This window comes from Notechis scutatus, chromosome 1 (assembly GCF_049901735.1).
Source record: "Notechis scutatus isolate UNSWTSFEM ecotype Mainland chromosome 1, rNotScu1.2, whole genome shotgun sequence".
Classification (NCBI taxonomy): Eukaryota; Metazoa; Chordata; class Lepidosauria; order Squamata; family Elapidae; genus Notechis; species Notechis scutatus.
This window is the reverse complement of record NC_142009.1, coordinates 133127204-133271382: the sequence shown is the minus strand read 5'-3', so window position 1 is coordinate 133271382 and position 144179 is coordinate 133127204. Positions and strand designations below refer to the sequence as shown.

The following is a 144179-nucleotide window of genomic DNA, read 5'->3' as shown; positions in this document are numbered from 1 at the left end:
TGTAAAATAATATTAACGAGTGTCCCTTTTCCATTTATTAGGTGCATGATACAAGTTTAAAATAACATTGTCTATTTGCTAATTGCATGTTAACTGAACACTAGCCAACATTTTAAAGTGTTATTTCATATCTCACTCCTATTATACCTTTTTACAAGCTATCATTTGTTGGTGCTCAAAGTTGGTGTCAACTGTCTGAAATTATTGTCTATCTTCGTAAGTTTCTTCTTCTTACAGCTTTCAGCTACTCTTACATTCCCATGTTCCTTTGGAACAAATCCCCTTTGCTTCTGGCTTCATATAAATATTTTTGACTCTTGATCCTTGCAGTTTAATCATCAGTATTTAATTAATCCCCAGCACAACAAACTTTATTACACTTGGAAGATTTTACTGAACTAATGACATTTTCTGAGGAGACAACCAACCATTGAAATGGTTTAATTAAAACATTAATTAATTCAGTCATTAAGAGCCCGAGTTAAAGTCCAGTGGGCTGAGAGTTAGTTACCGTATTTCAGCTGATTTCAGTGAGATACAAAATTTAGGCACCTGATGTAAAGCACTTCACTAATTTCTAGAAGATGAAAATTGTAAAGCAGATACCACATGGCACAATAGCCTTCCCAAACTTGGTGCCCTTCAGATCTATTGAACTTGCAACCCCTACAATCCCAAACTAGGAAAATGAATAATGAGGATTATAGTCAACATATGTGGAGAGTGCATTACATTGGGAATGGCTGGTTTTACCATAAATAATAATGTTATTGCTTCACTTATATGATAGGAGCTAACAGCTTAAGTGGAAGTTCATGAATTAGAATTAGGCAATACTTTAGAACTCAGTCATGAATTTACTTTCAACACTAAACAAGAGGGAAAAAAACATAAATAGATTATTACTAAATATTGACACACCTAGTTGAAATAATGGTATATCAGAGGTATTTGATAGAGTTATTATCATGTTCATCACTATTATTCATCTTATTTATAAAGTAAATGAAATAACTACTTGCCCAGGACCTTATGGATAAGTTCAGCAGAGACTAAAAACACGTTTCTTGTATCCTGTTGCCAAATATACTGTATATACCCTTCATTTTTCTTATCTAAAGATAATAGTACTTGACACAGAAAAGAAAAATAGACCTCTTACATTGAATTAAAAATAAAAACAAGCCAACTGCAAATATACAATATTTATTTATTTTACACTATTTAATGGTCCCCTCCCCTAAGTTCTTGGTAGGGTACAAGAAAGTCAAAATGAAAATATAAAAGACATCACAATCAATAAAATAATGGCATCTGTAAACAGCACAGAAACCTGATCACAGTTGCCCATAAATAAATCTGCTGCAGAGCCAAATGGATGCTGGAACAAACTCTTTTGGCTTGTTTGGGAAATGCTGGTAGTGTTGGGAACATCCATCTCTCTTGGGGAAGAGTATTCCACAGAATGGGAGCCACTACAGAGAAAAGTGTGTACCAGTCCACATCTCATGTGCCTCACAGAAGAGATTTGCAACAAGACCCCCTGTATAAAAAGACCAGGTTTAAGGACAGGCAGATTTAAGTCTGATAAATACAACCCAAAGCGGTGCCTTAAAGGACCCTTTTGGTTGGGTCTGGAAATCTAGCAGCCAATGCAGCATTTTAAAGATATGGATTATTCTCACATGTCAGGAGTATCGTGTTAGAAGTATGATTGTATATTTTGTGCTAGCTGTAACTTTTACTGATGATCCAAGTCTCCCCCCCCCAAAGGAGCTTATTTCACACTACGAGGACCACCACAGAAAAACACATTTCTTGGTTGGGAACTCTCAGCATCCTAACTAAAATGAGCAAATTGGACATATTAATTCTACCAGAAGGTGAACTACTTCCATATTTTAAAAGGGTAATATGGAAAGTCTATCTAAAGCTCTCTTTTCTGGAACAGAATGTAAATTCAATGAATGAAAAGATTAATGGATATCAGCTCTGAGTTTCTCGTGGGAATAGCAGAGTTAAGAAAAGTAAGCTATTTTCCCTTCAATAAGGAGTTTTTCTGTGAACAATTCTTCTTAAATTGAACCATTGTAGACAACCTTTTATCATTTTATGACGCTACTCTTCTAATTTATCTCCACCAGGAAGCAAATGTCCTTTAGGAGCAGACAGGTGTATATTTTATATATGATATGATACAGCATACTCAATATGATACATTTTCTATAATAATTTAAAATTTCTAACAAATTGTTTGGCATAGTGATTCAACAATGTAATCTGCCAAAATTATTTATTGTATATGAGTATGAGGATTATATACATGGGCACGTATTAACTTACTGTACTGGTATAGTTATTATTTGTAGCTGTTTGCTGATCTAATATTTTAGTTGAGCAAAAGATATTGGATCTATTAACCTTGTATAGCGACAGGAACTTCTTGAAGAGGAATATATACCGTGTTTCTCATATAATAAGGCCGGGTCTTTTTTTTTTTTTTTGAGCCCCCCCCCCCAAAACGGCTAGGACGTCTTTTCGGGATGAATTAATTTCTTTCTCCCCCCCGCGCATCCTCACCTAGGGCGCCCCGCGGGCAGCTATGCCTTGCCACCAGCCACTCATCATGGCGGAGCATGGAGAGCTCCCTACTCCCGCCAAGCGCCTTTGCTGCAGACCCGGGTCAGCGGGCGGGCGGCGGGGATATCCGCCGGCAGCGTTTCAGCTGCTTCTCAGGCCTCCATAGCTTCCACGGTTCCTGCTGGGGCTGGCGCCTCTCTCGCCAGCGCCGTCTCCAACAACAGCATCTGAGTCGCTCCCACTTTTCCCCCATCCCTGTAACAACAGGGAAAAAAAACATTTTGAGGTACCTGGGAGCGCCGTGCACTGCGTTTTGGTTTAATCCCGAGTGGCTGGGTGGGCGTGAGAAGAGCCAAGCGAGCGTCTCTGCTACTGCTACCCTTGGTGCTCCAGCCTCGAGCTCTGCAAGTTTCCAAAAGTCCCGGCGCGCAGCCCATTCCTGCATTCCAAGTGCGCCCAGGCCAAGCTGCAGCTGTCCCTCTCTCACCAGTGCCATCTCCAACAACAGTGGCAGCAGTGGCGGGAACCGTGGAAGTTATGGAGGTGGCTCCCCCACCCGAGAAGCGGCTGAAACGCTCCCACAGTTCCTGCTGCTGCTGCCGCTGTTGTTGGAGGAAGTGCTGGTGAGAGAGGGAGAGCTGCAGCTCGGCCTGGGTGCGCTTGGAATGTAGGAAAGGGCTGCGTGCCGGGACTTTTGGAAACTTGCAGCGCTCGAGGCTGGAGCACCAAGGGTAGCAGCAGCAGAGACGCTCACTTGGCTCTTCTCACGCCCACCCAGCCGCTCGGGATTAAACCAAAACGCAGCGCGCAGTGCTCCCAGGTACCTCAAAATGTTTTTTTCCTGTTGTTACGGGGATGGGGGAAAAGCGGGAGCGACTCAGATGCTGTTGTTGGAGACGGTGCTGGTGACAGAGGCGCCAGCACTGGCAGGAACCATGGAAGCTATGGAGGCCTGAGAAGCGGCTGAAACGCTGCTGGCGGACATCCATGCTGATGCCACCTGCCTGCTGACCCGGGTCTGCAGCAAAGGCGCTTGGTTGGGGTAGGGAGCCCTCTGCGCTCCGCCATGATCGGCTGTTAGGAGTGGTTGATGGCGAGGCGTAGCTGCCCGCAGGGCGCTCCTAATGGCAAGTTCCCCCCCGCCTTCCGCCCCCCAATTTCACATGTTTTAAAATAGGCCTAAATTTGGGGGGAGGGGCTTAATTTCATTTTATGCCTAGAAAACATAGGGTCTTCCTATTGGGGGGGGCGTATTGTTGGAGAAACATGGTATTTAGAATTTGAGGTCTGTGTGATGTTATTGCCATCAAAAATTACAGTGGAGGAATTACAGAATGGCTTTACTTCATTAAACATATCAAAATATAAGTTCTATACAGCCTGCTGATGAAACTTATCTTCTACATGAATCTTGCTTCATTTTAAAATTGTATCCCATTGTGGAATTACCTAAAATGCTTCTTGCATTTTTGTTGCCATGAGTTACTGGGTCATAACCTAAGGCTCACAATCCCGACTTCTAATAAATTAACTCATAAAGTATTTTCTGGGATCAATTATTAATTAATTATTAAAACAACTTTTGTTCAAAATATATTGTTAACCCCTCCAAATAAATTTTTCTTCTTAAAATTTTCTTTCTATGGAAGCTATTAAATTTGATTACCTATTTATAAATCATTTCAGTTACATATTCATTTGTATATTTGCAGTTGGAACTTTTATTTTCTTTGCTGGATTTACCATTGAATATGGAATAGCATATTTATTAATTGTTTCTGTTTAAACACTGCAATTCTTTATGCTTTAGACCTAGATATAAAAATCCTTAATAACAAAATAAAGTTTTTTTTTTATTAATATCCCTTACAGTTTAAATGGGGGTGAGTGGGTAAAGGTAAACAATGATTTAATAACATAGAATTTAAATGCTGATGTATATAGTACTATTTGACATCCTATTTATTAGCTTAAATGTATTAAAACTCTAAAATACTATTTCATTTCCCTCTGTGACTAGTAATTTTAGGTATGATATCTTAATGGATGCCCTTTCTGTTGTTGTTATTGTCTTCCTATAATTTGTATTAGGTGTTATTGTGTGAAATTTTGAAAGAAGCAAATGTAGGAAATGAGAAATGACATCTGTAGGTTAACTTTTAAGAGTGAGAAAAGCAAAGCTTTATCTTGTCATAAAGCTATTTCTTTAAAAAGAAGTCTAATGCATTTTGATGAGAACGTTTTTTCAGAGACAGAGAAGTGAGGTTTTCTTTCCAAACTATGTTTTATTATATACTGCCTCTGAAAAAGATTCTCTACTGAAGTGTATTTGGCTTCTTAGACTAAGGATTCTCATTATTTCAATAAATACCATTTTCAGGTTTTGATTCCCCCCCCCCCTTGGGATTTGTTGTTTTGTTTCTTCCTTAAATTGCTTTCTTTGCAGTTATATAGACAAGCCACATAAACTTCTTTTAATATATTTCAAATACATAGAGTCCGACAGCATATTGCAAGCTGCTAGTTAAACCATATTAAGATTGCAATTTCATGTGTACATATTTAGCATTAAACCAGACTAAGCAATTGAGATTCATTTTTGACAAGACATGCATAAACTTACATCATGATGTTTGCACAAGACAAGGAGATAAAATCATACACAGTAATTAACCAAATCACAACCTACATAGGTATGCAGAAATATCAACAATAGCAAAATGAATTAGTGTAGCAAGAGAAAAAATAATAACAATAAAGAACCAGGGTCAGGATGCTAATAAAATTCCAGAAAGCTATACATCACCTACATATTGGAGTAAAAGTTATAGTTTTAGCATACTTACATTTAGTTGTAAGAAATATTTTTTAAAATCACTATTACATTTACCAAGTTGCATATCATGTAGATTGATGTACTGTATCTATAGGCCATTCTTGTTTTTTAAATTTTATTCCATGGTTATACTGACTGAATGCTAATTTATGGCCACACAATTCCAAATTAAATGTGTTAAAATGATTATCTATTGCTGAGAAATAGTGGGCTATAAAATATTTTCATATCGCATGTGTAGCTCAGAACTTTTTTTAAAGGTATAAAATATTGTTAAAAGGTTGAAGAGTATAATCTCTGGTTGCATGTTACATAGCTGTATGTTTTGTGATATGATTAAGGAATATGCAAAACTAATCAATTCAATAACAAAATGCCCCATTCCCTAATAGGTGAGTGCTATGTATCCCTAATATGTACAAGAAATCCCAAATGGCCTTTTAAAACAGAGACTCCTATATTAAGATTAGAAATAATACTGGTAGTAATAATAAAAAATCCTCAAACAAACAACCCTTCATGGCAGTTAGGATGCTAAAGATTATATTTATTTCCATTTTGGTAGCTGGGTTTTTATATATAAGCTTATCTAGAAGAGAGCTAAGAAAGCTATATTATTTCTATTGGCACACACACTTGAGTGCCATGTCTTCAGAAGGATCAGGCCTTCGTTTCTTCTGGTCTCTTTCCTTTGACATTCTTGCTAGACAAAAGATGTTCTTTTCTTTTTAGCCAATTAGTCCACCCTCCCTGTCTTAATTTGGTATTGGAAAGGTAGGGTTTAAAGCAGAGGTGGGAAATGATGGCCCTTTTAAGATTTGTGGACTGTTGCTGACTCAGGAATTCTGGGAGTTGAAGTCCACAAGTTCCCCATCCCTGAAAGTCTTATTTTATTTTAATCATGCAAGGGCCATCGTTCCCCATCCCTGAAAGTCTATTTTATTTTAATCATGCAAGAGCAATATGCTTCATATATTAAATCAGTCATAAACAATTCTATTTAAAAGGTTTCTGCATAAAAGATGCTTACAATGTCTTATATCTTGCATGTTTCAGATAGCTGTGGCGCAGAAACTTGTAGTGTGTGGACTATCCTTATTATTTCATATGACTGTTAGCAAAACTTTCCCTGTAGAATACAACATTGATGACCAATTCAGAGCAACAGCATCATTTCCTACAAAGATTATCTACCTATACCTGTCACTAATGGCTGCCAGGCCGAAGTATTATTTTGCATGGACTTTGGGTAAGAAGTTTGGAGGGAAGGAAGGGCAAGAGTGTTCATTTTGCAAGTTTTATAACAGAATGCTGAAAGAATATGTTTAATAGAGTGCCCTCTTGTGGGCAAAGGAAGAACTATGTTCAAAGGAATTCTTTTAGAAGCACTGGTTTTTTTTAATGGCTAATTATAAAGTGTTTTATTAGGTGTTTTTAGCTCAGATTTAAACATAAAAGTATGATAAGTGAGTGTGGTAGCTAAGAATGTCTTAGGAAAGATTGCTCATATTATGCAATTTCATTCATTCTTTATTTGAATTGCATGGGAGCCTTAGATGGAATGATGATTTCCATCTTAATCAAGGTGTAAGCCAATTATTAATTGTTAATGAAATATTATAATTTGTATTTATTTTGTTTAAATTTATCCCAGATTGTTTTGATCATCTTAATTTATATGCCCTTTAAATAGATTGCAGGAAATTCTTCATATCTGACTTTAAAATCCATTTTTAATTAAATTTAAATCCAATTTGTGGAATGGCAAATGAATCAAAGGCTATAATGGATCATAGTTAATTTCAGCACTGGTAATAGTAATCCTGCTGTTTTTCTCAGTTATCTGTATCTTACTTTGATACAGAAACATGGAAACATAGAAAACATAGAAAGAAACAAAAAAGCTACTCTACTCTATTGGGTAAACATTGATGATTTTAAAAAATTTAAAAAAAAAACATCGATGAATTTAAAAAATTAAAGGGTATTTTTTTCTTTTTAAAAATCCAGTGGTCATATGAATCATGTGATTTAACACTTTCAATTATCGTAACTTCTAGGAAAAAAATTCCTTTAATAGTTTTACAATTTATTTTTGATATGAAATATTGCCAACATCCAGAATGTATGAGAAGCCTATAAAATATGTAAGTGTGAATTCTAATCTGGCTTCAGATTTAGGAAAAAAAACAGTTACATTGTTTTTAAAACATTCAATTTGAAATGTATTTTTTCATAATTTGTGTTACATATTATAGAAATAGGGAGAAATGTAGTTATGCTAATATTTGGTGTTTAGTGATAGCTTCAGCAGTAGTTGCAAAATATACTTCTTTAAAGTTCTTTGTGAAAAGCAGTGCTACCATTTATAATATTTTTATAGCTTTCTACAATTCCTTATTTTTCCTTGCAGCAGAAGCAATTAATAATGCAGCTGGATTTGGCTTTAGAGGTTATGATAAAAATGGAGTCCCACACTGGGATTTGATTTCAAATCTACGAATTCTACACATAGAGGTTAGTTCAAAACTTTCCAAATGGGGATATTATTTACATAATGTGTATAGTGCTACTTTGTTGCAATGTGTTACAGTGATGAAATGAACTTAATATGAGTAAGAATTTCATTATCGTTATTGCAATAATGTATACTGTAGATAGTCCTTGACTTACAACAGTTCGTTTAGTGATAATTCAAATGACAGCAGCACTGAAAAAAGTGGTGTGACCATTTTTCACAGTTACAACTATTGTAGCATCCCCATGCTCATGTGAACAAAACTCATATTTATGATGGTTGCAACGTCCCAGGGTCATGTGATCCCCTTTTGCGACCTTCTGACAAGCAAAGTCAATGGGGAAGTCAGATTCACTTAGCAAGCATGTTATTAACTTAACTGCAATGATTCACTTACCAACGGTGGCAGGAAAGGTAATAAAATGGGGCAAAATTCACTTAACAACTGTTTCATTAAAAATTTTCAATTATGGTCTTAAATCAATGACTACCTGTATTATTTCCACTCCCAAATGGGAGTCTGTTCAGAGTATTGCAGCGTAAATTCAGTGCCAGAAAAGAAAACACAGATGACTGAGGCTTCATTTAACTTCTTTATAAACATATAAAGTAAATTTTACAATACCAGTTGTAGATTTCTCCAACATGGAGCAAACTCAAACAGAAGCAGACATGTTACAGGTTGAGAGCAGAGCAGCAACTTGACTTCAGCAGACAAGCAAGCAAGCAAGTTTCTCTTTCACTTTAGAGCTGAGCACAGAACAGAGATAAACTATGCCCAGATTCTCTCTTTTAGTTTCAGCCCTCAATTCAGCTTCTATTGGCTAACCTTGTTACTAAGCTCTATTCCAGTTCATCAATATACTCTGATAGAGTCTCAATGTGCCTCTTAACACGGATGCTAGAAAATATAAGCAGAAGGATCTTATTATATTAAAGTTGTGTTACTGGTTTCTCATAAGCATCTGGACACTATTAAAATAAAATAAACTAGATAGGCCTTTGGTTTGAGCCAATTCAGCCCTTTTACATTTTAAGCTCAATTGTGATCATAATTCAAGGATTACCCGTATTAAAAAAAAAGACCAGAAAGTCATTATACCTCCTTGTCATCAACTCCCTCCTTTCCTTTCCTTTCCTTTCCTTTCCTTTCCTTTCCTTTCCTTTCCTTTCCTTTCCTTTCCTTTCCTTTCCTTTCCTTTCCTTTCCTTTCCTTTCCTTTCCCTTCCCTTCCCTTCCCTTCCCTCCCTTCCCTCCCCTCCCCTCCCCTCCCCTCCCTCCCTTGATTTAGATACTATCCATTCTCTTTACAGAGGGACTGTGGGTTGTATACACATAGAAGTAAATAATACAAATAATACTTCTTATTTTTCTACTCCAGTAGAGGAAGTTGACTTTTCTTCCTTTTCCTTTGTCTTGTGAATAGAATGAGTAACATTTATAATACAGAATATCTCCATATAAAGGCACAGTTGCATTAATCGGTTCCAACAAAATTGCAGTTTTCTGGCAAATTAAAACTGACTACATTTTGCTTTGTTTCCTTTTTTAAAAAAAATGTATGGCCAATTCTCTGTGGTTTTAAATTTCACTTGCTCAACAAGAATACAGCAAGCACCATATGTTTACTGAAATTAATGGAGAAAAGAAAATTCTCCCTTTACTATATGTGCACACTGTTATTGTTTTTGTAGAAGACAAGAAACCCCCTTCCCTATGACAAGCTGCTTCTAATCTGTTGGAGACAGATTTTATGATTAATGTAGACTCCTCAGAAGAATTTATGCTACAAAAGACCTGTATAATCAGTGTTTTCGCCAGAATTATATGACTTGAAAAAGCAAATTTGCTCCCTCCAATAACAGAACCTCATAAAAGCAAAATCTCATAGAAATCAGGCTATGTACTTCAGTACTTCAGAAGTACACTTTTCAAAATAATGTGTGGTTCATTTTCTTTTTTTAAAAAAGAAACATTTAAAGGCCTTATGAAGATAGAGGTTATTTACAAATAAAAATTTTAAAAACTAAAACGCCTATAGCCTCTTGAAAATATTTATTTGATTTTTTACTCTAGTATGAAACCACCGAACCTGACCTACATAAGTACATCCACTTATTAATGGTCCAGATTGTGCCCTACCACCAGTCACCTTCTCTAGCCTTTTTTGTTTTCTCAGCTGTATATTCCACTGTTCTACACTAGGCAAGATTTCAGACCTAATATATTACCTATAATTACAAACTATATTATATAATTTATATAGATATATCATAGAGTATACAACATACTATTTGAATGTGACCTCTTTTATTGGAAAGAATGCAATACATGTTTGCTTCATAGCCTGATAAAGATATAAAATGTAGCTATGTAGATAGCTATAGAGATAACCTTCTCTGTAATTACTGCATCCTCCCTGGAACACTGGAGAGTTGTTAGAAAGAAATAACTGAAAAAAATTCTCTGCCATAATAAATGGGGATAACTTGATTTAGAATGGGAAATGTCCAGTTGTTGAAATTCTTGTTACCAAGTCTTTTTACTTTATGAGAATATTGTTTTAAAAAACTGATTTAAAGCAGCTGCCAAAGACCCTGAAATATTTATTTATTTATTAAACTATTATGCTGCCCATTTCACTGCAATACAGAGTTTATATTTGCTTTTCTGAAATAATATAATGTTCTATTCATGTTACAGTTTTCAACAAGTTTCAAGATGTTTCTTGATAACTGGAATATACAGACAGCACTTTGGCTCAAAAGGTATATTGATTGATTGATTGATGTACATCCCATTGTAATCAGAATTATTCTCAGAAGCTTATATATTATTCTCTTGTTGATAATTCAGTATTACGAAGCTGTCCCAAAGATTTTGGGATTATCGTGTTGCTAATAATAAAGGCTTAGCCTGAATCTATTCTGTTTGTTTATCCATTGTCCTTTTCCTTTGCTTCAGGAAGACTAATTTCAAAGGCTGTTATATGATTATAAATCAGAGTTGGAATCTCTAGAAATCTCTCTGAATCTAACTCCCTTTGGGTGCCAGTTCCCTAATGACATAGTTGCTATAATGGGTGTAACAGTCTGCCATTTTCAAGAAGCATATTTTTCCAGATTCCTTGACTTTGAAAGTTCTGCATTGGAATAATCGTCTTAGACCCTAAATGTAGTAGAAATATTTTATTTTCCTTCCAGCATTCTGCAGTTTCTTGTACTCAACAATCTATTGGTGGTTAAGGAACCTTCCTAACAATGTTGGGTAGATACATGAGTTTGATTGGGACAAGTCTCCCAGCAGTCTCAGCATCTCATTCTATCTTGATCATCAAACCGTTTGACGTTCTTGGGTGGCATTTTGGGAGTGCACAAGAGACCAATGGGGATAAATTCTGAATTTTGCTTACCTTATCATCTAGGACATTATTTAGCCATGGTGATATAGTTTACTACCAATCATTATTCTCTTAGTATTATAGCTACATACGACTATAATTATGAGCTTTAACTAGGCAAAACAGTGCATTATAGGACACCAATTTCTGAACCAAGGGTGAACCTTACAGGATGTGTTCAGAATAGGAGGAGGAGTGTTGGGTATGTTTGCTGCCCCGAGTTTTTGTAAAAATAGTAAAGGTGGGATATAAATTATCTATATATAAAATCTGGGACCAGTGGTTCCAAGAGAGTGAAATTTGGAGATGTTCATGGCTGCTCCAGTGCTGCTCTGCACCTCTTGAACATTCCCATGCACTGTTCCTACTCCATGCCCCCCCCCCCAAACTGTGCAGCACCTATTAAGCAATGCCATTACCAAGGACCCTCCCTCAAGCAGCATGTCTACATACACCCACACATACATCCCAAGTACCTCTTGCGCACACTGAATACCATTCCAGACCCACACACCTGCACACTCTTGCGCTCTGCTCCACCCCACTCCCTTTTGGCCTTCCACGTTTCTGATGACTTTCTCCCTGCAAGCTTCCCACAAGCACAGTAAATGGAGAAGTGGGCAGGAATTGGAGGGAGGGAGGGAGGGAGGAAGGAAGGAAGGAAGGAAGGAAGGAAGGAAGGAAGGAAGGAAGGAAGATTTCTGATGCTCCTTGTCAGCTTCTCACAAGGAAACTCAGTGGGGAAGCTGGGAAGAAGGCCATGGCTGCTTCCACTCCCACTGCTTTTTTGCCCGCTCATGGTCATTCTGTTTCTCTGTTTAAATATGCAAATATTTCTTGGAAGATGACACATTGGGGCATGGATTGTCTAGTTAACTTCAAATATTTCCAATAATTTTTATGTTACGGAAAATAACTTCTTAAAAGTAATTTTATAATTAGAATAATAACTCAGTCTGTTTTTTTTAATAATTTGTAAATTTGATAGGATTGATTGTCTTTGCATACTGCTTGGAACTTTCAAGGATTTTTTTTTTTAATGTTATTTCTGGCAGGCCTCGGTATTCCAAAAATGCACTCCTTGCCTTTCTACATGATGCTTTATCTGTTGTTGTTGTTTTTTTACTTTCAGAGTATGCTATGAGCGAGCCTCTTTCAGTCCAACAATACAAACCTTTATCTTATCAGCCATTTGGCATGGGGTATATCCTGGATATTATTTAACTTTTTTAACAGGGGTACTAATGACACTTGCAGCACGAACAGTAAGTATACCTTATATTTCAGTTAAAGTGCAGTTGTGCTCTTTTTTTTGAATTGGATGTTTGAATTCAAAACTTAGTGTTTATTTTTAAAATTTAGATTAGTTGTTTATAAAAACAATAAGAAGCCTTGCTTTATAATCCCTTTTTTTTAAATCATTGAATTGCTTTATGGCATTACAGGTAGTACTGGGCCTATGACCACAATTGAGCCCAAAGTTTTTATTGTTAAGTGAGATATTTATTAAGTGAGTTTTGCCCCATTTTATGACCTTTCTTGCTACAATTGTTAAGTGAATCACAGTCACAATTGATAAATTAGTAATATGAGTGAATTAAGTGAATCTGGCTTCCCTATGGCTTTGCTTGTCAAAAGATTGCAAAAAATCACAACATGATCTTGAGAGACAGCAACGGTTCACTTTTTTCAGTACAATTATAACTTTGAATGGTCCCTAAATGAACTGTTGTGAGTTGAAGACTACCTGTATTTGATTATTTACAGATTCAATTTATATGGATGTCACAGATGTAACTTGAGTCTAGACAGTTAATATCAAGTTAAACAAAGATATCAAACAAACTAGCAACACTTTGTGCCTAAAGCTCTTTACACATCTATCTGATTAATTCCTTAATAATGAGTTCATGCCTCAAGGAAAAAAAATATCTTTAATATCTTACACATAGATTGGGACTATCTGGATTTAGAAGGCTATACAGGGCAGGCATAATGACAAAGAACAGACTGTTTGCAAATATGATGGTAATAATAAATCAACAATTTCCCAACCAAATTTAGATAAAGCTTTTTTTAAGATCTATATAGATATTACTTGTACTAATTAAATGTATCTCTCTTTAAATTTAGATTAGAAAGAATATTAGAAATTATTTTCTTGATTCTCCAGCCATTAAATTATGTTATGATATCATGACATGGATCACAACTCAAATAGCAATAAGTTACACAGTTGTGCCATTTGTACTTCTCTCTATAAAACCCTCCTACGTATTTTATAGGTAAGCTGATCCTTTATCGTTTTTAAAAATGCCATTTTAAATGGAAAGGAAGTTATTTAATGTGCTGACAGTTGAGAAAGCAATCCTGTAATCCATTTTTCAATTTCTAGAAAATGTTATGTGATGTTTGGTGCCTGATTGAGATTTAGGAAATTAACACAGAATCATAGATTTCCTTTAAATAAAATGAATGCACAAACAAAGAAAATGTTTTGTTCATCATGGTAGTGGAGGACTGTGCAAAAACAGAAAAAATACTAGAGGAATAAGAACTTTCCAAAAGTCTAGGAGTTTCCAGTCGGCAAATTCAGTCCTCTCAAACACATATTTTCCAACTGTTCCATTTGTATATTTTAACCACATGATGGTGTTTCTGGCATTAGAAAATGGCCAGGCTTTCTCAGAATGGGAAAATTGACAGAGGAGAAGGATAATAAGCTATTTATTTTCTATAATCTGAGATAGCCAAATAATTTCATATAGTTTTACACACACACACACACACACACACACACAGAGAGAGAGAGAGAGAGAGAGAGAGAGAGAGAGAGAGAGAGAGACTGCATTGTAAATATAGAAGTGTTGAAACATTATCATGTAATGATCAAAACTCTCTATTTCTGTCCCTTTGCTTAGTTCCTGGTGTTTCTCCCTCCATATTGCCTGCATTTTAGTGCTGATGTTTCCAATGAAAAGAACTCAAAAAGGAAATAAAGAGCAAGAAAGCATCCAGCCTTCATGGTCCAAACAGCAAGAAGAAGGAAAAGAAAAAAGAATTACAGGACATAATAGTTATTCTGTAGCAAATAGCTTCAATCAAAGAAGAGACATCACATCCAGAAATACAGCAACAAAACAATGATTACAGATGCTATAGATGCTATATTTTATATTTTCAAGACCATTTATAGCACCTTTAAAAGGGGGTTGTATTTGTCTGAAAAGATGGTTAGTAAGAAAAGAATGCTATATCTCTAGGGAATATACTAGTAAGATGAAAGCAAAGCTAATTAACCACTCCCGTGCCATGTTCCTATGGATCACGCCTTATATGGAAATATTACAATTATTTCAGTGGGCACTCAGGATCAACAGCGCTTGTCATCGGCGTGCCCCCTATGCTGAATGTACATTGTAAATCCCGAGGCACTATGGGGGTGGGAAACCGTTGTCAATCTGGAATGCCAGAAGGAAAAAAAATCTTGCATTGCCTTAAACCCTCTATCTACTGAAAAGTAATGTTTCTAAATAGTATTTTCATGTTTAGTATAATATATTTAAAGTATAATTCAAAAGTAAGCTTTGGATTCTGAGGGACAAAATGAGAAATGGAAACAGAAAATCCCACTACCTGAAGTGAAAAGAAGAAAGAACAGCAATAAGCACCTCACTATCTGGAGAGTTTTCTTAGTATATCAGGTTTGTCCAGGAGAGAATGGAAAGCATTGTTAATGCTAAATCATAGTTGGTTTCTCTGATTAAAAACAGTGGTTAAAGGAAAGCCCTCTGAAAGCTTTTTTTAAAATATGAAAAGTCATCCTTTCTAGAGCCAAATATTTTGAATTTAATTTTGCTCTTTGGATGAGTAATCTTTGCAGCAACCTTCACAAAATATGCATTAAAGCTGCAACTTTCCAATGACAATTCTCCTTCTAATCCTATAGAAATCATTCACGGGGGAGCACTAGTAAGGATGGATCAGATATATAATTAGTGTGAAAAGGTGCTTAAGATGGCCACTTTATCTTTTTTTTTTATTATTAAGCAAGCCTTTAATTATGAATCTATACATAACCTTTATTAACCTTTATTAAATACATGCAAAAAAGTATTTTTACATATTTTTTAAAAAGAAGGAAACAGGTGGGGGGGGGCTTCCCTTCCCTTCCATCAAGTCCTCTGATTGGGGTGCAGCTGGAGAAGAAACTTCACTTCTGACGTTTCTTCAGGGTGGGCTGGATGTCTTGGGCTCCCCCTGAGGGTCCGGGGGGCGGGAATGAGCTGGGATGCTGCCCTGGGGGCTGCCAAGGCTTCAGCTCTATTTTGTCTTCCAGGACCTGCTTGAGGGCTTCCAGCTCTTTGTAGTGTTCCTGATTCTTCTCCAGCGCCTCTTTCAGCTTTCGGAGCTCTTTATCCTGGAATCAGAGGTGTTCCAAAAGCTGCTGCTTCCGTTCGGAAGTTGAGGTTTCCAGCCTTTTTTCAGCTTCCTCCTTTTGCTGGATTTGGCTGAGCAGGTAAAGAATCCTGATACTCCTGCTCCACCTGGACCAGCTGCCTCTCCAGCTCGGCCTCCACGTTAGCAGAAGATGGCCACTTTATTTTATGGTTATAATTCAGTTTATATTAAACAAAGAGTGAAATTGTTAAATTGGTACTGGCTAGTTGAACACCATAAACTCTGCAACACCAGAGTACCTGTGGTTTAGAAAAAGATTAAAACGGGATGTAACATAAGGGGATCATAATGTAATATTTGATAAAACTTTCCCAACCAATTCTTTTGTTTCATAATTTTACCTTGGAAATATATCAAGGGAATTGATAAATTATTAATTACTTGCTGATGAAAAGTTACAATTGGTAAAGAAATGATGTGCTAAAGGGCTATAACTTTCATTTGCTTGCTTATGCATCTGTTAGATTTTTTACTGAATGGAAAAGATGTTATCTTTAAAATACACAGAAAGGGACCCAAATGAAAAATGGCATTTGGTTATTATTAAAATAAGCTGACTTTTCATTCCTGTTTTGTTTTGAAACATCAATGTTACATATCACATGTCCAAATATTTAATGAAACCAGAATGAGAGAAATAGCATCTGGCTATTGTCAGGAACCTAGGAAAGAAATGATACAGACATTTCAGTAGAAATGTCAAGCTATTATAAATTTGATCTTCCAATCTTGTCTTTCTTTTTTAAAAAACTTTATTAATCTTTATTAAACTTTAAAAAACAACAAGCAACAAGTAAAAGTATCTTAAATATAAAAATAATTCCAGTTCTAATTCTATTTGTACTTTAGTAATCTCTTGCAACCATATTTTAATTTTTAGCCAATATTTTTGAGTTTCCGGGAATGACCACCACGTATGATAGAATGTACCTTTTTTCTTCTTGCACTTCCAACATTGTCGGATTCATATTAGGATACATCTTTGCCAATCTCGAAGGAGGCAAATACCATCTATAAAACATCTTGTAAGCATTCTCTTTATATGCAGCGGATTTTGTTAACTTATAGTTTCGATTCCACATGCTTTCCCATTCTGTCAAGTTGATGTTATGCCCAATGTTTTGAGCCCAAGCCATCATGCATCCCTTCACAATCTCTTCCTCTAATTCTACCTCCAACAAGTACTTATAATTTTTTGTAATTTTTTTTGGTCTGGGCCTAATAAAATTTTATCTAAGTGTTGTGGATTCAAATATATTTCAAAATCCTTAATATCATTTTTGTACCTACTTTGTAACTGAAGAAATGCCCACCAGTCAATATGTATCCCTTGCTTTTGGAAGTCTTGCATCAATTTCAAATTTCCTTCTGCATCTAGTACATCTTTATATTTTATCATCTTAGCTAAATTTGGATTGTTTGGGTGAATAATGGCCTCAATTGTAAAAATTGGTATCTTATAATGACTTTTTTTTATTTTAGCCCAATTTTGTAAAAAGGAGTCCCTAATTAAATGTCTATGAAAATACTGTTGTTTCCTAGTTCCTGTTTCCCACAAAAAGGTGTGCCATCCTCTTTGCAGGTCATGGCCTTCCAGACTTAATATTCTTTTATTGGTTAAATTGATCCAATCTTTCATCCAGATTAGTGCTGCTGCGCTATAATATAGCTCCCAATTTGGTAGTCCAAATCCTCCTCTGCTTTTTATATCCTGTAAAGATTTTATCTTTATTCTGGGTTTTTTACCTAACCAGATAAATTTCAGCGTAATTTTACTGAGTTCATTAAAAAAGGATTTCTCTAGTCTGATAGGGATCGTTTGAAATAAATATAAAAATTTGGGTAAAATTGACATTGTTATAGTTGCTACTCTTCCCAGTAAAGATAATTGCAATTTAGCCCATAGTTCCAAATCTTTTTTGATTTGTTGTAATAATTTATCATAATTATTCTCCTTTATTGTTTTACATTGTGCGGTCAGCCATATACCTAAATATTTAATTTTCTTTATTGTTTGTAATCCTGTTGCCCTTTATAATTCTATTTTTTGTAATTCTGTTAAATTTTTAGACAAGAGTTTCATTTTCTGTCTATTAATTTTCAGACCTGCCATTTCCCCATATCTTTTAACTAACTAATTGCCTCCTTTCCTGTTTTATTGGATCTTCAGTAAAAAAGACCATATCATCTGCGAAAGCTTTGCAATTTGTATTCTTCTTTCCTAACTTTTGGTCCTTTTATTTCTGGATTTTGCCTAATTCATCTAAGTAAGGTCTCGAGTGATAATATAAAAAGCAGAGGAGAAAGTGGACAACCTTGTCTAACTGCTTATTCCAAAACTCTGGGTAATTTCGCCATTCACTATAATATTTGCCTTCTGATTGGAATATATTGTTATGTGCTCAAATTTGGTTCCTAAATTCATATTATAAATTTGTTGTATCATGAATTGCCAATTCAGGTTATCAAATGCTTTATGTACATCCAAAAAGACAAGTGATACTTGTTTCTCCGGGTGGACATCATAATATTCTAAAATATCTATTACTATCCTCAAATTATTCCTAATTTGTCTGACTGGTAGAAATCCATTTTGGTCTGAGTGAATATATTCGTTCAATCTATTCACTATAATGGTTGTAAATATTTTATAATCAGCATTTAATAATGATATTGGTCTATAATTTTGGATTACTCTTGTATCCTGCCCTCCTTCGAGTTTAGCGAGATAAGTGCATCCCTCCATGTATCCAGCATCTTGGCTTCTATCAAAACCTCGAGCATCAGTGGTTCTAATAAGTTTTCCATTTCATAGAATTCCCCTGGGAGACCCATCTGGCCCTCGTGTTTTATTATTTTTCTGATTTCTAATTGCCTAATTTAATTCTACTGTCGTTATATCTTTAGTTAAATTTTCCTTCAAATCTTCTGCTATCAATACCTCTCTCAAGTATTTCCTTATCTGTTCTTCATCTGCCTCTTCTCTTTTATACAAATTCTCAAGTATTGGTGTACAATCTTTTTCCCAATCTTGTCTTTCAATGACAAATAAGAGTAGGCTATATTTCTTGTTTGGGGTGTTCATTCTGTTTAACTCTTCATTCTAGAGAGAACTACAAACAGATGTATTTTGTGGGAGGAAACAAATAATTTCCCTAGCAAATGGAGAGCAGGCAATTGAATATTAAAAAGGGCTTTCATGAAAATAAACATTATCATTAGGAGAAATAGGCTTACTGAATCTCCTGATGTAAACATAAACACTCCTTTAGTTTATCGCAGAACATGGTGGAGCAACATGCAAATAGGTTTATCATGGTTTTATTTGTGCCAAATTACTTCTCCCTCCCCCTCAAATTCAGATATATAATGGAAGCTCGAGCTGAATATATCAAGTCTTCTTTACGCAGAAATCTGCACCGTATGAGCATCAGGAAGAAACTACGTTGGGTACATACAATGAAGCTGGATAATATAGCCTTGCTATAACTACTTTCTATAATGGCTGAACCTGGCTGCCCAGTTTTTCAGTTAACATTATATTAATGATATCTATGGCTATTCATGGTAAAGAGGAAGATATAAATATATTTTGGTGCATTCTCTGCAATGTTATATCTGTTATCTGTACAAAAAATGTCAACATCAGTAGAGGTAGCTCCTATTTACTGAAGATTAGTTTTCCCTATCTACAGCCTTGCTCAATGCTGTTTCAAGAAAAGCTACTTCTTAGGTACCAGATGAATAGCATCTTCCTCCCTCCCTCCCTCCTTGTCTCTCACACACATATTCAGTTTCAGAATTTACAAGGAAACTCATTTTTGGTGTATGAAGAAGCAGCTATTGATTTTACTCCTGGAAATCAGTGTAAACCACTGAAAACTTGAAAAACTTGCTTTGTCCAATTTTTACCTCCCCTTATATGTCTAGTTACATTTAATCTTTTGGGAATAAATAACAAGTTCCACAGGGATAGTGAAGATGAAGGGTCAAGAGTTCTTTTCATTTTCTGGCTTATCTGTTAATAAACAAAAGCAAGTCCTAGCCTGCTCTTGCAAAGCAGCCATCTAAACTCAAGACCTGCAGTTTCCCCTGCCTATCAATTGACTATAATATTAGTATTTGGATTAATGCAACGTATGCGCTTCGTACTTGTATAATATTTACATTAATAGAATTTGCAACCTATGCTCTATTTAACATTCCCTTATCAGAGTACAATCTAAATATTTTGCCAAATTCTTTCCTCTGGCACAAACAATTGAACTCACTTATTAACTTAATTATTTATAACTTTGTGCATAGTTACATGGAAGCAGGTAACTGAATATAATCTGATTTACTTCAGAATAAATAGTCAAAATAGACTGTTATTTTTTCTTCTGTGATAGAAGATGAACGTACTGGTAGTTAAATCTTTCTTACTGTCATAGACCAGCAAAACATAGTTATACCAAATTTCCTGGAAATATAGTTAGAATATATCCAATCAGTACCGAGGATCTTAATCCAACTAAAGTTGTAACAAGCAAAACTATGGGATGAAATGACACTAACTTATTTTTGTAGGCTTGAAACCAGGGAGTAGAGGACAAAAAACATGTTTTTTTTTTTAGTTTTTAAGTTAATTCCAAAAATAGTTCTTTGTAAATAAAATGAACTTGATAAGCCTCACAGTAAGCTCTCAGCTCCCAAAGAAACTGATAAAAATAAGTTTTTGTAAGTTTTGACACATTTTAGAAATCTGATACTTCCAAGTTCCTTGAAAGGTACTGGTTATTTTCCCAAAAGATATTTATCTTTCAATATTTATTATTTGAGAACTTAAGTACAGTAGTCCTCAACATACAACAGTTTACTTAGTGACTGATCAAAGTTACAACAGCATTGAAAAAAGTGACTTATGACTGTTTTTCACACTTATGAGGGTTGTAGCATCCACGTGATCAAAATTTGGATGCTTGGCAACTGGTTCATATTTATGACGGTTGCAGTGTCCGTGAGTCATGTCATTATCTTTTCAACTTTCTGACAAGCCAACTCAATGGGAAAACCAGATTCATTTAACTGGGTTACTAAATTACCAACTACAATGATTCATATAACAGTTGTGGCAAGGAAAGTCATAAAATGGAGCAAAACTCAATGTCTCACATAGCAACATAAATTTTAGGCTCAATTGTGGTTGTAAGTCAAGGACTACATATGTTTGAGTTTTTATTCTTGGCCACAAGGGAAATTCCTTTTTTTCCAGACTCATGTTTTGGAAACTTATTATTAGAGCTATGCAAAGCACTAGCACTACCGAACATATTATGATGGAATGGAACACCTTTTGATGGTGCATAAGAGGAGCTGTGTTCTTTACAAAGTTCACACAGCTGCTTTGAAAGCTGTCCCCAGTTGTTTCCATGGGGAGGGGTGGACACAGACAGACAGAGAAACAGAGACGGACAGAGACAAAACACATCCACTGGGACTCCCAAGGAAGCTATGTGGCTGCTTTAGTAGCCTTTGAAGTCATGCTTTGAAGTCAGTAGTTTAAATGCTCAACCTTAACTATAGCATAAAGTGTTTTACATGAACTGGAGGCCAGCCTATGAAAACCCTCTCTTAGTTCCTTGAGGTTCTACGACCAAATTCTGTGGCATAATGGCTGATATTCAGCAGTGCAGTTTGCAATTAAAAATTAACAACATGATTTTGTTAGTGAATATTAAATGGAAATAACATTTTCACTTTGATCTTCCAGTTAGAAGAATCCAATGCAGAAAAATATCTAACCCTTGACTTTAGAAAAAAATCATTATGGATACTGGTTCACCTAATGTTGTTCAACACACATATCAGAACAACCTGCTGTGTGAAAGGAAAAAATGAGAATTTTGCAAGGCAAAACATTTTATTTTAGCCAAAGTTCAATTATAAAATATGTTTGTATCCTCCTATATTCCTATGTGTTCCTGAAAACCTCTGCTAAGAAACCAATCTAAAGGGCCTGGGATGTAGAGTAGCAAGCAAGGAAGTCCTGGGTGTGCAAATTTTCATAAACCTGGATATTTGTAATAATTGTAATAATTATTTTTCTATAGTATGTAATTTCCATTCTGGGCCAACTTGAAAAAACTAGAAACTTGTATTGCCCTTTGTTTTTAACAGGTTTCAATCTTATTGTTACACCAGTTTTCTTCTTTTTTAAAATATTTTTTTCTTGGGCATTGATTCAAGTTAAGTCCCTGGGACTCATTGTCTAGTTCACTGTATCAATTTGATGGGCAGCTTCATTCATGTTGGCTTTTCTGTTTCCATTGCACATACTTGTAAAATCTGTCCCTCTATGGCAGAAGTCTCAAACATTGTTTAGAACAGTGCATATCATAATTGGATTCAAACTCATCAGGTTTTGTAAGAGAACCATTTCACTACATTTGTTTTTCTTTTCGGTTTGTCCTGCTATATATAATTTAATGTCCTTTTGCTTTTCATGATTGTTGATTCTGTCTAGTTTTCTGCTACCTATGATCTTAACAATGGCAAAAAGATTCAGTAGTATATAAAAATACTATTGAAACCAAGCCTCAAATATGTTTGCTAGCTCTGCAAAAATATTCTACAGGTACTGAATGGAAACTAGTAACACCATGGACATAACACAATCACTAAAGTTATACTAAATGTTAATCAGTGTAAAAATATGATTGTGAAATTCAGTTCACATTTGGATATACATTAAAGGGACTTTTCTTAGTTGAATGAAACAGTTATGTATTTTCCCCTCCAGTATTTGCTTTTTAAGAGGAAAACATGCTTCAGAAGTGGATAGTTGCAGTATTTCCTCAAATTGCCTTCTCCAATTCAAAATATATCGATCTTATCCATGGATTTCATTTTTATTATTCCAATCTCTCTATATTTTTTTAAAAATGTTATTTTTCAACAGATCCATACAATTAGGTCTTGGTGTATGATAATTTAAGATACCACTGTGTTAGTTTACACTGTGATGTGATATTTTAATAATTACTTATTTCTAGTTTTGTCTTGGAAATGCTACAATTATGTGGCATACTGCTATGTTTTTAACTTACCTAGAAATGTTTTTCTAATTTTCAAATTTCAAATCTGATTAAACAATAGCAAAAAAGGTCTTGTTTTTTCTATCATAATTGTTAATTGTTATGTTAATTTAAATATAACGCCTTACAAATAAGCTACAATGTCTAACTGATAAGTCACTAGAAAATAGAAAGAAATCTCTTAATTTCTATATTGCAGAAATACAGGTGACCTTTGCAGCATCCCCAGAGATCATGTGATCAAAATGCAGATGCTTGGCAACTGGTTCATATTTATGATTGTTGCTGTGTCCTAAGGTCATGTTATCACTTTTTGTGATGGGAAAGCCAGTGTCAATCCTGACAGCCAGATTCACTTAAAACTGGACTAACATATCAACTGCAGTGATTCACTTAGCAACTGAGGCAAGAAAAGTAAAAAAAGGACTTAACAATTGTGTCACTTAACAGAAAGTTTGGGCTCAATTGCGGTCATAGATCAAGGATTACCTGTATGTAGTGAATGGTGCCCCCCAAATAAAAATTTTGAGATGTGATTTCCATAAAAATGGTTGTGAAATACAAATTGATAATTTACATTTGGGATTTAATAAATAATACATTGGTCTGGTTCCAACTGAGACACCAGATTTATAGTTCTAAGTATTATATCCTGATCTGTGGATGAAAAAGAATATATTGTGAAAAAGATTAGCATTTAAGCCTGATGGTGTTTCCATACAAATTATCCTTTCACATTTAATGGTCTCTTTCCAAAATAATCCAAATGGGAAGGGGTGGTAATCTTATGCTTGATTATAGCAATAACAAAGCTGCACAACAGATATTCAAGATCAGGGGTCCCCTTAACCACCGGTCCGAGGACCGGTACCGGTCCGCTGGAACAAGTCTTACCGTCAAGCTGTCATGGCGTCGCTATCTTGATAGGTGCCCGTGAAGCCCGGTAGAAAGCCACCGGAAGCAATTTTTCATCAAAAAAGATGGCGGCGCCAGCGCTCGGTGAGCTTTCCGGCAGGTGCCATTTCTACCCGGTAAAAGCTTACAGGAAGCGCTGATGCCGCCATCTTTTTTGGATGAAGCCCGGTGAGCTTTCTACCCGGAAAGCTTCACCGGAAGCACTTTTATCAAAAGTGCTTTTTGACTTTTCACAAAAGATGGCGGCGCCAGTTGATGCCGGTACCGCCGCGGAGCCCAGCTGATGCCGGTACGTCGCAGCATAAAAAAAGGTTGGGGACCCTGTTCAAGATGTTTCGTGAAATCATTTAAAAAATCGAGTGGAAAACTGAAAACTTGGCTCAAACACTTTTAATGCAAAGAAATATATACATATTTCTCTGGATAAAGATTACAAAGTAATGCATGGTGATTTGTTTTTATGAGGTCAGCATCATTGGGTATGCACTTGATGGTTGAACCTACAACCTTGATTTTTATGATGTGTAGATCCCATTTTAATGCTGTTGGCATGTACTCTTTCCACAAAATAAGTGGTAGAGATAAAAGCCCCAGCTGCAATTTCTGAAGGAGACCCAGATAACGGGGGGAGGGGGGTGCTCCTTGGGATGTTCTTCTACACCTATGTTAAAATTAGGGAAGCTGTGATGACCCAGTATTCCCATTCTTAGCTATGACATCATGGGTTGATTTTAGACTGCTTGCAACTCTGCTTAGCTTGCATTTAGTTGTACAACTAAATTGCAAGATGGAGAAAGATTTGGGGCATCTTGCTAATGTTTCGTCTGGATTATTAAATTGCTGAAGTGAACACATCATTGTGCCTTATTATCTGTTCACTGGACTTCTCCAAAACACCTGAGGGCAGGACAAGAAGATGGAAACCTATCAAGGAGAGATCCAACTTAGAAATAAGGAGAAATTTCCTGAAAGAACAATTAACCAGTGGAATGGCTTTCCTCCAGAACTTGTGGGTGCTCCATCACTAGAGATTTTAAAGAAGAGATTGGACAACCATTTGTCTGGAATGGTACAGGGTTTCCTGTTTGACCAAGCAGTTTGGAGTAGAAGACCTCCACAATCTTTTCCAACTCTTCTTTTGTTATTAACCTTTTTCTTGTGCAAATAGGGAGGCAAGGACGAGGATCAGAGAAAGCAATGGTTGGATGCAGTTTTCTGTACTCCCCATTGGTCAGCAAACAGGATTGTGGGTGGTACTGAGCATTATGAGATTGCAAGCATTTTCCACACACTCTGGCCTATGGAAATATTTATGTCCTTTGTTGGAAAAAAGGGGAGGCAGAAAGGTGATATATGTGCATCAGATGTTGACCCAAAACTGTATGGCTAGTCTAGGGATGGACAATCTTCTAAAATACATACTCCTAACAGTTTTCTTCTCAATCTTGATTCCCCCCAAAGCAGTGAAAAAGTAGGGAAATTCACATGGCTGGTTACAATACAGGTTAGACCTTGACTTACAACAGTTCATTTAGTGACCATACGAAGAAGAAAAAAGACCATATGAAAAAAGAATCTTATGACTATTTTTCAGATGATCTTTGCAGCATCCCTGTGGTCAAAATTCAGCCGCTTGGTAACTGACTCATATTTAAGACGGTTGCAACATCCCAGGGTCATGTGATTACCTGTTGCAATCTTCTGACAAGCAAAGTCAATGGGAAATCTAGATTCACATAACTTCGGCAAGAAAAGTCATAAAATGGGTCAAAACTCAACGAATGTTACACTCAGCAACAGAAATTTTGGACTCAGTTGTAGCTAGCTGTAAGTCAAGGACTACCTGTATATAATACATCTTAGCTTAATCTTAAACTTGTAAGGGAAGAAGTTTTCATTAATTTGAAACTTGTGAGCTTGAAAATAAGAAGATTTTGCGTTTGTACTCTAAAAATAGGATCTACACCTGCAGTTTTTCTTTCCTTTGGGGCATCAATGAACGTCTCATAATTCTGCCATGCCTCTCTCTGCCTGATGGGACTATAAAAGGCATTTTAGATGCTAAGCATGGCTCTCCTTCACCATTCCTACAACTGGTGTACATACTGGCCATAAGATTTAGTTTAGGGATCATTTTGTTACTTTGAAAAGAGCTCACTTCAACTCAATTTTTTTAGAAAAGCCTGCTTTGGTTCAGAGCTCAATTTGAGATTAGAGTTGTACTATTGCATAATACAGGAACAACAAAGATGTGACATTTCTTTTCTCAATAAAATGAGATTCAATGTTTAGAATAAGACAGTTTTGAAGGGATCACAAGTTTCATATTTTAGAAATACAAGTTTGGAACTAGCATCCTTTAAACTGTGATTGTTTAATGAAAAATGCCCATAATGATTTTTGGGGGCAGAATTTGATGACTCTAGAAGCATATTTGCAGATTCTGTGGAAATATTAGATTTTAGAGACAGTTGAAAAGTTTCGTTTTGCAAAAGAAGTTCTTAAAAATAGAAAGTTGTAAGCACAGATTAATTAATCAGCCCTGGTAAGCAAGTTGGTTAAAGTGAAAAAGAAGTTAACCAGCCACCTTAATCCTCCAACCAACCTTGCCAGAAATCATCTAGATTCTAAAAGATTGGCAAATTGTATTTCAGTGAAGGAGAAATTTGCCTTCCCATAATCATCCTAAGCATTACTGGGAAGGGGATTGGCTTGCTATAGTACTCTTTCCTCTTACCGTGCTCTTGCTTACTCTTTAATAAGTCACTGAGAGAAATGGATCTAAGGGTTTGGTTGACTGGGCATAACTACATTTGCTGGAGAGTTCACCCTCTGAGTTGAGAACATTTTCTTAGAATATGCTAATGTTTTACAGACAGTAATTTGGAAATTTCAATTTCAGTAGTCCTTAAAAACATTGTGTATGACAATTGGGAATTAAATCATATTACAGCAAGGATGCTGAAGTTCTTTTAAGGATTTTATACAATATGCAGAGCCTACTGTAGATTCAGATTACTTGGTGATTCTAGGTTAAGTACTGAAATGAACACGTTAAGCTTCTCTACTTACTTAACCTTCTTCACAATCCTCTTCCAAACAAAACAGCATTTTTTGTCCACTCAGGAGATGCCTTTGGGGCCATAAACAGGGTCCAAATTGTCACATGCAAGCTATACTTTTCACTTCCTTGCATTCCTGCATACTTTCCTTGTTTATTTACATATATCCTTATCTCTAAATAAAGGTCTCATGCAGTGCAATGTAATTTAAAGTTCTTGTTAGTTGTGTTGCATGTACATATTCTGTATGATTAAAAGGCAGATACTTTAATCACTTTCAAAATTGTCTCAAATTTTTGTTTTGGCTGCCCTTTTGTTTTAAAGGTGCCCCATCTCTATTGAAACCTCCTGAACTGTGTTAATTCATCTATTTTAAAACCCCAACAAACCTCAACAAAAATCCTGTAATACTTTATTGTGTTTGCTTGCCTGAAACTTTGGCTATGCACGTAGTTTGAATTCTTATTTAGCTATGGCAAATGATTGCTAGCTATTTGGCAAATAGTTTGTGTCAATCAGCATCAATTCCTCTAAAACACATGTTTATGGAGATTTTGCAAAACCCTTGAGAAGGAGATTAATATCAGCTAGTCAAACTTTCTGTCATCTTCACTAATACCAGTATAAGAAAAGCGAGGGAGCTAATTAACCCGTCTTAAGTATTTTCCTATTACTATAAAATAGCTAATAAAATTAGTGTGAGAGGAGTTTGACTTGTGTAATTTAGCATCACTGATTTGATTTAGAAGTCGGATTCATTCAGATGTATATAAAATTCTGATGCCATTTAAGAACAAAAATCTACTTTCTGTAGAGGAAGAATGGGAGAAGCTTGTGGTGTATTCATATAACAGGCTTGTTTAGAGTTTATTGAACCATGGTTTAAATAATGCTGAGTCAAAATACCTAATGGCAGGGGTGTCAAACTTGCGTCATCACGTTGTCATCATGTGGCATATCACTTTTCCCCCTTCGCTAAAACGGGGGTGGGCTTGGCCAGTGTGTGACACTTCTGGCCCGTGGGCTGTGAGTGACACCCCTGCCTAATGGTATTGTTTGCTAGTAATAGTCTGTTGTATGATTTATTTATATCCCACCTTTATTGTTTTTACAAGGCTTCTCCTACTTTCCAACAACCCTGTGAGGAGTGTTGGGCTGAGAGAGAAGGACTGGCCCAAAGTTACTCAACTGTCTTTCATGGCAAATACAGGACTTCAAAGTTTCTTGTTTTCTAGTCTTAAGTCTTAGACCAAACTGACTGTTTTTTATAGGATTTGAATCTAGCCTCAAAAGTTTTTTTTCACTGCTAGAGTTTAAATTAGATGTTTGTATATTTGATTGTATATAAAAATGAAGTAATACTAAGTCATGGTTTTACAGTTAGCATTTCAGATGACTCACTGGGACTATGTAAGTGACATATACTCTTAGTCCTGCAGTCAGCTTGAGATGGTAGCAGTTAACTGTACCCTTTTAAAAACTTGTTTATAAAGTCAAGTCTCCTTCAAGGTGAGTTCACCTCCTGGGAACTTAACGAACACACCCATGTAAGCTTCTTGGTAACAGCATAGGAAATATAGAAATAATTCAACCTGCCTATTTGGGGGACCTGTTTCAACTTTGCAGACTAGGCTACAGTCTTGCGATTTCTTGGTAATCATCCACCGAACTACTAACCAAGTTTGACTCTGCTTAGCTTTTTGAAATCAGGTAAGTAAAATTTTATGGATAATAGAGTTCTGGCTTAAAAAAATGCTTTGTTCCATCTCCATCTGGATGTGTAGTCCTTCATACAACAGAAGTATTTCAGGAAGTTATCAGATAAAATATTTATAGGACATGCTTAATCACATCTGATAAAAACCATGTTAAATATTTAGTTGCCTGGGTTAAGTGATCCTGCAAACCGAGTGCCATTTCAGATTTCCTAAGTGGTAATGGCTATAGTTGGCTCTCAATTTTTATGATCCTTTATTGTAATGTTTATACAATTTAAAATCTTGCAATGATTTTTTGTTCATACTTTATGTGCCCACAGGATATAGAACAACCAGAAAAAAAGGAAGATTTAGCAGCAGCGATCTCTTTTATAATCATTCTATTCTTCCACAACAAGCTACAAACTAGCTTGCCTCAGTGTTTTCTATAACCCAATTGCTGTAGTGTTCTGTGTACATTGATGGGGAGAGACCTGGCGCATAGAATTGCCAAGAGTCAGACATGGCTGAATGGATAACATCATCAACATCAACATCTTTGTACACTGTACAAAACCAGAAATCCAGAATCCTTGGCTAAATCCATCAATTGCAGGAAACAGTATCAGTATTCAATAAATGCAACTTCACTGGCTGCTCTCAGATTAGGCTCAAATACAGTGGAGTTCAATGAATTAAATATCTTGTATCTCAGCCTGTTGTGGGAATTCAGCCATGCTAGGAGAACCATCATGTTAAATCATACTATGATGTTTGGGCAAAGCATGCTAATGTCTTGTGTTAACCTGCATTTAGTGCTTAAAGTTATGAACTCAGCTCCTCTATCTAAAGGCCAGATAGAAGCTTTTCAAAATAATAATTCTTTCCTAGATGGATCCAATTTGGTCTGGTGGTTAAGGTTAGAAATTGGGAGACACTGAGTTCTAGTCCCCACCTAGGCACAAAGGTAGGTAGGTGATCTTGGGCTAGTAAATTCCTCTCAGGCCTAGGAAGCAGGCAAGGACAGACCACTTCTGAAAAATTTTGACAAAAAGCTGCAGGGACTAATCCAGGCAGTCAACTGGAGTCAAAAACTGACTCAAAGGCATACACATACACCTTTCCTGGATCTGGATGTTGAATCTCATGTGAGTTCTGATACTGTTGGGCAAAACGATGATTAGTGTTTTGAAGAAATAAATTCAAGAAATAAATTCTTATGATATGCTTGTTAATTTTATTGATGCTCATGTTGAGGCAAGTGACATACTGTAGAACAGGGGTGTCAAACTTGATCCCATAGTGGGCCGGATCATGATGTATTGCGATGCTTTTTGCTTTTGTGAAGCTGGGGTGGGCGTGGCCTCCACTGGCCGTATTCACCCCTTGGGCCGCCAGTTTGACAGGCCTACTGTAGACCAGGGGTTGCCAACCTTTTAGACCTCAGGGACCACCAAACTCATAATTTTAAATCCCAGGGATCACTAACCATTTCTGTAGGCATGGCCTAATTTGTGGGTGTGGCTTGGTGGTAATGTGACTGGCTGGGCATGGCTTGTATGTAAATATTATAAATATAAATATTGAATTTTTTATTTAAAAAAGAGCAACATTTACCCCAAATCAGGCAAAGCAGGCAGGTAGATTGAGTTGCTCACAGAATCATAGATTCATTCAGAGATCTATCTATCTGCCATCAGCTAGCTCAGTCTGTCACATAAAATTTGTTTGCCGTGAGTCTGCACTGAACAATAGAACCTTCAGTCCTAAGGGAGGTTCGGCTGTGCTTAAAAGCAGAGCTGAATATCTAAAGACTAGCTAGAAAGCAAGAAATCCAACCATTTCCTGCTTCCTAGCTAATCTAAATCTCCTGGCACAGAAGAACAGATGATGGTAGGAAAAAGGAAAAATAGCAATTTAGCAGGCAAGTTTGCTGGGTAAGGAGTAAGTGGGCGGAAAGGGTTCCCGCGGGCCATGTGGATAGCGCAGCCTTGTGTTTCTGCGCAGCCTGGATTAATTGCTTTGGGGGGGGGGTGCTCTGGGGTGAGATTTCTCTGCAGCCCACTAAAATTTTCTCATGGCCCACCGGTTGGTGACCGTTGCTGTAGACCATGATTGTCCAATCTTTTGGCTTGCCTGGGCCATGAGTGGATAAAATATATACTATACATTAGTTAATGAGTTGGACACGCCTGACTATGGTATATTGGACAATTACCAGAATATTGATCTCAGCAACTGGACTATATCAGCAGTTATTCCAGAAGAGGAGACAAAATGGATATGAATGTCATCTGGAGCCAATGACATTTGATAAAGTAAGGCCATTGTGTGGAAAAGCAGCATGGAAACTTATCTAAAGTTGCATTAGGAACAGTACCCATCAGGACAGGCAAGTTAGCAAGGTAATTAATCCTCCCTCTTCAAAGTTTGAACTGAGTGTACATATTCTTCTGAAAATTAACATATAAAAGATGAATTAGATGCTACTGTTGGAAAAATTATCCTTCTGGGTTCCGTGCCAAGTGGGGAAAAAGACACTGGAAACATGGAGGCTGTTTGGGAAGATGGTTTAAGGGTGGAAGGGACCACACGCCTTGGAGCTCCTGGGCGAAAAGGGCAGAGATGCCGAGAATCCCTTGGTTTTACACCCTCTGTTGGGCCCCACCTTAGTGTTTCCTGTTCCTGTGTAAGAAATGGCTGTCAGACTCCCAGGGGCGGTGGGGTCTTAGCTAACTTTGTAGACTTTGCCTGGACCACATGGCTTCACCTGAGTGCTGGCTAATGCAATCTTCCCAGATGGTTAATCCTATCATTTCCTGAGGGCCATGCACCCAGTCTGTACCCGTACTTTTGGTTTTTCTTGCCTAAGTGTAGGACTTTACTTTTTGTTAGTTTTCCAAGAAAGACCACTTGTCTTTTGGAAAAAGCACCTTTTGGCACCTATTTGAAACAGATTTTGAAACAGATTTTATTGCTTTCCACCTTTGTTTCGGCTCCACTGTCTACAATGCCCTCCGTGTTTGTGTATCCGTGCACACCTATAAATAACATCCGCAAGGGGAAACGCCCGACGGAGCTGAGCAGGATTTTAGGCAACAATAAACATCTCCGTCTCCTTCCCCCTCAGTCCCCCTCCCGTTGCTGCGAGACTTCTCAACGGCTTTCCATAACGCCGTTGGGCCGTGGCAGGTCAATTAACGGCAGGAGCTCATTAGCCAATTGGGTCGCGCGGAGCCGTTCGAACCCTGTCCCCCCCCCCACACTTTTTTCGGCTCTCGCCGGGGTCGTGAGCGCGGCGTATAATAGCGAATAGGAGGGCGGGGGGTGTCGGGCGGAATCCAGCTCGGCGCGTGCTCCAAACCCTTGGCCTCCTTCGAGGGCGGGGGAGCAAGACGGGCGGGCACGCGCGCCCGTGCCTCACGTGACCTGACCGGCAGCTAGGCGAAGATGGCCACCGTGTCTTCGGGTTGAAGGATACGGGGCGCTCCTCAACCGCCTTCCCACCACCGCCGCTACTTCTGCCGTACCACCATCACCACCACCACAACAACAGCAGCAGCAGCGCCGTCTTCCTCCAAACGCTCGTCCTCGGCCGCTCCGTTTCGCTGGTAAAGGGCGTGCAAGCGAAGTAAACGGCGAGTTGCGGGTTGGGGAGGGCGGTGGTCGCGGGCTGTCAGACAAAGGGAGCGGAGCTTCCCAGCCGCCTTCGTTTCCCTGGCTTCATTCCCGAGCTTCGCGAGGGCTGTTTTAGCCTAACGCAGGCGGTTGTGAACTGGGTGGGGATTTGGCGTGCTAGAGAATTGGGGTGGGTGGGTGAAGAAGGGTTGAAGCCGCTGCCCGAGCGACCTAGGAACAGGTGGGTCGCCTCTCTTCCGAACCTTCCCTCCACCCTGCACTCCCGTACGTTTGAAATGGGTAGACGCTTTGGATTAGGCGGATCCGGGGGGAGCTGAGGAACCTGCTCATTTAGCTAATGGTGTAGAGGCGAATAGGAAAAAAAGAAAAAGAAAGAAAACGCCTGTCCCTGGCCGTTATCTTGGATTCCGCCGGTCCTTCCGCGAGCTGGTTGCCGGAGAAAGGCGCTCAATGAGTTTTGCCTTTAAGGCAAGAACACCGAAAGACCTGGGGAAATGGCTCGGTTTGTTTGATACCCAAAGGGACAAGAGCGGAATGCTTAATGTTCATCAGTTTGGCATTTTGGTAGTTGAAAACGAGCATACAAGAGAGAGCCAGTTTAACTTTAGACTCTAGGAGTCTAGGGTTTATTAAGGAATAAGGTTATAACCAGGAAAATCCTGAGTTCAAGTCCCTCTTTAGGCATGCAAGCTGATTGAGGTGACCTTGGGCCAGCCGCTCGCTCTCAGCTCAATCCAATCACAGGGTGATTGTTGGGGGGGACAGTAGGATGAGGAATGAGCGTTGGGTGTGTTTCCTGTCTTGATTTATATATAAAAATAAAATGCAGCATATTTGGGTTTGCCCAGACTTTTTTGAGGTTTAATCCAACCTTCTGAAGCAGGGATTTAGGTTGAATTGTACTTATTGTAGGTATTCCATCATCTGGCCTAGGCTTCTTCATTTCTATGGATTTTGCAGTTTGTAAAGTTTGTCATTAAATTTTGGCATCTCTTTTGCAATATAATAACCAATAAAGCTGTCAGTATTTTCATTAAAATCTGAAATAGCTATATAGGCCAGCATAATTTCTAGTCTTGCAAAGCACTTAAGTGATAAATGCACACTGCCCACATTAAGAATGACATACTGTATATGAAACCTGGCAAGAATATATGTGGCTCCCTTTATTTTGCAAGGTGGCAGAGGGATATTTGAAAGGATTTGAAATGGCATACCATTTTGAGTTTAAATGAAGCAAAGAAGTTGAAACAATGAGTAAATTGAAGAGTTTGGCTACTTAACATTGGCGCACTCCCTATCCAAAGATATTTTGTTAAAATTATTTTTGACATTTAAAAAATTGTTTGGAAGAGTTAGTACTTGCAGCTATATATATACACACACACACACCCTTAGAGCTGCTTTCCAGATAAAGTATTTCAGTATTTAACCAATCTGGGGCCCTCCAGATGTGGGCAATTTTAGAGTCAATTTACCTGGATTTAGTGATGTCTTTATTTTTACAGAACACATTAGAACCACAACTATATGTTGTTTGTGAACTCAGTGATGCTTATGGATCATTGTGTCTTGTAATCAAACAAAAATCTATTAATTAAGGAACCCATGAATGAGTATGTTGTGTAAATAATCAGACTCTGAGTAGATATTTTTCTAGCCTACTTAGTGGTTCTGTGTGATAAACAAATGTTAATTATTGAACTTGTCTAAGTGGTAAACAAAGTGTTGTTTAAATATAGTAAAATTCTATATTTTTGATAAAAGTCCACTTGTTTGCAGAAAAGTCAAAGGTTGGTAATAGAAATTTTTTTGTAATTGTAGCTGTATTGCTGGATAACATTGGCTTCACAGCATTTTATCTGTAAAAAATTAAAATGAATACAACGGACAAATGATTCTCTTATATAAATTATTTTGTGAGAATATTAAAAAAACATGTTGAGCTCAAAACCTGATCTAACAGACTTAAACAAAATTAATTCTGAATATTAAAAAATAAATTAGAAAAGATAAAATCTTTACTATGGCAAAAGAGTGCAAATTGCTTTTTAAGCCATTGTTTCAGCTGAAAGAGTTCTGGTTAGCAGCTGTGGGACAGTACTGTATATGTTGTCAGAGCCATTGCTTTTCTTGGGATATATGGATAGAGTTGCTCTAATCTTAAGCATTCTTATTTAAAACTGCTGTGTTACTAAAATTGTCTACATAGGAATACATTCCATTTCTCTTTGGGAGCTTTATCCCCCATTTCCAGAAGGTAGGTAATGCTTATACACTGTAGAAAAAACAATAAAGAACACCTTGAAAAGTGACAATTATTAAAATAAACTCAGTGAGTTTTTGGTGCACTGTACTAAAGTACAGCCGATATATGTAGTCTACTCTATGGATTTTTTCTCATTTAACATTCTGCAGGCTTAAAGTCTCACTAGGCAGTAAATTTTGTCATATAAAAGCACCTTTACCTCTTGAGCCTATAAGTCAGAGATGGCTAACCTTTTCGGCTCTCAAGTGCCCAAAGCGCGTGCGCGAACCCCCCAAATGCAACATGCGCAACCCTGTGCATGCGCGCATGACCCCCGCACATGCACACATGCGCAGCAGGGACCTGAAGACCAGTTGGCCGGTAAGAGGTGCACACGCATGTGTGGCGGAGCTGAGCTTCAAGTATGGAAAAACCCAAGTTGAGAAGAAAATAGTGTATGACATTAGCCATCAAATGATATTCAGACTTTATGTTATCAAGCAATGATAAGGAAAATCATGAGCTTTGTCTTGGCCATGTTGGAAGAATTATCCTTCTGGGTTCAGTTCCAAGTGGGGAAAAAGACACTGGAAACATGGAGGCTGTTTGGAAGGTTTAATGGTGGAGAGGACCATATGGCCTGGAGCTCCAGAGTGAAAAGGAATGCTTCAAGGTGAAGGAAGAGACCAAAAAAGGGGCTGAGGCGCTGAGAGTGCCTGGGTTTTATAATCTTTATTGAGATTTGAATTGGAGCTTGTATTCTGATTGGTTGAGACTCCCATGAGACTATGCAGGGGCAACTCTGTAGGCTGTCCTGAGTTCCAGGCTTGGTTGAGCCTTGCTGGATGATGATGCACTGAAAAGGGCTTTTGGCAATTGCTATAGCTTTACCTGGAGATCTTTGTTATGTAAAGTATTGCCTTAATGGCCCACCCATTAACAAAGGTGGGGGTGAGTTTCTGCTTCTGAGGTGAGTTTCTGCTTCTGAGTTTCTACTCTTTTTAGAGGAAATATTCTGCCTTTTTAATATTTCCTAGGATATTTCAATTTTCTAGGAGAGGGGTGTTGAATTCCTAAGAATAGCACTTTAAGTGTGCACATTTAGTAAATCCTAAGACCGTGATGGCGAATCTATGACTCGTACCGGAAGTGGCATGCAGAGCTATCTCTCTGGGCATTCCAGCCATAGCCTGTTGTTCTTCCAGGTTCTGGCGTGTGCATGCGCGCTGGCCAGTTGGTTTTTGCACTTGCAGGAATGCCAGAAACCGGAAGAGCAGCTCCCCTGGTGCACATGCGCTCACCCGGAAGCTAAGCTTCCTGTTTCCAGTGCGCACATGCGTGCTGGCCAGCTAGTCTTCACTCACTCATGTGTGCCAAAAACTGGAAGATTAGGTGGCTGGCGCGCATGCACGCACTGGGGAGCTGCTCTTCTGGTTTCCGGTGCTGACATGCGCGTGTCATGGAGCTGCTATTTCGGTTTCGGGTGCTCCCCTGCAAGCGTGTGCGCGCTCCTGTTTTGGCACTCGGTGCCGAAAAGGTTTGCCAAAATGTCCTAAGAAGTATAGAATTCACCATGAGTCTTGCTAAATAAGTATGTTTAATCCTATTGTAGATTTTCACTGAGGTTAAAGTAGAGATGGACTGTATTTTTGTGTGTGTGTGAAGGCCACATGCTTTCAAATACTTGGCAGACTGTACTGATCAACAACAGAACTGAATATTGGTGGAAAACCCCCCTTTTTTGCCTGCCATTTTCCTAACTTTTTTTTCCAAGAATGAGAAGACGTGTCTTACTAGAAACTTGAACTGAACATACGTTGTCAGCTTTTGAATATAGAATGTAAACTACAGTTCAATATTTGTCCTAAGACAGTTCATTAACACTTCCAGGGAGTTTAAAAGTTGGTTTTCCTTGTGTATCCTCAGCTATTTTTGTCCTACCTGACAGGTAATCAATCAGTAAAATAATGCTACAGCATATATAGCTTTTGTTTTTGACTGTAAAACTTCAGGATGTGGCATCCATAGAGTATTACAGAGGGATATGATTACTTGATACAGCTTGCTACCAAACTATAAAAAATGGATTTATGCATTTTTCTTAATTATAGGTTGGATCACAAGAACCTTCTTGCAAAATAACAAGCTATGATCTGTTATTTGCAGTATGTTAAAAGTTCTTGAGTAAAAAATGAGGTTTATAATTATAACATGTCAAATGTGCCTTATTGTTTGCTTATAATTTTACTTTGATTTTCTAGTAGGTTTAGGTTTTGTAACTTTTTGTAAATCTTTATGGTACCTACTGGTGGATATGCATTGTTGCCAGTGATCCAGGCTATTTTCCATACAGTACTTCTCTGGTTTCCCAACCTTTAAAGAAAGGAAGAATCTGAAGTTGACATTTTAATTTATTGAAAATATATTGGTGAAATATAATCATGATTTGTGTGGTTTAAAATGACACACATTATAGTGATTAAAATAAAGACAAGCAAGGAAAATAATAAAAAACAAGGCTCATGTAGTAGCATATAAAATTAATCCAATCTTTGTCTACATAGGAATGCATTTCATTTCCATTTAAAGTTTATCACTAAAAGTCATACAGAAACACTGAATATTACTCCATTTTTTAATTTTTAGAATGTAAAAATATTTCAAAATCTGATAAAATAAGCTTTTTTTTTTTTTAGGGAATCTAGAAAATGGCTATCAACCAGTTTCAATTTAAGTGACAGTGAAATTATCAGAGTTCTGGGTTCAGCTTTTTGTGTTCGTTGCAATATGGCTCCTCTAGAAAAGGTTGGAAATTAGTTTTTGTTTGTGTACTGACTTTTTAATAAAGAATTATCCTTTTCATTCAGAAGCTCAAGAAAGTATATACTATATAGTATTCCCTCTTGTGTTGTGCAACAACTTAGTGAGATGGATTAGACTGAAACTAGTTCTTATAGGAATTATTTGAATTAATATGAGTAACATATTGGAATGTATTTTTTCCAGCTTCATTAATTTGCTGTATCTGCAAATTTAGTAGTCATCCATGTTTTTAGGAAGTACTGTCTGGTGACCTACAGGAAATATTTTATTCAGTTCCTTCTTTTTTATTATTTTGAACTTCTACCCAGAACTGATTTTTCAAAGAGTTTATTATTAGCATTCATTATTAATGCTAGGAGATCAAACCACTCACTTCTGTCTACATTCTGTGAGGTGGTCTTACTACAAGTAATCTCTATAATAACAGACCCAGAATTCACTTGCTTCCTCAGAGTATGCAAATCAGGAGAATTTCTATATTGATTTTTTATTAAAAAATGTGACAACAGAGTACACTTATGTTAAAACAACATTGTAAAGTGTGAAATGCATTTTATTTCAGAAGGAATGACAAGTTATGAAAGGTAACATGAAGGGAATATTGCTTTTCCACATGTGTCTTTTCCCCTGGTTTTTACAAACTCTATTAGCATATCTTTATGCAATGGAAATGTTACCTCCTACCTTCAAGATGAATAATATTAAGGTATACTGAACTGGAATATAGGAGATAATTCCAGTTTCTGTTTTATCTGTAACTAAACTACTAGTTTCCTTATTTAAATAAGCACATGGTAATACATTTGCACAATCTTTCATCAGCAAATGATTACTAATGATCATTTGTTTAATTGCAAGCTGTAAATTAAATAGGATAAATACAATATGTTACCTCAACAATTTTGTATGCCAGTGAGAAAGTTGGAGTATAAAGGCTTCATGATGAAAATTCTGTAAAGGCTTAAATTAATTCGACTAAGCAGTGAGGTTTACTTGAGTTAGGTGGTAATTATAATATTTACATATACCACTTTGCATGAAATACAGCCTCAACAGCTGAATTTTCTGTACTTTATTAATTCTTTCTACATTACTCTATGCATCTTTATCACTTTTTCCCATGTGCTTTTTAACATGTATTCTTTCAGACAAAGTATCTGAAATTGATTTTCTAAGGAAACTAAGATAGTTATGACAAATTACAAAAGTATACATATGAATTTTTGCTTAGGTGATGGTCATGGTCTTCATATCATTTGTGCAAAATTGGGTAGATAAAGGAAAGATGAAAATTTGATCTCTTAGCCCTATCTGTCCTATTGCTGGAAGTAAAAAGCCTATAATTCTTCCAGAGAGACTAGAAGCAAACTCTTAAAAGCATGAGTTGTGGTATGCATCAGTTGTGGTATGCATAGGTTTATTTGTTATTTCAAATAGTAACAGATGACCTCTGTTGTATTGTCATATTTTGAGGAAGGCCTTAGTTGAACTTTTTTTGAAATACATAGTTCTTCTTTCTAAGTGGTTTCTTTTAGTGTATATTTTTGAACTATGAGAATCCAAAATACAGCAGTGCTGCTAAATATATGGTTAAAGGAAATATTTATATATTTGGCATCAATTTCTTTATTATTATCAGATGTAAAATAAAGCTGTGGTATAAAATAAAGTAAGACATTTTAAAGAGAAATTGCTATTGCTCTGTCAAACTAAATTAACCAAATAAAAGTTTAGAATGTACGCAACATTTTGTTTGCAATTCATTTATTTTAATTATTTCTTTATTATTATGACACTAAAAAGCTGAGTCCTTGAACATTATTTGTATACAGATATAACTGAAATGATTTTTTTCTACCGGTAGTGATAGGCATGAAGTTATTTTATCACCTGCCTCTTCCAGTATGTTATTGACATATTAAAATGGTTCCTTTTTTTTATGTAGGTAACTGGCATTGTGGAACCTGACTGCTAAGAATGGCTAATCTGATGTCTCAGAGTTTGGTGACTTATGTGGAAGAAGAAAATGTTCCTGCTTTGAAAGCATTTCTTGAGAAGTGCAAAGATGTGGATGAGAGGGACGAGGTATGGTAAAATGTGAAGTGAACACTTTGAAAACTATCCAGAAGTCTTCAGAGCCTGTGGGACCATGGCATATCTCTAATGTTCCATTCTGTTTGCCATTTCAGAGCATTTAATTTGTGATCTTTAAATGTGGGACATTGATATGGTCAGATTACCTTTTTACTAGTCTGTAGTTTATCCCCTTTGCCAGTCTCTGCAGAGGCAGAGAACCTTTGATGCTTTATGAAAGATAATTCTGCCACGAGACTAGCCGGGAATCTCCAAGCAGCCCTTCTATGTTAGTTAATCCTGGTCTGTTGCTTGGTTTACTGAGGATTCAATAGATGAACAATGAACAGGGACTTAGAGTGCTAGCGACTTACAGTTACTTTTGGATTTCATTTGGGAAGATTCACGTAAGACAGTTGGGATAACTTCCTGCAGTGAAAATCAGGTTTATGGTTCAGCTTGCACGCTCTAAGAATGTATGCAGGATTCTCAATACTATGAACACTGATAGTCTTTGACTCACAACCACAATTCTGACCAGAACTTCTGTTATTAAGCAAGGCAGTCATTAAATGAGACACCCAACTTTATAACCTTTTTGTGTGGTTAATGAATCACCACAGTCAATAAGGGAGTCATGCATTTGTTAAGTGAATTTGACTTTGCTAATGTGATTGCTGATGGACAAGAGCTATCTTAGAATTATAAGGTCCAATTCAGAGTGTTAGGTATGACCTATAGAACCCAAGTGGTCTGGGTCAAACCTACTTTTGATTACCTGATCCATGTACAGTGTCTGCCCTGTGCAAATGGCCAAGAAAGGGGAAATCACATCTGCCTCCCAAAATACGAAGGGGATGGGATGGAAGTGAGGAAGAAGTCACCCTTGTATTATGGAACAAGTGTGGCTGGTTCCCTCACCTCTACGCTTTAGAAAGAGACCACAATGTTTCATTATTTCCTTGGGTTTGAATGCTTCTGTTGGCTTTCTTGTAGTTTTATTATTTTAATTCATGTTTTAATTTTAATTTAATAAATTATTTGTTTATTTTTGTTTGCTTGTACATTACTGTAAGCTGTTCAGAATCTCTTGATGGGGTAGAAATTGTGTATTTGTTTTTAAGGCTTTAATATAAGGGATTATAATATAAGGGATTGAAACTGTTTAATGTTTAAATTATGAAACATTTTAACAAGAATTTTTACAATCAATAAATAGTTGCTGCCCTGTTCTATAAGATGAAATAGAATTTCAAAACCAAATCCTAGGATTCACAAATATGACCTTGTTACAAGATATTGTATTACCTAAAATTGTTTCTGTTAATGTTTTATTGAATCCGGACAACAGACAGTTCTCACTTAATCATTTATTTGGCAAATGTTTGAAGTCACAGTGGCACTGAAGAAAGTGATTTATGGCCAGTCTTCATACTTAATAACAGTTGTGACATCCCTGCAGTCATATAATCACAATTTAGGCACTCAACAACTTTTGTGCAACATTGTGTGGTCACATGATCACCATTTGTGACCTGCCCAGCCGGCTTCCAACAAGGAAAGTTGTGATGAACCCAGCAGGAGGCTGTAAATAACAATCACCTGATCTCTTGCTTAATAGCCAAAACCAGGCCTGTTGGAACAGCCATTGTAAGCCAATGTGGTCATTTGATGTTTTGCTTAGTGACAAAGTTGCTGGTCCCAATTAAGGTTATTAAATGAGGACTACCTGTTGTGTGTGGTTTTTTTAAAATACTGTTTTAGGAGATATGCTTCAGTGTCTAAGTAAACCTTGAATACTTACATGGCTTTCTGCTATAATAATTGTTAGATATCCTCTTAATTAGCTTTTTCCTATATGTATGTTTTTTTTAATGATTGCAGAATGGTCAGACACCTTTAATGCTAGCTGCAGAGCAAGGCAATTTAGAAATTGTCCAAGAACTGATAAAAAAAGGTGCCAATTGTAACTTGGAAGATTCAGTAAGTACTAAGAAGCGTATCCTGCTTCATACTTTATCTCTCCTCCAGCACATTTAATTTGCCATCAGCCTGTAGGTATCTTGAAATCAGACCCGTGAACATAAAATCTACAACAGATAAGACTGCCATTCCATCCTATTGTTTGTTGTTACAGTAATAAAGCAAATCGTTCTTTGTTAAAGCTTAATAGTTTAAGGGAGTTAATTCAGCTAGAACAATCTTTTGATTGGTGGTTTCTGCCTGTCCTAATAGATTCAGCAATGCTTTGGGTCCCCTCAGTGAGATAATGTCATTTGATGGGTCCTTGGAAGTGTGCCTTCTCTGTCATGGCACTGGCCTTAAGGAATATCCTTGTCTTGGAGATATGGATTATTGCAACCCTGTTGCCCTTGACAAAAGTTGTGAGGACTTGGCTTTTTCCTCAGGCATTGTGACTAAGTTATTAACGGAGCTGGTAGGCAGATAGATGAATGCGAGTTTTACTTTTTTTTAAAAAAATGATTTTATTGTAATTTCTTTGACTGTTGTGAGCCAGGAGTGTCAAACTCATGGCCCAGGGGACACATGAATGCGTCATGTGCTGGCCACGCCCACCCCTGGTTTAGCGAAGGGGAAAAAAGTCCCGATACATCACGTGACGACAACTTGAGTTTGACACCCCTGTTGTGAACTGTCCAGAACCATTGACAGTCAGGTTGTATACAAATTTAATAATCTATTATTATTAAGGCCTCAACCTTACTTTAAAAAAAAAGGTGTGTTGCATTTTTATTTTGTTTACAACTAGCTGAAAGTTCTTTCTAGTACATGAGCAGCTATATAAATTTATTTAATAAATTAAATAAATATAAAAACCTGTTCTTAAATACTTATAAAACTCTGACATTTTCCTTCTTTGATTGCCTTATTTTAGGATAACTGGACAGCTCTTATCTCTGCATCTAAAGAGGGGCATATTGCTATTGTATCAGAACTCTTAGCATGCAATGTGAATATAGAACATCGGGACATGGTATATTTTTTACTTTTATAATAACATCAAACGGTTACTTCTCCAGTATCTTTATTTGTTAGATTTATATCTTGCACTTGTGCAAATCTGCACCAGGCCTCCTTCCAACCCTTCCCTCAACTCTAGCCTCCTCAGTGCATGCCCTGGCCTCTTCAACCCTGCTTGTATGCTTCTTAGTGGGATTCCTGCTGCATTCCTCTGAATACCCTTAAAGTTACTATGACAGCCAGGACTGCTGGGATTGTTATCGCCAAGTGATGTACTCAGGACATTGCACTTTCCAACTGCACTGTTAATAATGGCAGTCCCAATCCCAATTGCTTTCATCACTTGAGAACTATCTATATACTATTTAGCTCCTTTTAATTATGTTGTTAGAACTGAATTTGGGTGTGTTATAAACAGCGTTGGGTGATTGTGTTTCTTGGAGTGTAATGCCAGAAGTTCATATAGATGCTTTACATAATAGAATGTGTGTGTGTGTGTGTGTGTGTGTGTGTAACAATTCAGAAAATAATCCCATCAGTAAGGTGATATCTACTACTTAGTGTTATAAGCCACTGAGAATTCTGTTATGAGGTGAGCAGGTTTTATATGAATAAAATCTATACTTTTTGCATTTCACTTTCCTTTGCCTCATTGTTAACATGTATTTCCTTTCTGTCTTGTTTACTACAGTGTATGTAAAAAAAATTCACACAGTGTGTAGAAAGATCAAGACTGAGGTTGATTGGGTGGAAGTGTTGTACACATTTTCATGTCTATATGTGCAGCTGTATTTATATAGATACCATAAGTGAGGGTAATGCTCTGTGCTTCAGATGAAATGGATCCCAAATCGTACACAATGAGACATTTATTATTTTTAAGGTCCTTAGGACTTTGGTTTTTTTTGCAACGTAACACTTTGGAAATGAATATATATATTGGTGTCTTGAAGATAATTAACCAATTATGTAGGTTAATATTTTGTTTAATTGTAGGAATGCAATTATAGGATTTTTTTAATTGTAGGATTTTCTGTTTTATGGTTTTAGGGTGGGTGGACAGCCCTTATGTGGGCATGTTACAAAGGCTCTACTGAAGTAGCTGAACTGCTTCTTGAAAGAGGAGCAAACCCAAACATCACTGGTATAGTAAGTTCATTTTTTTCCCTTTTTGCACTCAAACATTAACATTATTTAATTTGCATTTGGAATTGTTTATCTTGAATAATAATATTCAGATAATTACAGAATGTGAGGTAGAAATTCTTCTGTTGGCTATTAGCCTAGCGCTAGCCATTTTTAGTTTGTGTAAAATTAATATTTCCTTATAAAAGACTATAGGTAGTCCTTGTTTAATTACTACAATTGGGACTGGCAACTCAGTCATTAAGCAAAGTGATCGCTAAGTGAAATGCAACTGTGCTTATGATCTTGCTTCAGCTTTCCTTTGATATACAGGCCTGTGAAGGTTGAAAATGCAAGGATAGGTCATAAAGTTCCTTTTCCTCACCATTGTAAATATGAACGATTGCCAAACAAGGACTACCTGTAATGCTTTTAAAAATGTCTGGTTGCACTTTAAAACAATAATTTTAATTTAACATTATGCAACTAATTACCTGCAGAATTAATTCAAGATAATAGAAATGAATACTGATAAAAGTGAATATTTATAAATAATGGTGTTAACTAGTCTAGAAATGTCTTCAAGAAAACAATCAAGCTCATAGAGAACTGAAGACCCCTCATAATAGAAATTCTCAACTATATAAAAAGGCACACTCAGCCATGTTTTGCTGCTTTCAACGTTAAAGGAAATGTTGGTTAAGCAGAAGAGAACTTGCTTCCATGCTCAAAAGTTCTTGTTCCATGTAGATTAACTGTATTTTGTAGCTGTGCTTGAAAAACTTATATTAATTTGGTTCTGTCAATAGAGACAGAATATTGCTCTTTAATTGCTATTATTGATGAAATTAATTTCTGTACTGTTTTCCTAATATCAACTATGAAGATTAATTGAACTTTTGTTAAAAAGAAATCACTTTATTTTTTATTTTATTTTATTTCTAACATACTGGATTGAATCAGACTCATACCTGATAACTGAAGTGAGCTTGAAAACAGGTGAGACAATAACATTTTATTCTTACTGTTTTCAACTGTTTTTCTTTTAGCAATTTAGTGTGTATCCGATAATTTGGGCAGCAGGTCGAGGCCATTCTCGTATTGTGCAACTGTTGCTGCAACATGGAGCTAAAGTCAACTGCTCTGACAAGGTAAAATTGAAAGCATTTGCTTAAGACTGGAACTCTTATCATTCATCTATGTCTGTCTGTCTGTCTGTCTGTCTCTGTCTGTCTGTCTGTCGTGTTTCTCATATAATAAGGCCGGGTCTTTTTTTTTTTTTTTGAACCCCGAAAAAATGGCTAGGCCGTCTTTTCGGGGGTGACTTAATTCCCCCTCCTTGCATCTTTGGGCGGGCAGCGACGGCTGGATGTTGACCTCGGCGTTGGTGGGGCACTTCGTATCGGGGTCAACGCAGGCAGCACCATATCCGGGTGTGCAACAAAAGTACTTCCTAACGGCAAGCCCCCCCCACCATTCCCCCCATTTCGCATGTTTTAATATAGGCCTTAATTTTGGGGGAGGGGCTTAATTTCATTTCATGCCTATAAAACATGCTGGGACTTCCTATTGGGGGAGGCCGTATTGTTGGAGAAACAGGGTATCTATCTATCTATCTATCTATCTATCTATCTATCTATCTATCTATCTATATCTATTTTCTATGTGTTATCTATATATGTAGATTATATATAATATAGGTATATACTATACGCTGGAGGAGAGTCAGATTTGTAGTTCTTTCAGCTTCCTATAAAAATGTTGGTGGTAATGAGATTGTATGCTGCATTTTTGCATCATGTAAAGATTTTAATCTTCCTTCTAAAATCCTGCTCTTAATAGCAATGTCTCATCTATGCCCACTCAACAGTTATATAAATTTTAAATATTTGCCATCTGTATTTGAAGCAGCTTTTAGCAATCGAACTATAGTTTATCAGAGGTATAATATATATATATGTGTGTGTTTTTCTACCAGTATGGTACTACACCATTGGTCTGGGCAGCAAGAAAAGGACATCTGGATTGTGTAAAGTATCTGCTGCAGATGGGAGCAGATGTAGATCAGGAAGGAGCTGTGAGTATAACTTTTATTTTTTAAAAAAAATACTAGTTAAAATATATTTCTAATCAAAAGTAACATATTTATTAATTGTATCAGTTTATAAGTTCCCTCAGTTATCCAAGTGAATCTAGACATCATGCAACACACCAGGGAAGTAAATGCCAAGAACTGAATAGTGAAGGTTTGATGTCAAACACAAGCTTCTTGTTATTATTATCTTGTCAAAGTAAAGCATTTGTAAAAAAAAAATGAAAGCAACAGAAAAATATGCAATTAACATTTGGTATTGAAGAAATGAATACATTAGAAGAAAATATACTGATTCATTTTAGTAAGTTTATTTTATTCTCTTACAGAATTCTATGACTGCACTTATTGTAGCAGTAAAAGGAGGCTTTACAGATTCAGTGAAAGAAATCCTGAAAAGAAATCCAAATGTGAACTTAACAGATAAAGATGGAAATACAGCTTTGATGATTGCTTCAAAGGAGGGACACATAGAAATTGTGCAAGATCTCCTAGATGCAGGAACCTATGTGAATATTCCTGATCGAGTGAGTATGTGTTTGTGTGGCATAGAAATGTTGCCTTATTTGTGTGTGCCACAATAGTTTGGGAAACTAATTTGGGAGTATTTGAAGTAGATATTGACTCTGTTGTATGCTAATTTCAGAGTGGAGATACTGTGCTGATTGGGGCTGTCAGAGGTGGTCATGTTGAAATTGTGAGAGCATTGCTTCAAAAATATGCTGATATAGACATTAGAGGTCAGGTAAGTAATTCTCTGTTTAAGAGTACGCTTCTGAATGTGCCATTTAGAGAATGTAGAAGCATCCCTTATAGATAGGAGACATATTATCAGATAATATTTATATTCTGGAAAAAATGCTCATGCTAAATGCTAGCGTTTGACTCTTGCAAGTATATTTCTCAAACTTTACTGCACATTGTTTCTTCATTAGAATGTAGAACAGATAGTTTCATTTTTATCTATAGTATACAGATAGTAGTCAACTTACAACCACTCATTTAGAGACTGAAGTTACAGTGGCACTGAAAAAAATGACTTGCAGCTAGTGCGCATGCTACGGCGGTTACAGCACCCTCATTATCATGTGATCAAAATAGTCTGGTAATTGGCTCGTATTTATAATGGTTGTAGCGTCCCAGGGTTATATGATTGCCTTTTGCTTCGTTCCCAGCCTGTTTCTGACAAGAAAAGTCAATTGGGTAAACCAGATTTGCTTAATGATCATATGATTAACAGTGGCAAAGATTTACCTAACAATTGTGGTTAAAAAAAAAAAGTCATAAAATTGGTCCCATTGACTTAACTATCTTGCTTAGCAACAGAAATCATGGTCACAATTGTGGTCATAAGTTGAGGACTACCTGTAATTGTTTTGACACTTAGCTGTTATGAGCTACAGGTAGTCCTCGACTTACAACAGCTCATTTAGTGATTGTTCAAAGTTACAGCGGCACTGAAAAAAGTGACATTATCATTTTTCACTCTTACAACCATTGCAGCAGCCACCTTCGTGACCTGATCAAAATTTAGACACTGGGCAACTGGCTCATATTTATGATGGTTGAAGTATCCTGGGGTTATGTTATCACCTTTTGTGACCTTCTGACAGCAAAATCAATGGGAAAATCAGATTTACTTAACAACAGTGTTACTAACTTAACAACTGGAGTGATTCACTTAACAGTTGTGGCAAGAAAGATTGTAAAATGGGGCAAAATTAACTTGTCTTGCTTAGGAACAAAACTTTTGGGCTAAATTGTGGATGTAAGTTGAGGACAATGCTGTACTTACATCAGGTATGCAAGTTTGGGTTCAAAATAAGTATATGCATAATAATAACAGTATTATCATTTTTAGGCAGACTACTTACGTATATATTTCCATCCTGAATAAAAAACCACTGAGTTATTCATATTTAAATAATGCACATATAAGGTATATTTGGTTTATGAAATTAATCCAACTGGCTTTTAAAATGTTTATCATGTGTGTTATTCATTTATAGGATAATAAAACAGCTTTATATTGGGCTGTTGAAAAAGGAAATGCTACCATGGTAAGAGATATTTTGCAGTGTAACCCAGACACTGAAATATGTACAAAAGTAAGTATATAATTGTTTCTAATCGTGAATAAGCTTTATAATATGTGATTTTGGTGCATATTATTATTGTTTTTTATTTTTAAAAACCATAGTCCTTGAACTTTATTAATAACCTTTATTTAATAATAAACTTGAAGTTTATAATATTTCTGTTTACACAGCAATAACCTGTACTGATTTTCTTAGAAGTGTGATATGTATTTATTAAATTTATATATACCAATAACTTTATTATATATCTCCCAATTGCTGCTTATTACTTTTTAGAATAGTACTAGACAGTAAAATAAAATGCATTTTTCTTATGAATGCATGCATTTAGACTTAACTACTAAAACTAAGTCTGTTCAGTGTGACCTTGAGAGCTGTTAGTCAGGTCTACTAACAACATATGGGTTTTTTTTTTGGAGTTGATATGATTTCTTTTTTGTCTTCTGTAATTTTTAGGCTTCCCAGTGTCAGCCTATACTTAAATAATTAGGAAGGATATAGCAATGATAGTATTTGGATATAATACAGTCAGCAATCAAATAATACCAGTTAGATTTGAATATGGCATTCAGTTATAACAGCAAAGATATGACCAGAACTATATTGGCGATACAGAACAGAAAGATATTAAAATATAGTGAAGTTGAATTTTAAAGAAAACAGTATAGGCAGAGCTTATAGATAATGAAAATAGAAAATAGTTTTATTATTGAGAACAGAATTGTACAGACAACGATTTTTCTTGTAATACTTTCTGGAAGCAAAAGTTGGGATTTTAAGGAGTAGGGTTTAAAGAGTTCTAATATTTTTAAACTTTGGTATTGGAAAAAATTTCAGAAAACAAATGGATCATAGAACAGATCTAGGAATGCCATTAAAGGTACAAAAAATGACTAGGTTCAAATTATCTTAGTTTGTATATATTATGTGAAGACTAATTCTCTAAAGAAGTTCATAATTCTTGAAAGGTATTAAAAAAGAGAATGATCAGCAGCTAAGTAGATGGACTCAATTACAGTGGCACACTGTCAGAAAATTTGAAGGGCTGGTTTGAGGACACATCATCCTGGAGAAATTCTAAGTGGTCACTAAGAGTTGACACTAAGTTGATGGCTTATAATCAAATAATTAATTTCAGCTGGTTTGCATATTTTCAGTGATTAAAACATATAGTTAAACAGCTGTTGATATAATTAAAAGCTAGTAAAAATAATGTGGCTAAAATTAGAATGCATCTCAAACCATTCTATTAGAAAAGGGTTTTGTCATGAAATATAATTTGGCTTAAAAAAAAGTTAAATGTTCTTTATCTGTTCCTCAAGTGTCTGCTATATCTTTTTCTTTTTTCTTTTAGGACGGTGAAACACCTCTTATAAAGGCAACCAAAATGAGAAATATTGAAATAGTTGAGCTTCTGCTGGACAAAGGAGCAAAAGTTTCTGCTGTAGATAAGGTAAAATCTAATTGTTGAGCAATGAGAAAAGCACAGTTAAAAGTAAAATATTGGTGGAGAGCTCACCCCCAATACTTTTGATGAAGGCAAAAAAATGGATCTGCTTAAAAAAATGACTTTCTAAACTTTTCTCATTTGGTAAGAATATAACAACGTGAGAAAACAAATAATTTAAAGAATATGTTAAATTATTTTTGTAAGAAATAAAGGAATGGGGAAGACTTAACTTGAGTTTTTGACTTTTTGAGAAATGCAAGTAAAACTATAGAAAGAAATCCAGATTCAAGAGAAAATTATGATTGGCACATGCATGGACACTTGTCAAGAACACTTTAAACAAAATGAAGACTATAATAGCTGTAGAGAAGATACAATTGCTGTAAGATACTCTTGACAGGTGTACATCATGTCCACTGTGCTCCAAATTGCATTTTGTCCTTTATATCTCTGTAGAGTTCTTATATGATTATGCATCTATTAACTTACAACAACTCTTTCAGAAAGGAGACACTCCACTACATATTGCTATTCGTGGCAGGAGCCGTAGGCTTGCAGAACTGCTTTTACGAAATCCTAAAGATGGCAGGCTACTTTATAGGCCTAATAAAGCTGGTGAAACCCCTTACAACATTGATTGCAGCCATCAGAAAAGTATTTTAACTCAAGTCTTTGGTGCTAGTAAGTATTTAGGATTTTTTAAAATATAAATATTTCTGATACTTTGGAAAATATATTTCTGGGATGCTGAGAAAACATTTAATGATTAAATATTGAAAAATGTCAGCCCAGCAGGAGTTATTTTTAAATATAATGATAAATGCTGTTTTAGAAATATGTTAGAATAGTCTAGCTTCTTCCTAAACTTGTGCATATCTTTCTTCCTATATGTGTGGGAGAATTTTAAACAGGTTTTAATTTAATCTGCTCTCTAATTTTGATCCATAGTTTGTAGATCCAAACAATAGTTTGTAAATCCAAAAGTCTACAAACTCTTCCAGGCTTTTTGGATGGAGGAAGCTAAAATTGTTCCTATCAAGCTAAACCAATTTGAAATATTGAAATCAATATTTTCTGCCTTTTAGCACCAGGTAAAAATCTGACTACTAAGACAGGATTCATTACCAAAAGGTTGAATAGATAGAGGTGGATTGCCTGATGACCTCTATATATTTTAGGATATACCTCTCAAATTTCTTTGCTATTAGCCATGCTAGCTGTGGGGATTGATGGGGTTTTTTGCACAATCAGTTTGCCATTTGCCGTGTAGAGTAATTGAGGATGAAAGTCAATAAGAATTGCCTTTTAGATCAGGTGTGTCAAACTCGTGGGATGGATGCGTCACATGCTGGCCCCGCCCCCGCCCAGTTTAGCGAAGGGGAAAAAAGTCCTGATATATCACATGACGCCTGCTGTGACAATGCGAGTTTGACACCCCTGTTTGATCTGTTTTCTTATTCTTGGTATGGGAATGGAAAATAAACATGCAACTATTGCATTTGTCTTTATAGAATAATTATGCTGGCTGGCTGGCTATGATCTGGTATTAGTAATTGAAGAACAGGGCAAAAAACCAGATGATTTTTACAAGTTTATTTGTGTTGCAGGGCACTTGTCTCCTACTGAATCAGATGGGGATATGCTGGGTTATGATCTCTACAGCAGTGCATTAGCTGACATTCTTAGTGAACCAACAATGCAGCCACCAATTTGTGTTGGGCTGTATGCCCAGTGGGGAAGTGGCAAATCTTTCTTGCTCAAGAAACTTGAAGGTAAATATTTGATTTGAATACTTACTGAATACTAAACAACAGCTTGGTTATTATTATTACTATTACTATTAAGTTTATTTGCTGGCTATCTCACTATTTGAGGTAAGTTGTTTTTTATTTATTTAAAAATGTATTTATTTAAAGAATGTGTACAGCCATCCATTTCAGATGTTGCAACTGTGGGTGGCAAACAATGAATTAAAAAAAAAAACACTTTCAAATAATTATTTCAAAGAATAAACAGTTTCAATAGGAATCCAACACATTAATAAGTAACTAGGAAATTACAATCGTATCTTTCTAGATTCTGTCCTGTTCATTTGATTCAAAGTAAACAACATGAAAATTGGAGAGCAATCTTTATATCTAACATAAATTCAGAACTGCTATGTGAAAAAAACCCTTTTCCTCTAACTGTTCACAATCATTGGATAAACCTATCTTTTGTACTAATATTTTTTTAAAGAAACTTGCTTTTTATGTTTGCACTTATTCACAAGCTTTAAATTTTTCTCAGAGAGAATTGTTTATGTCTTACAATGATTTTTCCTTTTTTTTGTTTTTAGTAGATGTGTTAAATAGAATTATGTATGATTATATTGTACATTTTTATAGTACAATGTAACTGGCAATTGTATTTTTCCTTATCTTTTAATCTGATTTTTAAAACAGCCGTATATTGCACATTCTTATTACTTTATTCATCAGAGGTACATGATACTTTATCAACTCATAGATTTCCCAATTCAAGTGAAATGGTACATGTGTGGTTGGGATTCTTTTGCTTCGCTGTGCGTTTGTTTTGATATTTTGTGTTAAATGGTCTGTTTGCCGATCTAGAGGGATTATTTTAGATACTTCCCTTTTGTTTAAATTATTATCATCAGTAAATTTTGTCACTTTTGTGGTCTGTGGTAATTTCTAGATAACTGATGAACAAATACGAAAGCATGAGTCCAAATACAAACATTTCTGCAGTTCCACTGTGAAAACCAACCATTTATTTGTATCTTTTTTTCTTAGTACTTTAATTCTTTTATCCATAAAATCTCTTTGGCTGAGTGAAAGTATTAAACAGTCCAGCTTGCCTCCTGAAGTCTGGGTATTCAATCACTGGAGGTTTTCAAGACATGATTGGACAGCCATTTGTCTGGGATGGTATGAAGAATCCTGTACAGCAGTGATCCCCAACCTTTTTTACGCCGCGGCCCGGTATCCCCAACCTTTTTTATGGCGCGGCCCGGTACCGACAGCTGGGCGCCGCCATCTTGTTTTGATGAAAAAGTGCTTCCGGTGAGCTTTCTACCGGAAAAGCTCACGGAAGCACTTTTTCATCAAAACAAGATGGCGGCGCCCAGCAAGCCAGCGGCCCGGTAGGACTTGTTCCACGGACCGGTACCGGTCCGCGGACCGGTGGTTGGGGACCCCTGCTGTACAGGATGGAAGGTTGTTCTATACCAAAGTCCCTTCCAACCGTACAGTTCTATGGAAAATTCACTTCAATTTGTAAAAGATTACAACAGTATCAAGGGAATCACCTTTATTTTTCGTGAAAATAGTATCTATCTTGGTAATTTTATGTTCACTAAAAATTATTTCTCTCTTTTTAGATGAAATGAAAACATTTGCAGGACAGCAGATTGAACCTTTGTTCCAATTTTCCTGGCTTATTGTGTTCCTTTCACTTTCATTGTGTGGCAGCCTTGGCTTATTGCTTGCATTTACCGTAGATGAAAAACTTGGAATAGCAGTGGCACTGAGCTTATTGGCACTGCTATACGTATTTTTCAGTAAGTTTTCTTTTAAGTGAAATTAATTTTTAACTTATTGCATGTTTAAAATTAAGCTGGTACTTTAATGCATAAATGAAGCAAAAGTCAAATCACATTGAAAACTATACCAATGTCACGAGTTGAAAGATCTGTAATTTTGTGGAAATCCTTTCTAGAAAAGAGTATGTATAGAAATTATATCTGTATCACCCCCCCCTCAATCAAAACCATTTGTAAAACACATCGGATGATAGATGTATCATCCAGCAGGAACTCTAATTAACACATTGTATTAAAAAGCATAAACTTTGGTGAATTGGAATTCACTTCATCAGATGCATACAGTGACTAGACTGATCTACTATTTAAACAGGAATAAAGCGGAAAGGAAGGACGGGAAGGCAGGTTGGTGTAGACGACCAAGTTAGATGTAGGATAGATTGCAAGTGTCTTATTAATTAACTATAATATGTTAAAAACTATATTTGTTGATTGATGTGTATCATAAGAAAACATTTAACAAACCAAATTCCTTCTGTTTTTCCCCCTAAAATTGTTGTGGGACTGAATGAAAATATATGATTTTCTTGTATAGCAGTGTAGTAAAATGTACTATATAACATCTTGTAATACTTTCTATAAATGATATTAATATTTAAAATATCTAAACCATCTTGTTTTAGCTGTAATATATTTTGGGAGCCGAAGAGAAGGAGAAAATTGGAATTGGGCATGGGTGCTTAGTACAAGATTGGCAAGACATATCGGCTACATGGAATTACTTCTTAAACTCATGTTTGTGAACCCACCTGAGTTGCCAGAGCAAACTACTAAAGCCTTACCCGTCAGGTTAGAACAATTTATCATACTGTTTTGTTACAGATAATGGTTTTTAAAAGGTTTAATATTGTAAGACCTTTATTGTGGCCCAAATTTGCTAGAATTACTGAGCTGTAATCTTTAAAAGAATGTTATCTGATACTCTTTTAAAGAATTATATTGTATTAGCTATGGATTCTGATGCTTTACTTAAAAATTCATAAATGGCTGCATTATGTATAAAACTTGTCATTTTCCATGTTAGGTCTATTCATTCTGAAGTAAATTTTAATGTAATATTATTTAATAGTCCATCAACATTGGATTGATTTCTTGGGAGGCATTGTTTTACAAAAGTACCGGTCACTTCAATAGTTTCATTCATCTATTGCAGCGGTCGCCAACCGGTGGGCCGCAAGAAAATTTTGGTGGGCCCCAGAGAAATCTCACCCCCAGAGCACCCCCCCCCAAGCAATTAATCCAGACTGCGCAGAAACACAAGGCTGCTCAGCCCACATGGTCCGTGGGAACCCTCCCCGCCCACTCACTTCTTACCCAGCAAACTTATCTGCTAAGTTGCTATTTTTCCTTTTTCCAACCATCATCTGTTCTGCTGTGCTGGGAGATTTAGATTAGCTAGGAAGCAGGAAATGGTTGGATTTCTTGCTTTCTAGCTAAGCACAGCCAAACCTCCTTTAGGACTGAAGGTTTGCTTGCAAGCAAATTCAGTGCAAACTCATGACAAGCAAATTTGAGAGACTGAGCTAGCTGATGGCAGATAGATAGATAACTGAATGGTTCTGTGAGCAACTCAATCTGCCTGCTTTGCCTGATTTTGGATAAAAATTGCTTTTTCTATATAAAAAAAATCAATATTTACATACATGGTGTGTTGTGAATTAATTTTGTGAGTTTGCTTGCTAGCAAATTTTATGAGTTTGCTTGCAAGCAAATTTTATGTGACAGACTGAGCTAGCCAATGGCAGATAGATAGATTTCTGAATGATTCTGTGAGCAACTCAATCTGCCTGCCTGCTTTGTCTGATTTTGGGTAAAAGTTACTCTTTCTTAAAATAAAAAATTCAATATTTACATGCATGGTGTATTGTGAGTTAATTTTATGAGTTTGCTTGCTAGCAAATTTTATGAGTTTGCTTGCAAACGAATTTTATGTGACAGACTGAGTAGCCAATGGCAGATAGATAGATCTCTGAATGAATCTGTGATTCTGTGAGCAACTCAATCTGCCTGCTTTGCCTGATTTTGGGTAAAAGTTGCTCTTTTTTATAAAAAAATCAATATTTATATAAATATTTATAATATTCACATACAAGCCATGCCCAGCCAGTCACATGACCACCAAGCCACACCCACAAATTAGGCCACACCCACAGAACCAGTTAGTAGTCCCTGGGATCTAAAATTATGAGTTTGGTGGTCCCTGAGGTCCAAAAGGTTGGCGACCCCTGTTCTATTGTGTCCCTCAAAATTCTATTTTATTTCCATACATTTAATGCATACATATATTGAGGCAGCTTGCCCTGGTGTTCAGTGCCACTGATAGGATCTTTCTCACTCTTTCCCTTTAAATCTAAGAAAGTGGATTGAGTTCTAAATTTATTTCATTTATGTATTAAGGTTTGTATCCCTCTCGAGTCTGAAGAGACTGATTGGCTTACTTTATTCTCTACAGTAAAAGAGTAAAATACAATCAGCAATTCACAAAAAATAAAATCCCCAACATCTTCAGAATATTATATGTCACACACAAGAAAAACTTATAAAGGAAGCCTTACCTTTCATTATGGGTCTGTTTCTAAGACTTTCTAGAATATGCACATTTTAATACTTTCAAAAAATCAAGAGTATCTGATACCAATGATTGGGGACTCAGCAGCTGGTCTGCATTTACTCTCATTTGCAGTGTCCCACAGTCATGTGACCATGATTTTAAATGTTTTTGCTGGAAGTCAGCATTAACTTCTGATTTCTAGCAGAAAAATGCCCCTGAGTTTTATTATCACTAAAAATCAGTGAAACATAATGAAATATAATAAAATAATGGAACATGATGAAATGTCTAATCCACATTTTATTTGTGAGACAATATCAAAACTTAATACTTTATTTGAATTTTATTGGTAGGTGCCTTGAACACTGCTTTGCAGGAAGGAGAAATACAAATGCATTAAGGGTATTAGCCCACAATAAATTATGCAGAAAATTGTTTGACACTGTGATCAGTGTCAATCTGGCTTGTAATAAAATTATCATTGTAGTCTACTGGTAACTAATGCAGAAATGTATTCTTAGGAAGACTTTTACCAAGTTATTTAAAAACTACCAATAACTACTGAATTTGCTCTATTTGCTCAAGCTCTACAAAGAGGCATTTGGATTAAATATGTAATCAAAAATATTTCTATATTTTGTTTTAAATATAGTCTTCATAGTTATGAAGAATACTGTCAATAGTTGTATAAATAATGGGAATGATTAAATAAATGAATTAATTTATCATTTCTTTAATAATAAAATAATATATTAAAATTAAAACCATTAGATTAGTAATGAAAGCTCAGCAATTTAAAAATGTCCTAATAAAAGGAAAAACTCAATTTGTACCAATCAGTAACAATCTACAATTATTTGTTGTTTAAGGTTTCTCTTTACAGATTACAATAGATTGTCCAGCGTAGGTGGAGAAACCTCAATGGCTGAAATGATTGCCACCCTTTCAGATGCCTGTGAGAGAGAATTTGGGTTTTTAGCAACACGTCTTTTTCGTGTATTCAAAACTGAAGAAACTCAAGGTATGTGTGAAGTTGTTGAATTGACCTTTTCTTTTGTTTTTCAGTGATAGCGGCACATTCCCCTCCCCAATACATTTTTCTTTATGATTCAGTCAATGTGAAGTGATGAAGGTATTGGATTAGGATTGGGAAATTCCATGTTCAAGGCCAACCTTGGTTACGGAAATTTACTTGGTGGCTTTGGTCCATTCAGTGTCACCGGATTCATAGGACTGCTGCTAAACTCTTTTGTGAATTGTCTTGAGTTCTTGTAAGCAAATGCAGAATATAAATCTAAGAAACAATATTGATATGCAGTGTTGTTTCACGTTAAAATGCAAAACTAGGACATATAAGTAATGGTCATTCTGCTCAAAATCCTAAACACCTTAGAGCTAAGTGGGAACCAGAGTTGAAAATTTCCATGATTTAAAGGGGACAAGACATTACATCCTTTAAGCAAAAGAATGTTGTTGAGTAGATACTCTCTACGCAGATCAGGACTCTAGAAAACTTTAAAGTAAGAATCTGAGAGTAAGAATTACAGTGAAGTTTACTTCAGAGTATTTATGCATAGCTTTTCTTGGGCTTTTACAAGGGCAACAGGAGAGTTTCACTTAAAATTATCCTAAGTTTAATGAGCTTCACTTATTAGGCAACCAGAAGTAGGTCTTTTCTTCTGTCATATCCAACTTACAGAATACAGGAATAAAATTCAACCCCTGTTCTTTCAGTTTTCAGGAAAGGGTTTAAACCTTTCTATTTAGCCATGGTTTTTAATTTGATTAACAATAATCAATTATTTTGTGAGTTTTATTTTTTTTTAATAGTTAGTTGACTTGGGTGCCTAGTAAGCAAAAAGGCAGAATATAAATGATATAAAATGTATGTATTTGAAGTTATAAATTGTGTTTATCAATTGCTGCTTTGTCTCCTAGGAAAAAAGAAATGGAAGAAAACTTGTTGTCTCCCATCTTTTGTTATCTTCCTCTTTATTCTGAGCTGCATTGTTGCTGGGATCACTCTTACAGCTTATTTCAAAGTGAATCCTGAAAACACGACAGTGAATGCTATTCTGATTTCATTTTTATGCGTTGTGGGTTTGAGCTTTATCTTGAACTGTCGCACGTGGTGGCAAGTGATGGACTCCATCTTAAATTCACAGAGAAAACGGCTTCACAGTGCTGCTTCAAAACTACACAAACTGAAGAGTGAGGGATTTATGAAAGTACGTATTATATAATATAGCAGTTTTGAATTATGTGAGTTTTGTTTAAAGACCACCAGAACACAGTTTAGGAATGAAATGTTCCAGAGAGTGGCATTTGGTTTACCTCTAGATCATACTGTTATGAGGACAGTAAGGTGAGTTTTCCAGAAGTAAATTCCCCAAACTGGGTTTATATCATTCTGCATATATTTTTCTAAAGGAAACAGGCCCATTTCAGAGGCAGACTATTCTCAGTATGCTTTGAACACTTCAGGTTTGGAGGATTCAGTTCTGAAACTGACAAGCTTTCCTGTAGTGGAAGGAAAATGGAATATTTTAAGGCTCTTTGGAATGTTCCTGAATCAGTTTTGCACTTTCTGAGTTTAGTTTAACTTGTAATTGATCATGAAGACTCATAAAAATGAAGCAGTTTATCAATAAGATCAAGGATACCCAACCCCGGGCCACAGATGAGTACTGGCCCATGTTACTGGCCTGTTAGGAATCAGGCTGGTGGTGAGCAGCAGGTGGCTGAGCAAAACTGAACCCTCCCCCCCCCCCAACACCTGGTCCGTGGAAAAATTGTTTTCCATGAAACTGGTCCCTGGCGCCAAAAAACTTGGGGACTGCTGAAGTAGATAACTAAACATTATGAGTAAAATTACTTTAAATACTGGGGGGAAAGCTACATTTATGGCATTTAAATTAGAAGTTTGTCTCTCTCTTTTTTTTAAATAAAGTTTTATTTGGGTTTTCACACACAAAATGCAAGTAAAACATCTTTTTTGAAAATAGCATGGTCCCGGGTTGAACTTTTTTATACAGACACAAAACTCAATTTCATGCTCCCTTTTGTGTTCTATTCCATATCTTACACTATTTTACATTTTCTATATAGTTTTCCCCCTCTTTTAATTTTCTCAATTTTATTTTGATTATCTCATCTCAATTCAAATCATTATATTTATACTTTTGTCTGTTCTGTTTCAATTTCATATTTTCTCATTAAACAAATTTTCTCCTGTAGTTACTAATTGGAGTATGACACCTTTATATCTTTTAATTACATCCATTCAACTCTTATTTAAACTTCAATATATACCTTAAGTTTATGACCTTCAATATAATACATAATTTCCAATTGAATTCTGCTTGGTACATTCTTATAATACACACTATATTCTTTTTAAAAAAAAGAAAGATTGTAAGTATATGTAATTATAAACCCTCATTCCATTCCAGTTCAGTTCTATCATTAATAATCATGAAAATCTTAACATCTTTAACACTTCTTTTCAATTAAATAATCTCCATAATTAATTTTTCTCTTATTTCTCTTCACATATGTTTTATAAATCATTAAATATACCTTTTGTTACATTTATTTATTGACAAGCATTCCACTGAATTATGATAGCTATTTTATCAGACATTTTAATCATACATTGTTTCATATTTTCTAAAATTATTTCTGCTTCTAATATAACAATACTATCTTATGTACCTTTGCAGAATCCCCTTTTCCATTAAATTTTCACCCATTATCTCTAAATAGGCCTTGTTTCTCTATATTTTGTTTCTGTCCTTTATAACTTCTTTTCCTTTCTTTCTTCCCTCTCATCTTCTCCCTCCCCTTTTTACCCCCTTGTCTCTCTACTTCTAATTCTCTCTTCTGCATTTCCCTCTTCTGTTGCTTTCTGATTTTATACTTATTTTTCACTGTATTTTTTTTAGAGTTGTTTTTCCCCATCTTAAACTTTCCATTCTCTTTCCCCCCTTTCCTTCCCCCCCCATCTAAGATTACTTGTTCATTAAAGATGGCTTCTTCTTTGTCGCAATCTTCTTGTTCTGCAGACATTTCTTGTTGTTTCTCATAATTCCAAATCTCCATTTCTAAAAACTGAAATACGAAGCCAAAAGAACCTCTCCCTTCTTGTGCATCTTCTTTGTACTTTTTAAGTTCCATTTTCAGTTCTTCTAAAAGTGGAGCCATTTTAAACAGTTTTAAACAACCACCCGATTGATTTTAGTCATTCAAAACAATAACCAAGAATCCAGAAATCATCAAGTAATCCAGATAGTCCCGAGTTATATCTTCTTATTTCTTTTTCGACTTTCTCTTCCTGGGGTTTTTGTTGCAATATTTCAGTTAGAATGTATCTTTTGGAAGTCTTGTTGAGATTTTGCTGTAAGTTCTTTTTTAATTCCAGGCAGTCTCCTCCCTTCCAGATCCTACCCTTTTATTCTTTTTCTCTCCTTTCCTGTTTTCAAAAGCTTTTGATTATCCAGAAATCTTTATTATCCCTTTGACTTTTTATTTTCAGCATTAAATGCCTATTGATGTCAAAGTGGATTTTTTTTCCAATTTCTTGCTTAAGTCTCTTAGCTGTCAGTATAGGAAAAGGAGGAAACCAAATCTTTTCCCTTTTCTCTCTCCTTCGCAGCTTAAAAATCTTTTTAGGGAACAATGTTATTGTTTTTTAACAGTTTCAATTCCAGGGTACCTTATTTGTTGCTTTTGCTGTTGGACCCCGTCAACCAAAACTTTCTCTTCTTATCTTCCTCCCGCACATTCTTTTCCGGTTGAGTTTTTCTTTGTGGTGACCATTTCTGACCACCGCTGCAACCGCCTTTGGGAAAGGGAGTAATGGCCAGCTGGAGAGGAGAGATGCGGCTCTCCTCAACCCTGCTGGCAGTCTCCCCACTCTTCACCACCTCTACGTGGTGGCTTAGCCCCGAAACCAGCTGGCTTGGGGCGCTCCAGCAGCGAAGTTTGTCTCTTTTAATATGTTTGTAGGATTGACGTTAAGATGACTGTATTTTTATTTTTGTAGGTTCTTAAATGTGAAGTGGAGCTGATGGCAAAAATGGCAAAAACTATAGATAGCTTTACTCAGAATCAAACCAGGCTTGTAGTAATTATTGATGGATTGGATGCCTGTGAACAGGATAAAGTTTTACAGATGCTTGATACAGTAAGTGTTTAATTGATTTGCCTTTCAAATGTGACTATGAGGCAAGACATTGGAAATGTTCTAATAATTTGCTTTAATTCATATAGCTAATTAAATTCTGAAATAAGTGGAACAAATTATAGCTACTTGTTTTACTGCTTTCACTGAGATTTGCAGCTCAATTCTGTGTACGTTGGAAACCTCTCAATAGATTCAGTGGACTTATTCCTAAGTAGAAATTTATAGCATTGATTATAAATACAAATACATGCTAATTTTAAAATGATAGTCAATTAATGTAGTGAACATGGATTAGTGGAGGCACTTCTGTTTGTCATTCCATGCCACAGTGCTTCGAGCCATTTCTTAAGCCATCTCAGGAACAGTATGGAGACTTCATTTAGTTCAAGGAAAGTTTCATTGTCCAAGCAATCCCTCGGGTATAATGAAAACTATATTTCACATATATTGTTTTATATCTTAAGAAATATTTAAATGTTTACAGTGCTAGGAAAAATAGATGGGTTGTGATATATACTACCTGTAATATATGTAATCAGAAGAAAACAGCAATGGGACATCTTCCATCCCGAATACTACATAATAATTGTGCCCTGAACTAGTTGTGATCCTCCCTCCCTCCCTCAGTTTAATTAATTTTCTTTCCTTTTCACAGGTCCGAGTCCTTTTTTCTAAAGGTCCATTTATTGCCATTTTTGCTAGTGATCCCCACATCATTATCAAGGCAATTAATCAGAATCTGAACAGTGTACTAAGAGACTCAAATATAAACGGACATGATTACATGAGGAATATAGTTCATTTACCTGTATTTCTTAATAGTCGTGGACTCAGTAGTGCTAAAAAGATGATGGTAGCTGCGACCACAAATGGAGATGTTCCATATACAGATAGTTCAGGTATGGTAGCAAAATTATAAATAAGAAATAAGATTATTAGTATTAGCTGGAGAGAGAGACAGAGAGAGGGAGGGAGGGAAAGGGAGAAAGAGAGAGAATGTGTGTGCATATACAGTAGATTTATTTTCACAGGTAGTTTTTATTTTTTCTGCATTTTTATATTGCTTTCAGTATTTTATGAATAAAAAGGCAGAATTAAAAAAGGTGCTAATAACCTATAGTTTATTAGAATTGCATTTTAATCAGAAAATATTTTTAGGATTTCATGAAGACATTGATCGAAGAGTTTCACAGAATAGCCTGGGAGATGTGACTAAGCTTGGAAGTAAAACAACTCTCAACAGAAGGGTAAGAAATTGGCAGTCATGGAAGAAAAATCATTGAATATGTTCTATCAAACAGTTGTCCAATAGATTTAAGTGGGATTTGTTGGATCTAATTTAAATGTGATGAAAACCCTCCAAGCTGAGTGTTTCTACAGATTTGGCATGCAAGCAAGGAAATGGTCTCTCTTACAACTTTATTGACTATTTTTACTTCCTGCTGGGTAGAAAAAGAAAAAAGAAAGGCTTCTGTACCGATGCAAATTACTACTTGAAAGTGATCCTTGGGATCTTAATCTGACTCGATGCGATATTATTTAATACATTTTTATGCTGCATTGTAGGTGAACTTCTGATAAGGCAAATTCCAGTCAAAGCATTCAGAATAAAGCAGAGTTTAATTATATAGAGCTCCAGTAATAAGTCTGATAACATTTGAGAAGTAATGAAAAACTTCAAAGGGCTTCTGAGATTTGAAAAAAATATCCATATGCCTGGCACACTGTAAATGAAAATAGTATAATACTTTTTCTTTAAATTAGGATACCTACAGAAGAAGGCAAATGCAGCGTACCATTACACGTCAGATGTCTTTTGATCTGACCAAACTACTGGTTACAGAAGACTGGTTCAGTGATATTAGCCCACAGACAATGAGGCGATTGCTTAATATTGTTTCTGTAACAGGTAATGTTTATTTATCAGTGCCAAACATTTATAATATTGATCTTCATGGTGAAAGCAGTTTGCCAGTGTAGTATTGGGGAATAAGCATATAGTTTGTTTCTAATCTTTTGCACTCTGTAATGAAATTAAGCAATATTAAAAACTACTGAATTAGAAACTATTCATGTGACAATTTAAAATTAGAAATGTGCAAACAATACTTCTGTCTTAAAAACGTTCTAAAGTATGGTAGCATTGTGGTGGCAGAATATACTTTTGTTTAAAGAGTACTGTATAATTGGTATTATTGTTCCTTAGCTAAGAATATCAGGCTTTCTCTTATCAAACTGAAGTCAGCTGAAAACAACACAGAGTTGTTGTGGATTTTTTGTTGGACAAACAGCCTCTCAAATTATTGTGAAAATAACCTAGATAATAAATTCTCCTTTCTGCAAATGAAAGTTTATTTATGGAATAAATAAAAACTCCATTTAAAGAGAGAGCAAGATAGTTGTTACTTTCTTCTGGACTCCTTGCACATCTGTCCTTTCAAAAAGATATCTGCCTGCAGTAGAAAATTGGGGCTTTGTGCTCAGAAAGAAACAGCTTCTCCCTTTTCCAATGAAACTATTCCATTAGTGGAAGTATGGATATGAATTAAAAAGTATCAGATACAAAACGCAACATTTGGAGATTGCATTAAACTTTGGAAACAATACGCAGAAATATTTATTCCCATATTTTTAAAATGTTTGGATTGTTAAACAAATCCATTTGATTTATAGTTCAAAGATATAGCTGGGATGACAAATCTCTATTATGAAATTTCAATAATTAGACTGTTAGTTGTTATGCGTAATGTAAAATAAAATTCTTTATTGATACTCACGCAGTCAATCATATATTTGTATTAAAATACTGTGGCTTTGGTATGTTAAAATACAGAGTTAATTCAGAGGAGCATATAATGACTTGTAAGCTGAGATGTGATTCTTCTTAGGAAATTTTGTACTCTGATATTATTTTGTAGGAATGTGAACTATATTGCTAAGCATATAACTCTTGATTTTATAGGGCGTTTATTGAGAGCTAATCAGATCACTTTCAATTGGGATAGGCTGGCAAGCTGGATCAACTTGACAGAGCAATGGCCATACAGAACATCCTGGCTTATATTATATTTGGAAGAAACAGAAGGTGTTCCAGATCAACTAACTTTAAAAACAATCTATGAGAGGTAAGTGTTGTTTTAACAGTATAATCCGTTATTAAATGTTGGCTTCCTATCTATTTCTAATGACAAGTCTCTACCGGCTAATCCAAATATGGAGATCCACTTTGGTGTAAGGGTTAAGGTGCTGGCCTAGTAACCAGGAGACTATGAGTTCTAGCTCCTCCTTAGGCACAGATGCTGGCTGGGTGACTTTCGGCCAGTCACTCACTCTTAGCCAAGCTTACCTTGCAGTGTTATTGTAGGGAAAATGAGGAGGAGGAAATAGTATTAACAATGTTCCTTGACTTGAGTTACTTACCCATGTTTACCCAAAAAGGTCTTATATTAATTTTTGTTCCAAAAGACACATTAGGGTTTTTTCCTGGTTAGGTCTTATTTTTGGGATAATATGGTATTAAATACATCCATCGGCGTATAATACGACTTTTTCCCCCTGAAAATAGGGGGCAAATGATGTATGCGTGTTATACACCGATATAATGTTAAGAAGCCTTCGGTGAATGCTGCTGGGATCGGGGATCAAGGACACAAATGAAAGAAGGGGAGGGAGGAAGCAACCGAAGCCTGTCCTTCTCTCTGGGTCAGCTCTCTCAGTCGCTCTCTCGCTCCTCCACCAGCACAGGAAGAAACTGCTTCAAAGAGCGGGGGGGGCTTTTCCTGTCGCCGCAGCTTCCTGAAGCGCCCGTTTCTCCCCCCACCCCCACCCCGTCCGCCCGCCCGCCCGCCCGCAGTGCTCCGTTCTGCCTGCCTGCCTGCCTTCGTTAATGGTTGAATCGGAACAGCTTCGGCTGAGTAAAAGAGGCGACTAGTTATTATTCTCAGCCCGAAGCTGCTCCCAAACAACCAGAAACTAAGGCAGGCAGGCAGGCAGGCAGAACGGGACACTGTGGATTGAAGCGCACGCTGTGGGTGGGAGTGGGGTGAAAGCAGGCGCCGGAATAGCTGCGGCGACAGGAAAAGCCCCCGCTTCTTTGAAGCAGTTTCTTCCTTGGATGGTGGAGCAGCGAGAGAGCGAAGCCTCCTTCTCTTCTCTTCCCCCCGGTCCTTGCAAAAATTTTCTGCTTGAAACCGGTCCCTGGTACAAAAAAGGTTGGGGACCACTGATTTACCTTATAAGTGGTAATAATATTAATAAAAAAAAGTTCTGAGCTACCCTTATTTTGCTTCAAAGTTTTTATTTAGAAATTTAATTTTTTTCCTGAAATTTCCTCTTAAAATGAAGATGCGTGTTATACGCCTGTGCGTGTTATACGCCGATAAATACGGTACATCCATCTGGCTGACGAACTTAACTGGGGCTTATTTTGGGAGGTAGGGCTTATATTACAAGCACCTTGAAAAATCATGCTAGGGCTTATTTCCCAATTGGATCTTATTTTGGGGGTAAACATGGTATAATGTAATAAATGAGGAATTAAAATAACATTTTAAAAAATGAACTGAAGCTAATATTTAATCCAAATGTACAATTTGTCAAGATGAAACAGCCGCATTTTATTTTTTTAAATGCTCTTGGAAAGAGGTGTTTCTCCTTGACAGTGGGCCAGAAACATGCTGAAAAAAGTATTACATAGTTGTTTCATGTCAAAATGTGCTCCTTAGCCTACTAATTTTCCAGGTCTTAGAATTTGCTTAACAAATGTCCAATAATTCAGATCCAGAATTATTTTTAATTTCTTTTAAAATGTGTTATGTGTTTTTATTCAGTCGCTAAGTGATATACTATTCTTTGTGACGCCATGGACCATAGCATGCCAAGACCCCTTGTCTTCCACTGTCTCCCAGAGTTTTCCCAGATTCATATTCATTGTGCTGATGACACTATTTAACAATGCCATCCTCTGCCGTCCTCTTCTCCTTTTGCCCTCAGTTTTTCCCAGCATCAGAGTCTTGTCCAGTGAATTGTCTCTTCTCATTTAGTGGCCAAAGAATTTGAGCTTCAACTTCAGTATCTTTCCTTCCAAAAAACAGTCAGGGTTGATTTGCTTTAGGATTGACTGATTTGTGTTATGTGTTAAAAATATAAAAAGTAGCCATTCTGGTTAAAACTTAGATTTATTTAGTCCATTTTATCAGAAGAAACTCACATTGGTACAAGAGAACCTTCCAGGCTCTATTAGCTAGGAAGTGGCATTAAAAAACATATTGCTACTGAGATTAATGTATAAAATCATGCTGATAATCACTGATATCTGGACCCAATAAAATGTTGCCCAGATTGGCAGCTCTTATTGAATCTTTTAATTATTGCTTTTTGCAGCTCTTTCTTTGTTATCAATAGTCAATTTCATCGATTGGCTAGATTCTGGTGTAATAGGAAAGAATTTATTCACTCTCTCTGTACCATGTATATATAATTTTATACACTTTGACTGTGTCTTCACTTACCTTTAACTTTAAAAAAGCTCACATTTAACTTTTTTTTCCTGCTAGACAAATTGTTTTAAGTCTCTGTGTCCCTTTCTGCACTTTTTCTAACTTTTTGAGGGGCACAGATTGGGAAATGATTACTGTGATGCTTATAAAGAATAAGAAATTGTTAATTCATAGTATTAATAAAAGAAGCTGTTATATTTCCAAATTAAACATTTAACGTAATATTTAGTATGACACTGAACTGGCAAAGCTTGAAAAATGCCTGTTAAAGTTTATACAGATTATTTCATTTAAAGGTATTGATATCATATTTGGATAGCAGTAATTTAGTTTGAATTTTGTTGTTACCTAGCAGTACTTGTTTGCCTCTACATCCACGCAAAAAGTTTTCTTAGAATTAACAGTGAAATTTTTTGTTACAGCTTCAGAAGGTAAGATAGACAGATAGGTTGTTATATCCTATTCCAACTTTATAAAAATGATCAGGTAATTTCTTCTTGATTTATGCACTCAAAATTAATTTTTAGTAGGCTCAAGCAAGTTATATGTCATTAATATGAGTTTTCTAACTGGCACTTCTTATTTATTTTGGTGGCTAACAGTTCTTTTTCTGCAAAAGGCGATATCTTTGGATGGAGCTTGTTTCTTCTCTCTAGCAGAGGTAAAAACGTGTTGACAGGTTAAGAAAATAATAATGTTGTAGATGTGGCAGTTACAGAGCTATTAAAACAGAGTTTCCAAAATATAACTAATAGTATTTGCTCTTTTGCAGTATGAATCCCCAACATTGGTTTCATTGCTGTCATTCTTTAGGGCTTTTTGTAATACAGATACATACAGTTCTATTCATATCTGTTTGGAAGATTCCATTGAGTTGAAAGAAACTTACAGGTGAAACTCGAAAAATTAGAATATCGTGCAAAAGTTCATTTATTTCAGTAATACAACTTAAAAGGTGAAACTAATATATGAGATAGACTCATTACATGCAAAGCAAGATAGTTCAAGCTGTGATTTGTCATAATTGTGATGATGATGGCTTACAGCTCATGAAAACCCCAAATCCATAATCTCAGAAAATTAGAATATTACATGAAATCAATAAAACAAGGATTGTACATAGAACAATATCGGACCTCTGAAAAGTAGAAGCATGCATATGTACTCAGTACTTGGTTTGGGCCCCTTTTGCAGCAATTACTGCCTCAATGCGGCATGGCATGGAAGCTGTCAGCCTGTGGCACTGCTGAGGTGTTATGGAAGACCAGGATGCTTCAATGGCGGCCTTCAGCTCTTCTGCATTGTTCGGTCTCATGTCTCTCATCTTTCTCTTGGCAATGCCCCATAGATTCTCTGGGGGTTCAGGTCTGGTGAGTTTGCTGGCCAATCAAGCACAGTAATCCCACGGTCATTGAACCAGGTTTTGGTGCTTTTGGCAGTGTGGGCAGGTGCCAAGTCCTGCTGGAAAATGAAGTCAGCATCCCCATAAAGCTTGTCTGTGGAAGAAAGCATGAAGTGCTCCAAAATCTCCTGGTAGGCAGCTGCGTTGACCCTGGACTTATTGAAGCACAGCAGATGACATGGCTCCCCAAATCAACACAGACTGTGGAAACTTCACACTGGACTTGAAGCATCTTGCAGTGTGTGCCTCTCCATTCTTCCTCCAGACTCTGGGTCCTTGGTTTCCAAATGAGATGCAAAAGTTGCTCTCATCAGAAAAGAGCACTTCGGATCAGTGAGCAACAGACCAGTTCTGTTTTTCTTTAGCCCAGGTTAAGACGCTTCTGACGTTTGTTGTTCAGGAGCAGCTTGACAAGAGGAATACGACATTTGAAGCCCATGTCCAGGATCCGTCTGTGTGTGGTGGCTCTTAATGCACTGACTTCAGCCTCGGTCCACTGCTTGTGAAAGTCCCCAACACTTTTGAATGGGCTTTTCCTGACAATCCTCTCCAGGCTGCAGTCATCCTTGCTGCTTGTGCACCTTTTTCTTCCACACTTTTCCCTTCCACATAACTTTCTATTAATGTGCTTTGATACAGCACTTTGGGAACATCCAACTTCTTTTGGAATAACCTTTTGAGGCTTTCCCTCTTATGGAGGATGTCAATGATGGTTTTCTGCACAACTGTCAGCAGTCTTTCCCATGATTGTGCTTCCTACTGAACCAGACTGAGAGACCATTTAAAGGCTCAGGAACCTTTTGCAGGTGTTATGGCTTAATTAGCTGATTAGAGTGGGACAATTTGAGCCTAGAATATTGAATCTTTTCACAATATTCTAATTTTTTGAGATTGTGGATTTGGGGTTTTCATGAGCTGTAAGCCATAATCATCAACAATTATGACACATCACGGCTTGAACTATCTTGCTTTGCATGTAATGAGTCTATCTCCTATATTGGTTGGCATTACTGAAATAAATGAAGTTTTGCACAATATTCTAATTTTTTGAGTTTCACCTGTACTTTAAAATAAATATGAATAATAAGTATTACATGTATCTTTTAAATACTGTAACTAGTTTCCTTCTTCCAGTAGATGGCACTGCTATATTTTTATTAAGGAGACTGATGTAATACTGTTACAAATTTGATAGAAAATGTATGGTTAATCTCAGATCTCCAACTTAAAAAAAGTAATTTTGTTATTTTAAATATTTGAATAGTTTTATTAATCCATTTCAAACAGAAATGCATAAAATAGAAATGAACAGTCACTGAAGAGGAAGGAAAAATGCATAATACATAAACATAAAAAAGTAGAGTCTGGAACTGCACATCAATCCCAAGTTCACCTGATTTGTAAGTCTTTAAAATAGAAAAATAAACTTCCAATGTTCCCCAAGCCTGTGCATTTTCCCCCCAAAGAGAGCAATAATGTGACATTTTCTGATTAACAGAAAAGATACATTTTTTTCAAAATTGCTAAATCACTTCTCTGAAATACAATCCTTTACATATGGAATTGTAATATTTCCCATCTCCAGAAGTTAATGTATAATTTGGTTCAATATGTGTTCCTTTAAAAACAGTTTACTCAGCAATTCTGTGAACATATTGTATACTATTTTTTCAAGAGGTACAAAGGAGAACATACCATAACATATGTGTTAGAATGCCTTTACATTTTTTGCAACACCAACACAAATAATGATCAGTCCATTCTTTACAAAAGTAGTCTAGAAGGTGTCAAGTAGATATGAAAAACAATATAATTAGATGGATTAATTTCAACTTTAAATCACAGATCATAAACCTAATTTTCTTCAAAACTTGACTCCATTGGCTTGAAAAGACTGGTGTTTCCAATTCTTGATTATAAGCTCTTGTATATTTGTTACAGATATTTTAAACCGTTCCTTTACCATTTCTCTTTTTGACAGAAGAAAAAAGTGGTTTGAATTGAATTCTTCAGTATTCATAATGTATCAGATATTTTAAAAGCTGTTAAAGCATCAGGTCCATATTGACCCATCAAAACATGGGTTTATTTCCATTGATGAATTGATGGTAAAGAAAATTATATTTGCAGAAGCTCAAAAAAAAATCATTAAATAAAAACTGATTTCTTAATAAGATTCTGAATGAAAATTAAACCTATCGCCTAACACAGCCCAAATATGTGTTACCTGTAGCAAAGTTGGAAATACTAGTCCATTACTTAAAACTTAAAATATTTAAATAACTAAATACAAGAATGGCAATTTCTTTTCCTCCCCCTATAACAATCATTACAATAAAATGTTGAATTTAAAATGTAAGCTAGCAATATTTCTGAAAATCTGGAAGATCAAAATTCTTATCTGTCATAGACAAATGAATTTTAGAAAGAGATTTTAGGTATGATACCTCCTCAAATAAATTTTCTCAAAAGGATGTTGTAGAGCAGGGGTGACAAACTCAGGGCCTGTGGGCTGGATCCGGTCCATGGGGTGCTTAGATCTGGCCAGTGGGGGCTTCATGGAAATGAGCATGCAAGAAGGGACAGGGAAGGAGAAAGGGAAAGACAAAGAAAAATGGAAGAGAACAAGGAATTAAAAATAAGGAAAGGGGGAAAGAAGAAGAAAGGAAAATGAAGAGGGAGGGAGGGAGGGAGGGAGGGAAGGAAGGAAGGAAGGAAGGAAGGAAGGAAGGAAGGAAGGAAGGAAGGAAGGAAGGAAGGAAGGAAGGAAGGAGATTTTAATGAGAGTGAGGGAGGATCTGAGGGAAGTCCTCTCTTGGTACTTGGCCACCACAGTTGCCTCTAACACAAGTGTCGTCGAGCTGGCCCTGCCAACCCCGGCCATACACCCCATCCCACCCCAAGGTTAAACACAACCCCAATGTGGCCCTCAATGAAATTGAATTTGACACCCCTGTGGTAGAGCAGATGTGTCAAACAAGCAGCCCGCGGGTCGAATCCAGTCTTGGAGATGGAGACGGATCGGCCCATGCTGTCCTGCCCCAGCTCACCTTAGCCACACCCACCCAGTTGGCCACAATGACCAGGCCACAAGGCCCCCCAAGGGCAAACAAAATCCTGATATGGCCCGCAATGGGATTGAGTTTGAAACCCCTGTTGTAGGGGTTAACCTTATGGTTTAGTATTTATGAATAATTAAAAATATTGATGCTGTCAGACATGTCTTATGCAGATGCAATATCATAATTCAAGGAAACCACAAATTGAAAATCTTAAGCCAAAGATGAACCAAGTTCATTTATAATTTGTGGAGCATTCTGGACTGTTTTCTTTGTCTGTGTTAGATTCAAACAGCAGGCTGGCTGTGGCACTCACTCCAACTGAGTGCTTACCTGATGTCCAATGGTTACATTAGAAGATCTGACAGTTTTGAAATAACTTTTGAGGCATGTGATTTAGTTAACAGATGGCTAATGCGTTAATTTTATGTTGCTGGATTACTATGGCTTTTGTTACCCATCATATTTCATGAACAGCTAGGAATATATGAGACACTATTTCATTTACCAAACATTTAAATGTCATCTACATTTATCTGCATGACATTTAAGGTTTTGAGATTCTGAGCATTGAAAGCAGTTGGTGTTTTCATGTTTTCATTTCACAGGTTTTTATTTTATTTATTTTTGTTCTGCCTTTTATCCAAGAAACTGTGGTAGAATGTATTCACATGTTAGTGGTTAGGCTGAGAGATAAAAGTTTGGCTCAGTGTCACCCAATAAGCGTCATGGCTGACTAAGAATTTGATTGTAGCTCCACAGATCTATTCTAATATTGTAGCAATAGCACCATATTTGGAAAACAAAAAAGTACAAAAATATTTTGGGATCTAGAGCTTCAGGAAAGTATCAGGTTACTGGCTAACTAAAGGTTTGTATTTGCATTATTTCTATTTGTAACAATCTGAATTTGGTACTGGAACCTTCTGTTTATTTTTCTCTTTATCAGTACCAGTGAAATAATAAAAGTCCATCTTGAGGAATTTAGGGCTAAGCCAAAAATTGAAGAAGTAGCTGTTTATGATTCCACCTTTTGACCCTTATAAAATGAATATTTCTATGTGGTTTTTTTTTTTGTAAGAAGCTTGAAGCTCTCTGAAAATGTTCTGTCCAACTCCAGTGATATAGTTGCACTTGTGTTTAATATGGAGCACAAAGTTGTCCTTGACTTCTTAAGTAATATCACATAATTAAACCTTAGAGGACATCACTATTCTTGATGTTGAAACAAACACCTATTCGAAGTAATCCAAGAATTGAACATTGTGAGCAACAATTGGATTTCTGAGAAGTTGTTGATTTCTTGAAAACATTGCTTTTACAATAATAATATATTCATTAAAAAAATTGGTGCAACCTTATGATGTTTGCCATGTAATTTATCAAGAAAATGCAATGACTTCACAGGCACATGTTGATATATTTATCAATGTTTTAATGTTTCCATTACAAAATGATTATATAAAATGTTTTAATTTGTGTCCTTTATTTTTAACTGACCTTCTGAAAGCTTGATTCTGAAAGACAGGATACATATGTATGAGTTTGTGTATGTGTACCAAAAAAAGTTATTTGCTGTTTTTATATATGTTCCTTATGCTCTGTTAGCTATTGAATAAGGTTTTAAATTATAATATTTCTAATTCAGATCGATCCTGTTGGTTTATTATAATTTGAAAAGGGATTGCACTAATAAAGAATAGTTTAAATATATAATTTTAATTAAATATGAATCAGTACAAAATCAGAACAATTTTTACCACCATATTTAAAGTTCATTTTTCCATAAAAAGCCTCATTTATTTTTACAGTAATTTGAGGTTACATATATGTGCCTTATTCATCTGTAAGAAAGAATGTCAGTTCTTGGTGTTTAGTGAAGTTGCTTTTGTTAAATAATTTTCTAAATTGTTCAACTTTTAGCAAATGACACTGGATACTAACATTAGAAAGCAATTTAATCTAATTAAGTAGATCTTTATATAAACTATTGGAACATTAAGATGACAAACTGTTCATCTAGGGTTACTTTAATTGGGACAATTATTGTAATTTTGCTGCAATTATGTGTTTAGTTAAAAGCTTTTGTCCCAGATCTTTTTTTGCTGTTGTTGTTAATGTATACATAACAGAAAAAGCTGAAATTAAAATTTAAGTATTTTTCTCTATTTTTGCAGTGTTGTATTTAGAACTGTAATAATTATGCATTCTATATAAATTGTTTTTAAAAAGATTTTTAGCTTTTAAAAAAGAGAACGTGGGCAAGATACTGTATATCATGAGTTGCTTTCCAGTAGATGGTAGTAGTGATTTTTTTATTTTTTAGGTAACTTAATTGGTTTTCTATTTAACTATTGATGGGAAAGTGCATGAATTTTATTAAAATAATTTTGATATAATTTAAACAATGTGGCCACAACCTAAACTGGTTGGAATTTCTGATTATTTTCTTATTTTCTATTGAGAAAAATCCTTCAATCTCAGGGACAATTATTTGAGGAGGGGGGAGATTTAATGAAGTTTATTCATATGTGTCATATAGTGTAACCGGATATAAATCCCAAGGGAAATTTTTTCTTAATCTTATTTCTTTTTTTGCTTCTTGGCTTCAAGTTGCTTTACAGCTTATAAAATAGTATAATTCCAACTATATGTACAGTTCAGTGAAAAACTATTCATCTTTTGCATTTTCTGAATTTTGCATATCTTTGCCATTGAATGTTTCAGGGCTTTCTTTGAGTTCTTGCGAGATAGTTAGATCTGAGTTAGATGCTTGCTTCATTTAATCTCATAAAAAGTAATCCAATCATGCAGCGTGCCAGTGTGGAAAAATAATCATCCCTCAGTTTCATTAACTGTTTATACCACCTTTAGCTGCAGTAACTGCAGCCAAATACTTCCTGACTCCTATAATCATACTTATAGTTGGTGATCAGTTTGATTCTTTCCTCCATGGTGAACTGCATCAAATCAATGATAGGTAAAGGTTTTTAGCATGAGCTGCTTATTTCAGTTCTTGCTGCAGCATTTCTGAGGGGTTTAAGCCTCAACTTTGTTGCTTGTTACCATCAGTCACATTGTTCTACTTTCTCCTGATGTATAAAAATAGAAGGCCTCTTGCTGCTTTTATTTAAAACTCTGATTTGCTGTCCCATTTGTTATGTTGAAATTCTACTCTTTGTCTGAAAATTGAGACAGTGATATTTGGATGTATACTTTTTAATTAGCTTCTTTTTTTGTTCATCAGAGTCTCTTCCTCAGGTAGATCCAACATATCCAGTTTTCATTAATTGCTTAATTTAACCATCAGAAATAATATGCATGTGTGTATGTATATGTAATACAATGCAACACAATGCAATGCGAAGCAACACAATACAATACAGAAGGGTTATTTTACTCTTTCTTCTTTTTATATTCTAGTATTTTTAGTGGTATGACATTTCTCACATTAATTCCTGTCTTGCAGAAGTTCTCATAACTATCTAATTTACTTAATTTTTGTGCCATATTGTATTTACTCAATTTCTAAAATTGACTTCAACATCAATTATACTTTTTTCTGAACAGTATGGCACAAGATGCATTTTACTTATTTTCAGTATATCCTTAATCTTTCCTTTTGGTCTACTGATATCTAGTTTCTTACCTTGCAGTAACCAAGTATTCTTAATTTATCCATGGTTTTAGGCCTGTTCTCTTATTTTCCAATATTTGATAATTGTCTGTAGAGTTTCTTCGACCATTATGGAAACTCTGCAGTAGTATCCTATAACCTCAATTAAATGTACCTGCAATTCCATGTTTGCCTACAGTGATTTCTTTTCATCTGTATCGAGATTTCAAGGCTTTTTGATAGTTTTTTTGCAGGTTGTAATATGCATTTGATGTGATGCAATATATCCACAACTATCCAATAATCAGTTTTATGGGTAGGGCAATATCTTGGGCTTCTATTTAGACAGTTTTCAGACACTACATACTAGTTTATCTTGTAGGAAGTTGATAATTTTCTTCTATTCTTATTTTTTTATTTTCAGAAGTTTGAGGTTGGTAGATACTTAAGTAGTTCAGTTGTATTGCCTGAAGCAACAATATCAAGTATTTGTATTACATGTAGCCCTAGATAGTGTTCCAGCTGGGTCCATGGTTTTTCTGTTGTTGTTTTTTCACTCCATCTCATAGGATCTTGCAAGATTCTAAAATTGAAGGGCCACAAGTATGTCATTTTTCAGGCTCCTCTGTACTATGCATGTATACGACATACCTTACCCATTCATATTTTCATTTTTGTGCCACTTCGTTAAAATTTGGGATGAATTTTGGGGTTCTGTACTCACCTTTCCATGATACACTTCGTTACCTGAAACTTCACCTTTGATGTTCTTAGGCATCGCACTTTGTAATCATAGGTCATTGCTGTTATTACGATGTTAAAGATGTCAGTGCTTGCTTGGTAGTTTTAATCAGTTGGGAAGATTGGTTTTATGTGATTAAGACTGAGCTATGCCACTTTCCTTGTATTGTGAGCCCTTTGGGGTAGGCCAACTCAAGAAATAGGTTGTAGGGTATATTAATAGACTCTTGAAATCTTATTCAGATTTCATTGTGCCCTGTATTGAAGTAGAGTTATGTTGAGTTTCTTTCTCATGTTTTCTTCAAGCCTGGCCTGTGTAATCTCCTCTCCAAGTCCTCCTTAATAGTTATTTCCTTTCTCTCTTAACAGCTTACTCATATCTTCCAAGGTCAGCTCTAAATTCCTTTATAAGTATTCTCTTGGTTGATTATAATACTCTTTTTTTTCAGAAGTGGCCTTTATTTTCTTTTTTCTTTTTACAAAAGTTCATAATTTACATTAATATCTTTTAGCAGAATAGCTTAATGTATTAAGCTCAAAAGGTTAGAATAGAGATTTTGATGTATAAACTATCCGTAGGCTATTGGCTTCTGAACAGAAGCATTGTTTGACATACGCAGAACACTATTCACATTCAGTTTTAAGCAGAGCTGGCATTAAAATTCAGCTAATTTGCTTCATGTGACTTCTCAGCTGTGGTTTTTCATTTAAAGTCTTTAGCTCCTTTTCTTTTTGGAGTCTTGTTTGACAAAAATCAGATGGTTGACACATTTAACTCTTTGTTCTCTGATGTAATTATATTTGTACTAATTTTAGGCATGATTGCATAGATGATGTAGATTTTTTAAAACTCTGTTTATAGGTTCAATTTATAGATAACTTGGTTTCTTGTGTATAGTTGTTTATAATTTCAAATACAATTTTTAAAAAATTAAGACAGAAAAACAAGAATTCTGAAATGAACTTCTGTAGCCAGATTGAAAACACACCATATATGTGTAAATAGTATTAGACAAGGCTTTCTAATCTGGAACTTTCTTTGCCTTCTTTAGAATTTCAAAGAATATTCCAACAACTAAAGATGTTGAACCTTTACTAGAAATTGATGGTGATATTCGAAATTTTGAAGTTTTTTTGTCATCACGAACTCCAGTCCTTATATCACGAGATGTAAAAATGTTTTTACCATGTACAGTGAATCTTGATCCCAAACTGCGAGAAATTATTGCAGGTAATATATCACCAATTAATTATACAATAAATTTTACTATTACCAAAAAACCCACCCTTTTTCTAAGTTCCCCAAAACTTACTAAAATATATCAGAGCAAATCTTTATGTAGTCATTATTTGCAATTATCCTTTCAATAATTAATGATGTAAGTATCTTACATTTTGGTTGTCCTCTTAGCTTCTATTACTGTTCGCTTTGGAGAGATGCATCAGTTAAGCAATTGAGAGCTCATACTTGCATGTAGTTTATGTAGCCCTAGTAGTTACTATATTGATGTAGAAAATTTTTTTTGTAAAGAAATTGACTCTCAAGTAAAAAATTCCTCTTAAGAATCTGCATGGTATTAAGCAATAAAACAAAAAATATTGTGTATCTACAAACTTAACTGTAATTTTTCAGGTATTCCATCATTTTATTTTAGTTTTATATTTTAAAAATAGAATGCAAGAAATTTGATTTCAGATTAATCCATTCTTTCACTTGTGTTTATCAGTTGATTAGTTATAACTGCTCTAACAATTACACTGGTGCATTGAATATTTCAGATGTCCGGGCTGCAAGAGACCAAATTAATATTGCAGCAATTCCATATCCTGCAATGCCTATACAAGATGCAGCTCCCAGAGCATCATCAGTATTTAGTCAGCCATCATCAGCCTGCTCTTCAACCCATTCTTTTAATGGACCTTTCAATGGAGGAGTTGTATCACCACAGCCCCATAGCAGCTACTACAGTGGAATGACAGGACCACAGCATCCATTTTATAACAGAGTAAGAAACAATAGCAGTTTAACATTCTTCTTTTAGAAGAAAGGCAGTAACGATAGCTATCTGCTGATTGTATTTGTAAATAGTGTCATAGTGCAAGTGTGTGTAGAAATTAATATTTTTATATTATCAATAGGCAGTTAAATGAACAAAAGTTTTAAGATTTGCAGATTTAATTAGCCCTGCAGAAAAGAAGTCCTCTTTATCTTAAAGTCAAGCATAGATTAAAATGATTATTAAATTGCCCATGTATATAATTATAGACTCGTGTTTACTTGTTTAAGTGTCATGGGCTTTCTCAAAAGTTCAGCATGTTGTCTGTGTAATACATTAAACATTTTTGAAAAATGGATTGAACAAAGTTATTATTTTGAACAATTCAGTTGCTCGATTAAAATGAACTAAACATTAATAAACATATAACTTCCCATTCACTCTTTTCAAGGTGTAAACAGTCAGACTAAGCAGTCTATAACTTTTTGTTTTATCTGACAGTAGTAATCTTGTGGGCATACCATATATTAAGTTTCAAATTATGAGATGATATATTTCTTTTTCAGTAATGCAATACTGGTTTTTAATTTCATTTTGATTAATTGAAGGACTTCCTGGATTGATTGCTTATTCTCTGAAAAGTTGTATACACGGACAAAATGCTTATTTGCATTTCAACACTGAGATGCAGTGAATGTATGCAAATTCATTTTGTATCAGCTTGTATTCTAAAGGAATCTGATTCAACTTCTAATGCACTCTAAAATTAAAGCTGCAGTCTTGTAGGACCAAGTAGGACCTACTGAGAGATGATATCAATAGTATCTTTTAAATTCAGGTATTTTACTATGTCAATCCAGATTCAAATAATAATTTTCAAGACAGATTAATTTTTAAAGGGATATACAGTGTTTCTTGAATTTTTATCCAATAGGGAATGAGATACAGTTCTGTAATTGGTATAAAAATTAAATACAAATTACTGCATGGATTCTCACTTTTATAAGAGACCTTCTGAAATGATTCCAAAATACTTAACCATGGTTTCAGTCCGATTTGCTTCTAGGGATAATACTACCATTGGAAAGGAACAGAAGTGATTTACATTGTTATATTGCCTTTTAGCAATTCTAAACCGTATTAAAAGTTTTTATTGAAGCTATGTACATGTTATCATAATTATAAAAATGTTTCATTTTAATGTTTGTCTGTCATCGAACCTATATGAAACTTTCCCGTTGATTTCAAATGGGGTAGGTAACTATTTAGTTATTTCACATTTTGATCATTTCCAGATATGACTGCCTAATTACCCAAGGAACTAAACCATTATGTTTTACATTTTTAAATTAGCATTTGTTGAATTAAGTTCTTTTGATTTTTGTAATGGTCCCTTTTTGTTACATGTTTCTTTCCATAGCCATTCTTTGCCCCATATGTTTACATGCCAAGGTATTACCCTGGCAGTTCTCATCTCACCTCCCGTCCATCACTAAAACCGAATTTGTCCAGGGAACAAAGCAATGGTCTAGTAAGTATCTTGTAAAGTAAATGAACATATTAATTTACATAAGATTAGTAAGTAATACAAGAATAAATATGTTTAATTGTGGCACATGTATATACCTAAACTATATTTTCTTTAGAAATATTATTGGAACACTTAAAATAAAAGTTAGTTAAGACAGTACAATGTATCTTGTTCCACTTTTAAAACATTTGTATGTTAGGTTTCACTTGCTATATTCAAATTGATGCATTTCTAACATAAGAAAAGAAAGGCCTACCTTTAAGTTAGTGTAAGTAAATTAGTAATTGTAAAGACAAACAGTTGAGTAAAGTATATTATATTTAAAATAGATAGGGAAGTTTACTTCTAGTTTGGTTGAAGCAGAATTCTCATTTTATGTCAGGTTAAAAATTGAGCCTTACATACATTTTCATAATTGCACCGTATTTTGGTACATTTAAAATCTTTTAACAGTAACTTATCAGCTTGTCCCTAGCTAGTCTCTGAAATTATTAAGCAAGATCAGGCCTGAATAGTACAACTTGAATTAAAAAAACCCAGGGCATCCCAGAAATGTAGACTACATTAGAGATTAAAAACATCCAGAAGAAGACAGTACCAAGTTACCCCCATATTATTGACAAGCTGCAATTCAAGGAAGACATGAGGTCAAGTAAGACTCAGAAGAGATTTTTCCTTATCTTCATAGGAATTCATGTTGAAGCAACTGATGTTCCAGAAAGAAATAAGAAATATTAGGAAAAATGATGGTTTTAGAATGAAATTATACAGAGACTTTTATACTTCATTTTAAAATAAATCAAAATCAGATGTAATCACCTCTAGGCATGATGGCCATAGGTGACAGACATATTTGCTTGGGAAGATATGTTCTTCCTAACAAGGATGTGACATTTTGATCATATGTGTCCCCTCTTCTTCACTAATAGACAAGTAGTAGTTTGCACAAAACATTTTTTCTCCAGTTCAGATATAATAGAAAGTTGTGGTTTATTGTTAAACTAAAATGTTAAATGGAGAATTGACATGAATATAGGAAAGAGAGAGGAGAAAATACAAACAAATAAAATGATCAATATAGCTGTTCCATTTTTAACCCTGGCTTAAAATATTCTGTGTACGGAATGATACATTCCTTGATACATCTTCATTCATTGTTTATTTTTATTTTTGTGTGTGTGTTTGTGTGTCAACATTTTGTCCAAGTCATAATGATTTGTTGTTGTTGTTAGGATATTATCAAGGAGGATATTGATGAGTGGCTTCCGATACCCACAGAGCCCTCAATGGTAAAAAAGTAGTCATGTGGTGTGGAACTGTAGCATCTCATTGCTTCCTCAACAATAATGAATTTGCTTTAATTATAACTGCCGTTCACTAATTCTGCATCAGTGGCTTGATGGACAAATAGTATAGATGAAGACTAATAAGCATAGTTTGTGAATGAATTGGCTAATACCCTGCTTATAGAATATATTATTTACATTTTCCATGCTTCGTTTCAGTAGTCTATCAAAAACAGTTATTTTTAGTAATATGAAGCATGTTACATCTTCATTAGTAGGTTTTTTTTTCTGTTCATGAAACACATTTGATATATTCAGATTTACGTTGTCAAACAATTTGTATACTGCTGAGCTTCTAACACAGGGAAGTTTACACTTACCATGACACACCATCATACTGTAACGTAACATTGTATTAGCTATTCAGTTCTGTAGAAGTGATTAGCTGATGCTTTCTCTAAATAATTTGGTCAAATAAAACCTGTGCTTTCTCAGTTACAGCCATGGAGTTATTGCAGTTGACAAACCATAAACCTGATTTTAGGCAGTAGTGATGATGGAATATACTCCTGCTGAGCTTGCACAGAAGGCTGGCTTCACATATTTATATTATTGTCACACTGTGGTTTACAAGTGTTTCCATAGGTTATATTAAACATGAATCTTACTTCCCATATGTCCATCTTTTCTAAAACAACATTAATTTGAAATCTGTTCTTTGTAGCTGTGTGTAAATACATGCTTGACATTACCTGCAAAAATGATTGACCATCCTTTTATTGATTTTAGTCTGTTTTTTAAAAAAATGATTTTGATTTTATATTCCTATGTTAAATATTCCTGTTATAAAAAGAAAGTTAGTCTTTTACAACTTTGCAAACACTTCAGAGAAAATGATTATATCCTGCTTTAATCCCCTCTACTATGCTCACTGCAATGTAGATTATGAGTCTCTGTTAGATTGTATGCCAATACATTTCAAAGACATATCCCAGTCTGTACCATCTCCTGGTTCGCCTACTGTTCATTTGACAGCAGATTTAACCTCTTGGAACATGCTTGGTACCATTCATAGACGGCTGCATACAAAAAAATTAGGATTATTATGCTTTAGGGTGGGGAAATCCACCATAATACTTCAGTTTAATAGATTTGTATCTGTACAGAAGGTCATGCTACTGCATAATCAAGCATTAAACAGATGGACACCACACACATTTCTGTGTATACTGCAGTGACATACAGCCTTATTGCTTTAAGTAATTAATGTAAGGCAGTTCATTTCTGTTGAGAAGAGGCCCACCTCTTAGATGAACTCATAATGCTGAAAGAAATGTACTATGAATTGTATTCTTTAATATTTTAAGCCAAGTGATCAACACATTTGATGTAAGCATTTTGTTCCAAGTGATAATTTGACAAAATGTGAGTAAATTCATTTGTCTGCTTTGAAGGAGGCATGGATTTTTTTTTTATTTTGTAAGGTATTATTAATGGGCTTTGATTGTGTACAGGAAATAGATTTTAAATAACCTGAAATATGTGTTTGCAATTTCTAATGGCAACAAATCCTAGGTTCCTTTGAGGGATCCTTGGTGCTTTCTGCAAGGGTGGGATGCTACCAGTTCTGCCTGGCTCTATAGAACTGGTAGCTCTGAAGAGCAGCAAACACTGAACTGGTTCTGTGTTTGCTGCTGTTTGGCCCACCCGCCTGGGCTCTTACCTGTCCTTTATTTCCTGCTTTTTCAACCTCAGCTGCTTTGCGTGGCACAGCTGAGGTTGAAAAAGCAGAGGAAAAGTGGCTTTTCAACTGTCTGAGCAGCACAGCTTAAGGATTGTTATATGCGTGCATAGCGTGCATCAGGTGCATGTGTGCGCAAAGCACGCAAGCACACGCAAAACATAGTCACCAAACTGATAGTAAAACCGATTGAATCCCACTCCTGGCTCCCTGGCCTTGGTTGTTTTCTTGCAGATGTTCATTACCCAAACTACCGTATATGCCGGCGTATAAGACGACCCGGCGTATAAGACGACCCCCAACATTTCCACTCAAAATATAGTTTGTTATATACTCGCCCGCCTTCCGCACGCCTTCCACTTTTGCACTTTTTTTTTTGAGGCACTTTTGCATCGTGGAAACGATCCCATGAAGCGAAAGGAGCAGCCAGCCTTCTCCCAGCTCCCAAGAAACGAGGCTCGCACCGCCGGGCTCGCTGAGGTATCCGGCTGGGGCTGTCAGGAGTTGTTACCGCTGGCGCGGCTCTGCGCGGCTCCAGTCCGCGTTGCCTCGGGAAGGAAAGGCAAAAGGAAGAGCCGCGCGGCGCTTTGCAATGGCAGCAGCGGCTCCTGGTTTTGCCTTTCCCTTCCTGAGGCAACGCGGGACTGGAGCGGCGCGGAGCCACGCCAGTGGTAACAACTCCTGACAGCCCCAGCCGGATACCTCAGCGGAGCTCGGGCAGTGCGAGCCTCGCTTCCTTGGGAGCTGGGAGAAGGCTGGCTGCTCCTTTCGGCTTCACGCGATTCGCTTCCATGGTGCGCAAAGTGCCTCAGCCGCGGGCAGCCGCAGTGCTTCCCAATTACTATTTGCTGGCGTATAAGACGACCCGGCATATAAGACGACCCCCCCAATTGGAGGCATGTTTTTCAGGGCAAAAAAGTCGTCTTATACGCCGGCAAATACGGTATATAACATCTTCAGTGCTACTCTAGCACTGATGATATTACTTAGTTTGGATAATGAAACATCTGCAAGAAAACCACCAAGGTCAGGGAACATCAAAGACTCCTCATTTCAACCCTGAGCTACAAATATTCTCCTTTATCGCAAATTTTCTTTGTTATTGCAAAACCATATAGATGTGATGACCCGGAGCATGGCACAAAGGCAACATAGTCAAATAAGCAAGAAGAGTCCCTTTATTATCTCCAACTTTGCCCCCAATGTCCAGGTTACCTTTGGCTGGAGAAAAACTCTCCCAGGAACAGTCTTTAAGTGGAGGAAATTCAGTCTGAAAACAAAGTACATACAAACTGTAACTAAAAATCCAAACAAACCAAGCTGCAGTAATTAACTTGACAGGGCAGGAGAAGGAATTGCAGACTTGAAAGCACAGCAAAACACACACAGTTGGGAAGATGCCAGGAACACAGATAAGCCTCGACGAAACCAGATAATTCACGATTTGCTCCCAACAACTTGCTGTGCGCAGCTTCCCTTTTTAAACACTGTTCCCAGCTGCAGCTAATGAAGGGAATCAGGGCCCTTTCCTCCCCCATAAGCCATGCAACTCAGGTTGCTCCCTTCTCTATTGTTCCCTGCGTGCCCTAGGATGAAGAGGGGGTGGGCCTGGGTCCTCCTCCAAACCCCCTCTCCCTCGCTCTACCTCACCCCTGCTCTGCCCAGCTGGACTTTGCCCTTCCCCAATTTCTTCCACAGCCAACAGAGCCACACTCCCTGTCAGCTGATCGGCCTTCCCCCTCTGAATCAGATTCTGACGGGCATGACAATAGCTTATCAATGTTGGTAAAGTAAACTGGAATAAATCAGGTTTATTAGATATGTTTCTCCTATAGTTTATCTTTGGAAAAAGGATGTTGATATCTAATTTTATTATCAAAATAGCTGGAGGAAAAACAAAAATGAAGGCAGGAGTGTCTGAAAAGGTTAGCACTGTGTAAAAGTAAGCATTTATTCTGTATTAGAAAGTAAATATTTCTCAAGTAGAAGCACAATAAAAATAGCCACAGTGTTATCTTTTTGGCTTATTTTCATTGTGCATGTAGCACACACAAAACATTTTGTTACAATAAGTCCTGGGGAAATTGTTTGTAATAAGCAGCTGAATCACTAGCAATAGCAATAGCACTTAGACCTGTATACTCCTTTACAGTGCTTTACAGCCCTCTCTAAGCGGTTTACAGATTCAGCATATTGGCCCCAACAATTTAGGCCTTCACCTCGGAAGGATGGAATGCTGAGTCAACCTTGAGCCTGGTGAGATTTGAACTGCCAAATTGCTGGCAGTCGGCAGTTAGCAGAAGTAGCCTGCAGTGCTGCATTCTAACCACTGTGCCACTGTGGCTCTATTGCTAGGAACACTATTGTCTTCATTTGCCTAAGATGCAGTTTGTGCATGAACTTTTCAAAATGCCCCATTTGGACATTATCACTTAGGGGCGTACTCACTTTTGTTGCTAGCAGTTTACCCATTAATGGCTGTGTGTTGCGTTATTTTGAGGGGACAGCACATTTACACTGTTATACAAGCTGTATACTCGCTACTTTACATTGTAGCAAAGTGTCATTTCTTCAGTGTTGTCACATGAAAAGATATACTATTTACTCACTTCTGTGATATACTGTATATATAACATGAAAAGTGTAACACTTTGGAACCATGAATTTACATGAAAGTTACTAAATTTAAAAATGACCTCCTTCATAAAAGGAAAAAGAGATGTAAAAATTGTGTACATTGTGTACATTGCCCATCTTCCTAACTTCTCAATATGAGTTTCAACAGAAACCAATCCTGGAAATTGTCTCCTATCTCCCAGATGTTTGCCTAAGCATAAGCATATGTACATATGAGTGTATGTATCACCCAGAAGCCATATTCTAAGAAAGGGCAGGATCAGGGCAAAAATGAAATTGAATCTATAACTACAAATTACAATCAATTGCCTGCTAAATATATTTTAGATAGGTTCTTTATTAGAGTCAATAACCTGTCCATTAAACACATTGCCTGTAAAAGAAAATAATCCCATTTATAAAATTACTTGGTTCTTCATTTTTCATTTTTCAATCATTCTTAAACCAAGGGGCAGGGGAACACGCATTATCTCTCCTGTGTTAGCATTAGGAAGGGAAGGGAAGGGAAAGTAATGTAAGAGAAAGTACCACAGTGGATGCCAATGTGCAATGACAAGAGGGGAACCTATTTTATAGAGATACTACTGGTAATCCACTTACGTTCACTTACCCAAAATTTCTGTTACTAAGTGAGAAATTTGTTAAGTGAGTTTTGCCCTATTTTACAACTTTCTTTCCACATTTGTTAAGTGAACCACTGCAGTTAAGTTAGTAACATGGTTGGTTAAGTGAGCCTGGATTCCCCATTGACTTTGCTTGTCAGAAAGCCACAAAAGGAGGTCCTGTGACCCCGGGACACTGCAACCGTCATAAATATGAGTCAGTTGTCAAGCATCCAAATATAAATCACATGACCATGGGGATGCTGCAACGGTCACTTGTATGAAAAATGGTCATGTGCCATTGTAACTTGGAACAGTCACTGAGTGAACTGTTGTAAGTTGAAGACTACCTGTAGTATGTGGGAATGAACTTGGGAGACAGAATGAAGAGACTGCAGTCAAGAGAATAGAAAGATAAAAGGCAACTTATCCTGCAGCAGGAATATGGGTGAGGCAAGTTGCTCAGAAGGAACCCTGTCTAGTTTCTTGGGAGGGGGGGGGGGTGTACTTTCAGACTTGCAAGATTCTGTTAATGTTTACAATAAAGTAGGTTAGCTCATCTGGCCGTATTTCCTACCTGATCTATCTCACAAGGCTGACATCAGTCTTGTACATCTGAAAATAGATTTATTCCTCCCTCTTTCTGAGTCCCTTTTCTTGGGCTATAAAGAGGGTCCCCTCCCTCTGTGAGCCACTTGCCCCCTCACTTCCCACATTACTGCAGGATAAGTTGCCTATTGACTATTCCCTTAGTTGTCTCTCTTTGCCCTGTCTTCCAAGTCATTCTCACATTCCATTACCTGGCATTACAAAAGGGTGATCATTACTTTAAAAAGACTGCTCTCAAACCAGTGACTAGCCCTAATTTTTTTTTTTAATAAAATTTTATTTGGGTTTTCACACATACAAAATACAAATAAAACATCTTTTTTGAAAATAGCATGGTCCCGGGTTGAACTTCTTTATACAGACACAAAACTCAATTTCATGCTCCCTTTTGTGTTCTATTCCATATCTTATACTATTTTACATTTTCTATATAGTTTTTCCCCTCTTTTAATTTTCTCAATTTTATTTTGATTATCTCATCTCAATTCAAATCATTATATTTATACTTTTGTCTGTTCTGTTTCAATTTCATATTATCTTTTCTCACTAAACAAATTTTCTCCTGTAGTTACTAATTAGAGTATGACACCTTTTTATCTTTTAATTACATCCATTCAACTCTTATTTAAACTTCAATATATACCTTAAGTTTATGACCTTCAATATAATACATAACACATAACTTCCAATCGAATCCTGCTTGGTACATTCTTATAATACACACTATATTCTTTTTTTAAAAAAAAGAAAGATTGTAAGTATATGTAATTATAAACCCTCATTCCAATCCAATTCAGTTCTATCATTAATAATCATTAAAATCTTAACATCTTTAACACTTCTTTTCAATTAAATGTCATACTTCCTTAAAGACACATATAATCTCCATAATTAATTTTTCCCTTATTTCTCTTCACATATGTTTTATAAATCATTAGATATTCATTTTGTTACAATTATTTATTGACAAGCATTGCACTGAATTACAATAGCTATTTTATCAAACATTTTAATCATACATTGTTTCATATTTTCTAAAATTATTTGTTTCTAATACAACAATACTATCTTATGTACCTTTGCAGAATCCCTTTTTCCATTAAATTTTCACCCATTATCTCTAAATAGGCCCTGTTTCTCTATATTTTGTTTCTGTCCTTTATAACTTATTTTCCTTTCTTTCTTCCCTCCCTTCTTCTCCCTTCCCTTTTTACCCCCTTGTCTCTCTACTTCTAATTCTCTCTTCTGCATTTCCCTCTTCTGTTGCTTTCTGATTTTATACTTATTTTTCACTCTATTTTTTTTGGAGTTGTTTTTCCCAATCTTAAACTTTCCATTCTCTTTCCCCCCTTTCCTTTTTTCCCCCCACCTAAGATTACTTGTTCATTAAAGATGGCTTCTTCTTTGTCGCAATCTTCTTGTTCTGCAGACATTTCTTGTTGTTTCTCATAATTCCAAATCTCCATTTCTAAAAACTGAAATACGAAGCCAAAAGAACCTCTCCCTTCTTGTGCATCTTCTTTGTACTTTTTAAGTTCCATTTTCAGTTCTTCTAAAAGTGGAGCCATTTTAAACAGTTTTAAACAACCACCCGGTTGATTTTAGTCATTCAAATATAATAACCAAAAATCCAGAAATCATCAAGTAATCCAAATAGTCCCAAGTTATTTCTTCTTATTTCTTTTTCCACTTTCTCTTCCTGGGGTTTTTGTTGCGATATTTCAGTTAAAATGTATCTTTTGGAAGTCTTGTTGAGATTTTGCTATAAGTTCTTTTTAATTCCAGGCAGTCTCCTCCCTTCCAGATCCTGCCCTTTTATTCTTTTTCTCTCCTTTCCTGTTTTCAAAAGCTTTTGATTATCCAGAAATCTTTATTATCCCTTTGACTTTTATTTTCAGCATTAAATGCCTATTGATGTCAAAGTGGATTTTTTTTTCCAATTTCTTGCTTAAGTCTCTTAGCTGTCAGTATAGGAAAAGGAGAAAAAAAAACCAAATCTTTTCCTCTTTCTCTCTCCTTCGCAGCTTAAAAATCTTCTTAGGGAACAATGTTTTTTTTTTTAATAGTTTCAATTCCAGTGTACCTTATTTGTTGCTTTTGCTGTTTGACCCGGTCAACCAAAACTTTCTCTTCTTATCTTCCTCCTGCACATTCTTTTCCGGTTGAGTTCTTCTTTGTGGTGTCCATTTCTGACCACAGCTACAACTGCCTTTGGGAAAGGGAGTAATGGCCAGCTGGGGAGGAGAGATGCGGCTCTCCTCAATCCTGTTGGCAGTCTCCCCCTTCTTCACCACCTCTACGGGGTGGCTTAGCCCCGAAACCAGCCGGCTTGGGGTGCTCCAGTGGTGAGCACGGATCGAAGCCTCGCAGAAATGAGGTTTCGGTCTGTCGCCGAAGAAGCTCAAGCCGGAAGCCCTAAATTTTTAAAGCCATGTTTGCATGTGTGATTAAATTATTAAAACCTGCCCATTGTTTTGATTTCAATTGTTCCTTCTGTTCTTATCAGTAGAGAAAATGGATCTGCTGTAGCAAGATTTTGAAATATTTTAGTAGCCTTATATATAGCCTCCAATTACATTAGACTTTTTACTTGAGCAAGTCACTATACTATAGAAAAATAATAGGATATTAACTTAGGATAGCAAGATATTAATTTGTAGTTGAGTTCTTATCTGCATAAAAGGGCTTGTGGCCCTGTAGTTGGATTTTACCTTACTTTGAACTGCAGAACATCAAGTGAGACAGGACAAACTCTTTTTGAAACCCAACAATTTCTTAGAGTATGGGACCCAAAATTATCTTGGACATAGTCTATAAGGATCTAGTTATATATGTAGTTCTTGGATCAGGGCATTTTAATTAGAATACATTTATTTTTAGCAGGTGCTTTTTACCACTTCAAAGAGGAAATTTAAATAACTGTCCTAGCTTATTTTTTATAGATGCTGCCTTACTCATTATGTGAAGTTGTGCCCTCTTTTGTTTTTGTTTTAAAGCTATGTAAAACTGGGTTAAAAAGACAAAGACAGGTACAGCAACTTCCTAAACAATGGTCATATGTTTTTCTGTTATCATGATGGAATGCCATGCTGGCTGTACACTAATGCACTTTTTGGGCCTTGCTTTTGATGTCCAGCTTCTTAGGTTTTGCATGACAAAAACGTAGCAGAATTTTGCTCTTTCAACACATTTGAAAAATACAGTAATTGAGAAAAGAATGTATGATTATAACCCTCATACATTACCTCTAAGATCCACTTCCACTGCTTTTTACTGCTTTAAAAAAAAGTTTGCTGGATTCCAGTGAATCTCTATCATAGTGTGAATACACTCGCACAGAGAATGAATTAAATGTAAATTTTCCAGGATTATTTTACACTGCATGAAAAAAACTATTTTTTGTCAATAATAATAATTATAATAATAATAATAATAATAATTATTATTATTAGCATCAGTACTATCTTTTAGACTGAGGTTTTTTCCTTTTCTTTCTTGTATGATATAAATATTAGTGTAGTTGGAATGCAGTTAAAATCACAAAACCAGAATTCTCGATACAGTGTGCTTGAAAAACACAGTAGATGTATGCAAAATGTTTGAAATTTAAGTGTTTCAAGTTTAAAATTGAATGTTTTGACAATTTTGAAGTTAACATGGGTTTGAAACAGCTGCTTGCCTCTTACAGACGTCCAAAATGATGGAAACAGCCTGGTTTCAACTCAAAACAACACTTTCAGATGAGAAGCAGATTAATTTGAATTTGAAACAGTTCAAATTGGATACATTCCTCAGCAGAGATATAATATAATTTAATGTGCTTGTGCTAATACAGCTAGCTTTATGAAAGTCTTATACAAATACTGACTTTTGTAACAAAACCCCCCAAAAACTCCTTCCTGAAATTGTGAACTATGTAGATTGATTATACAGGCCTGTTTGATTTCTGTTCCTACATATTGATCAATACATGTAGAAATCCTTCAGTCTGTCCCTATTTAATACATACAGTATGTAGAATGGTTTCTTTTATTCCATTGAACTTTTTAAAATGTAAAGCTGCCTGTTCATTTAAAACCATCTCAGTTTTAATTCCAAAATGTAGTAGCATGTTCAATCTTTTTTCTACATCTGATCAGATTATCAACACAAGTAGATTGTGAAAAATGTATGGTGTTTGACAATTAAAAAAACCCTTTGCTAATGTTGCATTGATGTTAACATGCATGGAATTATCAATTTAATATTTTAAATACTTATATAGACAGTTGTAAGTAATTGATACTCGTTGCTCCTCATCTGTCTTTGGAATTTGAGGGGATGAATGCAACATCTTGTAGAAATTTATTTTAGAACAGTATTCTTGAACCTAGAGTATGTAAAAGTGGGCCATATTAGCCAGCATTTTTTTCTAATTGTCACTAGAAAGATACCATTCAGCTTCTGAGATCTTGAATTTAATTATATGAGTGAGCAAGCATTTCTAGTAGTCCTCCCCCCACTCCGTCCCCACTTTATTTCTGACTTGACTCAGGCAGAATTGTCCACCATTCTTCACACTTTTTCTGGTACTTGTTTTTGGTACCATAACATTAGTTTAAATTACTTTTTTTTTTTAGTCAAATCTTCCAACTGATCTTGAAAATCAACTGCATATTAGTCACAGGAATGCATTCAGAGAAAATATGAGGCAACTGAGAATACAACTTTCTCGGTTACAGCTTTTTATTAACTATATTGGCTTTTATTAGGATTTATGAGTTCATGAAAACAGCAAGTTGGTTTTTAAGTCAGAGATTATTGTTCAAATTGAGTGAGGTACTTTCTACTCTTCTTTAAAAAAAAACTTTATTTGGAATATAGAAAATGAGTGCAGCCTGCTAGGCTTTAGTGCTATGATTGTACATACACCATGAAAGATATTACATGCACAATAAAAATATGACAAGCTCTTATACAGCATTATCACTAATATTGCATGTCTACACAGAAGTGATACTCCTTCCTCTTTTTAACTGACTTAAATTCCAGGACTGCTTCATCTTTTGTTATACTCTAAAACTGGCACGTGCCTTTGAGACAAATTTACATATTTTAAACCTAGCCATGATTATTTTTCATTTGACCAGTATGCTCCATCCACTAGGTTCTACTGTGAATGAACTTGGTACTGAAAGAGTAGAATACAATGGAGAGGTCCATCAAGATTTTCCTTATTTTTGTGCTAGGAGTAATTGCTTTAAAAAATTATTTTCCATCTTACAAGAACCTTCAGGGAAAATTCTTGCCTGTGACACTATATCATGGTGTAGTGAGTCCTCTAATGGTATGTCAGTATTCCCAATTCCTGATACTTTAATGATGACTCAAAACATGTTAGCTGTTGTTTGTATTCACAAAGGAATCACAATAAATGTTTAAATATATTGCCTATTGCACTTCTCCTTTGCATAGGGGACAGTCCCTGGATCAGGAGCATCCCATGTTCCTTTGAGCTCAATGAGCGTAGATGCTGTGTGTGAGAAGCTGAAACAAATAGAAGGATTAGATCAGACTATGCTGGCTCAATATTCTGCAACTATAAAGAAGGTATGTTTCTGCGTGCATAAATTGTGCATCTTCTCCTTAGTCTGTAAAAATTTACTGTTGGAGAATAATTATCTTTCAGTAGCTTGGATATGCAGAGAATATATTAAGTTTGTTTTACAGCCAAAATAACATTAATGAATTAAGGATAGATCAAAGGTAAATTATATTTAAAATAAAGTACTAAACATGTGTTAAGTGGGCCTGAGATTTTTTTTTTGTTTTAAAGATGAGGGTTATTAATATAACGGTCCCTTTGGGGAAGGCTTTCTTTTTCCTTTGTGGTATTTGAAAATAAGCAAGTTTGGGCAGTAAATGTGTCATTCTCCTAAATGAGAAATGAGCAACTTTAATGATTAAATTTAATGTTTTTTTCCCAAATGATTTTTATTTTATTCAAATGTTAAAATATAAAACTCCAAAAAAGGATCCAAAAAAAATTCCAAAAAAATCACAGAAACAAATAAACAACCACAAATAAGAAATGAGCAAAACATTAAAAAGGGTATTAAAAGTACACAAAGATATATTAACATATTATCTTCCCCCTGTTGAATACTGATAAATACATTACAACATATTAGTTTCCCACCTCTTGCGAAACAGACCCCAATTTCCCCTACCCCCAAAAAAAATTTCTAATTCTGCTTACAAATTATTAACCTGTCATTTGTCTCCTATATTAGTGGACAAATAGTTAACAGGTAGAAGAGCAAACAAACAAAAAGCAAAACTAAAAAGTTCAAAACCCTCTATTAACAAACTACAGTATTATATATTATCTATAACTGTCTGGTTTGGCCCTGCAACCAAACAAGACAGACACAGAATTCAACAGATAATTAGAACTGCAGAAAAAACAATTACTACCAACGTGCCTTCCATTGAGGACCTATATATTGCACGAGTCAAAAAGAGGACTGTGAAAATATCTACAGACCCCTCACATCCTGGACATAAATTGTTTCAACTTCTACCCTTAAAACGATGTTGCCGAGCATTGCACACCAGAACAACTAGACACAAGGACAGCTTTTCCCCGAATGCCATCACTCTGCTAAACAATTCCCACAACACTGTCAAACTATTTACTAAGTCTGTATTACTATTATTCTTCTCATCCTTCCTATTACTGTCTTCTCCCACTGATGACTATAACCTTGTTGCTTGTATCTCTATGATTTATATTGTTTTATTCGTTTCCTAGTATGATTTGATTGCTTATTTAGTAACCTATGACTATCACTGTTGTATCTTATTCTTGATGAATGTATTTTCCACTTTTATATACACTGAGAGCATATGCACCAAAGATAAATTCCTTGTGTGTGTCCAATCACACTTGGCCAATAAAGAACCCTATTCCTATCCTATCCTATCCTATTCTAGTTTTCAACTTGTAGCAAATTTACCATGGCTTCTTATCTATCCCAAGTCATCCCAACAGTTAACTCTGATTCATCCTGGATCAAATATCCATGATTGTGGATAAAACCTTGATTAAAAACACTGATAGCATAATACTTAGGACAGCTTTCAATATTTAGCCTGCAATCTCATTTATACATCACACAATTGTTTCAATCTCCCAATGAAATGGATACTGCAAGAGGAATAAGTACTTCCTCCTGTAGACCTTCTCCCAGTTCCCAAATTGGTTGAAATTTGCAATTTTGAATACTGTATCTGAAACTTCTGTCAAGTTCCTCTTAGAAAAGACTTTAATTCAGTTTGGCCTTTATTTAATTTGACACATTTTGGGATATGTGTGGGGTAACCTGTAGTATCTATGCTGTCAATTTATAAGCTAGTTTTGGAGAGATTCACATGAAGACTAGGCATTATTCATAATATAAACATATAATACAGAATCTTCCTAAAGTTATTATAAAAATACATTATATAATGTATCCCAAATGATAATATTTTCCTTTGAAGTATAACACTCACTATCCTTGAATGCATTATGGATGCACTTATTACATGAATTACTTTTGAAATGATTAAAGTTTACTTTTATACTACCATTTATAAGTAATACCTATGTTGTGTTTCTATAATTTGTTTAGGCTAATATAAATGGTCGTGTTTTAGCACAGTGTAACATTGATGAACTAAAACGTGAGATGAACATGAATTTTGGGGACTGGCATCTCTTCAGGAGTGCAGTAAGACTATTATTATTACATAAATATTAGTATTAATAATTAGGACTGCTGGGTGATGGAACTTATATTTACCTTTCTGCATATATTTACTTTGAAGCATATTTTACTTAGTTTCAGTGAAATTCAATGTTATATTTGCATAAGATTTCATTCTAGGAATGGTTTACTTTACCTTACCTGATTTTTGTTAATAATTTCTACACAATTTGTAGTTTCATATTTAAAGTGGCAGGAACTGTGCCTGGAAACATTGCTGTCCATCAGGCTGGAGTCCTTGCATCCTTGTACAGTTGTTTGCTTCGGTGTCAATAGAAATATAAAATTAGGTTTCTATAGGAGGAAGGGGATAAGGAAGGGGTACTTTATATTTATTAAATAATTATGGAGTTTACGTGATTAATTAAAATATGCATTTAAACCATTTGGGTATATTTAAGTATTCAAGGTTAAGCCTTGCATAAATAATACGTGTTTTAGCTTGCCTCATTGTGAAATATGTATACAAATACGAGATGAGATCCAAAGAACTCCTTGTAAGTGCATTTGAATGTGCTTTAAAACAGTGTTTCACAACTGCCAACTAGATATGTAGTTAATTGCCTAAATTATTCCCCAACCAGTGTAGCGATTGCTGGAGCTGAGTTTCCAAGGTTGTGAAATGCTGCTTTAGACTGAGTGAATCATGTAAAGCTCGAGGTTGTCATAGAAAGTATGCTTCATAGTTCTTTGCTAAAATAAGACCATGTTTTAGTTATGCTGTTATGTTCAACTTGCAGTCTAATATCTTTCTTATGTTAGGTACTTGATATGAGAAATGCAGAAAGTCAAGCTGTCCATGAAGATTCTCGAACAGTGGCTGAGCATGCCAACACCATTCCTCATAATGAACTCACTCGGCGTCCAACTCTAAACAACGAATTACCCCATACAGAACTTACTGGTCTTCCAGGTCAAGCTCCTTATGCTCTCAATTTTAGCTTTGAAGAACTGAACAATATTGGCCTAGAGGAAGCCCCTCCACGTCATAGCAATCTAAGCTGGCAGGTAATTTCACTTCAGATTAGATATAATTTATCAGTGTCTTCTGTTTTAATCATAACTATTATTCACATACAAGAGTAAAGCTCCTTAAAAGAGTTTTAAAAAGAGCATATGTTGCACATCAGAAATAACAATAAAAACTAAAAGTTACTACGTTTCTAGTTCAAGTTTTGTAAGTACCATTCTCATTATACAGTTGTATGTTCCATTTCATTTACACAGGTTATATATAGACTTTTCTGAACAAATTTACCGTTTCTTAATACAAAACGTATTGTATTGGGAAAGGCTATTGGTTTTAACAGAAAATTGATACAATTGTTCCTTTCAGTCTAAATGCCGTTAGTTAGAAAATTAAACTAAATGATGTAAAATTTCCAGCTCTTCATGAAACCATTTATATGATAAATGAATTTGCTGTATTGAATTCTTACAGAACCCTACCCTCACAGGACCAATCTCAACACATGCTAGTTATATATTGTACCATTGATGTAGTGCCCTTTTCTGAAATATCAAGAAGTTTTTATTCATAACTTCTTTTTCAGGTTTAATTTTATTCATTTGTGCCTGTTTAGATGTATTATAGATATAAATCCAGACAATATTTTATTATGTTTTCTTTGTCTTTAAACAGTCACAAGTCCGCCGGACTCCAAGTCTTTCAAGCCTCAATTCTCAAGATTCTAGTATTGAAATTTCAAAGCTTACTGATAAGGTACAAGCAGAATATAGAGATGCATATAGAGAATATATTGCTCAAATGTCACAGTTAGAAGGAGGTGCAAGTTCTAGTACAGTGAGTGGTAGATCTTCACCACATAGTTCAGCAGCATTTTATATGGGCCAGAGCACATCCACAGGTTCTCTTCATTCCAATATGGAACAAGATAAGGGAAAGGATGCTGAACAGAAACAAGATGATGGAAGGAAATCCTTCTTGATGAAGCGGAATGATGTTGTAGATTATAGTAGTTCGGTATCTACTAATGATGCCTCTCCATTGGATCCCATTACTGAAGAAGATGAAAAATCAGATCAGTCTGGATCCAAGCTTCTTTCTGGGAAGAAATCTTCAGAAAGACCTAGCATTTTTCAAGCTGCAGATCTGAAGTTGAAAGGAGTAGCTCTACGTTATCAGAAACTTCCAAGTGATGAAGATGAGTCTGGAACAGAAGAATCTGATAATACACCTCTACTCAAGGAAGGTAAAGATCGGAAAATAGAAGGAAAAGTAGAGAAACAGTCCAAATCTCCAGAACATGGCTCTGAGCCCATCAGAACCTTGATTAAAGCAAAAGAATATTTGACAGATGCTCTTCTAGACAAAAAGGATTCCTCTGACTCTGGAGTAAGATCCAACGAAAGCTCTCCAAATCATTCTCTCCATAATGATGGGGATGACTCACAGCTTGAAAAAGCAAATCTCATTGAGCTGGAAGATGATGGCCGCAGTGGGAAAAGGGGAATTCCCCATAGCTTGAGTGGCCTTCAAGATCCAACAATCGCACGTATGTCAATTTGTTCAGAAGATAAGAAAAGTCCTTCGGACAGCAGCTTAATAGCAAGCAGTCCGGAAGAGAATTGGCCAGCATGTCAAAAAGTCTACAATTTAAATCGAACACCTAGCACAGTCACCCTGAATAATAACAGTGCGCCAACCAATAGACCCAATCAGAATTTTGAGGAGACTGATGGCATCGTAGTAGAACCTCCTCAAATCATTTTGTGTCCTGGATCAAGTTCTAATTCAGTCGCAGTTCAGAATGATAATATTAAAGGTGTGACCCATAAGCGTAGTCAGCGTTCAAGTTATTCAAGGCTTTCAAAAGATTCTTCTGAGCTTCTGACCGTTATTGGTTCTGATGCTGCAGGCTTTGGAGAAGAGAGAGAGAGTATTCTTTGAAAGTAATCCAAGTTATTACCATATTGACTCCATCTACCTGATTTATTTATTTTTATTTTTTATACAACCTCCTTTTCCTAGTTCCTCATCAGATTTACACATTTCTTTATCATTCCAATCTACAGCTTGTTTCTCTGTCCTCTGCTCATGTTTGCTCTTCTCATAAAACGTAGGGTTGTAATCCAGTCAAAATCTTATAGTTTAGAATAGAAAAAATTCACAATATATTGAAAAATAGTTGAACAATGGCCAGCATAAATGAGCAGCCATTGATCAGGTAGAGATGGTGTTCAATTTTTCTAGGGCAAGGATACCTGTTTTGGTCTGCATGTTGAAAAGTGATGCTGAGATAAAAATATCGTACATCTGCGTAAGAATCAGTGTATCAATTTGATTTAACATTTTTAATTATCAAAGGGACTGTCTAGAGGTCTACAAATTTGATACCTATGATTTTACACTTTTCAATCCTGTGACACTTTAAAAAGTATTGGTGTTTAAATTGCTGAAATTGAAATATTAAACTCATTTTTTTGCTGGTTTAAATGATTTTGTCTTTGGGAATGTTATATTTGTGATTGCAAATTTGAGGAATGAATACTGCATGTTTGAAATGATAATTGTACTCAAGATTTAAGAATAAATTGCCTGATTTTTTTGTTTACTATAGACAATAGTATAAGAATAGTTCTAAAGTAATTGTGACCTGTGATTGTGGTGTTCTATAGTATTGTATTCAAGGTAATGCTTTGATGTAATCTTTTGAAAGTATTTCTAATTTTAAACAATAGTGGCCTTTGATTAATGTGTTTTACTTGATTGTGGAGAGCAAACAGAATTGGTGGCTTTCACGGCCTTAGTAGTTAGCAAAATGTAATGTTTGCCTTATGTAGCAATGTAGCATATAATTATGTCCATTTTGTTTTTAGCATTGTGAATAAAGTATCAGTACTTTATATGCAAATGAAAATGCATGATTTTAAATAGGATTTGTCTATTGTATACATTCCACTACAATGGAGGTAATAATAAAATCACAGGCATGCTTCTTTGTATTGATGTTTTCTTTAATTTTAATGAACATCTCTTCAGTTGTTTGATAGGGTTAAACAATCGACTTCTTAAAAAGGGGTATTATGATAGAATTAATATAATTATGAATTCAGCACTTATGGTCCTATCATATCCCTGTGTCTCCATTAACTTTGGTGGGAGCTGTTAAGGGCTCTGTAAAGAGCTTGAATTCACCATCTTTTGTATTTCTGAGCTAAAATCATCTGTTGACATCTTCATCATCTCTGCTGTGTAAATACTTTTTTAGTGAGAAGCTAGATCATTTATTCTTACTTACTATTTTCCTAACTGCTTAAAGAATCTTATCCTGCTGCTTGAATGTTGATGTGAGATCAGTACATGCAATATGGTTTTCCCAGAGTATGAAATTCAGCTATTTTCTGTTTGGAAGTATATGGAAAATAGCTGAAAATAACAATAGAACCCATCCAGTTTGCTGAAGGAAAGAAAGTAGATGGAGTCTGTCTAGAGCATTTCCTTTTTTAAATAGAGTGCTGTGTAGTTCTATGTACATACCAGAATTCTTGAAGTCCTGAATTAGGCAGACTATTGAATCAAAACCCTTAGCATTAAACTTATTTTCATGTAAAAGCTCAAAATTCCAACAAAGCTTTACCATGTCTGGGGGCTTTTCATTTCAATATATAGTTTGTATTAGGCATTCTGTAATGTGGGAGATATTTTAATGCCAAATAGTTGCTGCTATAGTTTCAATATATTTTTAAAAGAACATATATTTTTATTGAAAGTCTTTATTGATATTTACAGGCAGAATACATACAAAAATAGAGAGGGGAAGGATATCCTCATAGTGAGAATGGGGGAAAGTATAGAAGACAGTGGCTGAAGAGAGAAAGAGCTACCAAATACACAAGAGAAAAGATATCAGGTCTGACATAGCTCATAATGGATATTTAACCTTCCTTTTTCTTCCCCTCCCCTTCAAAAGTATTAAATGATAATGAATATAATATATAAAATATTATTCTGAAAAGGCTGTTACATTTCCTAGTGATGGAACTTTTTCATAATACCATGAGAACTGTCGAGGGCTACACAGAAGTTAAGAAAGTTCTGTGGAAGTTGCAGAAGGGATTTTTAATGTTGCAATTCTCAGGAACGTCTCATTTATTTCAGTATATCTAATTAAATTATTGGATTATGTCCTTAAGCTCATCATGTTAACTTTTGAAACTAGGATGAGTCCTCAGATAGAAACTAAACAATCTGAACTAATTCCAAATTGTTTATTAAAAGTTTTAAGATACTAGCTAAAAATCTAAACCAAATTTGAGTTGTTCTTCAAGTGCAATTCATGAAACATATAGAAGAAAAGCTTGGGTAGAAAAAGAATGAAAATGAATAAGAAAATGTAAATACTTTGGTTTTATTAAGAAAATTGTACCATCTAATCTTATCATACATGACTTCATTATCCTAAATCATGATTTGTTAAATAAATTGCAGTCAGCTGGATTTATGTAACATGCTAAGTAATAGATCTGGACTAGTGATGTGTAAAAACATTTTGAATTTGAATAGCTATTCCCATCAGAAATGTTATCATGATGTGGGAAGTATTTAGAACATGATACACTTCTGGTATGATTCATTTCATGCTTGGGAAAAGAATGTGAGATTTTGCACATCCCTAATTGCTAATATAAAATACTACAGAGTACAAATTGGTTATTTTCATACTTGATTGTGTAATTTTGTACTATAAAGCAAAGGAATTAAAATTTAATGCTAAGTTTAAGGGTGTTTAAAACTCAAGTTAACCTGGACAGGTTTTTGCACATCTCTGCTAAGTATTACTTACCTTAGGTCCATATATTAAGTTTTAAGAAGTAAACTTCCATTCATAGCAGTATTTGGATTCAAAATCTAAGCTCAAACAGTGAGATGTTGACAAACACCCTCATAACTTTTTTTATTTCCTGCTTCCAAAAAAGCTGCAGTAAGCCATGTACTTCCCTCTTCTCTTTAGATTGTCAGGTGACAAGACTAGAACAATTACTTCCTCTTAAACAACTGTAATTCCCAGTTAGGTCTTGTAAACTATTTGTTTTAATTGATATTGGCTTGTTCCCATATAAGAACTCCAATTAATCACCTTTTCCCCTAAATCAAATATAGCAGAACAGTAGTAAAGAGAAGCAAATACTTTTATTTTTCTTTTCTACCATATATTTAATGGAGGCCCCCATATGCAAATTGCTTACAATTTGCAAATATTAGATTTCAGAACACCAAGGGCAGTGACCTAAATTGAAAAAGCTCCAATATTTTAATTATGAGTATCTTTAAGTTCTTTGTGTTACGTCTGTATAATTGCTGAAACTTTTTGATTTATTTATATGCTATCAAGTTGCTGTCTTAGAAAGCAGATAGATCTCCAGGATGAGTTGAGACAGTCCATAAATTGTATAGCTAGAACAAGATTAGCTTGTTAAAGCATATGTATGAAACTTCTTGAAGCCATGTATAGAACCTGCATTTTTTTGATTATACAGTATACTAAGCTTCAGTCTTGAACAAAGAAATATATGAAATTACACTGTGACAACAATTAGTAAATCTAAACTTTCTTGGAATATTAAGAGGACTAAGTGACATATTTGCCAATAAGGCAGGTGTTCCATTGCTCCCAGAGCATTATTGGATAGCAATTTTTGGTTTTTATTAAATCTCTCCAGGTTTGAATTGCTTTCCCTTCCGTCTCTATCAGGAAACATGGTCTTGGGATTTTCCTCTTTGCAGTTATTCATGCTAAAGAGGAACAAACATTATTTTGGTATTAGTGTTCCTTTCTATTTTCAGCTTTACATACATTTATGGATGGCATGATTCATTATTTTGCTTCAATGAGACCCTCCCCCAATTTGGCTTGGGCTGAAAAGTCTGAACTAGAGAGGCAATAGATATTTCCATTTTTACCAACTCTGAAAGCACCCATCTGCCCAAGTTGAGCACAGAATGATAGAAAATGGTTTTCTTCTATAAAACAGCTGTGACCAGCCCCCTCCTATTCATCTGAAGAGAAAATTCAGGTTGAATAATCTAGTTCCTCTGCATCGAATTCATAGGCATCTGTTGTGTCTATGTAGAGGCACAGGCCAACAGCCAAATAAATGGACTTGATGATAGTTGGTAGCAATTCAAGTTTTTCTTTTCTTTTTTGTATTAGTTACTTCTTTAAAAAGGATTAGACTTTTATTGTGTTGTATATACACCACCACCCCATTATCTGAATAGAGTTTCTAGAAACTCTGCTTTGATAATAGACTTTCACAGACCTATACTTAGACTTGCATCTGACATATTTAAAAGCCTCTGCTCAGGTTCTGCTCTTTTTGGTGTCAGGAAGTTTACAATAAAAATGTTGTTAAATTACATAGATATGTGCATGGTTTTTGTTGCTATTGGTCTGAATCTGATTCAGCAGAAGAGTAGCTACTCCGACTTTTGGCTTTTTCACATTTACTCTGAAATTTTTGTCTTGGTAAGCCTCTGGTATTGAGAATGGTATTGCTGAGGATATAAGTGTCTCAAGGTAAATTTCCACCGTAACCCTACTAATTCCTACACTTACTCAGAGGTAAGGAAAAAAAACCCTCTTCCCTTGCTTAAATTGCTATCGGTAATTAAAAACAACAGGCTCAATATGGAAGTGGAACAAAGGAAAGACTTTAGAACCAGAAGAAAATTGATGACAGAAACGCTGTCTTTATTCTAGCTGGGTGCATCTGAGAAAGCATGGCCTTCTTTAGGGATCCCTTCTTTGTCCCTCAACTCTCCTATGATCTCCACTGAGATCTCTGGAATAAAATAGTGCCATTTAAACTCTACTAAGATATATGAACTGATCAAATATAATAATGACATTGGACTAATGGTATTGGTTTTAAGAGTTAATAAACATGAATTGATACAGCAGAAGCATTTATTAGATTCAGAAGGTTTTAACATACATGATGTAGCACACACCAATGGTGCAGAGGTTAAGTAGTGATGGGATGAATTCACTGATGTGAGCCAAATTACAAATTCTACATGAACAAATGTAGTGGCTGACATTTGACTTTTAGTTTTCAAACAAAACAAATGTATACCACTGGACTAAATAACACAAATAGACGAGATGCTTTTCCTCCCGCTTGCATTGTTTATCTCCAGTTGAAAGAAGCAGTAAAAGCAGTAAGAGTACTTGCTGAAATTACATTTTCCTTTAAGAGTGATACGTGAATTGTTCATTACAGTATGTATGTTCTTATTCTGGGTTTTCATTCTGAGTCTTTAAGGCAGCTAATAACACCGAAACAGCATTAACTGTAAATTGAGGTCTATCAGAATAAAACAGCAAGTAAAGGTAAAGCTACTGAAAGTCTGATCAAGCACTCAGAACTTACTGGTATACAGAAATCTTCCCAGAGAAGCAAAAAGTAAAGTATTAATAAGAAAAATGGTGGTGGTGGTCATCGTTGGCTTCCAAGATTCTTAAATTTCTTCAATGATGCTACACTGAATTGAATAAAATCTTTTCTGAACTCAATATTTTAAATCTGTTTGATACCTTATTGTTAAAAATTCTAGTTGACCATCCTCCTGAATGTTTTAATCTTATCCTAACAATGGTTTTAGAGCAACAAAGATATGCATAGTTAACTATTAGTTTTATAATGATTTTAGAAGTCAGGTTTTCTGTTGTGAGATGAAGGAGTTACCATGCCATCCCTCACTACTATATGTCCATTCAATGCATTCTGTGGATGGTTGGATGAGGATCTCTTCCTGTCAGATCACTCCTCGTGGAAACATCCTGCATTTATTCATTGACTTGATTTATATTGATTATATTTCTGCCCTACTGGCTACTAAATTAAAATTTTAATTTAAAAATAGAATATAAGAAATTAAGCAGAAAAAGTGCCAAAATCAACAATTAAAAGATAGGGAAAAAGAAATGCATCTATTTCTTAAAAGTCTGAGAGAGGGTCCAAATGCAATTTCCAAATGAAGTAGCACAGGAGAAATTCCAGAGTTCTGTTTTGCAGTAAAGCTGTCAGTCAAGTCTTTATCACAGTCAAATATAAGCATAAGGAAGGCAGGGTACTGTTAATTATAAACATAGAGACTACATCTACAAATACTATTATAAAAGGCTAAAAGAGATGGAACAGTATAAATAAAAAATCAAAGGAATCTAAAGATCGTATTAGATGGGTGTAGGGGCCATAAAAGTTAGTGTGTGGCAGGCTGTCATGGTACAAAGCATTTTAGTATGTCAAACTAGATGCTCATGAAGTATTTCTGTGTGTGTTTATAGCATAGGCTGTCATCTGCTGGACCTGGAAACGCATATTTATCAGGGTTAGTATCTGAAAGCAGCAGGAACATAGTAGAATCATCCTGTGCACCCTGGGTATTTATGCAATAATGGGGGAATTGAGGCTGGTACAAATGTCCAGTGATGGGCATTCTTTCTCCAGAAGGGAGTCTTCCTATATTGTCCTTCAAGCACAACTAAGAGCACAAGACAGATATCCCTCAACTTATGACCAGTCACTTAGCGAACATTTGAAGTTACTGCAGAAAAGCTATTTATGATCATTTTTTGAAGTTATGGCCACTGCAGCATTCCCAGTCATTCTGGGTCCTGGACCCTCCTCTCCACCCTGCCCTCACATCATGCACTTGACTTTTAAAAGTCTCCAGAGCATTCCAGAGATTATGTTAGTGAAGCAGAGCAGTCTGTTCCACTTTTCTGCATGCATCTGTGTTTGGGTAGGATATATTTCTTATACTTTGTTAACCAAAAGCTAGTCGCCAAAAACACAATTATCAACATTTCTCTAGAAAGGTTGTGTGTGTCATTTTCAGTGTTCTGAGACTGTAAATCCCAGCTTTTCATGAAGAAGCACGCTTCAAGTGCACGTCAAAGGATTCGGCTTTAAGAGTGACAGGTTGCTCTACCTGCTATTATGTAAACATGGAACCTATTTTCCAAACATGAATCCTTATGCAGCACAAATGCCACAATCTTATTTTAAAGTGAGAAATAGAACAACCAAAAATAGTCCCCAAATTGTGATGGGGAGAGAGGAGAGGTGATGTGATGGACTACACTACAGTAATGCAGCAGGTTCCCAGGAAGAAATGCACAAGACAAAAGGCAGCAGTCCAGAGCTGAAGTCGGCGGAAGAAATTTAGGATGTCCACTCCCCAGAATCTTCCAGGGTACATCCATCAGGGTAAGAGCCTTATTGGTTTAATCTGTCAAGGTTCTGTTTATATGATTTAAGCAAATAAAGAACTGAACTTTGGCTGGATTGTATTATCGTTCTTGGGCTAGGCCTGAGACAAATAAAATTTTTACAAAAATTAGGAATAACTTTAAAAAGCCAATGAAAAACGTTTACCTCACAGTTTTTCACTTTGCCAGTGCTAAAGTGGCTGGAAGCATGGCTGACTGGAACTATGTAAAAACTGGAGAAATCTGTTCTTTTAATGCAATTTTTGTCAGGGCTCCTAAAGCCATTTGTAGGTGAAAAAGCATTGGATTTTCCCCCTTCATTTTAGTGAACATGTTCTAAGCACTTTCCAGTAATTTGGAATAATTCAACCTGTCATCAAAATCATTACCTTATTGAGAATGAATAAAAAGAAAGTAAGCAAACTTGGGTACCAAATAAAAAATGTACAAATTTTATAGTTCTAGAATTCTACTGAAATGATGGTTTACGGCTTTTGGAGAATAAGAACCAAATATATTGTGACATTGGAGAATAAGAACCAGATATATTGTCACATCTTTCCTGGATATACAGTTGGATAGAACCCATAAGCCAAGCCTGTTTATATGGTGGATAAACAGTAAATGGGTTTAGTGAAAAATTTAAATTAGAAACTCTTTTAGCTGTGCCTTGCCTGGGAGAAGGCAACAAATCTTCTGTAGTCCTATATATTCTAGTTCTGAGAACTTTTATTTCATAATTCTATTTAAATGCAGGAATTCCCCCTTTTCATTTGAAAATGGTAATATTAAACATTAATATTTAAATATTAATACTAATATTTAAATATAAATATTAAGTATTTATTTTAAAATGTAAAGACATTTGACAGTAAAGCAAAGTGGCATTCAAATTTTCGTTTATTGACAGTCTAGGTAGGACCAATCAAAATTATTATTTTTTAATATTGGTATCATTTTAATGACTAATTTTGCCTTTTTAAACTTTGAAGATGACAAAAAATTATTTTAAAATGCAAACGTACTTATTTTTAATGAATAGTTTTTTGTAGTAAATGTTTTCTATGCATAGGCCAGAAGGTGGCACTCATCTTCCACAGATGTTAACAGGATCTTAAGAGGTTGGCATGAATGGAATGTTGCTCAAAAATATAAATATTAAATATTTGCATGTATTTTCTCAGATACACATCAAAGATACAACTATTTTATTTCTTCAATTTTATGTGTAGGAATCCTAATGATAAAGATGATTTTATGTTATCCCTTCTGAAAGGCATTCACAAATTCTTAATAACTAAAATTTTATGATTGGCTAGTTCCATCAAATTTTTTTGGAGTTTATAATTTAGAAATCACACTCAAACATACAGATAAAATTTATGAGATTGGAATTTTTTTCAGCTAACCTTAGCTAACACCCATTTCCCAGTTTTATCCAGATCTACTTTCTGCTTGCTGTTGAATCTGTAAAATGTAATTGTTACTGGTATTTGGCTACCTTAGGCTAGAATCCAAAAATTGGCATACTGTTCTTTCAAATGTATGTTGGCTCTTACAATTGCTTAATAAAACTTTAAATGAATTCTTATCACACTTTTATATTCAGAATAGGGATTACGATAAATTATTAGGTAGGGTGTGCTCACTTTTAATACTTTTAAGTTAAATAAATTTGCTTGATTTAGTGTTTTAGATCTTTTTTGATATACAAAAAGATTGATCAGGACAACATCCTGTTTTCCTCATGCTGTTGTTCCAATACAACTATAGAGTCTAAAGTCTCTTTGAATTTAATTCCTTTTATAAGCTAAATTAGTGGCAATCACATCTTTTAATTATTTAGTAATATAAACCAATATACGAAGTGTAGGTTAAAAATACTGTATTGATTAATATGTACTTCTAATTGTCTTGGTAATTAAGGTAGCATACAAATAGATACATAAAAATACTTTATATTTTTTACCATGGCAGTTGCAATGTGTCTTATAAGGAAGGTTTCCACAATTCCTCTGCTTCTTTTAAATGCAAAAGTATACAGTACTTTTAAATTACTGCATACAATTAAGAGTTGTCTGTATAAATTAAGAGTGTACTCGCAGATCAGATATTCAAAAAATTATTTAAAAAATTGAATATAACACAGTTCCATGAAGTTTACTATTATGTAAATTCGGACCAAAATTGTGAGGTTATTAATCTTATCTTCTCCTTCCCCATCCAGGTTCTTAGAAGCCAATGCTTATAAATCAATGTCCATTACTTTTATCACATTGTAAAATACATTGTATAACCAAATGTTGTATGAGAATCTCAAATATTGCTAATACGGAATACAACTAGAGATCCTGATGTGTTTAGATTGTGATATAATAACATCTTCAAGAATGTAAAAATAAGTTATCAATTAAGTTATTTTAGCCAGGCAGAGTATAAAATAATTTCCCATTCTCTCTCCAACTACTAATAGCGCAATCATTAATAAGAGCCTGAAAAATCAATGTAATTTATTACCTGAAATAGCAATTATGTTTTAGACTGGCATGACTAATCCAAAATTAGTGAAAATTTGATCATCTAAGTTTGTTCTGCCTTTGTCAATGAGCATGCATTCAAATGCAACATGAAATGCAACTTCCTTTGGGGGGGAAAAAAAAGTGACTCATAAATTGTTGAAGCTGCTGTGGTGAAGTACTCTATATAGAATGGAGAAAAGATCACTAATCTCATTTAGCCTTGAAGATTTTGCTTTTGAAAGTAGTATGCTGCATAGCAGACTCTTGAAAGAGTATTTACAGGTAGTCCTTGACTTACAATTCATTTAGTGACAGTTCAATTACAATAGCACTCTAGTAACTTATAACCATTTTTCACTTATGACCATTTCAGCATCCCCATGGTCATGTGATTTACATTCAGATGCTTGACAACTGACATTTATGATGGTTGCAGTGTCCCTAGTCATATGATTCTCTTTTGTGACCTTTTGACAAGCAGTCAATGGGGAAACCAGATTCATTTAACTGTTTTACTAAGAACTGCAAGTGATTCACTTAAATGTGGTGAGAAGAGTCATAAATTGGGGCAAAACTCACTTCTCAATTAGCAACAAATTTTAATTGTGGTCATAAGTTGAGGACTACCTGTATTCACTGCACACTTTAAGTTTTCAAATCCACCTCCATTTAACAGAAAGAATGGGAAAGCATCCAAGTTGGCACGTGGTTACACCTTCCAAAAAAACCTGCATAACAGATTGCTTGTAGCAGCTTTTCTGTTCAGAATAGGGCCAATCGTCCTCTCCCACCCCTTTCCAGTATCTGTGCATAGACCTGATATTGAGGGCAAAAAAAAAAAAGACAGCTGCACCAAACTGCACAGTACCACCCACACACCTGTTCATTTTGGTGCAAATGTTACACAGGCCTCAGGTGGAGCTTCTGCCTTTTCCCAGAAGAGTCTCCAAAGCACACCCAGGTGCCCAGTTTCACACTGCTTGGCAAAGTCTCTATTTGCAATGGATTTTGCTAGCTTGCTTCAAACTGCTTTTGCTGAGTATGCCTGCAGGTTGGCTTAAGTGGGAAATTAAAATATCATTCCTAGCTGCAAAAGAAACTGAGCACATCTCCATTATTTTACAGTAGGGCAAGTTCAGGATGACTGCTACACAGTATAATTAGGACATTAGGGTTATAGTAGGACAAGATTGAAAAAAGGAGTTGTGTAGTGATGAGAATTGACAGAAGAGCAGCAATTCTGCATATGTTTATAATTTAAAACCTGAAGTCCATCTTATTCTTATAGTTGGCATTGCAACCTTAAGACAATACTAGAAAATGACATTTAATTTTTAGAAGAGGTTGAATGCTTAGAAGCAGCCAGAGTTTAATCAATAACATGAGTGACTTTCATTTCTCAGCAGCTTAGTCATATAGAGAAGCTGCAACTTATTAACGAATACCCTTTTCATGAAATATTGCACATCCATATAAACTTTCCAGTATTCATACATCATTAGCTTACATTAAAACATTAGCTATTTTTTTACATGAAAAATTTGTTTTTACAAGAAGTTAACAGTTGGGGAAATTAGCAGCCCTGTCCTTAATTTCTGGATAATCAAAAGCAAGTTCATCAGAGGTGGAGAAGTTGTTTTTAGAAGTTCACATAGCCAATCAACAGAGGGTGAAAACAGGCAAAGGAATTATTTGTGCACAAGTTTTTGCTTCTAAAATTCAAACTTCTCAAGGCAGTGACCAACTTAAAAGTTTCTCTTCACAAACAGCTTTGGATTTTTTTTTAAACAAGCAACTTTCAATTTCTCAGAGAAAATAAAGAACTTCCAGGACAATCTACATAGAATGTAACTGGTATATTGCCAATTCAGCTGTTCTGCCACAAAACAGCTGGCACTTACAAAGAAGGCAAACAAGCTATTCAATGAACACACAATTTATTTTGATTCTGTATAAAAAGGTTAAGTTTACAACTAAACTTTTATAAAAAGTTCAGCATGATTAGAGGTACATCATAACTTTTTTTTGCAGAAATATACATTTCTGCTACTATACAAGAAAACTCTAATTAAAGAGTTCAAAGTTTCGTTCCCATATTTATATATAAATATGTACACAGCATTCAGTCCTATACGCATGTCAAAAAAAGCTAATTTTTGACCAAGACTTCACAGAATACTGAACACTCAAATCTTCTAATACTCACGCTCCACCTTTTGGAGGAAAAAAAAGGCAAAGTCTGCTTTAAAAGGGAAAATTCCTTAAGGAGGGCTTTTTTTAAAAAAAGTTGCATTTTGCTCCCTACTGTGGGAGTAGCATATAAATGAAGCCTTTCCAGCTAGGGAAAGGGCTTTTTAAAAGTCTCTTCATAAATAATTAAGATTAGTCCAAGATGAAGAACAGTAGAAGATGATATCCATTAATTTTTCTTTAAAAGGTTCATTTAACTGAATATGGATCCCCCCACTCCAGATATAGCTGGGAAACGGACAGCATTGCCGTGGGGGGATGTATCTTCGTGTGCAAAAATTCAGCAAACACCTGCAAAACATTGAAGAGAAGCATATTTAGAAGAATGCTAACAGGGCAGAGATCCGGACAGACTGGCGCCAGAGAGGAAACCACAGTTTGAGCATTTAGCCAAACACTCAAAAGATTGGGCAAACCCTGGCGTCCAGATGCAGCATGTGCATGCAAATGCGTGCTCCCTTTCACACACCCCCAATGAAATGAGCCTATTCAAGAGGAGAAACGATCTGAAAGTGGCTCCTCTTGCTTAAACTCTCCACTTAAGAGGGACCCGAGAGGCGGCAGAACAGTTAAAAGCAACAATTTTCATTAGGAAGCTGTCCAATTGATCCCATGAGTGATCCTGGGCTATACCGCTAGTTTCACTTAGATTAAAACATTAGAGAACTGTGCCTGGATTTATGTCGAGTCCTCAGAAGGCAACAAAATGCCTCAGCTGCCATGTACAAAGTATTTAAAAACAAAACAGGAATTTTAGCACTTACCAAACATACTTAGCCACAAAGTGCTTTGCTCTCATTTGACATTAACTCTGAGGGAAATTCAGCTGCCTGCAAAGAGGGGTGGGGAGAGAAAGAGAAGGGGTTAAAAATCCTAAGCATTTCAAGGAAGCTTGCAAACTACTCGGGGTTATTTCGAATGTGACCAACAAATAGCGATTATTGCTAATAAATAAGATGACACTGCCAAGGAGCCCCAGGTATCTTATAATTCCCAATTATTTGTTTAGGCCTATCACGACCCTGAAAGGGCACCCCTGATCAAACCCGGCAAACAGATTTAGAGCAATGCCGTTATAATCTAATCCCGTTTAAAGGAGGAACAAGCCAAGGAGTCGAGCACGGGCGGGGGAAGGTAGAGAAGCTCACCTGTAGTGACAAGATGCTGATGTCTGTGTTCAAGGTGGTCAGAGGAGTTCTGGAGGAAGGGTTCTGTCCCGGTCTCTGGTGATGGAGGGTGACGATGCTGGGGTGCGTGTCGAGAGCGATCTGCAGGTCCAGGATGTAGTCAATAACGTGCTGCAGGATTTCCATCTTGCTGACTTTCTTGTTCTGAGGAATGCTGGGCACCAGCTCTTTCAGCTTCGAGTAGCAGTCGTTCATGTTGTACAGCAAACTCATCGGGTCATCCACCGGGGTTTTACTCCGGGAAATCCCCAGGCTGTGTTCCGAAAGGCTGTTTTTCCGGACGGATCGCACCGGACTAAAGGCTTTCATGCTGCAGAAGACTGGAAGAGCCGGCCGGCTTTGCCTTGCTTTGAAGCCCACAGCGCACTCCGGAACGGAGAAGAATTGTGTCGCCTTCAGCCCACCCTGCCTGCCCCGCTCTCTTTTTCCTTCTTCCCTCCCTGTGGCTTCCCACTCTACAGTCAGAATGAAGTTAAGCCCCCCTGCTCTGGCTTTTATAGCTCTCGTCTCCCAGCTGACAAATCCGGGTTCCATTCGCTGCTATTGGAGGGAACGATACACGTCTGTCAAGAGCCGAGGCGCTTCTCATTGGTACAAGTATCACCCAAGAGGCGGTCCGGACCTTCCGCGTTTGGAACCAATCCTTGGCCAAGAAGGCGTGGCCAAAGCACAGCTGTGGCGAGTAAATATACAGTACGCTGGCGCCGGGAAAAGCGGCGGCGGTGGGGGGGGTGGGGGTGAGAGAGAGAGAGAGAGAGAGTTCTGCTGAGCCTCCGTTCAACCCGAGGCAATCTCGAAAGGACTGTACGAACGAAAGGGAGCGAAGCGGTCATTTGTTTACAAATTTATTCAATCAATTCCACGCGGGAAATCCAGGTCGGGGCATTCTGCACAACTGGCTGGCATTCTTCCCAACCATAGCCGGGGTAAAGAGTGGATTGAAATAATCTTGCTTTTAAAAAGACTCGATCTGCAGGCATGGCTTTTCCGATGCATTGTGTGCGCCAAAAGGGAAAGGCGACAACAGACCAAGTATTGTCAGGACAGGAAAGAACAGTGGCTGCTTACAATACTGTCAATCTTGTTCACTGCCATGTATGAAATGAAGGGCGCTCCGGATTCTAGCACCTTCGGAGGCAGGCAGAGTGACAACTGGGAACTGCTCCAGAATAAAAGACCCGTCCGTTCCCAGGACCAGGCAGTCATTGAATTTCACAAGTATATTAAAGAAGCAGTGCAGTTAATTGGGAAAGCGCGCCATATATATATACGGTGGTATCAGCGCCTTGCTTCTTTCAGGTGTGTAGAGCCATTAGTTAGGCATACAGTGCAAACATGCTACAATCACCACAGCCAGAAACATTTCAAACAAGAATGCAAGTTTATTTTTCAAGGTACTCAATCCCTAAACAGATCATTAGAACATTCCAATGTATTCATGACATTTAATTACAAGGTGACAGTTCATTAATAGTCCCCTACTAAATTCTAACATTAAGTTGCTTATTTGCAATACCTGCAAATCGCATTCCACCACATTGCTAGCTTTGAGAAATGTCGTGTATTTGGCAACAGTTTATATGCTACCAATCCTTCCTTGCCTGTTGCCTTCCCTGTTCTACCAAAAGAAAGGTACTCATCGTTTTGCTATCTCTGGATTCGAGATCTGGCCAGGCACAGCAATTGAGGCATTTCCTCCCCAATGATTGCAATGTACATTAAAATATACTTTTTATTATACAGTTTGACTTATACCCACCTGCTGCCAATAAAAATCTTACCTTTTTCTTCTTCAGTAGACAGGCATTAGTGAGTGATACTCATCCAACGAAGATACTGGAGGGGGGGATAATCAATTTGCTTGGTTGCTGTATGTTGTGCAAATTCAGATGTTATGGTTTCTACAATATGAAGTTGAATGTGTTGGCAAACTTAACCAATTTAAAGTTTACTGAATAAAACATACCTAAGCAAATGGAAGCTATTCGCTTTCTCTTCAAGTGTGTAAATGAAAAAAAAAAATCACCCAGGTGAGGATTTGAAGAGATTGGGACTAATTGGGGAGTGTGTTGGCTTGTTTATGGAACCTGAAAACTATTCTTTTTCCCACTAGTATGTCTTTGTTTCAGTGAAGATGGATTGAATGTAGGCTTGAGAACATACCCATTAGCACTGATTGAACAAGTTAAATCATGACTTAGTTAAATAGAGTTTGGAATATTGTGAGAGTGTATACTCCATGTGCAATAAGACCCAGAGTTCACATACAGTAAAACTTTTAGTGGATGCCACAAAACACTGTTCTCTTTGAAGTTCTAGGGAGCTGGTAATGCATATTACTTTCATTCTCACCCAGTAATACTAAAACGGCTGTGATGAAAATTCTCTAGTTCATCTCATTGGGAAAGGAAGTTAAGAGAACCAATATTTGAAAAAATACATGGAGTTCTTGTATTTACAATGTTTTTTTATTTACTTGTATTTTATAAAGTAATCACTAGAATTGTTAATCTTACATATATTACAAGGAATATCCAAATAATAGAGCATGCAGTTTAAGAAAGTACAATATAAGGCTACGATCCAACTGAAGACTGACAGTATGGTCCTAGGTGAGTTTATTTAGAAGTTCACTGAGCTTTTCTGTGTAATATTTTTTAGATGCTTGATCAGAACCGCAGCTAAGCATTTACTGCCAAAATAATTTTCCACTGACAATATTACAATAAGATTATAAACACCTCAGTTCATTCCCATAGAGTTGAACACATTTACCTTATTTGTTCTATTACTTAATTACGTAAAGACTGCCCAACTGCTAGCAGATCTTTTAAGACTCTGAATTAGTACCCTCTCCAATCAGACTTGTAATTTCATTGTTTTTAATTTGGCGTACCCTAATACAATAACAAATTACAGTGATAATTATGTCCAGAGGCTATGTGAGTGAATCTTAAATCAGAATTGGACATGTTCATAGATAACATGCTATCTTCCAGAATACAGAGTTATCATTTTGATGTATAGTCAGTCATAATGGACAGAGAGAATTAAAGCAGTAGGAACATTTTCAACTTTACACTTTTGTTAACGTTTCTACTAGTACTAAGCAATGTTAGTTTTGCAGTTACAATTATTCTAACCCTAATAAGGTGGATGGAATACAATACAAATTAAGTTTATAGTACTGCAATATAGGGCGGGACAGTCTTTGTGGCTCCAGTTTTCAAGGACAAGTAGAACTCGTTAGTTTAATGCCCCAAACCAAGTATTTAAAGAGATGCAAAGGCGGGCATGGCATTCATTTTATCGCATTGTGTGCAAAACTCAATCCATATGGTTAATGTAAGATCCAAGCAGATCATACACCAAGACGGAAAACTGGGCTGAGTCAACCACGGTGAAACGTGTTGCAAATGCTGGGGGGGGGGAGAGAACTTAACGTCTCCCTCACACCCCTTGCCCAAAGCAATGCCGTCCACTTTTTCCTCCTGCGTGTGTGCACTGCGGACTTGGGAAACCTTCCTAAGGAAGGAACACAACAACCGATACCAAATCCTGTCAACTTTTCGAGAGGGGAATAAAGATGCAGGCAGAGGGCAATATCTGGGCTAACCTTTTTAAACAGGAACGCCTAGGCGTTTGTTTACTACAGGAAGGTGGCTGGAAGAAGGTTGTCCAGGGATGCCGTACCTGGGAAGAAGCAATAACTTTTCAGGTATGCTCCCAACTCCCGCCACTCTGTGTGTGTGTGTCTGGGGGGGGTGTATATTTACTTTCGCGCCTGAAAGATGCGTCCGCTCGCTCAGTCCAAGGACGCGCAGGCTTCCCGGCTCAGGAAGGGAAAGGAAGCGAAGTCCCACGCCCCGCGGCGGGCTCGCGCACACTCCTCCCCCCCCCCCGCCCGCCTGCCTCCCGCGCGCCGGGCTCCTGCACCTGGTTGGCCCGAACCGAGGCCTGAGAAGCTTTCCCGGAGTCAGCGCGAGGGCACCAGCGCCTCTTCCCTTTCCAGCTCAAGGCCGCCCCCGCCCATCTCCTTCCCTCCTTCCCTCCCTTTCCAGAGGCCGGGCCCGACTCCTCGGCGCCAGTGCCGTGACGTCACCCCCCGCTGCCTCGCCTCCCTCCCGGTTCGGGCCGGCGGCGCCTCTCAGGCGGCTGCCATGGAGACCGGGGCTCGGCCCTGGGTTGTGGGAGGCTGCTGCAGGGCTCCTCTTGGCGGTGGGAGCGGCGGCGGCGGCGGCAGGCCTTTCTCCCGGGCCGCACCTGCACTGGAACCCGGCAGCTCTGGCAACCGGGGGGACCGGGGGCGTTCGCGGGCGAGCGAAGCCCGGATTCTCCTGGCCTGTCTTCGGTGACTACTTTTAAGAGCGCACCAACCTGAAAGAGCGACGGACCGCCGCCTATTAACTGTCCTGCCGCTACTCCATGTAATTCTGCCAAACCAGACCATTCCCATCGAGGAATCCGACCACGAAACCAAACGTTTATTGTCAACGCATAACATGTGTACAATGAAATTGAAAAAAAAATGCAGGAGATTTGGGCTGCAAACATCCGGACTACCATGAGGTGGCAGCAAAAACCGCGTTCTGTGTCTTCCTAGTATCACTTGACTGTCCAGATTCTGCAACTCAGGATTTGGTTGGGTTGATGGATTTCATTTGTATCTGTGGTCGAGTCGAAAAACGACAGGATGACACATACTAGATAATTAGATTACATTCCCCGGTGCAACCCATACTTGCGCAAATGCCTGAGAGATAAGGGTAGGGGGCATCCTGCGCCTACTTTGTTGGGAGAGGAAACTTGTGGGAAATTTCTTGGGGTGTGGGTGTGCTAAAAGATCGATTTGCAGCCCCCTATAAATTCTATGTAATCGGTGGCCTTTCATGTTTTTTATACATGAAGTTAAGTTTGTCAACAATTCCAAGAGTGCTGTTTGGATTGATGGATGTTGAAGACACTTCAAAATAAACGTTGGAGATTGCTGTCCCCTTCATCTGGTGAGCAGTACCGCTGATTTCTACATGGTTTACCGATAGACGTAACGAGAGAACAAAACGAGAGCGACCAACCATTTGTTTGAAAAGATATCAAAGCCTTCCCCACGTTATAATTTTGTCTCGGTTTAAATAAGAGATCGCGACAATTTTGTTTATTCGATATATCGAACGCCTTGTGGAATGCTTTCTCCAGGCCACGAGTTCAAACGTGGGATTATTGACGGCCGTAAACTTGTCCTCTGATCCTATGTCGAGTCATTAAATAGCAAAATCCTGCGTAGGTCAATTCAGAATTGGATTCAATGGGGCTTCTTCGTAAACTTGATTGCAATATAACATACTTCGGTGCTACCAACAAATCGGCTTGCAATAAAGCCGTGGGAACGTTTCTCTAGTTCACTGAATGATTTTCAACTCCCCCGCTCCCCCGAAAAAGTTATAGAAAGCTTGGGAGGGGGAGTTAAAACAATATATGGAAACAGTGTTACAGAAATCTGTGAAGTGCACTGATCTCAAACGGGTTTTTTTTTTTTGCTTTCCCAAATGGTTTTCCTGTTACTTTTGTTCCGGTCACAAAATTAGAGCAAGCCAGCGAGCGAGAGAAATTAACTAGGGAGAGATAAGGTCTGCAAAACAATCTGGAATTGCCAGTGTTGGTGGGAGCTCTACAGGGCTGGCGTCAGAAAGTCTGCGCCGCCTTCTATTACTGTTGATCCAGCTTTGTGCAGCTGCACTCCGTACAATTAGCTTGTAGAAACAATCCTGCTGTAGGCAGCCTTTCCCCTTCAAAGCGCTTGTCTGTACTGACCTCCCCCCCCCCGTCCCCCTTTTCCACACACCACACCATGATGCTGGAAATCAAGTCACAAGCCGATCACTGTTTCGGCAACATCATCTGTGGGAATTCACTTAGCCCCCTCCCCCCCATCCCAGACATGCAACAAGAGATTGTTTGTCCAGAAGTAAATTTACAGCTTAATGTTTCGATGTAACCCATACAGAAAAAAAAGGAAAGGGGAAAAAAAAAAGGAAAGGGAAAAAAAAGTCCGACTCCATAACAAGAAACATATTGTGTGCGCTCTTTCTTTTGGGAGGGGGAAAAAAATAGAAAGCGGGTAGGGTGCCATGGAGTGAAAAGCGGGGGTAGCTGGCTTTCAAAACTTCGCTGTCAACATGCTGTTTTAAAGGCAGGCAGCGATGTGTGTGTGGGGGTGATTCTAGGACGTCTGCTGCAGAGCCTGAAGAAGTGGCATTTCTCCTTTGATAAGAGGATATAGGTTTGTCAGTTGCAAATTTGCCTGCGTGACCCCCCCCCCCAAAGTTCACCTTGGCAATGCTTCAAACGCATTTCCTTTCTTTCTTTCTTTCTTTTTTTGCACGGTGCACTCCTCACCTCACGGTGCACCTATGCGGAGGAATGGGGGGGGGGGAGAGAAGGAAAAGCCAGACCGCGCAGAGAAACCGCCTCCCGAAGTCCCCTCGCTCCTGCTCGACTCCTGCCCAGCTACGACTTACAAGCCCGCCGCCCCAGTTGCATTCCCCTCCGTGCCCGCCCCTGCGCCCGTTTCTGCAGAACGCCAGGCGCCGCTGTTGTAAACTATCGGCCACACGCCTGTCGCGTGCTGCCGTGCGTAAACATTGCCGGTGGCTTCCAGTTGCAGGACGGGGACGGCGTGGGGGAGGCAGCAGCGCAGGCGGAGCTTTCACGAGAAGCGGCCCACCCGTCCAGTTCCCGCCAGGCGGCCGGCCGGGAGAGCCTCTCGCGGAGTGCGAAGGCCGCGCGGGGACACTTTTACGGGACGCGGCCGAAGGACGAACTCAGGCCTGACAGGCTGAGGCTGAGGCAGAGAGAGAGAGAGAGAGAGAGAGGTGAGGGGAACAAACCCCGTAGCAGCAACCTTTTTGTTCAAAGCCCTTAGAGTTGCTACAGGTAGTCCTTGGCTTACGACCCCAATTGAGCCCAAACTTTATGTTGCCAAGTTAAGTGAGTTTTGCCCCATTTTAAGTGAGTTTTGCCCCATTTTACGACCTTCTTTGCCACCGTTTCTTAAGTGAATCAGTGCAATTGTTAAGTTAGTAACACAGTTGTTAAGAGAATCTGGCTTCCCAGTTGATTTTACTCGTCAGAAGATGGCAAAAAGAGGATCATCACACCACGCTGGATGCCAGGACAGACACGGCAACCATCATAAATATGAGTCAGTTGACAAGCATCTGAATTTTGATCACATGATCCTGGAGATGCTGCCATGGTGTGAAAAATGGTCATAAGTCATGGAAACTTACAAACTTGTGGAATTCACTTCTTAACACATACAGGGCAATCATGGAGCCAGCAATTGTTTACATCCTAATACATGGGTCTTAAGAGATTGCTCACAAGTTTTCTCACCGGGGTTGGGTCAAAACAGATCGGGGTTGGGTCAAATCAATTGACAGATCACATTTCTCACCACCAAACCAATAAAAGTTCTCATAAATTTTGAGAGACTTGTGGTATAAAAAGGATCACAACATTGTTCCTTTTGAATATTACATGGGGTTTTGATGCATATATAGGTGGTAAGACACAGAAGTCCATATAGATAGCAGCAAATATGTCTTTATCAAGGAACACTAGGTCAAAATTCAAACTCTAAGTGTTCCAGGTCATAGTCTTTCCATGTTAGTGCCTTCCCCATCCAAGTATCTGAATCAAAATTAAGATACCCATATATTTCCAGGACCAGGTCCATTTCAGTTCTTTTCGGTAGGAAAAAGGATGAAAGGCAAAAAACTTGGATCAATGAAATCAAAACATGAATTCTATTGATTTCATATGATTTACATGTGACATATCTCATCTGAAAGCACCAGCACCTCATATAATAGGCTAAGGCTGTGTCTGTCAGTATGGAACACATCTAAACATCACAGATATCATCATTTTTGACACTGCCACGCTGCAAGAACATTGATGTAAGTCATGGGATTTCTTGATTTATGTTATTTTTACATGGGAGCCACATGGAAGCACTGTCAAATCCATTTTGATATTGCAACTGACACATATAGCCCCAATACAGCAAAAGCATGGCTCTCAATCACAGATTCTCTTGATGTCACACATGAAGTCATCATCAATTAATAAATCCTGTTGGTCTAAAGAGCATAAATCTGAACATTTTGGTATTGCCACATTGCAAAAATATAATTTTTAAGATGTTTTTAATCCCACCTTTATTTTTATAAATAAATAACTCAAGGCGACAAACATTTAATATTCCTTCCTCCTATTTCCCTCATAACACTAACCCTGTCAGTTGGATTTTGATAAAATAGAATGACTGGCCTGAAGTTTCCCAGCCAGTTTTTCATGCCTAAGGCGAGATTACAACTCAATGTTTTGGTTTCTAGCTCTCATAATTTTACATGATTTTATATAACATTTGCACGAAACCATCACAAAGTAGAACATATCAGTCCTCCTGCAAATAGCAATCATAATAACAAATCTAACAAGTTTTAAAGCTGCTATTAGCAGAAATAATCTAAATCATGGATTGTCATAAGTCCACAGTTCGGATCAATACAGAAACACCATTAAAGTATGCATTATATCCATATGCATTAGAGTGAAGGAGTGCACCAGACATGAGATCAAAAAGGTGCTGTGGAGTATGTGGGAGTGCAGATGTAACATCAATCAATTTATTAAAGCAGCTGCATCAGCTATATCATCCTGAAAACAGCTGTTCCTGCCTATTTTGAAGTATTTTTCTTTAATAATCAGATCCAAAGCAGTGAGCCATTATTAACCGAGCCCTAGCATCTTTTTTATCCGTGCTTATAGTGCAAAAGTACCCTTTTGGTTTTGCATGATTTTTACAATGGAACACCACAGCATTGGAGATCATTTCTGTCAGCATGTAGTAAGCCGCCACAGTCATGAATATGAAGGTTTGGGACACCAACGTGGTATACCTCCATGAATCTGACATCAGGCAGCAGATTTATTGGTTTATGTGCACTGAGCCCAAACAATTATAGTACTACCTTCTTTAAAACCAAGGATTCTCTCTTAAGTTTTAGATATGATATGTACTGTACATTCATGAGACATTACAATTGCAGATTCATCTATTTTTGTATTGTTTTGGTTCAAAAATAGGGATCTGATGCATAGATCCTAAGGAAACCATATTGTTATTTCATGGGATCTAGAGGAAACTATCGTATTATAGTTTATATCCATTTGGAAGCAATGAGCCATCATAGTCATTTTCTGCATTCCTGTGATGGAACCCGCCCCCCCACAACATACATTAGATTCTAGTATTTTTTTATGTGAGACAAAATTATTGTCAATATAAAGGTCACTACAAGTAGCCTAGAATGAGTGACAGCAGTGATGATGTTCCTTTAAAAATGTCATCTTATCATTATCGAGTGGACTCTACTTTGATTTACTGGAGTGGACTCTACTTTGATTTACTGGAGTGATCGGAACATATTTCCTCAGCATTCCCATATTTCACCTAGTACTTCCTTGTTTGTACTAACTTTCTTTCATATATGAAGATCTACATTTCTTATAGAAGCATACAGTGGACAACATGAGGTTGCAGGCAAGCTAAATAATAAGCAGATAGAACCTCAGGGGTAATTCCATCTGATGGTGGTTTTATGATTATCTCATGTAAAAATCACATTATGTAAGAAACATGTTCTTCATTTTGTGTTTCTGTTGTATGAAAAATGATTCCATCATTATGGTAGTTTCCTTCCATGCAAAAAGCATGTTATCCATATCATCAAGCAAGTTTTTGTATCACAACAGCATCAAAAAGTGTTGCATCTATGATTGTAATTGGTCACTGCATGCAGATAGCTGTACTCTGTGGTTTGATGATGGTTTCATGTAGACTTGATTGTAAAATCATGTGAAGCCAGAAAGCTCATATCTTGGATCCACATTTTTATAGAATGGTGATGCCAGAAAATGGCAATAAACTGCTTCAGCATATGCAGGTCAACATTTATTTTGTGTGGATCTATCATAAAATGATGCAAAATCAAAAGGATTGTGTTTAAGAATCATATTTTTATATTATGGCAGTATCAAAACTTGTTAATTATGTGATCCTGATGGCTAATTCTATGCACATAGATCTGATTGGAGATTTCTTTATGTTCATAACACAAAAAGTCACTATCAGGGTTGGAATGAGAAAGGAGTTGCAGAATGCTGCAAACTTCTCTCAGAAGTGATAGAGAGCAGGAACCTATTAATAAAAGTTGACCATCTCAAATTTAGCATAATAGTTGCTCACTTATCAACAATCATTTAGTCATTTCATTTCAAGGACATTGAACTTGGCATCTTTGAAACTTATCGTTGAAAAGTGGAGTACTGATATGTATGTGTACTGTATTGTCTGTCTGCTGGATGCATAGGGAAGCATTGGAGCTTCATCATTTTGTGTATTTATTTAGGTTTGTAAAATGCCCTAAATCCAATATGTATATTTCAAACAAACTAAACTGAGTTTTAAGATGGTACATTTTGGGGGATACCTTTCTTGAAAAGACTGTGTTTCTTTTAAAAGGCCCCTTCCGATCTACTCACACACAGCCTTATGTTGAATTTTGAAGACTCCAATGAATAAGGATTTGAATGCAATGTTAAATGCGTTGAAGGGATTTGGGGAGGTGAATGAGGAAATCAGATTAGCAGGAATATCCTGAAAATGTTTTCCAGGTGCCTTTGTTGAGATGGAGAGGGAGTTGACCTTTATTACTGAGTCTTGGGGGTAGGTGATTGATGTACAGTAGAATTGGATATACTGCCACACAATTTGTGTTGTGCAGCATAACAATTTAAAGGTTTAGGGACAGTTTAAGAGTCCAGATTATGTCTGAGTTAACGGATAGAGACTTTGGAAGCTCATTGTACTGGTATTGCCTTACTTTCCCTTTTGACTCACCAGGTCAGGAATGGTGAGTAACATAAAACAGATGCTTTCAAGCAGAATGACTACTGCTATTACCAGTATTAAGGGAATATCTGTGGTGTTTTTATTATGTAGTAAATTTAAAATGCACTATGAATCGGGGCCCACAGTGATCCATATAATTATAAATTTCTTCAGACCTCCTCATGACAAATGGATTTGCACAATTCAGGAATAAGCTGATAGGAAAAATATTTGTCAAACAATATTAAAATTAAGAGTACAAATTTGAAATAATTAATGGTTTGGAAATGTGACTTATTCACAGAAATAGAACAATGCAGTTTTCAGTATGTATTTATTTGGTGTTTGGACTTTACAGACAAGATCAACTGAAGCTGAAATAAATTCAGTATGTAGAATCCTGACACCCGCAAAATTTTAAATTTTCTTCTAAACTTCATGTGGACTTATTGCAACAAATATACAGCCATTGTCAGCTATTTAATGAATACTTTAGTGGGAAGAAATTATTTTCCATAAACAAAGTGGGTTAAAAGATTGATTTGTGCTTTTAGTGTCATCCTGTTGTCATTTCTGGTTAACATGGTTCACTTTTGGGTTTCTTGGAGGGGAAGTGGATTGTGTCAAAATTCTGCAACACCTTTTGATCAAAGATCAAAACAATATATAGAATTTTACTCTATAGCAACCACTGAGTTTCTTAAAACACTTTAACTACAATTGCCACCCAAGTAAATGTATCTCAGGCAATCAGTCAATTTAGCCAACATTATTTTAAATGGCTTTAATTTTTCTGACTAGATAATAATACGATTCTAATGGAAAGCAGAAAAAAAGAAAGGATTATGACAGATAGACAAATAAGAAAATAAATACAGTAATGTTCTTTTGCTTCAAATATAATACATGAGTTATTAAATGTTAAGCTTCAATAACACACTACACTACAGCAACACATGATATTTTGATGTTGGTTCTTCACTGTTAAATCTTATAAGCCATTTAAAACTATTAGGGAAAGATATAGAATACATTTTAATTAGTTAATTGTGAAAAACATATTGCTTTAGATGAATCTACTTAATGCTAAGGCTGATTTTCAGTTGAGAATAAATCCTAAAAATGAAATAGATGACAAATGTTTTAAGTCCAATTTCAGTTAAGTCCTCATGATATGCTGAATTTTGCATATTCTTGTGACTTTTTTCAGCTGACTGGATCCAGCCATGTTGCAAAAGTTGATAATATATGCAGAATAAGCTATTAAAATAATTATATTATAAAATTAAAATTATTGTTTTATATAAGCATGAATAGAGCTTTGTCAAGGCAAAACAAGTTAGGAAACATCAGAATGTTAGAATTTTTTTTAAAAAAACTACACAGCGACAAACTCACTATGTTGGATTTAGTTACTGAATTTATACTAGGGATCCTTAACATTTTGGGACAGGTGGGCATGTTGGGAAATTAGTGAAATTATTTAAATATTCTTGCAAAATATATTTGTGATTGGAAAGTTGTGCCAGTTTAATTTTTTTCTCAGGCAGCTGATATTACTTGGAAATTGAGTACCATAGTGTTCAGTGGTTAATACGTGAGTGTAGCAGTATTATATGCAAATACCAGTAGTACTTATTTGCATCCTCATTATGTCTGATAACATGAAGACATAGGTCTTCATGTTTCTGTGAAATTATCATGCACCTTTAATTATCCCCTCTCCCTATTCCAGAATGGGAGACCTCCGCAGAATACTTGGGCTGTGGGCTATATAAGAAAGTTGAACAAATCACCTGATTACCAATACAATTGGATTTCATTAGGTTGTTGTATAAAAGCTAATACCACATTTGTCCAAGTTTATGCTCCAACCACTGGTGCAGAAGAAAAGGAATTTGATAACATTTATGGGCAAGTCCTCTTTGAAATCAACAAAACATGTAAGTAAGATATCCTGTCTATGTTGCAGAACGGAATGCCAAAGTTGGAAATATTAAAAAGGAAAATGTAGTTGGACTGCTTGGCCTAGGAAACCAAAATTAAATAGAATGACTTACCAGTTTCTGCCAGTCCAGCGATTTCTTCATTGCTGACACAGTCTTCCAATAACTAAACCAATATCTATATACATGGATATCACCAGATGAGCACATAAAAAGATTTTGACTGTATTGGCTGTTGTTGTTAGTCACTAAGTTGTATCTGACTTTTTGTATCTGACCCCATGGACCATAGAATGTCAGCCCCTCCACTGTCTCCCGGAGTCTGCCCAAATTCATGTTCATTGTATCAATGACACTATCTAACCATCTCATCCTCTGCCATCTCCTTTTCCTTTTGCCTTCAATCTTTCCCAAGTGTTATTGGTATAAGGAAAAAGGAGAACTCTAATTATGATAGGAAAAAAAGGTAGCTAGGAGTTGATTGTGGAACAGATCATGAATACCCATGTATAAGTTCCATGTCAGCTTAAAGCTGAAGAAGAAAGCACCCATCTCTCCACAATAGGATCTTAGGCATAAACTGTATATCCACCCATTTCAAGGACAACATCAGCAATCATTTTGAGGTCCTGGACCTGGTTGATAGAGAATTAGAAGTAGAATGGCATGGATACTGTTAAGGATGACACTGCCAAAGATCAAGAAACAGAAGAAGGTCTACTTCATGACCATTGTGAAGCCCATAATATTTATCATAGGTTGTTATAGTCATTAGATGGGTCAGCTAACAACAACAACAACAATAATACAACAGAATGGACCTTGGAGGACTTCTAGTCTGACTCACTGCTCAAGCAAGAGACCAAGTACCATTCTAGGTAAATGGCTGCCCAATATTTTATTTAAAACCTCCAGTAATGCAGCACTCACAACTTCTGGGGGCAAGCCTTTCCACTGATTCATTGTTCTGTCAGGAAATTTCTCCTTAGTTCTAGGTTGGATCTCTCTTTGATGAGTTTCCAAACATTACTTCTTGTCTGGCCCTCAGGTGATTTGGGGAGTAGCCTGACCTCCCTCCTCTCTGTAACAGCCCTTCAAATATTGGAAGCCTGCTATCAACTAATTCCTAGTCCTTGTTTTCATTAGACTGGAGACAAGCCCAGTTCCTGCAATGGTTCATTGTATATTTTATCCTCCAGTCCCCTAATCCTCTTGGTTGCTTTTCTCTGCACTCTTTCTGGAGTCTCAACATCTTTTTTGTATTGTGGTGACCAAAACTGGATGCAGTATTCCAAGTGTGGCCTTATCAGTGCAGTATAAAATGGTACCAATGTTTCACGTGATCTTGATATTATCCTTCTGTTGATGCAGCCTAGGGCTGAATTGGCTTTTTTGGCAGCACATGAGTAGCAACACATTGCTACTCATGCAGTACTTAAAACGGTTGTTCACTAGGACTCCTAGTTCCCTCTCACAGTTATGACTGTTGTGTCAGGTATCACTTATTCTATACATGTGCATTTGTTTTTTCTTGCCTAAGTCTAAAACCTTCCTCTTCTCACTGCTGCACTGCATTTTGTTGGGATTGACTTGATTTTATGACCATTTTTACAATGGTTGTGAAACAAATCACCACGGTTGTTAAGTGAAATACAGGGTTGTGAAGTAAACCAGATGGTGGTTGATTGAATGCAGTCACATGACCATGATTTGCAATGTTTTTGAAGAAAACCAGCATTTACTGCAAATGGTCACAAATGTGAGCTGGTTGCTGGTCACCCAAAATGTGATTATGTGACTGTAGAGGGTGGGTGGTGATGGCTGTTGGAACTTTGGAATATAAGTATCTATTGGGGGGGGAGGTCCATCATAGCTTTGACTGAGTGCTAAGTGTTAAGGATATGTACATGTATATTTTTAATTTCACACCCTGGCAAAATAATACTTAAGGCCTGCACCATTGGAAGGCTTAAAATACTAGGTTAGGGACAGCGCTTCCTGGAGAAAATCGATCTATGTCAATCTTGTGGTGGACCAAAGAAACTCCTTTTTGGTAAGGACCAGAGGTGGTATTCAGCAGGTTTTGACCCGTTCTGGAGAACCGGTAGCAGAAATTTTGAGTAGTTTGGAGAATCGACAAATACCACCTGTGACTGGAGATTTTACAGTATCCTTCCCCTGCCATGCCCACCAAGCCATGCCCACAGAACTGGTAGAAAAAAAAATTTGAATCCTACCACTGGTAAGGACACTCCTCCTATGAAATGACCTTGCTGATAAATAGCCATCCTCAGCAAACAGGGATGGTCATAATAATAGTACGGATGAACATTATGACTTAAATGCCATCCTTATATTTCAACTTCTGAATTAAATGCATTGGTCACATTTTTTGCTTGCTTTGTCATTTGCTCCTCCCTCCTTGGATTAATATTTCATGATCCTTCATGGGGCTTGATTGATTAATAGATTGAAGTTATATCTTGCACATTGTTTTGTTGTTTTAGATGTTTTGTAGTATTTGTATATTTATACCTTAGTCATTTGCCTTAGGAATGTTAATTTGGCATTGAAATACCAAGTATACATTTCAGAATTAAAAGATACTGAATAGAAAACTTTCAGTCTTCTCAAGAAATATAATTTACTGTAGTACACAAAGGAGTGTGCCACAACAACTCAAGCCAACAATTCCATAAATTGTGGTAAAGGAATTTTCTATGCTAATTAACACATTTGCATAACATTTACATTCTTTGCATATTTGTTACTTGTTATATGTAGATCGTTATGGTTTTATTTGATGATTTGCAATTAGTTGGATTTTTCTTTTTGCTGTTTCCTACAGGATGAGCTAGATAACCAAATTAAGATCAATAGATACAATAGATATTTTCTTTCTTTCTTTCTTTCTTTCTTTCTTTCTTTCTTTCTTTCTTTCTTTCTTTCTTTCTTTCTTTCTTTCTTTCTTTCTTTCTTTCTTTCTTTCTTTCTTTCTTTCTTTCTTTCTTCTATAAGATCGCTATGTATGGAAGAAAAAGCCTTGGCTAATTTCACACAGACACTTTTTAACAATGATTTTTAATTGCTCCTGTCTCCAGTTTTCAAATAGAACTGATATTAACAGATAACCATCAGTCTCCACGTCTTGTCCAAGTAATCACTCTGGATCTTACTACAATCAACTGAGTTTTCTAGATATCCTTTGCACATTTTCAGTGTTCTTTTTAACATCATTAGCAATGTGTGCATGTGGAATGGGAAATAATGCAACAAAACCTGTGGTTAATAGAATGTAGTTTGTCAATTTATACGTATATCACTTTCGTGAACCAAAGCTCCAGAGGTGATATTCAGCCAGTTCTGACAGGTTCTGGAGAACCAGTAGTGGAAATTTTGAGTAGTTTGGAGAACCGGCAGATACCACCTCTGACTGGCCCCGCCCCATCTATTCTCTGCCTCCTAGTCCCACCTGATTGGCTGGGTCTTCTTTTGTTGCCCTGCACAGGAGAATGGAGCTGGAAAGCAGGTTAGTGGGGTGGTGAGGGAATGGAGATTTTGCAGTAACCTTCCCCTGGAGTGGGGTGGGAATAGGGATTTTACAGTATCCTTTCCCTGCCACGCCCAACAAGCCACAACACACCCATCAAGCCACACCATGCCCACCAAGCCACGCCCACAGAACCGGTAGTAAAAAATTTTGAATCCCATCATTGCAAAGCTGGTTTCATCGTTAGGTAGAATGAAGTACCTGTCTCATCGGGTGAAATTTGTTGGGACAGGGAGAAAGAGCAGTGGCAAAATTTGCCTGATTTATGATGGGTTTGCGTTGAAATAATGTAACGGTGAAATTACAGCATAGATTCTTCTTTTCATGCCATCAAGCAGATGCATTGAACTGGTCCTGTACTGAATTGTGAATCAAATTTGTGAAGGATTTCTAAGCAAAATCCCACCTTCACCAAATTAATTATTTTGGTTCTCATCCATCGGGTGCCTTCTTCTGCTTTTGAGTTGTTGTTTCATATGAATGGCTTTTGCATAGGCAGTTACTAACCCAACTGGCAATAGATTCTTCCACAAGCCAATCACTGGAAAACAGGGCAATTATCGGTGTGCATTTGATTTGTACAAAGTGTGTTAGAAAAAAAAAAAGTATTGCTTACGTAGGAGTCCTATTAACCAGTGCAAAGAACTGTCTTCATCCAGAGGCGAAAACCCAATTCACAAAGGTTAGAAATTATTTCAGAGGATGGGGTGGTGGGATGGGACTGGTGTATTAATGAGTGGAATACCTATGGAGGCCTTTTCTGTGAGCAGAACCATTCCTTCATTACCATGTCAATTCTGGGAAAGGCCTCTGATTTAACACAGCAGTTGGCTGAATCCACATGGAGCTGATGAACCTTTGAATGAATAGTGAATGGAAAAACTGCTGGAATCTGCTTTCAGTTTTTGTTCCCAGGATGACCAATGTAATAGACCTAAGAGCTATACAGCACAGATGGTGTAAAGAAAAAAAGAAATTTACAGGCTTTAAATTCAGTTTCTTCTTCTGCATTGTTTTTTCTTTTCTCTTCCGTGTGCCTCAGCTGAAATGCCCCTTCCAATGTTCCTCCCCCCCCCCCAATTTCTGGAGGTTATATAGACAATCATTTTACCATCCTGTTTATATCCAAAGCCTACAAATGTAAATATGATTAATTAGGGTTCACAGTGTGGTATTTGGTAGGTTAAAGGCTTGATAAATGATCATCTGCACCTACCCTGGATTATAAGAAAAAAGGATGTTTACCTACCTTATAAATCATAAGGCCAAACTTTGATCAGCAAGTGTTGATTTTTAATTTAAAAAAACCCACACACAACTCCTCCTCCTCTATATTGGAATGCAGCGTTATTTCAGGGTAAAAAATTATTTTGGCCTTTAGTGGATCGGAACAACGATGACACAAAGCAAGAAGGGAATTCTGTAACTTTCTTCCATTCTGCCTACTGTATAAAATGTACAGATGTCTCACATTTCCACCAGGGTTACATGCTTTTAAGTTTGACACCTTGTTGCAAGTGCCAACAGAGTAAATCAAAAGGCTACCTGATCTTATCTGGTTTCTGCCTTGGAAATTTAGAAGAGATATCACAAGAGATGACAAAATGGGTTTTTCCCAGGAAGAGGAAATTTTCTTGCTGCTGTTCATGAGCATCACCTTGAAATGCCAGTATACCTCTTTTGTGTGGCTCCCTCCCATGGATACAAAAGTGGGAAACAGCCCTCAACCCTAAAAAAGGGAGGGGAAAGAGCCATTTCCTTATGGCTCAAGGAAATGTATTTCTTCAACAGCAAAGATTATGAAATGATACGGAAATCTCTGTACTAACCTGCTACGGAGACAGAAGATTCAATAAAAATGACCCATAATTTTGATTCAATGTAGCACGTATTACAAGGCAGCTCTATTGAACTAACATAAAATTGGAATTCTACTTTACCTTCTTGCCACACTTTTTTATATTGGATATGGTGCAATTTTATTTCTTTTCTTTCCAAATTTAGGACTGAAAAAGCCCAAGTTGAAGGACAAGGGATATGTTTTTCCTTTTAAGTCAGCACAAATGGAGCAGTGGTCTTTTTTTATTTTGTTGATGGAACCCATTTGAATGATGGACTCCTATTAACAAGCTCTTGTTCAGTGTGTGTATCTGTTCTCAGGTTTCAAAGCATGATGAGCCTGAGAATGGATGCTTTATTACAGATTTCAGAGACAGCAAGCTTGATTTCTTAGGTTGCTACCTTTGCTTAAGGTGCATCCATATTATTATTGCACACATTTCACTAAGAATTAATTTGCGCTGGAAATGTTTGGTGGCAGTATTTCTAAAGTCACAGGGGAAACATGGTGGGAAATAAATTAAGGCTGCAAATTCATATTTGATTTCCCATCCCACAAATTATTTTAATAGTGCACAGCATAATTCTTCTTTGTCTTTCCACCTTTGCCTCAAAGTCTGAATTTACTCCACAACTGAATCCAAGCTATATGTGCTTGGATTCTGTCTGTGGACCACAAGAAAAATTCTTGCTCTTTTTAAGGACTGTACAGAGTAATCATTTATGTGAAGTAGGAATGGCCTGGAATTTTATTTTAGCAAATTGGGACTGTTGAATTTCCTTGATGTTATCAAGGCTAATATTACACTGCATAATCAAGTCACTTGTAAAAGATTTTGCCCTGTTTTATGGCTTGGTCCACTGCCTTCACAATATCTAGAATAGATGATAATTTCCCCTTGACAATAAATACGTGCTAGCTGTCATAACATTTGAGGCTATGAAAAACAATTGCAAGCTTGGCTTTGCAGATCAGTTCCAGAATGTCACTTGAGAGTAAAGAACCAGAGGTCTTGCAGCTCAGATGGTCTCAAGTCAAATACAGGGCAAATGTAGTCCTCCCTCCTCCCATTCCTGCTTTTTATAGATCTGGAGGGGGGGAATGCTGTTGATTTAGGAAAAAAGTGACCGCCTAGCTTTGTGAAATGCATCATAAACATGGGATGTTTTAAACCCTATGTAAGATTTAAAATAGTTTTTCAAAACATAACATGTCATATAGAACTATGGCTTTTATTTTCAATACTGGGTGACAGGATGAGAAATATTGATGTACAGTTAGCAGCACATTGAGATTCATATTGTGGGAATTTGAATAGCAGCCACAAGGTTTTTTTTTTTTACTGGATCCCAAGTAGATCTCCATAGTTTATCTGATGATGGATAATTCAATAGAAGAGACTATTTGCAGCCCAGGGTTAAATTTTGAGTCCTTAGTTCTCTTCTAGCTTGGTTGTTTTCTTGCAGATGTTTCATTATCCAACTAGGTAACATCTTCAGTGCTAGAGTATCTAGTATCAGTATTATTATCTAACACTGAAGATGTTACCTAGTTGGATAATGAAACATCTGCAAGAAAACAACCAAACTCAGAGAGCACCAAGGACCCTACAGATGGATATTGCCTATTGTGTTACTGATACGGAAACAGCTACAATGCTACTCTTTTTTTTTTTTTTACTATCTAATAATGTGAGCAGCCATATGATGACCCTCCCATCCTTCAGATATGTCTGATCTGCCTTCCTAATTTATTTGTAGGGAGCCAAGCTGAGGAAGACTAAACCACAAGCTCCAACTTGGGAGAGGAATTGCAAGCATGGGGAGCATCAGGTGTCTTGAGGTTCCTGCCATTCACTGAACAACATGGAAAGGAACCTAACTGTAGCAGTAGCTATGCCTTGCCGTTGTCTCATCTTTAAAACCGATGATTGCTCTCACGATTTTGGCTTTGCCCTGGAGGAAGATGGTCTTGTAGTTACATAGTTATCCAATTAGAGTTTTATACTTTGGCAGGTATGTGATGAAGATCTAAAATATCTGTGATTCGGAGCATCAAACTACAAAGCCCGAGCACAAAGAAGGACACCCCTTCTGGTGGGAATCTTGCTTCTGAATAGACATGTCTAGGATTTCATTGTTGGAAATTTAGTGATTTTGCTCTATGTTGTTAACTGTCTGGTGAGAGAAATTCTAGAAGTAAAATTACTCTTCTCCTTCTCCCACAATTTAAAATAAGGCATGCTACTTATGCTCTTAATTATGACATTCATGATTAAACTTAATAGCACTTTTAAGAAGAGAACAGCACCTGGATAGGAAAATGGATAAAACTTGCGAAGGGATGGCTGTGTGGATGAGCAGGGGAAATGTGTTGTGTGTGTTTATGATAAGGAAATCAATTGTTATGTCACTATACATATATACATTTTGTATACATACATACATACATACACACACACATACATACATACATACATATATATATGGAGGGGGAGCAAAAGGGGATATTTATCTTGTCCACCTCTAATCCTGTCTTGGTGATCCCAGCCAACTTTTCCTTGAGAGCAAGATGGGTGAGGGGGAGGAAGATAAAACATCCCTTATCCCTCTATTACCCCCCATATCTCACACATCATAGCACTTATCCTGTCCCTGTTCCAAGAGCTAATTATATTACACAAATTCATACTAAATGCCGTTCTATGGATATATTCATACCTGGAATAGATTTGGAAAGCTCTAAAAACAACAGTTTAACTAGCTATTCTAGTGGTCACTGGAGGTCCTGGATATGCTTCTGCAATGCAGTGTTGTGAATGCAGAGTGCTTGGGAGGAGATATATGGCCTTTGGGGTCTGAACTCCATTTTAAGGGTGCCTTGCTCAAAATAAAGAAGGCAGCCAACAGAAAGGAAAAGGTGCATGCAATGTATTAACATAGGCCAGCACGTAAATTTTTAAAAACTCAGCCATATAAAGCTTGAAGGATAGTAACTCTGTTTCAGGCTGACATATTTTATTAAAAAGGCATAAGCTTTCACTTCATCAGATGAATGGCATCATTAAACTGATGTAGGATTTTGTGAGCCCACAGTTCATGAAAGCTTATACCTTTTAATAAAACGTATTAGCCTGAATGGGTGCTACAGTATCTGATTTGAGGCTGCAATATACTCTCTTGTGTGCAAAATCAATTTAGTAAGGACTCCACTGTTCTTGCACCTTTTATGGCTCCATGATAGTAACTTACAACTTTGTGGGGTCATGTTCCTCAATAAGTATGCTTGAAGCTCATCTGTGCAAACCTTGGTGACTAAAGAATACTAAAATTGTACAGAATAAGCTCTCACTGGGTCCTCTGCCTTCAAGCACGTATATAAATAAATGTTCAAGTGGTTTGCTAGATTAGATTGGCAAATTGCAGAACTGTTCTCCTGAGTTGACAGTTTAAAAGAAAAAAAAGCCCAGTTTAAGAAGCTGATAGCAGCTGTGGTTAAATTTTCTAAGAAGATCTGCGGAGGTGTTTCGACAGAAGAGAAAAAATGGCTTCTTGCACATTCTTTATTAGGAAGTGGTAAGTATATTTGTCTCAGTGTAAACCTATTTCTGGAAATGTTGGTTTAATACTTTTTTCCTTTGGCAGCTAAAATATTTCATTCTGAAGATGTTCTCAGTTTTATCACAGAAATTGATCTTGTTTTTTAAATTAGGCTTATATTTTCCTGTCCTTTATTAAAAATAATTGCTCATTCTTTTGAACATTGAAAGAATCAAGCCATGGAATTGGCTTATTAACCTTTATTTGGGAGTTTTTGGTGATTACATTACCTTTGCCCACCACAAGCCTTTGCAACTGCCCCAAATACGCATTTTAATTCAGTGTTGCAAGGTCTTAATTGGACTTGCTTCTATATCTTTAAAATGATCTGTGAAATAAATTAAGCAAGTGAAATTTGTCTTGGTGCCTGCCAGACCTATCTGATAAGAAATACAACCTGCTAGTTTTCTGTTTGTCAGATTGAGGTTAAAGTTATGGAAACAGTGAACATGCCAGGAAAAAGTTGATAATAATTTAGCAATTAAGGAAATGCACACACTTGGTTTGGTCAAAAACCTGTTTAGCAAATTAAGGAACATATTTTACACTATTTAATTTTTGCAAATAAGCTTCAGCTATGGCCACATGGCCAGAATTTTAGAGCTAAAGCAATACTCTGCTAAACCTCCCATAGCCCCTTAATAAAAAATGCTTTAATTCACTTGGCTGATGAGTAGACTGTGCTAATAGCTGGATTACAAAAAAGACTAACAGCCGCTCTGCCAGCTTTTGTAACTGAGATCAGGTAAATCCATGCTGTACTACCTCAGATGGTCTTAGAGGGCACCTTGAACTGAAAGAAGCCTCATTTAAAAAAAAAACACTAGTTTGACCTCTACTTTATATCAAGATTAAAAAGTATAATTTTTAAAATGTATCACTGCAAAATGCAGTACCAAATAGTTCTTAGCATATTTTCACCTGACATGCTTAACTATGGATGTAGCTGAGCTATTAAATATTTTATTATACGGCTTTTTCAGCTTGTGCTCCAACATTTTTCTTTTTACGTTTCCCATGTTTCAAAAATTAAAGCAGTTCATGGCAATATACTTGTTACTCAATTGCTGACAGTGGTTTCTTCAGAATTCTATTGATTGCCCCAAAGGTAAGAGATAGGAATAACTCTGGGCAAAAAGCCAGTGTAAGGCTCAAAATCAGACAAAAGGAAGTCCATGGATCATCACTTCTTCATATTTAAGGTGCCAGTATTAAGAAAGTCTTTTCTTCTAACGTGTGACTAATGTAATGTGTAATTTGGCTCCCAACATTCATAAGATAAGATGACACAGTCTTACTTGTCTTATAATTGAGGAAGCAGAGAGGAGAAATAAAGAGAAAAACTCACAACTAACAAATAAGGCACCCATTAATGAATGTAAACTAAAACTACCAGTTTCATTATGCCCTTTACAAATTTAGTCTGCAGAGATAATTGGAAAAGCTATGGATTTAGGGTTAATATATTTTTTAAAAATCCAAATAATGAAAGACAAGTTCAGGACTAAGATCAGCCAGACTATCACCTCCCACTCTGAGATACGGCCTTCTAGCTTTCTTAGTGGTGGCTATGTCTGCATCTGCCTTACTTTAAATGAACACAGTGTGGTTGATCTAGTTCAGGGATGTCAAACTCAATTTGGCCAGCTTGATATCACTTGTGTCAGGGATGCTTGGTGGTGGCCTGAGTGCTCTGCCAGTGAAAACAGGCTCCCAATCTCCGTTTTCGGCTGGGACAGCCTCCTGCAATCCTCTGCCAATGAAAACGGAGACCTCCTCCATCCCAGCCGAAAACGGAGATTGGAAGCCTGTTTTTGCTGGCAGAAGCACTGCGGGCTGGTCCTTTGCTATTTCCAGGGCAGCCCTACAGGCCAGATCTAAGCATCCCATAGGCTGGATCTGGCCCCCAAGCCTTGAGTTTGACACCCCTGATCTAGTTGGACAGAACTGATGGAGGGACTCAACATTTCAATTCTCTTGTAGTGGTTCCATCGATGTGGCATCTCTCTGGAACAGAGATATATTGGGATTAGTTGTAGGGATGCTGAAACAAATATGTTCCACTTCACTGTCTTGCTTCAAAGTACTAAAGTTAAAACTAATCAAGGGTAGTGTGTTGTTGGTTAGTTAATCGCATGTTATACAAACACAATAACATAACCTAAATAAATATTTGTTTATCTTAGCTGCACTTTTTCTTCTTCAGATTTTCAAAAAATTGAAATAAAAAAAAATCTGGTTCTGTTTTCATTCTGAATTTTCCTTAACATATGGAACTTGGAGTAATGTACACAGCTGTTGATGTAAATACAGTGCAAAAGGTTTTTTTATGCTGATTTTTCTTTTTTATTAGTTTATAGTATATAATGCAAAAATACAAAAACAAATAATAGGGAAAAAAGGGGAGGGAGTGTTTAGAAAAGAAAGAAAAGGCATTGATTTCTGACTCCCTTTGGTGCAGTAAAATAAGATAGTAACATCAGACCTCAACTTTTTACTTTTACATAATAGTATAAACTAGACATTTCTGTATCAACAAATCTAATCAGTAAAACCCAAAATCAAAGTTTCATCCCCCCCAATACAAACTTTTTAAATACAAATTTCTCAGATGACATTTCCTTGCTACTTCGATTTCCCTGACACAGAGAAGGAAAAATCAGATCCACCCAAAAGTCTGTCTGCTTTTGTGTGCAGCTTTAAGAAATATACATTTCCAGACTTATCAGTCATGAGCAGTTTGTTAGATCGTTGGTTGAGAAAGAAAATGTAGGTAGACTCTGTTCATAGATGCTACCAATGCTGTGCTGGCCAGTTACATGTGGCAATTTGCAAATTTATTCTCACTGAAATCTGTGGTGGATTTTTTCTAGAACAATCCCAAAATATTGGGGAGGAATTAAAAGGAGGTGTGCCAGTCACAGGGATGCAGTATCATTTTGGGGTGACGTGCCAAGCTGCTTCAAGGTGTAGAGTTTGGTGGATCGCAGCTGCTGTGTGGTGTCAGTCCCAGCAGTGAATTTGAGCAGCTGAAGTGAAGATGCACAAATGGTCATCCATAGTATTGCAGTACTAAATGATGAGTATAACCTCGAGTCTCTTTATTCTCTAGTCTATAAAATAAAAGTGGTGACATGCTCAAAATTTATACAAGCATCATGATGTGGGAAAAGAGGATGGATGTAATTTTTCTTTCTTTTTTGTAACATGGGAACATTTTTTTCTGAAAAGAAGAGAAAATTGATCTCTGCATAGTGCAAAGCCATTATGTGATTTGTATGGCTTTGTCCTAACTTAATATATCAATGTACCTATTGTGGCCCATAAATTGAATGTTATGATCTACTTTACTATCTGTTGTAATACTTCTCATTTGGTTCCTGAATTAACTTATTTTCTGGGTTAGAGCTTGGACTGAACAATAGGCCAAAAAAGAACTAAAGTTAATGCTAATCAAAGCTAGTGAGTAGTGGGAATTCAGGAATGTTTTAGTCAAGTTGGTATATAATGTAAATCATGCCACCATGGCTTGTTCAACAAGCTATAGTTAATGCAACAGCTTAATTGTGATATATGAATGCAACCAAAGATGCATCTCCCTCTAAAGGACAAAACTTTTTATATATTCTTGCCTGTACCAAAATGTATTTTGATACTATTATTAAACCATGTGTGGGCAGAATCTTGTGCACCAGTCTGAGATCCTTAGAGGAAAAATAAGATATAAAATAAATATTGGAGATATTAGAAACAAGTCAGGATTGAAAAGATGATTGAGCTGTCCTTTTAATAGCTGCTTCAAATTTGTAGACTTTATAGGGCTTCTGTCTTGATTAAGGCACAAATCCCAGGGAAGGAGGAGAAAGAGAACTTTGAATTTATTTCAGTTATTTTCCCACAAACTTAAAAAAAACTCTTCTTTTCTCCACACTGCTATCAGGTAGCACTCTGTACGTTGCTAGGATTTCAACACCTAAGATGGCCTCACAAACCCTGTGGACATGGAGCTACTAGATAACAGATTGAATTGGTAAAAATAAGTGTGTGTGTTCTCACAGAACCTGAGAAAATAGCACCTTTGTGTTGTTAACAAAAAAATCTGTTTGTGCCACTCTGGTAATCACTTCATAACTGGTGGGATAGCAGAACATATGTCTCTGAAATAGCAGAAGACAGAAGTCTTCTCTACCTCTGCTCCAAAAGAGAGAGAGAGAGAGATTGTGTGTCTTCCTTAAAAGAGTTTAGTTGTTGTTTTTTTAATTTGAAATGTATTTTAAAAAACTCAAGGAGCAAAAGCATATTCTTCCCTACAGTATAAAATGGAAACAGTATTGAAAATGCGTACTTTAGATTGTCCTGCATTTCTCTGTTGGCCACGAATGGTTTCTGAGACACATTCCTGGTGGGGTGATCTTCTGGCGAGATACTGAGAGGCACATGGAGACCTTCCAAATGTGTCAGTTCTTTAAGTTTCATCTCCCTTCTTGTTTCTAGCATGGGCACCAAACCAAACTCATATTCTAGGGCAGAAGGTCTCCAAACTTGGCAACTTTAAGACTTGTGGACTTCAACTCTCAGAATTCTGGAAGTTGAAGTCCACAAGTCTTAAAGTTGCCAAGTTTGGGGACCTCTCATCTAGGGAGTCTCAGGCCTTTTATCAGAACTCTTGTACAGTTGTGGTGAGGAAAGACTACAATTTGGGGAGACTGGGTGAGTTAGCATTTAAACAAAGGATTCTTTTTCCCTTCAATCTTTTTCTTCCTACTGCTTTGACCAGCTATATTTCTTTCTGGTTTTAAAATGGAAACTGTTGTCCAGTTGTTATTTATTTTTTATGTGACCAAGTGGACATTATTTGAGGATTGTCTGTCAGTGTGTGCTTCTGGAGGTTCTTTGAAGCTTCTGCTTGTGCCATTACTCATAGCATCTAGCTACCTTGTTTTGTGTCGGCCTCTTTTTTCAATTGTATTTAATTTTTGCAGCATTGGGTCTTATCCTTGCCGTTGTGTATTGTGCATCCTTGCCATTGTATATTGTCCAAAATAGCTTCATCATTAGAACTTTCAGTAAGCAGGGATGGTTTCACTCAGGGGTGGGTTTCCAAAGTCTCAGCAACTGGTTCGCTGCCCAGTTTCTGGGTTGGTGTGGCCATGGTGGGTGTGGCCTACCAGAATTTCCAGGAGGACTGTTTTTTTGCCTTCCCAAAGGTCAGGAGGCTTCCCTTGGGCCTCTGGGAGGGCAAAAACAGCCTCCCCCCGGGCTCTGGAGGCCCCCCGGAAGCCGGAAACAGGCCAGTTTCCAGACCTCCGGTACTTCCGGAAGGCCCATTTTCCCCCCTCCCAGAGTCTCCATGCGGACCCTGCATTTACTTGAAAAAAAATGGGCCACATGGAGACTCCTGGGAGGGGCCGGGCGGGGTGGGCAGGGCCAGCCGGTCGGTTCAAATACCGGTTCAGCAAACCAGATGCAAATTTAACATCCGGTTCACTGGAAACGGTCCGAATTGGTAGAATCACACCCCTGGTTTCACTTCATCTGATATTGAGTTGTTTGCTCTCACAAGTTCAAGGTATTTGCAGTCATTTTCTTCACAATTCAAAGGCATCAACTTTTCTGCAGCTTTTCTGATGGTCCCGCTATCAGAGTTAAACTGTTAAACTGAGAAAATTATGGCTTTGACAAGGCATTTCTTGTTTTGTATTATGCGATAGGATTGTTCCCAATTCAGGTAATCTTTGACTTAGGACCACAATGGGGACTGGAACTTCAGCCCTAAGTTATGACAATCATAAATCAAGGCACTCACATGACCAGATATGATTTTACCACCATTTTTATGGCAGTTGTTAACCGAATCACACAGTTAAGTCAGAATCCATTCTCACACAGAATCCCACAGTTTTAAGTCTGAATCCATTCTCCCAAATGGGTGTTGTTTTTGCCAGAAACTAGGGAAAAAATTGCAAATTGCCGTTGTGTGTCACTGCAACCAGTTGTAAATGTGAGCTAGTTGCCAAGTGCATGAAATGCATATATGGGATCATAGGATGGGGGGGGGGGGGGAGCATGACATTTTACAATGGCCAGAAGTGTTTTACAAGCCCTAAAATACCTTTCTGAGGCCGTCAGTGGTAACCCTGAACGGTCGTTAACCAGTGCGAGGAGTATCTGTAGAGCATTTGGAAAGTAGAACAGGCTATTGCCAACTTTACTCTAAGGTAGAAAACTAGTACTTTTTATGATGTTTACCTCTTTCAAAATGCTCAATTATTTTGTGATATCTTAAAGGCAAAACATGTTTTGTTGTTAGACCAATCTTTGTGAATCATAGTTCACATCAGATGCAAAGAGGATTATGATCCATAAAAGCTTATGCAATAGCACATTGCTTTGCCTTTTAAGGTGCCACAAGGCTGTTGTGTTTATTTGTCTGATGAGATTGTCCCTTTTAAAACCATCAAGCTACTTGGTGACTTCAACAAGAGTGATTTGCCTTGTTCCAGCAGTTATCTAGCTGTGGCAGTGCCCTCCACAAATACATTTGAGTAACCAAGTGAAAACTGCTAACAGGTAGACCTTGACCTACAACAGTCCATTTAGTGACCATTCAGTGTTAACAACAGCACAGGAAAAAGTGACTTACGACCGTATTTCATATTTACAACCATTGCAGCACCCCCATGGTCACGTGATCAAAATTCAGATGCTTGGCAACCGACTCATATTTATGACGGTTGAAGTGTCCCAGAGTCATGTCATTGTCTTTTGCAACCTTCTGACAATAAAAATCAATGGGGAAGCCAGATTCACTTACCAACCGTGTTACTAACTTAAGAACTGCTGTGATTCACTTAACAACCGTGTCAAGAAAGGTTGTAAAGTGGGGCAAAATTCATTTAACAACTATCTCACTTAACAACAGAAATTTTGGGCTCAGTGGCAGTCGTAAGTCGAGGACCACCTGTAGTTCTATCAAAGCAAAAAAAGGTAGACCACTTGAAAGCTGCAATATTTACCAAATCAACTTGAAGTGGTTAACTTCAGATGGCCTTTGAACTTCATTTTTTATAATACTGCGGCTTTTCCATTTTTAACATCGTCTTTTGTATTTGCTTTTGTACCTTTTTAGGTTTTTTTTCATGGGAATTGCTTAAATAATCATATACTGTAGAAGTAAACAAATACAACTCAAGAATTAAACACCAACTATAGAAAGCTATGGAGCAGCCACGCTGGGGGGTTAATTTTATAAAACATATCAGTGAACAGCACACAAAAAGACCCAGTGGGTAGCCTTTGTGATGACAGCAAGTACAAAATATTTTGGTTTCTTATTATACCAAAACTATCTCAGTGAAATGTTTACAAGAATGAGGAACACTCCTTTCACACTAACCTTTTGGACTCTGAAGTGAAATAGTAAACATTTAGTAGCCGGGAATGTACAGAGGGATCGTAAATCAGACAATAGATGGGATATGATTGTTGACCCATATCAGGGCAGGGAGTGGTTGAGAAAAGCAAAGCTGTTAACTGGGTAAGAATAGGGGGTGAGTAAATGAATTGTAAGCAGAGCCATTAAACACGTAAGTACACCGGCCTTGAGTCCAGCGAGAAACCTAGCTCTTTATTTGGATGAACGAAAGAGGGAAAGAATCAGCATTTTTCCATAGGTTTTTAGAGATGAGCAGTTTCAATAATGTTGAGATAAGAGTTATCTTCAAACCACCTTGAAAATAAAGGACACAATGGGACTGGTCAGATCTTATTTCAGTTTCATAGACTAAGATATGAATTAACCCTCTTGTGTCCCTTTGTGTAAACCATGATAAAAGCAGGACATCTTCAACTGTAATTTCCCATTTTGACCTAACTGGAGCAGAACATACCACTTAAGGGGAGAATTCTTGACCTAACTGCATCTCATGCAAATGAAAAAAGGAAGAGGCTGTCCTCATGGACAAAATAACAATTAATTTATAAAGCACAGATATTATGGTCTATGCCAGCTCAGTGTTTTGCTGTACACAAAAAGGCTTTTTGCTTTTTCAGCCTCCTTTGCTTGAGTAGCCTTAATCTGACTGGAATTAGCAGAGTGCAGGCCTGCATAAACTATGACGTATGTGAACTGTGAGGTGTTAGACACCCTTCCCTTCCCAACAAGGGAGATGGATTGTCAAGAAATCGGCAGGCTGTACAACATAAGGTTGGTGGCTATGTTTCCCTTAATGATTGCAAATTCTAATGCTCTGTGGTGTCACCTTTTGCAAGAGATGTAGAAGTTTCTTAGAGTTCTTTGAAGATCTCTGTGGAGGACATTAGTTTCATTTGTGCCTTTGTTTAAAAGTTTGGTTGTTTTGAGACCTAGCTTCAAGAGTGTGGCCAAGTCCTAAGCAAGAGATTTCTGAATCTCTATTCTTATCATATATTGATATAATTACATTTATGTTTCCATTCTAAACAAGAGTAAAAAGAGACAAATCTGTTGACATGTATATGTTCATTAATGCCCTAGTTCAGGGGTGTTAAACTTGTGTTGTCACGGTGATGTCATGTGATGTATCGGGACTTTCCCCTCCTTTGCTGAACCGGGTAGGAGCAGAGCCAGCATGTGACGCATCTGGCCCGTGGGCCACAAGTTTGACACCCCTGCCCTAGCCCAAGAAGGTGAATTTAGGATTCATTCTCCTTGAATTACCTAGATTTTGTAAGAAATTGGGGTGAAAGAGTTAGTAGTTGTGCAAACTCTGAGAGTGCAGTTAATTTTGGGTTCAGTGTACTGTATTGTGCAAATCCTAGCAATTGGATTTCTTTAGAAAGCCACAATTCCGTTAAGCATGGGTTAGCTAATTGTGACAGTTTAGTCCTAGTTTGAACCATTTTAGACTATGTTAGATTAAGAATAAGGACTGCTCAGGATGAAGTTTTCTCTATAAATATTTTGTTTCCTATGTCAAGAAATATTTTTCCATGGAGGTGTATTCTGAGCCTTTTCTAAAATCTGAAGTGGTACAGACCAGTGGTAGGATTCAAATTTTTTTACTATCAATTCTGTGGGTGTGGCTTGGTGGGCGTGGCGTGGCAGGGGAAGGATGGTGGGCGTGTAGGGGAAGGATACTGTAAAATCTCCATTCCCTCCCCACTCCTGGGGGAAGGTTACTGCAAAATCCCATTCTCTCTGTACCCCACTAACCTGCTTTCCAGCTCCGTTCTCCTGTGCAGGTCAACAAAAGAAGACCCAGCGATCAGCTGGGATTCGGGAGGCAGAGAATAGATAGGGGTGGGGCCAGTCAGAGGTGGTATTTGCCGGTTCTCCAAACTACTCAAAATTTCCGCTACCGGTTCTCCAGAACTGGTCAGAACCTGCTGAATACCACCTCTGGAACAGACCATGATAGCTTTAGCACTGGTTTAAAACTGTATATGCAGATCTAATACTATGGTAATTCCAGTCTGCTGTATGTTATTCATCTAAACTCTGTTAGAATGACTGAATCTATATAGATAGTCTAAGACCGTCCATTCTAATCATGTGTGGGCAATTATTCCTGCTGAGAAGCACTTGTGAATTATAACATTAATCCTGCTATATTCTTGGACAATAAAATGGAAGCCTGATTTTGCATTGCTCTTTAAGGGGTTCCATGGTTGAGGTATGTCATAGAAGAGTTTCTGAGCTGTGAAATGCTTGTATCTCTCACATGATCTGGGCTCATTGCCAATTGTGATAATCAATAATAAGCTGTATAAAATCAGTGTGTCTTATTGTGTATAAATGGACTTCCCTAATTTTTCTTCAGGGAACTTACTTAAATGTAGTTAACTTTGGTTGTATTATGTTCATTATCCATAATACTTTCATGAAATATCACGTGCTTTTATGGTTTCTCACCTAGTTGACTTTAATGCAAATAATATGTAAAGATTTCTGTAAACTATCTCTGAACTCTAAAGCATATAGTTTCACATACGGTTATGATTTTATGAATATTTCAATGGGAAAAACTTGTAGCTGTCAAAATTATTATGCATAAGACACAACAAATATATTCCAGTCAAAAATAATTTCAAATTAAGATTGGTAGGGTTGTGGATTTATTTGAGTGAGTTGGAAAACAATTAAAATCCCATTGTTTCTGCTACCAGATTAACAATTCTCTGTTTTTAAATGCCCTGATGTGACTCTGGTTCCTTGGATTTCCATTGCTCTGTGATAACACTGTCAAATATGGCATCCTAAAGACCTTGTGAAATAATGGCTCTCATGACTTTGTGAAGGAAGTTCTCTCCTAGCAGTGTAGAATTTAAAAGCAAGGGTAGATCATTGACCAGCCCCTGACTATTGCTTTTAATCTGCAGAGAAAGACGACAGAAAGGAAAGACCAAGGCACTGTGAATGAGGAAGGGTAGGCCTGATTTCTTCAAGCACAATCAATGAGACTTTTGTTGTTGTTGATGTTCAGGTGGTGGTGAAGTTTATTTATACATTATATTTAGAAACTGCCCATCTCCCTCATAGAATAACTCTGGGCACGTTCAAGGAGACATAAAAACTAATATTATAATGCAAACATATTTTTTAAAAAATTAAAATTAAAAAGGCAGGGGAGGGCCTTCAGGGCACTAACCAGCCCCTTGGCTTCGTGCTCCTTTGTGGGTCCCAAGCAAACCAGCAGATCCAGGTCTTCCATCATTTCCAAAAGCCAGGAAACTGTGTGCATGTGTGTGTGTGGGGGGGGCTGCCTCACCTGGGGCGGGGTATTCCAAAAGGTGAAGGCAAAGGCTGAGAAGGCTTTCTTCATGAATCTTGCCAGTCAAAATTCTTCAACCCACTGGGTCCGCAGTATACTTTCCCTGCCTGACCAATAATGGGGCAAAGATGGCTTCACAATAAACTGGCCCTTTGCCACGTAGAGGGTGGTATGAACCCGGTGTCAGGAGGATGTCATCACTTAGCACCCTCTGGCAGAGATTGGGGTTCGATGGCTTTATCAAGGCCCAACAGTGGAAGACAATATTTGTAACTCAGGGTTAAAATGAGGGGTCCTTGGTGCTCTCTGAGCTTGGTTGTTTTCTTACAGACATTTCATAGATAGCATCATCTCTGCTAGAAGGGAGTGGGGTTTGTCTCTTTTTATGTACATATGGTTTGCTCTGATGGGGTGGGGTGTTCATGAGTCAAGGGATCCAATCAAGGAACCATCAAGGACACCCCCACAATACCAATAGGGCAAGCCATTAGGGTATTAAACAGGGAGCAAATGCCCCTCCTTTCTAGCGCTGACAATGGAACCTAATTGAGTAATGAAACATCTTCAAGAAAACAACTAAGCTCAGAGAGCACTAAGGACCCCACAACGCCCAACAAGATTATTTCTCCCTGTAGCCTGGCAACCATATGCCTATTGGCACTCCTGAAACTTTGAAATCATCCCTCCAAATTTGAGGCAGTTCTTTAAATAAAGACAATACTAGAGGATACTGCCAAAGGCATTAATGCTAATGCTAGATAATACTAGAGGATAATGGGCAAAATGAAAACATCTTCAAAAATATTAAAATCAGATGGAGCATGGTATCTCTCAAGGGATGCACCACAAAATCACAAGTATTTTGTTGCCATATATTGTACTTCCTATAGCACGACCAGTGCAGCATCACTCTTTGGCATTGAGAAAAAACCTTCTGCCCTCCTATCATTTCTGGGGATAATGGTTTCAATATATGTGTGTGGGGTGTGTGTGTCCGTGTGTGTCTGTGTGTATGGAGAAGGGAAGAGGAATCAGTGCAGGGATGAATCAGAGACAGCACTTCTGCAAATTTCTCTGAAAACCTCCTCCGTCCTGGGGTAAGGCTGGGCATATGTCTTAACCTACAATTATCTTGCATTTTGTTATGTTTCTAAGATCCTTAAGACTTCCTTTAAACTAAAAGAACATGTGTGTTACTATGTTTAAACACTAGAACTTAGATTTCTTTCAAGTTATGATGACCTTTTTTCATGAGTGATTAAATATATTGTCTTTCTCCATTCTCAGATGAAATCCTTACTGAATCTGATCCTGTTTGAGAAAGGATTTTAACTGTTATTTGTCTACCTTATAAAACACATGTTTTCCTTCAAAATTATGCTGTCAATAACTTAAGTGTGCAGTACAATATTTTTGGAAAAAAAAGCAGTGTGAATCTTGAGATAAGATTCTCTCAATTTTTGGGTCGGGGGTGCTCTTTGGAATGTTAAAAAGTCCATGATGAAAATTTACTTAACAGAATTCATAAATTAGAAAAGCTGCTACTAGACTCAGAGTTTGAACTACAGAGAGGAAAAATAATGGTCCCTTTGTCCAAGAGCAGAAGGCCTACTTAGTTTTATTTTACTTTTACTTTGAGAAAATCAGTACAGTTCAATTTACACATTTGGCAAGGCATGTATACACATACTTATTTATACATTGTCTTTATTTATTTATTTTATAAATAAGGTTGTAAACATACCTAATATTCCTTCCTCCTCCCATTTTCCCCACAACCACCCTGTGAGGTGAGTTGGGCTGAGAGAGTGACTGGCCCAAGATCACCCAACCGGCTTCTTGCCTAAGGCAGGGATAGAAATGGCATCTCCTGGTTTTTACCCTGGTGCCTTAAACCCTAAACCAAATCACTAACCCAGATAGTTTCACAGTGGAGAAAGGTGTTGAATAATCCACATTAAAATTCACACAGGAACCTGCACAATCAGGGTTGGCTCCAGTTTTGAGGTGGTCTTTGCCATTTGATCTCCAATAGGCAGCCTTGAAATTAAGCTCTGGCAAGCTTAACTGGGGCCTGTAAGGCTGTAACAGCCTTTTTAGGAGTGTTTTGACTGGAACTTTGAGTCCAAACCAGTAAGATGAGGTCCACCAGAGAAGTCTAGAAGCAAGAATAACATGAGACGTGCCTGGCTTGGGAGCAATCCTCAAAAAAATCTCTGTGGCCTGAAGAAAGGGAAGAAAACCTGATATCCTAGGTTTGCATGCCTCAAAAGCTAGGGAGCATGTCTAAAGTTCTTCAAAAAGTTACCACTAAATTATAATTTTAAATGTGACAGGAGGAGCAAATTATTAAATACATAGGGATATAGTAAGCATTTCAGTGAATGATTTGTTTAAATTAAACATTAAAA

At 36.7% G+C, this 144179-nt stretch overlaps 3 protein-coding genes across 5 annotated transcripts in view; 2 read left to right on the top strand and 1 right to left on the bottom strand.

The window, feature by feature from the left end:
• The window catches only part of MBOAT2 (membrane bound glycerophospholipid O-acyltransferase 2), a 110814-nt gene extending 95551 nt beyond the window's left edge, over nucleotides 1–15263 (top strand). Inside the window, exons 8-13 of the mRNA XM_026674341.2 lie at nucleotides 6473–6665; nucleotides 7830–7933; nucleotides 10638–10702; nucleotides 12467–12599; nucleotides 13468–13619; nucleotides 14256–15263. Coding sequence (XP_026530126.1) covers nucleotides 6473–6665; nucleotides 7830–7933; nucleotides 10638–10702; nucleotides 12467–12599; nucleotides 13468–13619; nucleotides 14256–14481 — 873 coding nt within the window. The 3' untranslated portion in view covers nucleotides 14482–15263. The remainder of the gene's footprint in view (nucleotides 1–6472; nucleotides 6666–7829; nucleotides 7934–10637; nucleotides 10703–12466; nucleotides 12600–13467; nucleotides 13620–14255) is intronic.
• Nucleotides 15264–31620: 16357 nt separating this feature from the next.
• On the top strand, nucleotides 31621–96884 carry KIDINS220 (kinase D interacting substrate 220). 3 transcript variants are annotated; one of them, XM_087946165.1, is made up of 30 exons: nucleotides 31621–32156; nucleotides 39201–39340; nucleotides 41213–41311; nucleotides 42225–42323; nucleotides 43361–43459; nucleotides 44485–44586; nucleotides 45414–45512; nucleotides 45857–46054; nucleotides 46174–46272; nucleotides 47537–47635; nucleotides 48981–49079; nucleotides 49580–49757; nucleotides 50684–50848; nucleotides 52459–52638; nucleotides 53304–53469; nucleotides 56101–56252; nucleotides 57170–57459; nucleotides 60276–60416; nucleotides 61072–61315; nucleotides 61575–61663; nucleotides 62181–62325; nucleotides 63379–63541; nucleotides 75785–75963; nucleotides 76512–76738; nucleotides 78150–78260; nucleotides 79493–79549; nucleotides 90590–90724; nucleotides 92791–92889; nucleotides 93688–93933; nucleotides 94568–96884. In XM_087946165.1, the coding sequence occupies exons 2-30, from the start codon at nucleotides 39233–39235 to the stop codon at nucleotides 95834–95836; spliced, it is 5337 nt and encodes a 1778-aa protein (XP_087802291.1). In that variant the 5' UTR covers nucleotides 31621–32156; nucleotides 39201–39232; the 3' UTR covers nucleotides 95837–96884. The 3 variants fall into 3 exon arrangements, with proteins under 3 accessions (XP_087802291.1, XP_026530117.1, XP_087802299.1); XM_026674332.2 differs by lacking the exon at nucleotides 79493–79549; XM_087946173.1 differs by lacking the exons at nucleotides 78150–78260; nucleotides 79493–79549.
• A 10721-nt stretch (nucleotides 96885–107605) lies between these two features.
• ID2 (inhibitor of DNA binding 2) lies at nucleotides 107606–109649 on the bottom strand. The gene is made up of 3 exons (XM_026674345.2): nucleotides 109084–109649; nucleotides 108700–108765; nucleotides 107606–108226 (listed from the first exon to the last, which is right to left on the bottom strand). Exons 1-2 carry the CDS (start codon nucleotides 109429–109431, stop codon nucleotides 108709–108711), a joined length of 405 nt encoding a protein of 134 aa, XP_026530130.1. The 5' UTR covers nucleotides 109432–109649; the 3' UTR covers nucleotides 107606–108226; nucleotides 108700–108708.
• Between the last annotated feature and the right edge of the window lie 34530 nt (nucleotides 109650–144179).

What these genes read in the sequence shown, in the direction of transcription:
- KIDINS220 (XM_087946165.1), top strand. Translation starts at nt 39,233, where the DNA reads ATGGCTAATCTGATGTCTCAGAGTTTGGTGACTTATGTGGAAGAAGAA. An exon ending in ATATAGACATTAGAGGTCAG is followed by an intron (nt 46,273 to 47,536) that starts GTAAGTAATTCT and finishes ATTCATTTATAG; the next exon opens with GATAATAAAACAGCTTTATA. An exon ending in GGGAACAAAGCAATGGTCTA is followed by an intron (nt 78,261 to 79,492) that starts GTAAGTATCTTG and finishes TGTTGTTGTTAG; the next exon opens with GATATTATCAAGGAGGATAT.
- ID2 (XM_026674345.2), bottom strand. Translation starts at nt 109,431, where the DNA reads ATGAAAGCCTTTAGTCCGGTGCGATCCGTCCGGAAAAACAGCCTTTCG. An exon ending in TCAGCATCTTGTCACTACAG is followed by an intron (nt 108,766 to 109,083) that starts GTGAGCTTCTCT and finishes CCCTCTTTGCAG; the next exon opens with GCAGCTGAATTTCCCTCAGA.